The following is a 121,896-nucleotide window of genomic DNA, read 5'->3' on the forward strand; positions in this document are numbered from 1 at the left end:
GGTCCATAAAGACCCCTATATCCTTTTCACATGTACTGCTCGTAAACCATCAACAATATAGATTTTGAAGTAGGCAGAGAGAATTTTCACTGCTAAGCAGTGAGGGGGGAAAACGACTCTGAACATTTTTGTTTATTTCCAAAAATCTTCCCTGTGCAGATGTGGAGCACAGCTGTTTTCAAAGCTATTGTTTCTCCCCATTGTTCCTGCTTGTTAATTCCAGTCCCAAAATACCATGCCCAAGAAGGGCTCCATTTCCATTTGCCACCAAGGAAGAGTTTATAGAGTGTTAACTATAATAAATAAGAGATTAACAATGCCCTCTTGTTCTCATGTAAAAAATTCTATTTTGCTGAAATATTTATAGTTAATCTTTTTTTTCCTGAGCTGCAATGAACATTTAATGAGCTCTGAGCAACACTGCTAACCATATTGATTAATAGATCAAGTGAAAATGTTTCAATTTTGCCATGATATAATCAACGTGATTATAGCAGCATGTTTGTCATCTCCCTTTGTATACGATTAATAATTAGATTCTGCAAGAGATGAGATGCAGTTGACAAATTGGAAGCAAAATGATTAGTGGTTACAAATCAATTCTTACTGTTAAATTATAGAAACCACTTAATAAAAGGCCTCCAAAGCAAGATTGCCAACTGTAATCGAGTTTTTCTGGTACTTGCTATACTTTGTTTTAAACTTTATAACTATGATACATTTATTGTTTCAGTGTAAGATGTTCCTTAGGCACTTACAAGAGGGAATAGCAACTAAATATTGCGGTGTGTTACCATCACACCTAACAGGACTACTTCTGCTGGGCAGACAGATATACTTTCCCCTGGCATATAAACTGGAAGAAGCCAAAGCTGAACTGGACCTTGTCAGAGGGTCCTACCTGAGAGTTAGCCATCGCCCAGAAGGTGGGAATCCAGAAATATTATGAAGCCTCAAAATCAGTGCCGGATTACCAGATAGGCAGAGTAGGCACTGGCCTATGGGCCCCATGGCTTTTAGGGGTCCCATGACAATGGATCAAAATAATATTGATTTGATCTTGAAAATAAATTACCAAAAAAATGTTTTAGGAGATAATTTGCAAGCCTCCCCCCCCCCCAAGATTTTGACTGCCAAGGGGCCTCCACAGGGTTTAATCTGATACTGCTCAAAATTTCCATGTTTCCGAATGATATAGTCTCAATCAAGAGAGTCATAGTTATCCATTCCATTTCCATTTCAACAGTGACTTGGACCAAAAAAACCCCAAATGTGAATTCTTGCTCAGATATGGAACTTTCTGGGGTTACCTATCTCACCATCTCACAGCCTAACTTTTCTGACAGGGTTAGACTGGGCAAGCTGGGGTTCAAATCCCTACCTAGCCAGAAGGCTCACTAGTGGTCTCAGGTCAGTTCCTATCCCTCATCACAATCTTCCTTACAGAGCTCTCGAGGGTATAATATGCGGAGGGTGAGACTGATTTTGTTGACTCTAGTTCCATGGAGGAAGGATGGGAAAGAAATGCAGTAGTGTGTATTGTGTGTGTGTGTTGTGTGTTGTGTGTGTGTGTGTGTGTGTGTGCGCGTGTACACACACACACACACACACACACACACACACACACTGTATACAAAATGAGCCAGATAATAGTGTGCCATTATCAGATTATAGCATGCCACTTTCAAAATGAAGGAACAATGTTTCCCATGTCAAAGGATGCCTCGTAGGCAAGGAATATGTTTATCAAAACAAATCCAAATTACTGATGGGAAAACTCTTCTCAGCTTGATTTGAAAATGGGTAATCAATTGCAAGTATTACTTTTTGTTGAGAACTCTCAGAACAATCTTGCTTTCTGCTCTCTGTCCTCCCCCACCGAGGGTTCCAAATTGACTCATAATGTTGGTTGCGCTAAATCGTGTTGACTTAACATGTCACTTATTTGGTTGTCTTTTTCTCCCAGGTGCTGGGTGTTAACCTCAGCTCAAACAGACCTGCTGAGGGATTTGTATTTCTATGCTAGAAAGCATGAAACTCAGAAAAGGGCCTTAAAGCACAGTTTTCCTGTTGCACTTTTGGAACCAAGCGTGCCGACTTGCCCCCCACCCCGTGACGTGAGCACGCCACGTGCTGTGTGTGAGTAAGTACGTTGCACAGCGTATGCACATGGCTGCCATGGAATTTTGAGGGGGCCAGGCCCCCTCCTTGAAAATTTTGTTGAGACCCTTGGCCCCCAGCCCCCCCTAATTTGGCACCTCTGTTTGGAATTGAAGCCATAGTTTGGGGTTGCTAAACTGCGGTTAGGACAAACCATGGTTTGGTGTCACAGCCACATGCCTGCCTTATATGACAGGAAAAACGGTTTATCCTGATTTTGAACATTATGATGATTGGATAAAGTACTACAGTGCAAATGTAAGAGTTGGCACATTCTGCTACATCCTTTATTGAAACCAACTTTTCAAGTACGGCAAAATACACCATGTGGCATAGTGATACTGATGGCTAATCTATGGTAAAGTGAGAGAGCTGTTGCTGAGGTAGTTTGGGTTCTCTGGTCAAGTCAAGTGGGAAGAACTTTACCAATCTAGATGCAGATAAATGTTTGAATAAATACAAGCATGTGATTAATCTCTCTTCAACTCTGCAGAAAACCTTACAGACGAGCATCACACTGAGGTAAACTATTACTTGATAAGATTTGTAACAAGTGTAAGCACTGCAACCAGCTGGCCAGATGCTATTTCACCTACTGGTGATTCTGTTCACATCTTCACTTTGAGTCTGGCCGCCATTTTGCCAGTTAGGAAACAAGGAAGGCTGAGTTTAGTTGCTGGTTCAGAGGGTCCTGATCTTAGTGCTGATTGTGGTTTTTGCTAAGGCATTAAAACTGCAATCTCTATGTACACAAATCTGGGAGTAAGCCCCATTGCACTCAGTGGGATTTGCATCTGAGTAGACATTTGCACTGTAAGGTTGCAATCCTATGCATGCTTCTTAGGAAGCAGCATTGAAATCAATGGGATTTATTACTGAATGCATACATAGCACTGCCTTGGAGGTCTTTTTGTGACTTTCCTGGAATTCAATCCAATGAAGGATTGACATCTCTAGAAAAGTTCTGTTTCCTGCTTGTTGTTATTTTGAAGGGCTTCAATCCAAATAATGATTGCATTGTAGGAAATTGTAATTAGTGCGTAGATAATATTCCCCAAGCAGAAAAAACAGATTAAATATAATGAGTTGGTAGAAATTGCTCATTCAGCTGCAGAGACAACTTAGGGAAATTTTGCAAACCAGAAAGTTCGTCTATCTGTGTAGAAACTGAGTTGCATTAAGAGGTTTAAAAAAGCTTCACCGTGGTACATATTCCACACTCTGGACTCTACCATCAGCCAGGGACCAGGGGCCACTGGAAGAATGTTTTTTCCTGTCTCCCTGGAAGAGCATCATGACAAAAGGCAGATCAATCGGATCCCATCCGCTGGCCAAATAGGAGCAGATGAAGTGACTTTGCTTCCAGAAAGAACACACTGCCAGAAGTGGCTCATTAAATGGGTCAGAGATGCTAATCCAGCTTCCAGGTAGGTGGGTCACTGTTCAATTCTGGGAAGGATGAAGTGGTGGGGACAGTGATGTAGCATACAGGGGCCAGGGGGGCTGTGGCCCCGAACACAAATTTCTGAGGGGTCCAACCAGGCACCCCCACAACAAGTTCCCTCATCAAAGCCAAAGCTGTGGGAAGGCAAGTCCCACCTGGGCTGGGCCTTTGGGGCTGGAGCAGTGGCAGCACCCACTTTTCCTGGTGGTTGATGAAGGGACACCCTCATGCCTGGGGCGGTTGAGAGGGAAGGAGGGTGAGAGGCACGGCCACCACCCACTGAGGGAAAAAGAGGAAAGCAAGAAAGCATTGCTAGAGTCATGTGTGTTGCCCAGAGTGCCTTGCTGTCAGGACAGGAGGGCGAGGAGACACAGCGGCACTCCTGGTTTCACGTTCGTCTGCCTTATATCTGCTTCCAGGTTGGGGCTAGCTTGCAACTAGAGACTCCCTTTTATGCTGGCCGACAAAGGGACTGTCCGCTGCCTAGTCCATCTGGGGTGTGTGTGTGTGTGTGTGTGTGTGTGCAAACCCTGCCCCCTCCCCGGGTGCCAGCAATCCACGCTACGCTCCCGGATGCGGAGGTCACTGCTGTGCAAGCCCACATGCGGAATCAATATGGCACCCCTGCTGTTGCTTTTGCACTATGCCAACCTCCTCACCACCCGACCCCCTTCTCAGTCCCAGCAAGCAACAGTGATCCAGGAAGCTACTGCAATGACTCCACCCCACTTCTTCAATCTGCTCCATAAGCTAGTTGCACTGAGCCTGCAGAAGCAAGGGGGGAAAGGCCCCCCAGACCCCCATCCATTTGTCAAAAGGAAGAAAGCCACTAACCAATTTAAAAGCAAAAACGCTAGCAAGGGAAGGAAGATCAGCCTGGCCTGACCTGGATACAAATGCCTGTTTATAGCTTAGCCCTTCGTTCTGCTCTTCAATAACTAATCTCCTAAAACACTGTTTCCAATTTGGCATCTAACCTTGGACAAAAGCCATCAAACTGGATAAAAAAAGTTTGCCCCCTACAAAAAAGAGGTGGCAATTGAATAGGGAGACTCCATGGAGCATATCTAAACATATATTGACTGTCATGGCTGTCCCCCTCACCCTAAGAGTCCTGGGAATTTTAGTTTGAGTGAAAGTGCCAATAATTCTATTAGAGATACCTAGTTTTTCTTTCTGAACTAGAGTTTCTTGGGTTCCCTAGTAAACTTCTTCAAGCCTGTGGTGCTGATATGTCCACAGATGCCCCATATTCCCCATTTGGATTGTGCTATTTTTATTGATAGAGAAATCAGTCGACTGACACAGATGCTCTTTGTTTGAGAACGACAATGTGGAGTTTATTTCGCGTGCACAAAAAAATGCAATCCCAAGCTCATGAGCAGAACAATGCTTACAGCAGAGCAATAAGCTCAGTGAATTAAAAGGCTTGTATGAATTATTTAAATCGGATCTGAAGGATTTATTATTTTAATAATTATCTGAACAATTATGCAGTTATTAAGGCACTCTGCACTCATCTGTTCAACAGGCTTTCAATTTTTAAAAAGGTTACAGTCAGAAAATGAAGGTGATTGATGAGGATATAATGATTAAGAGAGAGAAGGGGAGTGGGTCTGCGTGTTCTACACTGCGGAAAAAAAACACACACAACCAAATACCCAGGAGTCATTAAGTTGCTAGGACTGCAGGGGCCCTGATGCAGTTGACACAATTTCAAAAGGTCATCCCTCCCCCTTCTGAATTGGCAAATCCTTGGAGTCTAAAGTATGAAGGATCATGGTTTGTTTGTTAAGTTCATCTGTAATTCTACAGCATATTGCAAAAGGATCCCTTCCCATACTTAGCAGTGGGTCTGGAGTCGAAACCTAGCACTCTCCACCCCCCTAATCTCCCTCGCAAGCTGTCTCTTGTAGATGCTGCGAGAGCAGCTGTCTTTTCCACTGGCACATATTGCAAGAACATACAGGGTGAAGCGCTACTTGAATCTTTTCCAGTTTTCTTCCATGTTTCCAGAAGGATTCATGTCTGGTAACTTGCTTTTACTCGCCTCCATCATTAACCCTTTTGTGGCCATTTGAAATTGTTTTTAGTATTTCCGGAAATGTGCAGGCGTTGGAGGGTGTCTCACTCATGCAGCTGGCTAGAGCCAATCTGTACTCAGGATAGGGATCATTTCGGTTTCTCTCAGTTTCTCAATTTTCCAGTCTTCTCCACATTTCTCAATCACTTTTTTTTTAAAGAATTCCTCACAAACATTCACTTACATTTTAGGCACATCTCCTCCATTATACAGTGGTACCTCGGGTTACATACGCTTCAGGTTACAGACTCTGCTAACCTAGAAATAGTGCTTAAGGTTAAGAACTTTGCTTCAGGATGAGAACAGAAATTGTGCTCTGGCAGCGTGGCGGCAGCAGGAGGCCCCATTAGCTAAAGTGGTGGTTCAGGTTAAGAACAGTTTCAGGTTAAATATGGACCTCCGGAACGAATTACGTACTTAACCTGAGGTACCACTGTATGTATTTTTCCATGCAATTTCTCTTACTATGTTGCATTTTTTGGGGGGTACATTATTTTCAGTAACATATTCAGTTTTATGCAAACTGTACCTGAAGTGCTTTGTATGCAGATGGTTCCAGTTTCAATCCCTGGCATCCCTAGGTAGGGCTAGGAATGCCCCCTGTCTGAAACCTTGGAGAGCTTCTGCCAGTCAGTGTAGACAATATTGAGCTAGGATGAGGCTGACTCAGTATGAGGCTGCTTCATGTGTTCCTATATTGCAATTAGACCATTGTACATTCTTATGTCCATGCAAGCGTGAGCGAGATTTGCAGGTGAGTCTGTAAAGCAGAAGAGGCAAACAGTTTTCAGAGGTGGAGGACTAAGGTGATGGAACACTGAAAATCCATCATCTTTATCACTTGCGGTGTGGCACTTTAACCTCACTATGTGGCAGTACTGGCATTTGTTGAAAAAATGAGATGAAGAGGTGGGAAGGAATCTACCTGAGAGTCTTTCAAGACATTGCTTGTGTTTTGGAGTCTATCGATTTTGATGGGTATTTTGTCACTGACTTTAATGAAGTTAAGACTCTGTCCGAGACATCTATTGAAATGCATTGCCCAATTCTCCCGATCAGTCTTCTGGTTCTCTTAAATCCATCACTGTTCCTTCATAGCCAGAAGTGTTTCGCTGCCTCATAAAATGGCAATGGCTTTTTGTTTGTTTGTACCTATCACACTATTGTCCAAGTTTTTGTCACCCTAAGGCAAAGCTCCTGTAATGTAAACTACATCTTTGAAAAAAAATATGGAACTTTTGGTTGGTGTTCAATATTGTGCTCAGTCCACTGATGGGAGAGGGAGCATATAAGCAGCAGCTTCCTCCCTAAGATATGCTTCTCTGTGTCCTATCCAGTGCTGGGCCAAAACTTGTCCTCGACAGCTTTCTCTCGCTATGAAAGAGGCTACCATTTTCTTCCCATGTCATCAGGGTGGTTGAGCACTTTGGCAATTATGGCCCTTTTTTATTTATTAAAAAACCTGCAGCCTGCTGTCTCCTTAAAAAAACCACACACAAAAACAAAGCAGTTTACAAGACCCACAGAACAAACCATATTATAAAAACTGCACGCAAAAAATAAAATCAACTACCTCTTACAGAAATACATTTTCGTAATTGTCTGCATAAGTCTGGTAGCATACCATATATTTTATTTTCAGTTAATATCTGTTGAAAGAGCATTTCACAGGATTGGGCCAATGACAATAAAGGTTCGGTTTCATGTTCTGGAGGAGGTATATACACAAGTAATCAGCAGTTACTGGGAAAAGGTCAGGTGGGCCAAAGGTCAGAATGAGCTTATGGACCTCCAGCAAATGGACTTCCAGTGACTTCTTCCATTCTCTCAATAGCTGCATGTGAACATGCAAAGCTACAGAGATGTAGTGATGTGAGAGAGACTCACCTGTTGAATTTAAGCCTGTTGGGGCACAAGGGTCCTGCTAGGGGGGGAAGGGGGTGAAAAGTATTGAGAGTAAGCAGGGGACAGACATAAGGGACTTGCGGTAAGATTGTTTCTCAAGTCTCTTTTTCTGCTTTTAATCTTTGGTCGTGTCACATGCTTGATTTGATAGGACTATTTTCCCTCAGATGTTATAGTAGCAATATCTTAAAGATTCCTTGGATATCTACAGCCCCTTGTTGAAATGCCATTATCTGGATTTTGTACCTTGTCTTTCCTATAAAAACATTCCTCCTACCCTGCTTTTCTAATATTCGCAGTTGCTGTTTCCCATTATTTCCATCATTCGCTTTTCATTCTCATTGTCTCTGCTTTATTAAGTTGTCATATTATTATTTGATCAAGTGTGCTCCCTTCTTTTGCACTCCAATTATTGTAACACTTAAATTCCCCTTGCAACTCAAAGGATATTAGTCATGAAACAAATTGATGGCCCAGCTCTCTATTCTGGGTTTACTATTGTGTGAGACAACTTTCATCTCTGTGTGCATCTGGCATAACCCACACCTATGAAATTCTTATTCCCCCTTCATTTCAAATGTGGCCAACAATATTGTTTTGAAAGGATAAAAACAGACCCTTCAGGTGTTGCTGGACCACAGACCCTCCCAATTCTGACCACTAACCATCCTGTCTGGGGCTGTTGGGAGTTGAGGTCCAATAACATCTAGAAGCCCATAGGTTATCCATCTAACATCTAGAAGCTCCCATAGCAGAATCTGGTTTTGACGGTGTGGAGGTGGCTTAAATAAAGTGGAGATTTTCCTTTGATGAATTGGTCTGAACACTAGTGGCAACAATTTGAATAGAGCAGCAAAGCATCATGTGTGTGGTTAGTATAATTTCTGCAAAAATAATTTTCGATAAAATGTTAACTTTTAATGACTTTGCCATCTTGGTTTTTGCCTGATTTTAAGCTCTTTTAATAGTCAAACCTACTACATTGATTATGTACCAAGACACTAATTTTACTGATTGAACCTTTTACATATCCCTTTCATCCTAGGCTATTTCCCCCCATCTTTGTTAAGAACATGTTCACATATTAGGGTGCAAGGCACTATAACTCCTATGTACAGCAGCGGCTTGTGAGAGCAGGGCAGAGGCAGCTGTGTCTTCCTGGGACAGGGTGAGGCAGCAGCAAGGTCGCACAAGCTCTCCTGGTTTCATTGTCTCATCCCATCCCTCACCCAAGGAGCATAAATTGGCACTGAGCTCCCCATTTCCTTTCCCCTCTCCCTCTCCCTCCTGGTAAGAACCTTTGCCTTAGAATGGTAGGATTCTGAAGACAAGTGTGTCAGATATTCTACTAGGACTGCTGATTGACCAAAACAATAATGGATCTACCTGAGTTTGTTTTGCCAGAATTCTGTTGCCAGATTTATTCATTTATTTATTTGTCAGAACCAGATGCCTGCTGCTTGTTTTTAGAAGTAAATATAGATACGTTGTTAAGTAAAAGTCAGTATACATGTTTGAATAGTGCAATAAGCACCTTTACCAGGGTTTCCAAAATTTGGGTCTCCAGCTGTTGTTGGACTACAACTCCCATCATCTCAAGCTGCCTGGCCACTGGTCAGGGATGATGGGAATTGTAGTCCAAAAGCAGCAAGAGACCCAGGTTTGGGAAACCCTGACCTATACAGTAGTAGAGCATGGAAAGGGATCCTGTGACCCTGAAGGTGATGATATGGACTACAGCTCCCATCAGCCCCAAGCAGCATGGCCAATCATCAAGGATAATGGGAGTTGTAATCCAACAACACCTGGAGGTTTCCACGGGAGCCATTCCTGCACTAGAGTGCTAGGTGGTTGTGCTCCATTTCCACACACCATTTCACAATGTAGCTAATTCACTGCTTGCAGCATCCCTGGTGGGTGAACATCCTGCCTCTGCTCAAGAACCTCTAATGAAGGAGATCTTGCCACCTACCTAGACAGTCTGTTCCACCATCTTGTGCAGTTTGTACTGTCAGGTAGTCCTGACAGTACAGGATTTCCTCAGAAGGTCGTCAAGGATTCTCAATGAGAGAATAAATCATAATGGACAAATTTTCTGAAAGACAGTTTGCCTGCCACTACAGTGGTACCTCGGGTTAAGTACTTAATTTGTTCCGGAGGTCCGTTCTTAACCTAAAACTGTTCTTAACCTGAAGCACCACTTTAGCTAATGCTGCTGCTGCCGCGCCATCGGAGCACGATTTCTGTTCTCATCCTGAAGCTAAGTTCTTAACTCGAGGCAATATTTCTGGGTTAGTGGAGTCTGTAACCTAAAGCGTATGTAACCTGAGGTGTATGTAACCTGAGCTACCACTGTACATCTTTTCCTCTGTGATTCAGAGCAAGAAAGGAGGGTCCGGCAAGTTCCTGTGTGGGCTTGCAGTCCATGTGGGTTGATGATCTGGTACAACAGGCCGAACCTATGTCATGTATGGGACAGCTGCTTCCAACTAAGTCAGACCATTTAGAAAAGTATTCCATAGTGACTGTAAGCTTCAGACAAGAATTTTCCACTCTACCTGGAGATGTGATGGGTTGAACCTTCTATGTGTAAAGTAGGTGCTCTCCCATCGAGCTACAACCCTTCCCAAACTATGAACTCTCTTTGTATGCTTCAGAGCATATCCCAGAATCCTCTGGAAGGATCTATAGTAGACATCCATGTTTCTCAACAGATGGGTTGAGAAAGTGTTCCTGAATGTAGGAAGTTTGAAAACCACTTCCTCAGATCTACCATGCAGGACAGGTTTTTGTTTCCCTCCCCCTAAAATTATGAAAAAATATTCTAACATAGTGTATTTAGGGAACTTTAACAAATGATAAGTGGGCAGAGGAGTTAAAAATAAGCAAGCTTTCTACTATAACATAATAAGCAGTAATGCAATGAATTTGTCATCATGCAAACTCTGAAACTTAAGGACATAATTATTTCTCCTTGTCTTCCTAATAAGTGGTAGGCATGGATAAATTCCCTTCTGAGTGTGCACTTAATCAGGGCAGCCGTAATTGCTGCTTTACAGCAGAAAATGCAGGAAACTCGAATACCATATATTGCTGTGAAAAGACATCATTCTGATTTCCACTAACTAAATAAATAGTGGAACGAAGATAAAGCACTCATCCATCTACCCAAATTCACTGTAGCTCATGACTCCTTTGAGTGCTTTTGAATGGTTTTGTTCAGTTTCCCCTTAGAAAAAAAACACCTCCTGTAATAAAATTACTGGGTATAAAAAGACATGAGAAAAACATTAGGTTTCAGGCAAACAGAATGCTTAAAGCGTTGCTTGCAAGGAATATGAAGTTGGGGGGGGGGCGACTCCTTGATCATGAAGACAGCTGCATCAAAGTATTGAGCTCCACTTTTCAAAGTATTGAGCTCCACTGCAGTTTTCCTGCAGTGTACCAAAGTGATATTACAAAATACAGATAATACCCAAGTGATGAACAGATCGGTCTATTTCCAGTGTGTGTTTATTTCACATGTGTTCTTTCATAAATCCAAACTGAACAATTTCTGCACACCCCCCCCCAGTATCAGTAGTTTTCTTTCTCTTAAACTAATGTTTATTTATTTGCCTCTTAACATATTGCTCAATTTTTCTGACCTCCTCTCAGATCCAACAAGCCTCCACTGTGCCTCATTCCAAAAGGAAGCATGAACCCTGAGAGACTGGGGTGGCACAATTTATTATTCATCCCCATTGCACTGAGTTTCCTTTGTAATGGGGTGGAATAAAACAATGGCAATGTACTTTCCATAATTACATAAGTTACATAATTTCACCATAGTGGGCAGGGAGACAAATAACATAGGTTTGGGGGAGAAGATGAACTAGGGGAAGAAAGATAAGCTCCCTGGTGAGAGGGCTTACTTTTTTGTGTATGGAAAAAAATGGATTGTATGGGGGGGGGGAGAGAGGTCTTTTGTATTCATTTTTTTCTTTGTGTTTGTTCTTTTGCCTCTCTACTTTCCTTTTTTATTATTATTTAGGGTTTTCTTTTTTCTTTTTCTTTAGATGACTTTGGCTTTTATTGTATGCTGTGTTGAAAACTTTCAATAAAATTATTTACAAACGAGAACTACACCATAAAATTCAGAGAAATGCGTTGTTTTGGAAGGTGCAAATTAGGCGGGTTTCTCTTTAAGTGCAAACCATCAAATTTCTCCCCCGTTCCTAGTTGTAAACAGGACTCAGTGGCTCAAGGGCAGTCTAAGTCCCACATTCCTTCCTACACATAACCTTCATATCTCTGTATCTACACATCCATGAAAAATTAAAATAGAAGTGGAGCCCTTCAGAAACATACAACAACTTTCATTTCTGGCCCACCTTACAGACGGTGCAATATTTGTAGTGGAGATGAGCTCCATGAGACATCTTCAAGGCTTTGTTTGTGCAAAGCATCACTGTGTCATCCTTTCTTCGCAGAACTTAGCCCATCTGGACCTACTGCTTTCATGCTTCCAGTCAAGTGATTTCCCCCTCCTCCTTTCCCTGCCACCAGGATAATATGAACAGACATCTGTGCCAACTTTGAAAACAAACAAGCATATGTTCCATCCCAAACAAGGATGCATGGAAGCATTCAAATGTACAAATGCTTCATTTATGGCTGAATGAAAGATTCAAATCAAGTAACTAATAATAACAATATTGTAGCACATGGATAGCTCCTGGAACAAACTGGATGCATTTGGAGTCAAAACCTGAACATCTTCCTTCCTGCAGAGAAGCAGGAAGTACAAACAGTGTTCCAGGATACCCCGCGGTCCCTTTGAATGTTACTGGAGTCCTTCATAGAGAATAGTAGCAGTGGCAAACAAGATTCCCTGCAACTGAGGTCACCAGCTCTTCTTCTCTTGCAGTCTGCATCCAGCAAGGCATGCATGGAGTGTGGGAAGAATTCTGGGAAAGACTTCCAACTCAAGCAGCTCAGCGGTGAAACTCGACACACTTTACATGGAACGAGTTGTGTAACCCTTTTGGAGCATGCCTCAGAGTCCTTTGCTAATGTGCTGCGGTTCTGTGCCAGACATGCAAGGATTCCTTGTCAGCAGTAGCAGGCAGAGGGGTGGAGTGAGGCTGCTCACCTGACCTCTGGCCATTTGGATCGCTGCTGCTTACGGGGAGGCAGAGGGGAACAGGTGAGGGAGGTGTGGGGCGAATGCACCAGTGGCCAAATTGAATGGCTTCACCCCACTGCGCCATCCACTCCTCCTTGTCAGATTCAATGCTCTTGATAATAGGAAATTTGAAAACCATGCCACTTTAACAATTGGCACTCCGACTTGCTTTCTTCCTTCTCTCCCCTCCCGGTTCCTTATTGATTTTGTGCTGTCTTTTAAATTGTAAACCTGAGGGCAAGGGATTATCTTGTAGACCACTTTGTCTTTTTGATAAGGAGTGGAATAAAATGCTTTATATTAAACCACTGATATGCCCTAATGAATGAAACCACACTGAACCACCCCACATATGCCATTAACATGGAATAAATGAATGGTCATTTAAATGTTTGTTCCCAATTATCCCCACACTAAATATAAACACCTGGATGAAGATTTATCTACTTATATTATATTATATCTGCTCATGAACTTGCTCCAAGCACCAAGGACTAAAGTGACCCAGGGTCAATTTCATGATATACGCAGTAATATTTTACTTTTCAATTTAGTTTTCAGCATGCACAAAATGATAGGAGGACTGAATTTAAGAAATATGCTTCTTTGTATTTGGGGATTCATAGCCTTAATTTGCTAATATTTGGACAGCTGGTAGGCTATTCAGGGAGATATTTGCAAACTGTGAAGCTACAATGTTATTTAGCACCATTAATGATTTATATGAAATTTCACAGATTTGGCTACTTGTTACTTATTAACTCATTAGATGATAAAACAATGGTTCCTTAATTGGGTTTAAAACTGCAAACCTTGGACAGCTGATGAAACGTTCCCTCAAAAGTGGGGGGGGGGAGCAATCACAGAAATATAAATAGGCATGGTTAGAGGAACAGAGGGTTGTAAATTCATTGTGCAGTGATTTGAAAACATATATAGCTATAGATAGATATATGCTATAATCATCCAGTGCCTTCTTAGTGCAAATAACCATTCTGAATCACTATGATACATAGCATGATGCCTATACATGAATGCAAAGCTTTCCATCTGGATATGGGTGGTATGGTTGAATTTTTCCTAGACAGCATGAAATGCTAGTTTACTAGTGACTTAGTTGTGTGTGTGTGTACGGAGTGGAGAGCTCCTTGGGGTTCTGATGCAGAAAAGGATATTTTGGATAATTCTAAGCATTACATCTTGCATGCACACATCTGCAACACACAAAAATCACACCACACCAAACCCAAGTCATCTAGCAATAGCTCCACTTTAACAAATTAAAGCTATTATACATTTCCTCTTATTTTCTTAATACAGCACTAACATGTTGCTGTTACCATCTATAATGCTTTTACAAAGGAGTTTTTCTCTAATCTTCCAGTGAGACAAGGAAAGAGGATGGGAATATGTAAATAGGCAGAAAGAGAAAGATCTATTCATGCAATTGCTACATTTTTATCCACCTTATCTTTGCAAACCCCATGTATGAGATTTCCAGTTTCAAGTGCTTTCTTGTTCGGGACCAGTTGCTGGCAGCCATAAGTAGGAGATTGCTTACGGACTCATGACATGCTTGCAGGCTTCCCATAGGCATCTGGTTGTCCACTGTGAGAACAAAATGCTGGACCAAAGATGACTTGGAGTTATCCAGCAAGGTTCTGATGTTCTTATGGCCAAGGGGTGGAACTATAGCAGTGGGGTGGGATGGGGTGGGGGGGGGATGAACAATGTTCTCCAGGTTCACCTCTACCAGGCACACCGACTTGGGTAGGTGATAACAGGGCTGATGTCCAGCACGATGCCACAATATCACGACGTTGTATTTGAATGTTGCATACAACGTCATGATGCCCGGATGCTGGACACAGCATTGTTGCACACACCATCTGGGCATTGTGCGGGAGCTCGGTTTTCATGACTGGCAATGCTGGTGGCTTCTCCTCCTCCTGCCTCCACCAAAAGGAAAAGGATGTGAAAGGGTAAATGGCTAAGGTCAATAAAGGTAAAGGAGATAGAGTAAATAGCTGCTGTCATCTCAAAGCAACGGTAACAATAGTAACCTCTCTTTAAAGCAACAGTAACACATTACTTAAGTTTACATGCATGTTGCATATTGTCTTTTTAAGTAACAATAACCTATTGTTTCTAATAGTAAGCCAAATTTATTTTATTTGCAAGTAAACCTGCAAGTAAACTTGTTATGTTTTGTTTACAAAAGGCTTTAATAAAGCTTGACATCATTGTTGAGCAGGAAACTCCAGTTTGTTTTGTCCCATGCCTACAGCCAGTCACTGTATTTGGGAAAAACGGGTCAGAGGTAAATAAAAGTGCCTTAAAATAACTGGTGGTAGGGGAGCAGAAAATGATAAAGAAACCAAGTATTTGGTTTAGCTGAAGGTTTAAAGTGGTGGCAAAATTAGTTGGGTCAGAAAGCACCAGGGCCACAGTTCTCGATAAAGTCCAGGCACTAATGGGATAGAAACTCCCTGTTGTCCCACCAGAGCCTCTGCAGGATGCGATGCACTTATGTGCAAGCCATCCATCAGAATCCCTAATTCTTTTGCTTCTCAGTTTCTCAGACATTCCACTCGAGCACGGCATATGTTTCCTCTGTACAGTTCCTCTCTTTTCATGCATATTTTTAGCATTTGTGCAACATGCTCTCAAGTACAGCAAGTGGCTGTGTGTGTGTGGCTGGGTATGTCTTTCATGTGATGCTTCCAGTATTAAATACTCCCCAATTTGCTACCCTGCCAAGAAATAAAACTTGGCACACCTGAAACGTGCAGCTGGCCGCCCTGTTTCTTTGACTTACCTTTTCAATTCACTTCTTCAATTCTGCCTTGTGCTTTCTCGTCTCTTTTTAAAAATTATGTCTGCTGGAGAAATCCGTGTGGTGGACTAGGGAGTGTTTGTCATTTAAGAAGATGCTGGATAGTTAGATTTTTTATTTTATTTTAAAGAAGATATTGTGTGGATTCCCAGGCAAAAGAAAAGCTCCAGAGGCTAAATATGTCCTTCCAAGCCTCTGTATCTGACCCACAGGACTCTTCCCACACCATATACTTTCCACAGTCACCTCTGTCTCCCTCACCATCCTGCTTTGCACCCTCCAGGTGATATTTTGCCTTGCTGGAATGTGTCCTTGAACTTGGATAATGTTTTTGGTTGCCTGGATGGAGGAAAGAGAGGTATGTGTCTAGAAACTAACCTATTGCACAAAGGTAGACATTGCGTTTGTTGCTCTGTCCATTTTTGCAGGCGGCCCCTGGAAGGTTGTTTCACTTGGGGCGAAGAAGGATCCTTCACCCTGCTATTAGGGATGCCCTCTTCTCAGTTTAAAGGACTAGGTTGATAAATATTGCTAGTGGAATATTTCTTTCTGATCTGGTCCGTGTGTTGGGGTGTGTGGGGAGTTAGGAGAGGCATAGTACCTCTGGTGTGGGCCATGCCATGCTCTTTCTGGGGTAACTTGTCCACCTTTGGACACCGCTCTGCCCTCAGCTCTCACCTGTGGCTCCTAGAAGCTGTCAGCATTCAACAGCCGAGACACTGGTAACAGCTTTGAGTGGCCGACTAAACCAGGTGAGGGTAGTCAATCTGTAACAAACCCTCGTGAGTTAGGGCATTCCCCTGCATGCAAAGACAGGAGACGAGACTAAGAGTGGGTCCCACGGTCAAGAAGGCATTTTCTGCATGTGCTGAAGAAGGAAGTGAGGAGCAGATGGGGCTCATCAACCTGGGAAGGTAGCCCATCTAGGAGAAGGAAAACTCTGGTCCTAAACCTCCACTGCCTCGTGGAATGTCTTCGGGAGAAGAAAAGGCTATGGAGTAAACCCTACACAAATCTGGAGTGGAGTCTCCAAGACAGTTGTATGGCACTTTGTACACCTCCTTCTGGGACGCGGGTGGTGCTATGGGTTAAACCACAGAGCCTAGGACTTGCCAATCAGAAGGTCAGCGGTTCAAATCCCCGCGACAGAGTAAGCTCCCGTTGCTCGGTCCCTGCTCCTGCCAACCTAGCAGTTCGAAAGCACGTCAAAGTGCAAGTAGATAAATAGGTACAGCTCCAGCGGGAAGGTAAACGGCGTTTCCGTGCGCTGCTCTGGTTCACCAGAAGCGGCTTAGTCATGCTGTCCACATGACCCGGAAGCTGTACGCTGGCTCCCTCGGCCAGTAAAGCGAGATGAGCGCCACAACCCCAGAGTTGGCCACAACTGGACCTTTTCACCTCCTTCTGACAATTCCTGCAGCCAGGTTGTTGCCAAATGTATTGTTCTGCTTTCTTTTGGACCACATTGGAGGGCGGGGGTGTCTTGTCATCTGGGCAGCCCAGGACCTCCATATATACTGCCCAGGCTTCCACCTTGGGGAGGTCACTTTGTTGCCACTAACACAGTGGTTTGACTTCACCCCTGGAGGCGCTCTCCATTGTCTCTTGAGACACAGGTGCCAACTAGGTCCTTGTGTAGAAATAAATTCTTCAATGCAAGAAGAATAAGTTCTAAGGCTTTACTTGCAGAAATTCGGTTACGAAAACAATAAATCTGTTACATTTGTCTTCGTCTTACAAAGTCCTTGTACACTGATCCCAGCGTGATGACTTCAAAAACCTTTACAGAAGAAAATATAGCTAGCTAGATAAAACACCAGCTCCATGGAAGCATAGAATCATAGAATTTTTGAGTTGAAAGGGACCCCAAGGGTGACCTGGTCCAACCCCTTGCAATTCAGAAATCTAAGCTAAAGCATCCATGACAGATGGCTGTCCAACCTTTGCTTAAAAACTTCCAAGGGAAGAGAGTCCACAGCCTCCGGAGGGAAACCAATACCAATAATGTATTAAATGTATTTAAAATACTAATAATGTATTTAAACATTCTTTACAGTAACTTGGATACAATGCATTTAAAATATACAGCATTTTATGTAATATTAAACATAATTTCATCATAGCAAGAGAGAATCTTGGGATGAGCCAAATTTTTCAAATGTGAGATGTATTCTATTAGGGGATCCAAGGTCCCCCTTCTAGGATGCAACACACATCCCATTTCATCACTAAAGTCCCACACGTAGTAGCTAACCTCATTCACAACAGTATTCAAAAATGATCAGGGTGATGATTATACAATATCTAGAACACGCTTAAACATGCTTTCAATAGGGAAGAAAACCCTGCTTCCTACATAAAAAAGAACCATTGTATTTTGACTCTTAATGTTTCAGCTGACATGAGAGCTATAACAGATCACAGCGGAAGAGAGCAAAACTGAAATGCATCTCCATGAAACACACATAATAAAAATGTTTGTAAGCAAAATAAGGTCTAAAATAAAAGGAGAATAGATAATAGGGAAAATAATGTGATACTAAACCATCCTTCTTTTGCAGCAGCCACAGCTTCTAGTTTGGAAAATTATATATATATGATATTAAACAAAACTATTACCAAATGTTTGTTATGTCTCATCCCTATAAATGTGTTTGCGTATATTGCTGGTATCATTCTGGTTTTTCCTATTTAAAAAAATACATTCTTCCTTCACATGATCTCAGCTCTTCAAAATCTCCCATGTTGTAAACCCAGTTTCTGGATGCTATGAGAGCCACAAAACTGCTGCCATTGTGCGTTCCTTTCTCATTTGCGTAGACAGGCGGAGTCCCCAGATCCCAAGCGGTCCCCCCCGTCATGTGTAATAATGACTCAAGACAACGTGCTATGGGATTAAATTGGCCACAACTTTATTAAATTTCAAATGTGGGTAGACCTTGGCTCAGGCATTGGGCATTCTCCCTCCCCAGTCTCCAGTGTGTGTGGGGGGGGGATGGGCCGGCTCTGGAGAACATATGTTCAAGCAGAGATAGCCACCCCCGTTACGCCGCCGCCACAGGGGAGAGCAATGACGACCTTTCGGCGTACGGTCAAAGCCTCCCTTCAGAAACCCCTTTAACGGGGAACCCTGGTATCGCCGCCGCAAGAGGAAGATGGACTAAAGGATTCCGCCCAAGGCCTGATACCGCCAAAGTTGTGACGTTTTGCTACGGGAAAGGCGAAACCTGCCAATGCAGGGAAATTCCTTTCCGGCCCTTTAACAGCGACCTTATCGTAGCAGCGCCCGCATACCTGTGAAGAAAAGTTAACCTGCAAAACCTATGAATAAAAGTTAACCTGCAAAGGAAGACATTAACTGAGGGTGGGTAGGGTGGGAGAAGCTCTGGAGCCAAGTGAGGATTCCCAGGTAAGATCCTCCCTCTATTGTGTGGGCAGGTAATCCCTCTCCCTACCTGGCCTGGTCTCCTTGGCAACGCTTCCCCCAGGTGGGATTGGACAACTGACTGAGGTAGGCGGGGACCTCCAGGTATCTCACCTGAGGGAAGGCAAAGCCAAGCCTATGCTGATGGGGCCGCTCCAGATCCAGGGCTGCGCGCGTCCACGCAAAGGGCGCCCCCCGTTTTAAGCGTGGAGCGGTCATTCTTGCTGGTAATGAATGACTAAGCATAGTGTTATCTAGGGATAGGTGAATCTGTCGATTTCAATTTCTCTCAGTTATTCATTTCCCCCCAATATTTCCTCTCAGCTTTTATTGTCAGTGTCTGATACCTTCAAGGTTAGATTACTGCAATGTGTTATATGTAGGGCAGCCTCTAGAGTTGGTTCAACTGAAGCAGAATTTGGCGACCACTGGGGCAAGGCCGGTTGGGCATATTACACTGATCCTGGCAGCCAATTAGTTTCCGGACTCAATTCAAAGTGCTGGTTTGGACCTATAAAGCCTTAGACAGCTCAGGACTGCAATACCTCAAGGACCGCCTCTCCCCATAAGAAATGACTTGGACCCTGCGATCGTCATCTGAGGCCCTCCTCTGTATGACATCTCCATGAGAAGTCAGTGGCCTTTTCTGTGGTGGCTGTCTGTTTAGGGAATGCTCTCCCCAGAGAAGCTTGCCTGGCAGCTTCATTACATACCTTCAGGAGCCAGGCAAAAATGTTTTTCTTTTAACCAGGCCTTTGACTGATCCTGTGTCCTTTTAAATGTGTTTGTGGGAGGAGGGTTATTGGATTGTTTCTGTTCTTTTTAAAAAAAATGTATTTTGTGTTATCATTTTGTATTTTTATGTTGTGGTCCACCTTGTAGTCTTTGGATGAAAGGCAGTATACAAATTTCAACAACAACAACAACGATAATAAGAATAAGTAGTAATAGTAGTTGTCTTATTACACATTTGATGTTATCACATGGTCCATTTCTTCAACACAGTTCTCTAGGAGGGAATAATACAGAGGGCAAGCATGTTGCATCATGCTTGGTGTGATACTAGATATTTTGTCCTCTCTTGTGACTTCTGCTGGCTGAAATTACTCTTTACATGGCAAAATTAATTTTCTGCAACATCCATTTTCTCTCTTTTGTTTCATTTGGTGGGTTTTCACATCTGCTACATCTCTTCAACAAGCTGGTGAAACAACCTTCCATGGCCTTATTATATAACTAGCAAAAGTTACTATATTTGGAATTACATTTGTCCACAACATTTGCTGCAGAGAGGGCAAAATTATGTGTTTTTATTATTTCATGCAGTTTATTTATACTCCTGTCAAGTGCCTTGGTATCTTTTTGCATATACTATCTTAATCTAGCCTATAAGCAATGAAGAAACTTGTGCAAGGCAAGTTTCAGCACAGAGGTTTTAGCAGTTTGATAACATGCCTTTAATAGATAATGTGTTGGCTTGTTATAAATGTCACTTTGAAGTTCTACATATTCCAGTTAGTCTTACTGAAATTTGAGCAGGCTTCTTTTAATGAAGTATTATGGAATCTAGATATTAAACTTGAACTAGTGGTAATTTTGGAAGCAAAACTGAGAGAGATAGATAGATAGATAGAGAGAGAGAGAGAGAGAGAGAGAGAGAGAGAGAAGGAGCGCAAAGGTAGCCTTATAAATGGTTGAAATTGACTATTCAGCAAATATTGTTTCAGTGTATTGTTTACCGTTTATGAGAGCTGGGCCTTGTGCAGTATATCTTGCATATTAGTAGAGTAAAGGTCAAGCAATTTTCATTTTGCAAGGAATTTTGTAGATAAGCAGGGTTCCTAATGGTTTCCAAGAAGGTCATTTAATAATTGGGCTGTCTTCGAGACTTATCTTGCAAACCTCAAGGAGGGGAGGAGGCGGTGGTTAATTTCTGAAGTGAGACGCCAGGGTTCCAAGCAACCTTTAAGCCACATCCTCTGACTTGCCACCCCTGACCCGAATCTCAGGTGTCTGTATAGGTGCCCAGGCTTATTTGTGGAAAGCAAAAGACATTCCCATTCAGAGGCATTCCTCTCTTACTCTAACCTGCCCCACAGGGTTGTTGAGGATACAATGAAAAGGGAATACTGTACCTGCCACCTTGAGATCATTAGGGGAATGGTGGGATATAAATATGATAAATTAATAATATGATAAATGTGGTATGCCCCTCCCCAAATAACCTAGTCAAGACTTCAAGAGGGGGAGCTTGCATGTGGTAGGAAAGTAAGTAATTCTATGTATAATCAGGAACCATTGACTTAAGAGCCCCAGTATCTTTGTAGAAAGAGCTGTCTATTTTTTTTCTTATTAGCATACCGCCACACGTTAACAATTTCTGGAGCACCCTTTACATAAAAGACACCTGCTGCAAAGGGGGAAAAAATAATGAAAATAACGACAGCACATCCCCTAATTATAAAACGAGAAGTCTTTCTCGTAGGAAGTAATTAATGCTGGTTAATTATCTGATGAGGCTTACTCAGATTTTAGGTGTTCTAAAAGAAAAGAGAAAAACAACAAATCACCTCTAAAGCTAACAAGATCACTGCCTTATTAAAAATGCATTCATTACTGAATTTTAATGGTAACATTTGTCATGTGAAAACTTCCCGTTCTGACTCGTCCTCAAAACTAGAGCTATTAATATGAATAATGCCTATTCAAATTACTTTTAAATATTTAAAACACTCTACTGTTTAAGCCCTTGCCATATTTTATTTCTTTGCAGGGCACAGGTATTGTAGCTGTAAAAGGTGAAAAATCAGTGGATGAAGTCAAGTATTAAGAGAGTTCTTGAAGTAACACAGGTAATTCAAAGTTCACAATTCCATTATAATACTAATGGGCATTAGATTAAAAAAGATCAGCTTGTTTCTGAGTTTGGATAAGAACTGCTAAAGCTTTCTGCTACTGTGGAAAGGTAGCAGAAAGGTGGAATATATATGTTTTGCTGGTCCTGCATGGAGTATAGCTTTGCGAGATGCTGTGGGTGAAGGCGCTTAACTCAGTAGTAGAACATCTGCTTTGCATGCAGAATGTACCAGAAATGGGGTTAGGAAGGTGAAAAGTGATCTTAGTAGTTGCATGAAGGGGAAGCTCTAGGGAGTTGACATTGGGGAATGGCAGGGGGGTTGATGAGTGGCACAGACAGGGACACAGCCCCTAGGAATATATATTTTCTCTCTTTTATTTTTTTATGATCACCCATGTTCATTAAGCTAACATCTACATTGTACACCTCTTCATTTTGAGTAGAGTGATGTTGTTCTAAATTATCCTTCTTGTGCCTCAGATCTATCAAAGAAAGTAGGTAATTCTTAATTTCTGATGTGTTTGTGCTACTAAGATGTCTAGAATTCCATTTAGAACCAGGGACTCAGCTCCATTAGTAAAGAAACAGTGACTTGAATGCGCTATAAACATGCAACACTAGAAGGCGCCATGGAGCAGGAATTTTTAAAGCACGGTTTTCCATAGGGATTTCTTTCTTTTGTTATAACAATCTAATTTCTGACTTATTTATAGTGTGTTTTCCCCCTATGTCTAGAGCTACCCCAAGTGACCAATTTCACCGATGCTTATATGTTAATGTTTCAGTTCAGAATTCCACTTCACTTTCACCATTATGTTCTTAAGGTTGCTTTCTGTTTTGTGGTCCAGGGAGTAACATCTGTGGCTGAGTTTTACCATGTGATATTTGTTCTTTTCTTTATCTGCAAAAGTGCTGATTGGAGCTCTGCTGTGTTGAATTAATCTAATGCATAGATAACTGTCCTAAGAAAGCCTGTAGATATGAGAAACTTGAACTTTATCTGCTAAATCTCTGGTTCCTTACTGGGAAAGTAGAAAATGCCATTTTAGATGAGACCAGTGATTCAAATATAGTTACGCTGAAATTAGTAGCAGATGCTTCAGTAACCAGGCGTAAAAAATGACATAAGGGACAGATTTTTGGAACTAACTTTCTGTGGGGGATTCCTCCTCCAATCCTATTCCTTCCCAAACAGATTTGATTGATTCTACCCCCCTTGAAATCTTTTGTGGGTTTTAGTATCATTTACAGTAAGTCCCAAAAAATAGTAGCATGGATTTGTGGAGGGGCAAGCGTAGAATACAGGTGGACTGGCATGAGGGCAGGTGATAGGAGACCATTCAAGAACAGCAGAAGATTCTCCAGGTGTTAAGAGCATTGTTTGCCTGAATGACTACAGTGAATTGTTATGAGGTTTGGGGATGTGGGAGAAAGCAAGCAGGAATGGTGTGGCTCTTTATTAGAAACCAGTAGTTGTGCAATAGGATAGAATCCCTGAGGGGTCTCTTCTGATGAAAAAGAGAGTCCAGGCAGCTGGAGGAGGATGAATGCCTTCTCTCTAAATCAGGGAGGGGGAAACTGTGGCCTCTGGCTGTTGTTGGACTTCCATCAGTCCCAGCCAACATGGTTAATGATAGAGATGGTGGAAATTATGGTTCAGAAGTACCCCTGCTCCTGCCATTGCTGCCTGGTTCATGGGCCAAGTTAATGATGTTGCACTATGAAGACAGATCCTGTTTACAGTTTAAGCACTGCTTCCCTGCATTTCTGTTTCAGCATGGGGGAAGGGGGGAAGCAACCTTTGTTGATTCCCATCTGTGGATATGCACGTACATACTGAAATACTAAGGGCCCAGATTTTTGATTATTTTTTTTTGAGATTGTATTGGAAAACAAAGACAGGAGAAAGTGGTTAGGTATGTGCGCTGCAAACCACTTGGAATTTCATAGGTCAAAGCCAATGTCTGGAAATTGTCGCCAGAAGGCTACTGGAATCCATTTGAAGTGCAGACCCTGAAGTCAAGGAGAAATGTGCTCCAGAAATCATTCCTATTAAGAGATGGGCGGCCAATTCCCCCCACTCCTCAAATCATTTTCAACTTCCAGCAAGTTATCAAGGGCAGCCTGAAGCATGGCTTATTAACACTAGTCCAGCCTCGAGGCTTCAAAGGAGATGGTATGTAAGTTGCCACAACAAAATCTCAAAGGAAAGAGGCAGAGTCTTCTCATCATACACATTGCAGTGTAAAGTGCTTCTGGCCTCTACTGATGCCTAAAGCTCCACTAGATTTAGAAGAACCTAAAAGCTCTGATCTTGCACACGGGTACATGAGGGAAAAAGTTCAGTTGAACTCAGCTGCAGTTTACTCCTGTGTAACCACATACAGTATGGCATATAAGCACATATATCGTATTGGCAGCAACCACGCAAACAAAACCCTCTTTTGTTTGGATTGACGCTGTGCTCTGGAACGTTAGGGTTTACCGCTGTTGTTAACAAACCACCTATGAAATTCTGTTTACACTTTTACTGCTTGGGAACGGACAAACAGATTGCGATTGATCAAGACCTTTTCTAGAAGAGTGGCTTGAAATTGCCTCCATGAACAAATGCAAAAGGGTCACAAACCCACCTGGTCTGCTGAACTTAATCAAGCATATTTGTCTTCCAATGCCTGGTGTGTGTGTGTGTGATTGGGGGCTACTGTCAATCCACATATGTCACTATGCAGACACCACTATGATGGCCTGAAGGTGGCTCAGTTGGTTAGAGCATTGTTCTGATAATGGCAAGTTTGTGGGTTTAATCCAGCTGCATTTTCCTGCATTGCAGGGGGTTAGACTAGACAATTCTCTGGGTCCCTTCCAGAGTTCTACAGTCCTATGTTTCATTCTATGATTCTATAATGCCAGAAGCTGCTATGATTCCTTGTATTCTATAAGCAAAAAAAGAAGAAAAGGAAAAGGAAAAAAAGAAGAAAAGGAAAAGAAAAAAAGAAAAAAGGATATGATTGAGGTGCTAACTTTGCACAGTTAGTTAAGGAGCTTGGAGTATTTCTGGCACATTGTTAATTTCCAGTCCAAAGTCTAGCTTTCCCGTATTCTTAGAATTTTCGCACTATGCCAAAATAACTAATAATTAGCACACTAAACCCATTACAAACCTCTTAACACCAGGCAGAGAATACTTACGAATTCTCTGCAACAAAATACAAAACCTACTCATTAGCAATTATATTGAACGGTTTGCTTCCAAGATGCCACAATGCAGGCATAATTAGCCAATTAAGGAACAAAATAAATAATTATCAAATATAAAAGTGAAAGGGAGAGTGTGGGCAATTTCCCTCTGGGAACATAAATACATTTCCAAGAGTCCAGGCAACATTGGCAGCCCCTTTCATTGTGTGAAGCATCATGCTGATTTTTTATTTTTTAAAAAAATAATAATACAGATAATTCTGTAGATGGATGAGAATTTTCTCTGCAGCTATGGGGCAGGAATATTTGTGCATGCAAATAGCCAAATGCACCAAGATTGGGCATGTATAATTTATTGGACTGGATCCAGATGAAATATGAACACTGATTTCCATGGATCTACTCTTAAGCACGACTAAATCTGGATCCAATCTATTACTGTTGCTATTCCTTCTTAAACATGTTTCCAATCACATGGCACTGAAGTTAACATACAATCCCTTTTTTTAAAAAATCCAACAGATAAGCCAATGTTTGTATTTTACTCTCCTCCCTGGAGACTAGAACTGTGTTCCCATGGCAGTTTATTCCTTTCCCCTGATGTTTCCCTGACTGTAAATTTCCACATTATGTTTGAGCTTTCACATGACATAGTGTAAAAAAAAACTTCTGAAAAACTAATTGAAAATAGCTCATGTTTAGTGCTTATTGCCCTGTTATTTGATTCCAGGAAAAAAATAATCTATGAATGTACTTCTTTCCAAATGCCCAGACCTTTATTCTGTCTCCTCCCACCCAGGTGTTGATCTTGGAAAAGTCACCCTGATTTGACAGATGTCATAAACTGAACCTTAACCCAGGATTGCCCCTGCCAAGCAATCAGCCAGCAGATGGGTTAGATGATTCAGGATACATACCCAGTGCCTACGCCAAAGCCTACTGACATCTGTAATCAACCAAGTTGTGGGTTGGTTAATCCTAAGATGGTTGCCCTGAGTTTCTCACATCTCTCGTGCTTGAGCCCCCACTGCTGGTGGGCTCACTGGGCTTGGGACTGCAAATCACAACTGGAAAGAGGGGTAGTTCTATGAAAGAGCACCCACCTTGCATTCTAAGGCACCCAGGGTTTATACCCCTGGCATGCCCAGGTAGGCATGGGAAAGGCTCTGTCTGAAGCCCTGAAATAATAATAATATAATAATAATTTATTATTTATACTCCGCCCATCTGGCTGAGTTTCCCCAGCCACTCTGGGCAGCTCTCAATTGAGTGTTAAAAACGATACAGCATTAAATCTTAAAAACTTCCCTAAACAGGGCTGCCTTCAGATGTCTTCTAAAAGTCAGATAGTTGTTTATTTCCTTGACATCTGATGAGAGGGTGTTCCACAGGGCGGGTGCCACTACTGAGAAGGCCCTCTGCTTGGTTCCCTGTAACCTCACTTCTTGCAGTGAGGGAACCACCAGAAGGCCCTCGGCGCTGGACCTCAGTGTCCGAGCTGAACGATGGGAGTGGAGATGCTCCTTCAGTGTAGACAATGAAAGTGTAGACAATACAGAGCCATATGCACCAATGGTTCTGCTCAGCCCAAGGCAGCTTCCTATGTTGCATTCTTAGAGAGAGGCAAGGTGACCAAAAAAGAAGCTTTACTTTGTACCCTCCCAACATTTCTCCAATGAAAATAGGAATGTCCTATTCAATAATAACAATAACGATAACAGTAATTTTATTTATACCCCACCCATTTGACTGAATTGCCCCAGCCACGCTGGGTAGCTTCCAACTTATATAAAAACATAAGAAAACATTAAGCATTTTAAAACTTCCCTGTACAGGGCTGTCTTCAGATGTCTTCTAAGGGTTGCATAGTTACTTATTTCCTTCGCTCGGGAGTCGTATAACCCCATACCTGCCAACGTTTCTTCAATGAAAATAGGGATGTCCTGAGGAAAAGTCCTGAGATCAAATCAGAAACTGGGATGGCTTTTGTAAATCCAGGACTGTCCCTGGAAAATAGGGACACTTGGAGGGCCTGTTGCTTGGATATGCACCATCAAAACCCATTTAGAGGGTTAGGATGGTTGAAATGGAAGCCAGCCCCACAGTGTCTTTTTCTTATTTCTTTTTCATACTAGGCAGACTTAGCAGATGATATTTTGATTTAACTGTGGGTGTAAGAGATTTTCCCTAGGCTCTCTCTCTCTCTATATATATATGGTGGTTATAGCTCCCCCCCTTTTTTTGTTGGAAAACACGCTGCTTTGGGGAAGAGTCAGGAAAGCTCTTAAAATGCATGAGGATTATTTCTATGACACATTCTATACAATAGACAGCCTCAAAATATGGTAATGCTCCTAACTTCCAATGTTTTTACAAAAGCCTCACTGTTGTCAAGCGGAAAAACGACAGTTTTTAAAAGAACAAGAAAGCGGATTATGTACAGACTGCCAGCATTCATCTGTGATTTGTGTGAAGGATTTATAATGGCAATCCTTGGATTGCTCGCTCTGGAGAAATGAGGCTGCACATGGGACAGGGGGGTTGAGGGCCGCCGTCTCTCTAATCTAAGTTACAACCGGATTTTTAAAAATGAAGATGGCCTTTGGGTCTTGATCAATCCTGTGGAATAGGATAGTGCTTTTTTTGTTTTTTTAAAGAGCATTCACGTTTTAGTTCTGGTGAGAGAACTGGACTAAAATTAACAGGCATCCAACTGGATAATAGAAATTAGTTTTCTTCTCTGGCTCTGCACTCTTTTAGTAAAATGATTAGGAATGGCAGAGAAATTCAATTCAGTTCACATTTAAAGGTACATCTAACCAATCTGCACTTTCTGAAACAATATGCAAAGGGGAACACAGCCATCCTTCAAAATCCATACTTCTCTGTATCTTGAATTAAAGCTATCCAGCCAAGGAACATGTACAGAATGCATCTACTAGGCTAAAGCGTGCATAAAAATGCATATATTTGGAAATTTGCTTTGTAAAAATGTGTGTATCAGGAAAAACCCGCAGTAAAATGTGGATGAATCTTGATAGAGACTTTTTTTTTAATGCAAACTGATGTGGAAATGTGGAGAACTGAATTTATGATTTGAAAAATGAGATTCTTTGCTGTGTGGGGATCTCAAGTGTTTTTTTAGATCTGACCTTGGTAGATCTCCAAGCTGTTGACAAATATCATGTCAACAGTTTGCTTTTGCTTACCTTTGCACTGCTAAATAGGTCAGGGATACTTGTGCATTTGTTAAATGCATTGCTGTGGAGGCGATGACTTGGCAGGGAGCATCTCTGATGAGGCAATATTGTTGTGCTCCTGAAATAGTTTAAAGGGCCAATACTAGAAAACTATAGACACATCTAAGGTTGCAATTATAAGCATACTGTATTTACCACTAAGCAAAAAACCCTTGATGAAATTGATTCTCGAAATGATGTGTTCAGGACCGTGTGGTAAGAAAGCAATATTGCTTTAATCAGTTAACATTCACCTCCAGTAGACATGCCTGTTCAGATGTTGCTGTCCTTGAGAATGTGACCACCAAATGAAATCTGGACATGTACAAGAGGTTTGAACAGCGTAGTGAAAGCGGCAAATTAGTCATCCCTTGGATATTTTATGGTTTTTCTGCAGCCTTTGACCTCTGCTTGAATGAAATAATTTAAATGGAAATGGACCTCTTAGCACAATATAGCAGCCGGCTCTAAATGAAAGGGGGAAGAAACCTTACATTTTTGGTGTTTTCTTTATCTTGCAGTGACATTCGGGGATTGAACAAAAATGGCCAATTCAACTAATCCCTAAGGAAACCTTACGAAAAAGACAATGTTGTGCAAGGCTGCAGAAAAATTGGCTTGCATCTAACCAAAGGCACGTGATAGTGGGCTTGTTTACTGAAAACTAACACAGGATTGTTAACTTTGTTTTTGTATCTGTGTCTTCAACAGTATATTTTTTAAAAAAATATTTAGCAGGGTATAATGTTTATTTACCTGCTAATTTTCCCAATCAAGCAACTTTTAAAGGGAAAGGAGTGGATTGAGCTCCAATCCCACCCTCATGTCAGCTGGCAATCTGACCCCAACAGAATATTTAGGGTGGAATTCAACAAATGTACCCATACTGAATATTTAGAGAGGAATCGTTCCATCAGCACAAGCATTTTTGCTTGGCAGACAGAACAGATGTTGTGCCCTCCAGTGCCCCCCATTCTGGGGGTTCTCCTATCCCAAACAGATTTGGGAAGGGCACAGCGGGTGCATGCATGGGGGAAGAGGAGGGGTGAAAGCCCCACTACACTAGTGGGGACTCATTGCACTGGCTCCTGCTATTGAAATGATTTAGCTACATCTGACAAAGAGGCAATAAGGTATTAACTGACAATTGCAAGGTTCCCACATGAACAGCTGGAACATCAGTATGTGTGCATGCATGAAGGGGTTCTGTACAAGGACCAGTTAAGCCACGTAAGTTTGGGTGGGACTTGCCACTATGATGTCACCTCTCATGCCCATATATGCACGTTCACTGAATACATTCTGATTGATTAGAAGCTAACTCATCATCAGAGGAATCCTATGCAAATTTAGATTGCTATACAATGGAATAGGATTGCAAAGGGTGCAAGGCCATTTGATCCCTGAAAAATTGCACACTTACAAAATCTCTTGCAAAAGAGGAGCCCCCCGCCTTTGTCAGGATCACAAAAGCCTAGAATATAGGACACATAGACCGCAGAGTTGTAAAACACCTCCTTTAGTGAACAGTCACATACAGGCTTGGGATGAAGTTATGTGCAAATGTACACTTCCCCTACCACCTGCTTCTGAAGGCTCATTTCACACTTAGAAAGCCAGGGCTCTGAAACAATCCCCAGTTTACCTGCCATGAAAATTAAAGCAGCTTTACAGTGAGCAGCAGCTATTGAATCTGTGCTGCAAGCAAAACACAGAAGGTCACAATTCTGTTTTGCAGACAGTTCTAAATTGGCATTCAGGAGACCCGTCTTCCTCACATCCACGGCGACATTTAACCCTGTGCAAACAAGGTCTGGAGTCTGACCGAGAACTGCATAGAAGGTGACAGAAAAACGTTATGACCACAGCTACTGTCTCTCCCCGCCCCCACCCAATATGGAACTGAGTGAAATAATTCTCCCTTAGCTTTCACTACAAAATGTACCGTATGTGTTTTGAAAAAGATTGCATTGCTAGTCCTGAGAATTGATGCCTATACGTATATATGTTCCTCTCAAGGGCTGCTTGCAAATCAGTGAACTGCTGGAGGCAGCTTCTCAGGGGAAGGTACCTTCTGGCCTTAGACTGACCTCATCCAATCAATGTGCCAATTGGAGCTTCCAGACCCTCCAAGCTGTCCCGGTTTCTGATTTGATAACGGAATGTCTCAGTTTTCCTTAGGATGTCCCTAATTTCATCGGAGAAATGTTGGAGGGCATGGAGTTATCCGACCCTCGAGCCATCTGCAGGCAGCCCTGTATAGAGAAGTTTTAAAATATTTAAAGTTTTAGTATGTTTTTATGTATGTTCGAAGCTTCCCTGAGTGGCTGGGGCAACCCAGTCAGATGGGTGGGTTATAAATAGTAAAATGATGTTGATGATGGAATAGGACATTCCTGTTTTCATCAGAGAAATGTTGAAGGGTATGATCTTCTTGAGCGGCGAGGAGTATTAAGTATTTCCTATTTCAGTTTAACCTTGCTTGCTTGAACAACAAGGTCGTCCTGAGCTCTGGTGTGTTCCTGTATCCTTGGCTATTCTTTGCTCATACCTCCTGGTTTGTCCCTTGGTCCTGAATACTGCCTTGGCCTGTGACTCTGTCAGCTCAGAATGCTGACGGAAGAAGCAACTTGGTGGCGGTCATTGTTGCTTATTGGGAAGAGGCAGAAGGGAGACTGGTTGGTGCAAATGTACTAACAGAATTGCTGGGTTGGCTTTTCCTGTGCGCTGGATGCTTGGAGCAAATTTGTATATGAAGAAAGGCACACAGTGCACCTTTCCTGGAAGTTTACCATTTCAGAATACAGTTTTGAAATGGTGAGATAAGTGACACACTTAGTTACAGGCTGCACACCAAAATGAATCACCATTGATCTATTACAATATTTGCTTGGTGGGAGAAAAAGCATGGAATCCTGAGAATAGTTAGATCTACCTGATTTCCCATTTGTCAGAATGCAGCTTTCTGGAGCAAAAGTTTACTAACTCCCCCCCCCACTCCACCTTTCTTTTTAAAATGTGCTTTACCTGATCAGTTGACCTATCTTGAAACTTTTAAAAAAAGAATCTGGATAACTTGAAAGTAAGTAGAAAGAGAGATGCCATGCTGAATGTAACTTAAATTGATCACATTGACCTTTATTTGAGTTCTCTGCTCCAGCCAGGGGAAGCACTGTAAGAGTTTAACAATACAACAAAACCAGCTGGTTGTGTGTTTTTTTAAATTTTTATTTCATATATATGTGCCACTTTCCCATCAATTAGGTTGAGCTCCAAGCAACACATCAAAAACTTAACAAGTAATAGCATTCAATATATAACAGTATCCACCGGTAGTGATGTTCATACAAGGATGGTGTCCCAACATCCTCCTCTTCCATCAGCTTAGGTAAACACCAACATTACTTGCATTTTGGCACTTATCCAGAAAAGACTGGGAAAATCTTTTTAATATCTGATACTAATGGTTTGCTTGTGATTTTAACCTTGCTCAGGGATATTAGCTCTGTTTCACTTGTATTGCATTTCCATTGTTTGAAATCTATATTTTAAATGCTGTTTTATACCACCTCAACATCCAATGTGAAAGACAGTACAGAAATGTTTTAATAAATACAGATAACTAATAAATAAAACCCTAGGTTTTGTTACTCTTTTGCTCCCTGCTACCCCAACCCAAAAATTCAAAAATACTGTATCTGCTTAAAGAAGTAAAAGCTTTTGCAGAACAGAGTCCTGTTTCCCCCTTTGACCCTCTCTCTAGCTTGCTGCATTTTACAGACTCCCACTTTTCCTCTCTAGCTCACATCACAGCAAAACTCTAAAACTCAGCTTCAAAGGCTTTTGTCTTTCTATCTAATTCTGAGTTGAGGGAGGGGCTCCTCCCATTTGCCCTCTGCCACAGAGCCACTCTCTTTGTGCCCCTAACAACCCATCTTTAGTGGGTCATTACCAGGGCAGTCTGGCTATTTCAGCAATTGAATTCCTGGATCCAGGAATTAGAAGTGGGGAAGAGGTAATAATTCAGCCTAAGCCCTTCCCTGGGCAATTTCCTGGACACAAGACCCCAGCCTGGTTTGTGTTTTAACATGCTAAATCCAGTGTCTGGCACCCAGGAATTAGAAGGGAGGTCCAGGCACCCCCACAAACTCATAGCAGTACATTTTTGCTCTAAGCATTTAAATTATGACAAATAAATAGACAGAATCAATTATACTCACAGCCTCACCTTTTTTTGTCCGCCAAGAAAAAAAGACGGCAATAGATCAATGATGAGTAAGTTTGGCAGCTGACATTTAACTAAGCAGATGGCTCGTCTGATAATTTGTTAGACCTTCTTTGACTTGGGCCTTCGTGTGAGACCTTGAGAGACCTCCACAGGCAAGGATCAATCCTTCTCATATAATTACTGTTTCCCACTCCAAGTCCTTGGCATGTTTAGATTTAAATGTATTGTTATAGTTGCAGACATCCAATTTAGGCTCACTGGCCTAAACTTGTAAATAACAGGAGAGCCATGTTATACGTGGCAATGCGAAGTAGTACATGCAAATGTAGCATTTGCAGTTTTCTCTTAATGATGCCAGTCTGTTGATTGGAGCAGTTAAACTGAAGATGAGTGGACAGGAGAACACTCATCAGACTCCTGAAGGAATGTCACATAAGGCTTGTCCTTACGTTATACTTAACACAGTTCACAAGCTGTCTCTACACATGTACAAGTGTTTTGTGAAAGAGTGGGAAGTTTTTGATTTCTGCAGCTTAGCTACTGTGTACACAGGCTGTGCGCTCATTGAACATTACACATGAACAGCTGTACAAGGGTGTATACAGGTACAGACTGTACATTTGCTGAATATCATGTATGAACATGCATGTAGAAAAGGGCAAAGATGTTTTCCCTGCTGACCCAGGGGCCACGTCTGGATCTAATCTAAGTTACAGGAAGGTAGATTTCAGCTGAACGTTAGGAACAACATGCTGGTGAGAGCAGTTCTACAATTCAACCAGGTCCCAGAGGTTAGAGATGGACAGAGGAGCCTATTTCTTTGCATATGTTTATTTATATGTCCTTTCCATCAGTCTGTGTCATGAACTGGCAGGATGATGTGGAGGAGAAAGAGGATCCCTGGGACACACCAGGGCAAACTGGGGATGGGGAAGGAAGTACTCACAGGGTGATGGAGGATAACAAGGGTATGGGGGTCAATGCACAGGAAACAGAGCAGCAGGCCCCATCATCAGAAGGGCCCCAGTCTCCACAAGCACAGTGGACTCTGAGGCATAGGGTGTCAGAACTCCACTCGGCCAAGCCGATAAGGCCTCATCTTCCTCCGAGCCTTTGAAATCGTCTCCGACGTGTTTAATCACCTGAGCCTTTGATAAGGCCTCAAGCACATTCTATCCAGCAGGGTTCCCAGCACAGGGAAGAGATGAGAGGTTTGGCTACATTGTAAAGAGTTTTATTTCTAAACTACGCAGAACAGAAAAGACATCCTCTCTCTATGAAAGCAGAGAGCAACAGAAACAAAGGAACAAAGGAAACAGGAAACCACTAACCTCACATCCCGCCTCCCTTCCCGTGAGACTTCCAAGAGTCTGGACTGTCTCTGGAATGTAAACAGAGTCCTGTGACTCCCAGCAACTGCACAGTGAGAAACAGAAACTAACATAGGGAGCAGTGGGAGGAGTGCTCTAGGAGGCTGAGGCAGGCAAGGGCCCACAGCCCAGCTCCCTAGCTGGCCAGGTGGGACTCACTAGCTTTAGGAAGAGGAGTGTAATTCCTCAGCTGGAGAAGGCTTGGAGCAAGTAAGGGTCACCTACCTCGCCAAGCCTGGATGCTGCAGTCAGCATACAGAGTACAAAAGGAAGCAGAGCTGGGGTGCTGTGTTTACTTAGTTGCCCATGTTGATGGACCTTGACTTGGATGCTCCTGGACCTCTATGGGACTGTGCTTTGGATTTGACTCTGCACTGTATGCTGACTGCTGGACTTCAGACTTGGCTACTTGGATTGGCCTTGTACTGCATTTTCTGACCTCCAGACTTTGGCTTTTGGACTTTGCTTAATTGGATTGACCCCTGGACTCTGAACTTTGGATTTGGCATAGCGTCTTGCTGCCAGGTAGGCCAGGGGTTTGGGACAATCTTTCTTTTTTAAAAAACTGCATTGAAATTAGTATTACTTTTAATGTATTTCCACTCTGGAAATTCAACTAATTAGTTGCACTAGATCACCTCTCATTCCCCTGTGCCACCCCAAAATTGGCTCAGGAGTGGGGGGTGGTAGGAGAACCCCCAGAACACCACACAGAGAGGAGAGGGGAGAATGCTTCATCAGCCAAGCTGAAATGCTTATGTTGGTGGAACTTTCATCTTAGAGCAGCATTTAATTCCTCCATCTATATTCCAGTGGAAGAGTAGGAGGCTCTTAGGGGCACGAAAGCTACCCAAGGCTGACTCAGCTCCTACTGGGTGTTTCCCCATCCATCTCGAACCTCTGTTATCATTAGACTCATGTTTATTGCTGTTGGGGCAGCATTATAGGACAGAGGTAATAAATAAATATGGCTATGAGTTATAACTGCCAAGTCAGAATGGAATGAAAGCTCATCCAAATGAAAAAGGGATCTGTAGTCAAATAGCCCAATGATTTATGGGCCACAGAACAGGCTTTAGTGTATATCAACATTTGATTCCCAAGGTTTATTTTAGTCAAATGCAGTTTGATGTGACAGCTCTGAAATGAAAAAGGTGTTCAGGCTGGCCAATGGATGATATATAACAAGAAAACATTATGCACTTTCAGGGGGATTTGTCAAATAAAGCATCTCATGAATATATTGCCTGTGTTCCCTTTTAAACTCTCTCATTGTATAGCATTTAAATAAGGGCAAGCCTTAAAGAGTTTGCACTTTTCTCCTGCTGACACCGCTGGGGAAGAATCCTGTCCTGTTGATGAATTGCCAGCACAATTCGGAACAATGGGGGAAGAATAAAACCAGGGGCCTTAGAAATATCTAACCTCCACTGAGCTAAGCGATCATAGATTTTAGTGATACAAAGACTACAATAGGAGAAGAAAAATCCCCCTCTCTTCTCTTATGCTTTACATTTCTAGCTCAGGATCACACAAAAAAAGGAGGTGAGGGTGAATCTGCCTATAGGAAAAACAAGGTTCAGTTTCTTCTCTTCCATCCTGAATTCTCATCCTATATAGTTTCAGTGCCCATGGCATTGTTTTAGGGGGTAGACCGAGTCTTTTCTACTGTACCAAAACCCAATAAGTAAAATGTCTCTTGGAAATTTGAGTGGGACAGAAATATAAAATCATTTATTTGCCTCCACAACCTGGAATTGAGAATTAGAGAAGTGTTACAATCTTTCAGGTTGTTTTTTGGTGTTTATTTTTTTAACCAACCAGTGAAATTTTTGTGCATCTCACAAGCTTCTGATCCCTAAAATGGACATGTTTGCTGACAATTCTGCATGCTTATTTTCTTGATAATGCATATCATGTGTGTCTTGACTAACTTGCTTGAGTTTTCTGCTCTGCACACAGGAGAGTTTCTTCTTTTCCATTTGTTGTACAGATTGTGTTGTTCTTTGGTTGCTGGGTATAATGTGTGGATGGTATTGACTGGTGACAAGGGGCTTGTAAGTATATGCAATAGCTTAGGGTTGCCATATTTCAAGAAGTAAGAATCCAGACACAAATAGTTGTTGAGCTTTTTTGAAAAACCACCCTAAGACAATCTGGACCCAGGAAATTCTATTTCCATACCACAGTTCACAGTAAACCCCCAACAACAAACACCAAGTTTGTATTGGTCCTTTTTGAAAGTCATCCTAAAGTTGTATCTACACATACAAATTGGCATATGCCTATTTTGTGCAAATTTATGTGACTCGTGGGTCTGTGCCCAAATTCTTTTAAGCATCTAGAAACACCCCTGCTTAGTGCAGTACCTCACCTATAGTTAAAATATCTTATTTTGCTCAGCTTGAACTCTCTTGTGGATTTACATGATGTAACTATACATTTTTCTTTGCATTGTGTGGAAGGGGGCATCATTTGTGGGACCAAAAAATGAAGCTTTCTTTTTCATAAACCACCAAGATGTTGGTTAACAATAGAGAAACAAGATGGATCCCTCCCCAAACTTACTTGCCCTCACTTAACTTTCCTTCTCCTCCATGTGCTGGAAATGTAAAGGATTACTGCAGAGGCTTCTACTGCGTTGAAGGATGGGTAAACTCTATATAGGGAGCTGTGCTGACAAGATAAGCAAAACTGACTCCTATGACCGCCTTGACTCAGCAGCACCCCAAACATGATTGTCATGGTGAGTCATTTACAAGCCAAGGACAGTCAGCTGAATTCCAAATGAAATATAACTTAAAACTACATGCCTTTCCAACACTTGGGCATTTAACACTGTTTTAAAGTTTTGTCTATTAGTACACAGTATATCTTTGCAAACTTTGAACTGCATAGTGATAAATTAGAAGGAATACTGACAACCACCTTTTGATTATTATTTTTTCTAAAGGTGAGTTAGGATGGAACTAAACATTCTCACATTTCCATTTCTGTTGAAATTCTCTGACGTTACTACACAGGAGAGCTGATATATATGGGAACTCCTCAAAAGTTGTGCATGTCAAGTTCACAGACCCAAGGTAAACTTAGGATTGGAAGGAAATTCTCTCCCCTTGCTATCAGGAAGAATCTTTGGGCAACAGGAGCTGTGGAATCCTCCTTGCTGACTTTTCAAAGCAGAGAGAACATGTTCTGGAGATGGTCTATATCAGGGGCCATGGACCACATGGACCATGCTCTTTACAGGCCCTGCATTCTCCTCAGGCCATACACCACAAAGGACCTACTCCTTGACTTCTTGCATGTCTTGAATGTAGTAACATCTGTTCCCACCCACTTGCCCCTCATCCCACCCACCACCAGCAGGTGGCCACCATGTGACCCTTGAACTAAAAAAACCTTGCTCCCCTCCTAGTGTGAAGGGGATAATACTAAGTAACTCTCACTCTGCCTCAATAGCTAACATTTTATGATTTTTTCTCTTTAATCCTTTTAACTATGGGGTGTGAACAAGTAATCAAGTGTATTCCCAGTGGAACAGAAATTGTGTGGGCTACTTTTCAGCTCCTTGCTATCTCCAAAGTGCTGTTGCGATTTTGCTGATATATTTTGAAAGCCATAATAAATATGCATCATAGTGACTGACAGTCAACATACTAGTCTCTCATGTATGATTGCCTTTTAAAAAGACTGTCAGCTCCATCAAGTCTGTGGTACAACCCAGCCTACGAACAGTGACTTGATTGGGAGAGGGGCTAACTAAGTCAGTTGTGCCACCAGACTCTGGACCAGGAATCTGAGACTTCTAACTTAAGTCTGGAATTCAAGGCCCCCAGAGACTTCAGCATCTGAGCCTTCAGATCGTCTTTCCCCCAAAAGGTCACATGTGCAAAGTCTTTCCACTGCAGGCAGGGGGCAATAGAGAAACAACATGGTGCCAGGCTTCATTTCAGAAGCCCGTCTCTTTAATGATCTCCATTCTCCAGTAAGAGGGCAGAACCTGGGCGGGCAGTCAGGCTGAGGGACTATATTAGATCTCAGCCAGCAACCATCAATTGTTGGAAGAAGTTGTCTCTACCCTTGAACCTGTCAGTGATTCTGATCTACCAGTCTCTGACTACTATTGTTTTTCGATCTGTGACTCACAAGCAGATATATCCTCATTCCCTGTCAGTTCCCCACTCCTGCTATTTGGAGCCTCCAGGCTCCATTGTAACCTCATCATGCCGCCTGGCAGAGCTTTTTTGGGTAGTATGGGGCCTTTTACAGTCTGGCCCAAGGTAGGTGGTAAAATCAACGGTGGCTCGCTGTGACTTGTTTGCAAAATATCTGGGGGATAAAATTGCTTGCATCCACTGGGACCTTGATTCTACAGTGGTACCTCTAGTTGCGGACTTAATCTGTTTTGGGGTACCGTTTGCAGCAGGAGTGCCTCTTCTGAGCTTCTGCATGTGCGTGAAATGCGCAGATCACTTCTGCGCATGCACGGGCGGTGAACTGGGAAGTAAACACTTCTGGGGTTGCTGCGTTCATAAGCTGAAAGTCCGTAACAAGAGCGGAACGCAACACGAGGTATGACTGTACAGTGGTACCTCAGGTTACGAATGCTTCAACTTACTTTTTTGGGGTTACGAACGATTGTAACCCGGAAGTAAGTTGTCCAAGCTCTTGGAGGCCTTGCCGCTGCCTGGAGGCAAACCCGGACATCGGTGGGGCCTACGGAGCTCTCTGAGGCCTCCGCGAATGCCAGGAACTAAGCCCCAACATCTGCAGTGCCTAGAGTGGCTCCGCGAATGCTGGGAGCCAAGCCCCGATATCCATGGTGCCTAGAGCGGCTCCGCGAATGCTGGGAACCAAGCCCTGACATCCGTGGTGCCTGCAGGGCTCCATGAATGCCGGGAGCCAAGCCCCGACATTCACGGTGCCTAGAGCGGCTCCGCGAATGCTGGGAGCCTAGCCCTGGCATCTGCGGTGCCTGCAGGGCTCCGTGGATGTCAGGAGCCAAGCCCTAGCATCCATGGTGCCTGCAGAAGCTCTGCGACTAAGCTCCAGCTGCAGGAGCTCTCTGAGGCCTCCACGAATACAGGGAGCCAAGCCCATTGTGATTGTGGAAGAGAACCCTGAGCCCCCTCCAAACAGTGAGTTTGGAAATAAATATTAATTTTTTTTCATCTAAAATACTGTCTTATTTATTTTATAGTACAGTACACTGATTATTGCCTTCATTTTATGGATCAATGGTCTTGTGAAACAGTAAGATTCATGTTAAATTGCTGTTTTAGGGGGTGTTTTTTCAACGTCTGGAACGGATCAATCCACTTTCCATTACTTTCAATGGGAAAGTCCGCTTCAGGTTAAGAACGCTTCAGGTTAAGTACAGACTTCTGGAACCAATTAAGTACTTAACCTGAGGTACCACTGTACTGTTAGAGCAGATGAATCTTGGGAGGTGTCCAGAGCACTGTGCAGTCCTGTTATGCTGGATGAGTTTCAGTCAGTAAGGCTTGAGGATGTGGACAAGGTGCTTGGATTGGTTAGGGCAGTCACTTGCGCTCTGGACCCTTGCCCATCTTGGCTGATAAAAACTAGCAGGTAGGGGGTGGCTGGCTGGGCTAGGGAGGTGATTATTGCCTCCTTGCAAGAGGGGGGTGGTCCCTGCCTGATTGAAGGAGGCAGTGGTAAGACCACTCCTCAAGAAATCTTCCTTGGACTCAGAAAATCTAAATAACTACCGGCCAGTTGTCAGTCATGTGAAGGGAATGATCCTACAGTGGAGTCTGCATGAAGCAGATTCATTGGATTGTCACTTGTGCGAGTGGGAACTCTGAAACAGAGCTTTGATGAGAGCTGCTTCTGTTCCCAGGAAATACTGAATTACCTACACTTTTGCTTGACCTGAATTTTTGATTATATTGTATACAGATTAAGCCACCCAGGTCCAAGTTCTTTCTTCATTGTTCTGTGGCTGTGCCTTGTGAAAATCCAGTCTTAACCTGCTGAAGCAAAGCTCAGTAAAGCAAAATATTTATTTGGATTTCCTGTGCATCTTACAAGATCCAATTCAGTGGGTAATATTGGAGTTTCACTAGCCACAGCTGCAGAACAACAAGAGATGCTTTCAGACCTGGGGGAATTAATCAGTACACAAAATACGGGTCAAGCGAACTTGTGGATGAGCTCTTACACAGTTCTTCACGAGGTCTTAAGTCTGACTATATTCCACCTCAATGTTTTTGTTGGTTTAAAAGTTTTGTTATGGGATAGTTATGGGTTGCTTTCCCAGTAGGCATTTAGTATGGAGTTGCAATGCTTTGTTCATTTACTATTTCAATGACACCATCCTCAAATTCTCCTGTGTTACCCTCCATCCTTCTGTTTGTTTCAGATTAACTTGTGCTTGGGATGGTAAAGCTGTTCAGAAGGACAGGTAAATTTGCTTGCTTGCAGATAAGTGGGGTGGCTATTATTATAGAATATGCTTCTGTTTGGGGTGGATTTTGCTACCCAGTTGAGCTTTTAAATGGGTGTGAGATTTGAGCATGTGTTTTTATTTTATCTAATTTTAACTACTCAGTTCAGTGTGATTCTGAATGATATGTGTTTGAGTCCCATGCAAAGGGAAGGGAGTAGTGGGGTTATAAAAATTGAAGGGGGTGATCAGAACACATGAGGCATTTTCATATTAGCTTTCAGAGTTAAGTAAATGGTGCGCTGATTAAGAAACAGCTAAGTACTGTTATGCAGTTGTCAGCCGAGACAATATAAGCTGTTTGAAAGGTCAGGAGGGTGAATTAATGTAATTTAAGTAAATAAATTGGATGAACTTTAGTGTCAGAAAATTAGTCTTTGTACAAATTAATTTGCATGCTAGGTTGAAAGGTTCTGAGCAGTCTTTGCATTCTTTGTGGTAAATCTCCTCCCTGTACAGAGATTGGCAGTGAGTGTATGAAAGCAAAGGGACAAAAATTCTCCCTTCTGTATCGTTACTACAATATTCCCCCTGTAAACTTCATGTTCTACCAAATCTCAACATGTGCTGATTCTGTTTTTTGGTAGAATACAAAAATTTTCAGAAGACTTTCCAAGTTGGTACATAAGGGAGGACAGGGGTTCCAACTTGAATAAAATATTTGGAAGGGGCCAAGTAATCCCTGCCCCACATAATCAATCTCATGACATGGGACACACATACCATTTGATTGGCAGTGCCCACCAACTTTGTAGGGGTGGGGGTCCCCACAAATATTTTATTGGGGGGAGTCACCCTAGGAGGTGACTCCTATGAGGGAGGATATGGAAGTATTGTTGCAAAGGAAGGACTATAGCTGCAGTCTATATACACACTCAAGAGTCTTCCACAAGTGGGGAATGTTCAGGTGGCCTTCTTACTGATCAAGAAGATTCCACCTAAACATTAGGAAGAACTTCCTGACAGTAAGAGCTGTTCGACAGTGGAATTTGCTGCCAAGGAGTGTGGTGGAGTCTCCTACTTTGGAGGTCTTTAAGGAGAGGCTTGACAACCATATGTCGGGAGTGCTCTGATGGTGTTTCCTGCTTGGCAGGGGGTTGGACTCGATGGCCCTTGTGGTCTCTTCCAACTCTATGATTCTATGATTCTATGATTCTATGATCTGAGAAATGTAGTGTTCGGATTTAATCCTCCTAACAATACAACCAGACAAAGAATATCATGGGACAAGTTGATGAAGTCTCCGTGGGTGGATCCACACAAAGGAAAAAACCAACAACACTATAAATAAGACAGAAATTAAACCGTTATAACAAAAGGGGGGGGGGGGGAAACTATGGAAAATCACGTAGAATTTTTTCGCTCTCCAGCGCCATCTGGTGTTGCATGTTTATAACTCATTCAAAATGGTTCCAGTTACAGATAGGTAGCCGTGTTGGTCTGCCATAGTCAAAATAAAAAAATTCCTTCCAGTAGCACCTTAAAGACCAACTAAGTTAGTTCTTGGTATGAGCTTTCGTGTGCAAGCACAGATACCTGAAGAAGTGTGCTTGCACACGAAAGCTCATACCAAGAACTAACTTAGTTGGTCTTTAAGGTGCTACTGGAAGGAATTTTTTCATTCAAAATGCTGGTTTTTGACTAATGTAGCTAAGTCCCATATGTTCCTGAGGGATTAAGTTATAATTTGAGAAAACAAGAGACTTGTGTAGTGTCTGTGTAGAGTTTCATATTCACACAGAACTGTACAAATATAATTCCTCATGGCAACCCTCAGTGATAGTAAATATAATTATGAGTTTTCAAGTGTGTGGGTGTGTGTTAGGCTGAACGCTTGGCCCCCGTTCTAATTCTTGGAATAGCCAGGCTAGCTTCCTGGTGAGGTGATAGCCTACGTAATGAGCCATTACTGGAACAAATGAAGCGGCTCAGCATCAGAGGCAAAATGGGTGGACCCCCTCCATCAACTGGCTGATAGAAAGACAAAGGGGGGGGGGGCTGGAAAGCCATAGCGACAGAGCCATATCTGATTTCTGTTTGAATCCAAGGCTATGGGAGAAACAATACCCCTTTGGGTTGTTGATTCTGTGAACCCCTCTGTCATAGGCTCAGGTTGCATATAAATAAACCATGTGTCATAAAGACACCGCAGTTTCTGCTGTGCCTCATTCCAAATGGAAATGTGAACCCCTGGAATCTTGCACCGCTCGGAGATTGGGGTGGCATGCAGCAATATAATGTATGGTGAAATTCTGAGCAGAGAGGGCTTGTTCTTCCCATCTTTGTGCTTCTTCAAAATGGGAGCTTCCCACAGGGGCCATGTGTGAGCCTCCATTTCAGACATGTCAAAGCAGCATGAAAACAGGGAGCATGATTCAGTTTTACTTTCTGCCCAGGCAGTGGCGTAGCGTGGGTTGTCAGCACCCAGGGCAAGGAAAGTAATTTGCGCCCCCTAACCCGTGGATTTGTGCCCCCTAACCCTAGCCCCCAGATGTTGCGCCCGGTGTGGCCGGCCCCCCCTGCACCCCCCATGTTACGCCACTGTGCCCAGGTGTCTAATTACTCTTTTTATAAGCAGTTCAATAATAAGATCTTCTAAAATGACAAAATTGCTTATTTTAAAATGCCTCAAAATACCATCTGGTGAGTAACTGATTTAATTATTTTTACAGGAAAGTAGTTACAAGGGATAGCTCAATCTGCTAGAGTGCGGTGCTGATAACGTCACGGTTGCAGGTTCGATCCCCGTAAGGGATAGCTGCATATTCCTGCGTTGCAGGGAGTTGGGCTAGATGATCCTCAAGATTCCTTCCGGTTCTATGATCTATGAATATTTGGATCCCTCCTATTGTTGTGGACTACATTTCCCATCACCCTGGGCTACTGGCTAACTTCACTGGGGCTGATGGGAGCTGTAGTCCACAACCTTCCTCTTTCAATGTGCCCTTTATGTAGAAATCTTTCCCAGTCTGTTTTTGTGTTAGAGCTGTTGCGTGCCCAACTGCAGAGTGAGTAGGAAAGGACCAGATGCTTCGCATTCACTGGGCAGGATCCAGAGAGCCTTTTATACGTATGAAAGCCACTCCAACTCACACTTGGAGTCTCCTGCTACTGCTGCTGCTTCTCACAGAGAAGGTGGTGGAGCATGTGACTTGTATGCAGTGCTTTTTTCAAGAAAAATAGGTGCCAGAAGTCACCACAAAGCTCTTACAGTAAGTCACTAGGAGACTCGGGGCAGCCCTGAACAGATGCCGGTTTGACGATGGCTGCGTTCACCATTCATGGAGGTGCTAAAAATCACAGCAAGCTGGTTTTGGGGGTCACCCTCTGGTTCTGGTGCAGGTCAAATAAATGCGTCCCCCGCCTCCCTCTTTTTTAGATTCAAGCGGACGGCGAGGGCAGCTCGGAAGGGTCCTTACACAAAGTTGTGTGTGAGAAAAGGATGGAAGAAAAGGAAATACAAGTTGGCCTCACCCCATAGCTTGGCCAATCATGGCTAGGAGCGGGCTGGAGTCATAGATCTTTTAAAAAAGTGTAGGACTCACGCCGCTGGCCAGCTACTGCTCTGACTTGAAATGGTCATTTGGGGCATCTCAGAAGTATATAAAGGCAAGAAGCAGGCAGGGGAGCCCCGGCCCATGATGGCACCCACCTGAGAGGTGCCGGAACTGTGTTCTGGCACACTCTGGCTGGAAGAAAAAGCACTGCTTGCATGCGGAAGGTTGGGCTGGGAGAGGCCCTTGTCTCAGACCTTGAGAGCTGCTGCCAGTCTTGATGGAGACAATATCTGACTCGGTATAAGGCAGTTTCTGATGCATCTCCAGATGCAGCCCTCCAAACCACATCCTGTGTCATTGTGCATGTGTGTTTGTGTGTCCTAACCCTCAGGAGCAGCTGCTTTGGGTGATCACAATGGGCTGTAGGGTGGAAGGAGGAGGCAGGGATAGCTTGGCTCTTAATTCTTTTTTGTCTTTTTATTGAAGAAAATGAACTTGGAAGTGTGACAGTTGTAAGGTTATTTTCCCCTGTTACAGATCCTATTTCCACACTTCTGCGTCTCGGGCACAGCAACATTTTTTTTCCTTTCCACTTAAATCTTCATGAAAATAATTGCATGTAAATGGATGTTCTAATAATATGTTGATTAAAAATGCATTAATTTTACATCACCAAATCATCATCATTAGTTGAAGCCCAATACACTACAAAATGCCTAATTTTTCTTCAGCCGTTTTGCATTTGTTGGTAACTGAGATTAACACGGCACTGAAAAAGCTCATTACGCATTCCTAGAGATTTTCTTTTGTTAATTTGTCCCAAAAAAGACCATACATTTAATCAATTTTCCACAAAAAAGCTATGCTAAAGTGCTGCTAAACTATCACTAATTAAACCAGCTGTATCGAAAAAGGGAAGGGTTTGTTTCTGTAACAGATATAGTGCTCATTTCATGAGCACAGCATTTCATTTCTGCTTTGGGATTCCTCTTGCAGCTGGAGAGAACAGAAGTACAACATGGGAAGTGCTGATGGCAATTGGGAATGCCAATTTATTGAAATCTCACCATTTGAGCGGTCACTTTCTTTAGAGCTTCAAATTGCATAAGAACAGCAGGAGAGCCTGCTGAATTGAACCAATGGCCCAAAGCGAGGAAGTCCAGCAACGTCCTTCCTGGAGAAGCTCTGGAGCCAAGTGAGGATTCCCAGGTAAGATCCTCCCTCTATTGTGTGGGCAGTTAATCCCTCCCCTACCTGGCCTGGTCTCCTTGGCAACGTTTCCCCCAGGTGGGATTGGACAACTGACTGAGGTAGGCGGAGACCTCCAGGTATCCCACCTGAGGGAAGGCAAACCAAGCCTATGCTGTTGGAGCCGCTCCAGATCTAGGGGCTGCGCACGTCCACGCAAAGGGCGGCCCCCGTTTTAAGCGGGGAGCGGTCACTAGTTCAGCATCTGAGTCTCACAGCGACCAATCAGTTCCCTCTGGGAAACCTGTAAGCTGGACCTGAAGACAAGAGCACTCTCTCTTCCTTTGTCAAGGGGATGAAGCTACTTTTTCACAGAGAAGTTGCTTCTTCCCTTTATAATTTTGGTTGCCCATTTATTGTCACTCTGCAATTTTGTTTTTTAAGGGAAGGCAACCAGAACTGTACACAGTATTCCAAATGTGGTTGTACCATAGGTTTAACAGCATTATGATATTAGTTTAATTTTCCATTCCTTTCCTAATGATCCCTAGTGTGGAATTCATCTTTTTCACAGTTGTCATACACCGAGTTGACATCTTCAGTATGCAACATTGAATTGCTTCTGTTGTTTTACTACCCTTTCCTCAGTTTGGTTAGGTTCTTTTGGAGCTCTTTGCCATCTCTTTTTGTTTTAAACATCAATAACTATTAAGTTTCAAAAACCTGGGCCACCTCACTGCTCACCCCTAACTCTAGTTCATTTAGTAACCAGTTAAAAAGCACAGGTCCCAATAGTCATCCTTGTGGGTCTACTTTCTACATGCCTCCATTTGAAGAACAGTCTATTCATTCCTACTGTTTCCTGCTACTTAACTAATGTTCCACATGGCTCTGCTTACTGTGTTTGTAAGTCACTTTGTCATTTTACTCAAAGTGACTCAAAAATGACTCAAATAAATAAGTTACTACTGGAAATATGAGAAGAAGCATAACCCACACTTCTCTCACGGCTTCCCATGAACACCTGAAACCATTTATAGCTTAGAGTCTTATCATCATGATTACTGCACCCATTGGTGGAGAGACAAGCTGTACATTGATAAGCTTATCTTATCACATGTAGCAACCATTTCTTTCCACTTTCCTAAAATAACTGTACATACTTTCCCTCCCAGTCCTATTGTGTCTGCTTCTACATCATGAATGACCACTTTAATGTAACATCTTTCCTCTTTAAAGAAAAATGGGCATCTCATTCAAATTGACTTTGCTGAAGTGTCCTCCTATTGTGTCTCTTTTTTTGTTATTATTGTACGGCAGACAATTGTTGAAATTTGTATTCAAACATGTACCCATTGTGCACTCCTGTAGATAGTTGAGAATGGTTTTGCATCTATTCAGAGTATACCATCTGAACAATGAGAGATTTCAGTTTGCTTTAATATATATTGGGTGTCATTTGATAGGTCAGACCGTAGATGCCATACAAAATACAGTGCCTTGGAAGATTTTCTAAATGACTTGGGGAGGATCTGCTTTCAAAATGGCATTGCCATTCAAAACCTGAAGACATGCTCAGTCTCCTTTTATCTCTGTTTTGGAAGAATGTGAGCCTGGTGTATCATTTTGGAGCAGGAGAAAGGCTGCACCCTGCTAAGACAATGAAGATGTTTTTGACGCTTAGAGTTAATGATATCATAGAGGGTAAATGTATGATGAGGAGCTCTAATAGAGATGAACAGGCATCTCTTCTGAAGATCAATGTGCGGGGTGAGAATTTGAAATTCATGGAGTGGGGATTGGCTTAAATTACTTAGGATGTAGCTCAGTTGGTCGCATTTGCTATTTTCAAGTGGAATCCAGTTCCATGCTGGGAAATGCATATTGCACAATTATAGATGATTAAGAGGTCTTGTACAAGAAGACCACATTCACAAAATCTCAGACTTTGTGATAAGGAGAGGATGGTGGCAATTCACTGTAAAGTGTGGGATAACACTTGTTTTGACATGGTGTCATCTAACCTCCCCACAAACAAATGAGACCAAAAGATAATTAAATAGCCAATATCATCTAATCTCCCTGCAAACATATCATATGGAGCAAGGTTGTCTGTATTATGGATGTGACCCTCTCTTGTCCCTCTCAGCCTAATTAGAATTTAGATAAGGTCTCTTAAGGAGCAGGCATGATGGAATTGGTACCTTAGACCTAATCCATATAGGACTTTTAAAGGTAAACATCTACAAATTGCAGTAAGTGCTACGTATTTTGTGATTTTAATATATTACCCTGTTCCTCTGGGATGGGATGGATTGAAACTCAAACTGATGCACATGAAACTGTCCCAAATGACTATTAAAAATCATATTTTGACTGGGAACATCTGTTGTTATACATAAATGTACAGCACTTATTACTGCTGTCCCGGTTGGTTGGGGGAAAATTAGTTGTACATCCCAATGTGGCAGTTAGACTTGAAAACTCTCTCCCCTGTGGGGAGAGTTAATTTGGGCTGTTTATACTGACAGAATAGACGAGCATATTCCAAGAAAGCTAAATGGCCTTTGATGCTTCCAACAACATGTTGGGTAGTTCACTTGCCTCTGGTGGAGCAGCCAATGTCAGAAATGCTGGTTTCCAGTTATAGGGAAGGTCCCTCCTCATGGGCATGGACTTTGATATAGAAGGTGATTTTGTTAAGGGCAATTCTGGGTGGGTAAATACCACACAACAGAAGATGGATAGTGAGCTGTCATTTGTCATAGCACTTAAGTTTTCTTGTTGCAGAACTGCAGCAGAATGTCTAAGGGTGATGGGTGGCTTAGCAAAAAACAACAACCATTCTTGGCTGTGAGTCGTGGAAGACCTGCTGTTGTTTATGTTAATTTTTTTTATCTTTCTTTTGGATCTTCTGATTTATGTGGTTTGGCTGTGTACAATTCAATGGTTTGTTTCTTGTTTATTACTACTTTTGTTATGTTTGTAGTCTTGCAATTTTTTAAATAAGCTGACTTCGGCATGGTTTTAACTTTGGAAAGTTGGCATACAAATAAAATGATTGATGATTAATAGGGACAAAACATACTTACTAAATAATAATAATACTTACTAAATAATAATAATAATAATAATAATAATAATAATAATAATAATATATTATTATTTATACCCCGCCCATCTGGCTGAGTTTCCCCAGCCACTCTGGGCGGCTCCCAATCAAGTGTTAAAAACAATACAGCATTAGAGGAAATTCATTACGTTCAAAGGATAATAGCTGGATGAGAGGTGTCACCTGCATTAGATTTTTTACATTTGTTCTGGGAGATTAATTAGGCATGCATTAAATGCTATGGCCCATGTGAAGGTCTAAGTTTTAGGTCACCGTAGGGAAATCCCCCTATACAACCACCAATATGGTGGGGTGCTGTGAGGGTTGGCAGGAACTTTGGGGACTTTCCCTGAATATATGATACATAGCTTCCTCTGATTATTCATGCAATCTTGGCTCAGAGAAAATCCAGACCTATCATCTCAGGGCATGTGCAGACATCCAGCCAAACTGAGCTTCTTGAGAACAGCAGGCTGCCCATGAAGGATATATGAATGGTGGAACAGGAAATGTAAGGGAGTTTTCAAGTGTGAAACTTAAAGGGTTACACAGCATGGTTAGCAGTTTGCAAACACACAATGCACACACAGCAACAATGTACATTCATTACATGCACATGTGTGTGTATATCTGAATTGCCCTTGCGCATGCACACACACACATGCACACATACACAGAGTGCTAGAATGTTTGTTCCTCTTTGAAAATGCTAATTTAAAACTTTGCTGCACGCTTTAAGTATAAACTGGCTTGACAGTAGTTGCACCATCTGGTAGCCCTTCAGGGATTTTCTTTTCCTTTTTTATTTAAATATGCACTACCAAATACGGGAAGAAGCAAATCAGATGGAAATGCAATAAAAGGCAATTCAAAACAATGTGATCTCTTTATCAAATATGGCAAAAATTAGAAGACAAACATCTCCAGGGCACAACAGTAAATGAACCATAACGGGAACAGAAAAAGATAGAATTTAAACTCACTACTGAATATTACTGAATTTAAACTTGGTATAAATATGTTGCTAAAGCTGCAAACAATGTCTGGTTTCATTACAACTAGAAATGTGTGTTGTTTTACAGTTAGTATAGAAGCAGACCCTCTTGAACAAGCTTCCTTAAACTCATTATTCTCTGTTAGCGTCATATTTATTACAGGAACATTCTCAGATGTCCTCTTTCTCACATTCAGGGCCCTGTGGTATGTTTATGCTGTTCTCTGTTTAGCCCGTTTTCCAGCTGTTTTATATGCGAAGTCCCCAGTGAATTTAGAAGCCCTACTCATTACTTGAAAATCCATCAGCATGTAATTTATTGAGAAATAAATTTTGTAATAATTAAGAGCAGAATTATAAACAGAACGCCAAACCCTGAGAATTGCAGGTGACCTGGATTACTTTTAAATACACAGTTGGAAAATCATAAGCATGATTAACAAGAGGATATTGGCTTGTAAATATTTCTCAGATAGCTTTATAAACTTAGGTTCCAGGTCCTAAAATCTTCCTTTCTCTTCCCATGCCCTCATTTCATCCTTCTCAGGTGTAACACTTGGAATGCTAAGACTGTTAAAGGCAAAATGACATATTGTACTTCACTGGGTTTTAGTAACAGACAAGATGCAATCATTCTGTTTAGTGATATGCTTCTTCTAAAGAAGACTATGACGCTCAGAAGTGTCACATTTTAAATCTAGGGACTTGGCGTTAATGTCATATTGTATCTGTACCTGTATCAGTGTTAGTTTCGAGATTCAGTAGTCTGATCGTCAATTCTTTAAGCGCTGCTGAGGAGTGTTCCATATCTTTCCATAGACTTTATCACAGAATCATAGAATTGTAGAGTTGGAAGGAACAACAAGGATTGTCTAGTCCAACCGCCTGCAATGCAGGAATCTTTCACTCAACCTGGGGCTTGAACCCATGACCTTGAAATTAAGAGTCTCATGTTGTAATGCATGAGCTATTGCAGTTCAAACCATATGACCCGCAGCAGCAGGTGCAATTTATTTGCTGCATCCTAAACAGACATTGATTACAAAATGCATCTGAGAGTGCTGCTGAGTTGGGTGGGGGCTTTTGAGTGCATAAGCGAGGGAACCTTGGATAACTGAAGTTGCAAAAGAGACTCCTTCATGACAATTAGCAATTGTCACATTGGGAGCTCTAATGGCAGTTGGCACCTTGAATTCACTATGTATTCAGATGAACACAATTATCCAGAGCTCTGTGTTAAAATCAGATGTGTTGTGTTGTTGCTGGTACAATTGTTGGCCTCTCAACTTAAAGCAGGGATGGGGCACCTGTGATTTCACAGATCTTGCTGGACCACAACCCCCAACCTCACTGATTGTTGGCCATACTGGCTGGGGCTGAGTCCAACAACATCCAGAAAGTGACGTGCTCCCTATCCCTGAATTAAAGGCTCTTCAGACTTGCTCTCTGCAACCTTCCTTGAAGGGGAAGGCTCCTTGGTGATAGGAGTCAGCATCAGAGGTGGCTCCATGGTAGTAGTAGTAGTAGTAGTAATAATAATAATAATAATTTATTATTTATTATTTATACCCTGCCCATCTGGCTGGGTTTCCCCAGCCACTCTGGGCAGCTTCCAACAAAACACTAAAATACAATAACCTATGAAACATTAAAAGCTTCCCTAAACAGGGCTGCCTTCAGATGTCTTCTAAAAGTTTGGTAGTTATTTTTCTCTTTGACATCTGGTGGGAGGGCGTTCCACAGGGCGGGTGCCACTACCGAGAAGGCTCTCTGCGTGGTTCCCTGTAACTTGGCTTCTCACAGCGAGGGAACCGCCAGAAGGCCCTCAGTGCTGGACCTCAGTGTCCGGGCAAATGATGGAGGTGGAGACGCTCCTTCAGGTATACTGGACCGAGGCCGTTTAGGGCTTTAAAGGTCAGCACCAACACTTTGAATTGTGCTCGGAAACATACTGGGAGCCAGTGTAGGTCTTTCAAGACCGGTGTTATATGGTCTCGGTGGCCACTCCCAGTCACCAGTCTAGCTGCCGCATTGGTTGAAAGCATTGGACTAGGGTGTCAGGTGTCATAGGGTTGGGGCTCTTTTTTGACAGCCCATTTGGTCCTTCCTGGGATCTAGATCTCCAGTTGCCAGCCAACTGAGTCTCTCTTGCAATCTCAATTCCACCTCCTCTCCCTTGCTGGGACCTGCCCCTTGCGGTCCCCTTGTTGTTGTTCTTGGCAAGTCCTCTGTTCACTCTAGTGCCCTGTGAGAATAGGACACTCACTAGGATGGTGTTGCCAATACAAAGGCACTGTCTTCTGAGTGTTCTGTAGTTTCCAGTGCCTACACGTAGCCATGGTTTGTCATTGACTTGCTGCAGAGCCTAGTTTGGGATTAATGAAGTGATCCTTCATCTCATTTACCACATTGAGCCAACATTCCAGTGTTTCTATTGAATTACTTTTGCATGTTCTACCATTTTTTGTTTTGTCTTGTTTTTACAGTTTGCTTTCTTATTTTCATTTGTCTATTCTATATATCATCATTACTACAATCTCTTTATTAGTGTGTTAATCCTTTGGTCTTCCAGTTTCAGGCCTACATGTTACCATTAATTTTAAACACACAAATGTCTCCAGGTGGCATTTCCACTACTAGTGGCTGCCTTAATTTACACTTTAAAAGCCTTTTTTAAAAAAAACCTTTTCCTCCTGTTGGTAATCATTTACAATTGGAATCTTGTACTAATGACTCCAGACTTCAAAATCCTTTTTTCCTTTTGCTTAAGCCATTTGCAAGCTTGAAAGGATCAGAGAAATGTGTGTGAGAAGCTCTTGATTGCATTAGAGGGCCAAGGCATTGCTCTTTCTGCAAAAAGCAAATGACCTGATCACTGCATCTCATATATGTTTTGGTTCAGCATAAAAAAGGAAATGAGATAATACAATAAGAACAGTACTTGATCACTTGCTGCAGAAGCACATTGCCATTTGATTCTATTGTTTCCTCTACCTATGAGGTAAAAATTGCCTATTGAAACCCAAGTAAGGTTTTTAATTGGAGGGCCGCTTCACCTTTAAGAGTTGCAGAAATGCAGCTCCATACAAGTGAAGGGTTCACATTATATTTTTGCTAACCATGCAGATTTTTTTCATCTTATCAGTGCAACAGAAATGCAGATACTCATGTACACACATGTTTATATTAGTTTTTTGGGGGAACCCCCCTAAACCCTATAAATTAATAAATGGCAGGATATTTGGGGTGAGAAGCGATAAATAACAGCTGCAGAGGAATTCCTGAGCTAGCCTATGCAAAATGACCTGGCCAACCTAGGACCATTAAGGAACAATATGGCGCCACTGAGAACCACTGGCAGTGCAGGAGAACTGTTCTTCCCCCTTGCCCTAAGGTATGAACAGAGTCTGGGGGGTTGGAAGCTTGCCAGGGTAACTAGATGTGAGGTGACAGAAAAAGAGTCTTTTAGCAAGATGTTCTGGTAAGAAGAACAAGGAAGAAAGACAGGGATCCATCTTGGGCAGACTGGCTGCTTGCAGGCTGGGGGTGATGGCTTGGATTCCAGGGTTACACTGCTGTGGAGTACAAGGACTGTGCTGTAAGATCTGGACTCCCTCCATACAGACTGAAGGTGTAAATAGATGAATAAATTGTATTTCTTAAAGCTACGGCAGTCTCTGTCATGTCTCAATTCTCCAAAGCAGGCATAGGCAAACTCAGCCCTCCAGATGTTTTGGGACTACAACTCCCATCATCCCTAGCTAACAGGACCAGTGGTCAGGGATGATGGGAGTTGTAGTCCCAAAACATCTGGAGGGCTGAGTTTGCCTATGCCTGCTCCAAAGGAACACAAATCCTGGGTGAGTGCCTGGAACCCCATGGGCTCTTGCCACTGCTAGGCAGAGAGAGGGGGAGACACCCAACTTTTATAACAATATAATCATCAGATCTGTGTGGTGAATCAATGGCTAACCAAATGGAGGGAGGTCTCCTGATAGAAATTCTAAAACAACAGCAGGAAGACGGTCAATCACATAGTTGATAGGCTTCACAAGTTTGTCCTCAGAAAAATATACCCACTGAACACTTTTAAAGTTAATACAAAGGGTAACGCAAAACATCATTTATTTGTTAAAACTATTTCTGTACCACCTGTCATGTAAAAACAACACAAGGCAGTGTAGAAAAATAGATTCAAAATTAGGTTAAACCTTATTTATCAAATAAATAAGGTAATTTTTAATTGAAAATAATGTTTCTTTTTACTGACTGCTCCCATATGTAGCCCTCTGTCATGCCAAAAGATTTTTGTGTCTCCAGCAAACCCCCCCATTTGTCCTTGACAATGGGTCACCACCATATTTTCACTCTGACCCTGCCGACTTGTATTTAGTGGGGTTGCCGTACGTCTGGAACATAGCTGTCAATTGGCCATCAGAAGCAGTGTCCAGGTGGAAATCGCTGAAATGTCCGGGAACATCAGGATGTATGGCAACCCAAGTTGAGGTTTTTCCTAGGTTTTGCAAAAAATAAAATAAAGCTCAAACCCTATATTTAGCCACACCTGCCTTGACATGTGGTCCTCTCTGCCCAAGAAACATCACCACCTCTGATGTATACAGTAGGCAGTACATGTTCTAGCAGAATCAAAAGTTAAACTTAGCCATTTGGGGGATTTATACACACATACATATGGGAAGCAGGGAAGCTGATATATATTTTATACTTCACCGCCCCCTCCAAGTGGCTAAGAACAGATTGGGGGGAGAGGACAATTTAAATTGGGGAGAAAGATTGGGATGAAAGGTTGAATCACTTCTCCCCAGTGCCATGACTCTGATTCAGTTTGCCTTTAAGTCTAAAAAAGAAAAAAGAAGATCAAAGCCATTAACTGACCTGTGATCAGATTTTCTATGTTATGCCTAGGCTGGCCCAACTGCAAGAAGAAATAATCATGTTTTATGTCTGCAGTGTGAAACCACAAGCCAGGTGAGATTTTTACCTTGAACTTGTCTGCTCTGTAGTGATGTTACTTCTGGGAAAAAGCAAGCTGTAGATTTCATCTACGGGTGTGTAGCAGTGTATGAGAAACTTCTGCAGTTTACTTTACACACCAGTGTTGTCAATTGCACTTATTCCGATTATTCCGTTTCAATGAGACAGACATATCATTCAAATTATGGCAGCCATAACGTTCATGTTGCTTCAGCTGGGTTTGAGGTTCTTTTTTTTTTTTTTTTGGTGTGGAAACAGTGCAGTGTATTGTGTGCATATTTTGACCTTGCTCCAAAGGCTGTTTACTCATAAGAAAGTGCCATTGATACCAGCAGGACCTACTTAAACTAAATATCTCCTTTAATACACTTGGGTGCAGCTCATGAGGCTCTGGAGATATGAATTCATTTACAGTAGCTAGGTGTTTCTTCACTGCCTCTTGGGCTGCAGCTCCCTCTGTGCATCATTTATTCTGTTATCACCAGGTTGAACACTGCTTTTGTTTTGGGTGAAGACACAGGCAAAGCAGAAGTGGAGCAGTTCTTCCTTCTCTCTGTCACCCAATAGCATTTATCCATCTTCTCCACACGGAGGACCTACTGTTTGTCCTTCCTCTTGCTTCAAACATAGCTGAAGAAACCTTTTAGGAATTACCGTATTTTTCGCTCTATAAGACGCACTTCAAAAATTAAGGGGAAATGTGTGTGCGTCTTATGGAGTGAATGCAGGCTCCTTGGCTTCAGCGACAGCAACGCAAAGCCTCCTAAGCCCAGAGGGAGAGATTTCCCCGCGCTCTGGAGGCTTCGTGTTGCTTTCGCTGAAGCCGCCTGAAGCCCCCGGAGTGCAGCGTGAACTCCCACTGTGCTCCGGGGGCTTCAGGCAGCTATCTGCAAGCCTTAGGAGCGCAGTAGGAGTTCACGCTGCACTCTGAACGCTTGCGGATAGCCGCCTGAAGCCTGGAGAGAGAGAGGGGTCAGTGCACACCGATCCCTCTTCTTCTCCAGGCTTTGCTTCACTGGAGAGGTGCTGCACAGTTTTCCCTCTCTGCGCAGCGCCCCTTCAGCGAAGCGGGAGGAGAAATGGAAGGGGCTCTGTTTCTCCTGCCGCTTCACTGAAGGGGCACTTAGCAGAGAGGGGGAGAATTTTTTTCCCCTGTTCTCCCCCTCCTATGGCCCTATGCGTCCTATAGAGCGAAAAATACGGTATTTTTAAACTCTCACCATTCTGAGCTCATGCTGAACTTTGGTCCGCCTAACCTTCTCCCTGCAATTGTTGACTACTTGTGTAACCATAAGCTTAAAATACAATGAAAAGAAACTTTCCCCTAAGATTTGAATCCTGGCCAAGTTGATAGATTGAAAGCTAAAGAGTACCAGAGCCTACCAAAATTCCTCTTTGATCATTACTATGGAGAGGAACAGAAAGCTCTGCAATTTCATTTTGCTGATCCTCTTCCAGTTGTTAGTTACGGAGAAAGCTGCCACATCTAATTTTGTTTGTGTAGTCCTTCCATTTGCATGAAAGGAGATAATGTAAACGAAGAGGAGGGGAAAACACTCTGGAGGATGACAAGTTCAGATTACTAGCAGAAGCGAGCCAATTTGTTATTCATTAAATGCTAATGAACTCAGCACCCATGTTTTATTTGTTGTACCTCGCTTCAGACTATGATGGTCATGAATCACAGTCAAAGTCCATGATAAACAAACATGTCAACACAAGGCTTCACTATGGCACAATGTGTCAGTCCTCAAATTCTAGGGAGCAGAGAGAGCCACGACCTTGGAACCCATTGTGATGTTACCCATAGCTGCTCTTTTTAGGAGACTACTGTGGCATGATTTGGCTAAAATGGGAATAAATGAGGAGGGTGGGTATAGGGCCCCCTGCCTTCCACCAGTTCCAGTGGGTACCAGCCACCACTGTAGATATGTTATAACCATGGGGTAGAAAATTGTCTACATAAAAAGAATAAATAAGCACCCCTATCCCTGGAGTGGGCTTTCTCCTTCAGAGCCTCAATGCCAGCCCTAGATAGCAGCTGTAAGCCATGTCTGGTGGGCAAATGGGCCTCTGCAAGGGCAAAAAATTCCACTTTTTCTTCTGTGTGGGGATTGCCTTCATGCGCCTCCCTAAGTGATATTTGTTCCTTTTTTGTTAAAGAGTCGGGGCCATTTCTGGCCCATTGGCTCCTCTGAGTACAGTTTGCCGTCTTGTTATATGGCTGTCCCTATTTAGGTTATTAAGCATAATCTTATTGCTAGTAAGCAACCTAATGTTAAACCATTTAGCTTCTCCTAGATTACATCAGTGAAATGAGGACTAATATGGGAAATTAATAATACAGCAAAGCTTTCATGTTATGCTAATATAGGTATGTCATTCATGCCAGCTGGCTCTCATTTAGTCTTGTTGTGAAAATGAACAGGATGGAATGCTTCGGAAACAGGAAGGCTTTGGATATCCTTCTCAGTCATTTAACAAACACATCATTTTTTAATTCAGTAGCCTACCCAGACGGCAAACAATAATTGACAATTAATAATGAATTATTAATATATCATTACTGTTATTATTATTTCTGTTCTCATCCTGAATCTAATCACTGAGTTGGGTTTTGCTTTTCTATATTTCACTGAAGGAGGATTTAGTGATCCAAAACAGAAATCATTTATAAAGGTTGATTGTTTAGTCCAGAGAAAGGAAGAAATGAATATATTTTTAAACATGTAAATAGGGCATCTAAAGATGAGGGTCAATTGTTCACCTTGTCAATCAAGGACAGGAAGCAATGGGTTTTAGCCTTCTTTCCTATTACATGGATTATGTAGATTGCAAATCTGAAAGACTAATTTATGCATGAAATAATGGTTCTCTAATTTGCATTTGTGAAAACTGAATATGTTCCATTCATAATTGTTATTTATATAAGTTTGAAAGTTAATCATGCAATGATGTGATAATTTCATATTCCCTGTATTTATGGAATGCTTGTAGTTCATAAATATAAATGGTGATATTATCTGCATATCAACTGCAAAATTCAGTGGATGCCTGCATTAAAATTCATATGTAGATACATAAGAAATGGTGTTTGTTCATTCACTTTTCGCAAATGAATTTCCCCCCTATTACTTATCATGGTAATAGCACTAGCCCACAACATGTTTGTAAATGACCCCCTACATGTTTTGTTAATTAAAAGGCAGTATCTACTATTTTCTCATTGTGCTAAATTATATTATTAAAAGCTAACAAAAACCAAATTCTTAGGACAATGTTTTCATAAAAGTTCTATGAAGGCAAGTTTCTTACCCAGGGCCCCTAGCTTTCAAACTGATTGCTCACAAAAGACATGGGGAGGGAATGCCATTTCTATTTTCCCACACCAAAAGGGTAAAATCTGTCCTTGTGGCAGAACTTTTGCTCTTATCTTTCTGAAATTTGGCAGGCTTTATCCTCTCAGAAGCGGCAACCGTAATAACAATTTACATCCAATTCTTGCAGAAAATAAAAAAGAGACTTAAGAAACACACACATTACATGTTTCCTACATGAAAACTCCTGGAGTTTTCTGCCTAAAATTTTGCTGGCTTAATCTATTCCGCAGCAATTCTTTTGCCTGCAAATTTCATTTGCTTTTGTGCAAACAAAGTTATATTTTTAGATTCTCCATTATTGTATAGGCAGTAAGGATGAAACAAATCTTTGGATTTTCATTATTTAGACCTGAATAATGAATCAAATCGGAATGATATAGAATAGATCCAAAAGAAATTGGGCTGCTTCTGGATGCTGCATATCAGGCCAGTGCAGAGCTTGTCTGAGGCCCAGGGCAGGAGTCTTGTTAGCATAAAGTTATAAACTCAAACAAAAAAAGCAGCTAGTCCCTGGTGGGCCCTACCATCCGGCTTAGCCCTCCGGGGCCCAGCAGCCCCCACCCTCTGCACAGGCCTGCTGCAAATAGAGATACAAGGTGACTCATATGGTTGCTGAACACCTGTCATAAATAAAATGGGGAATGCAAAAAGGACAGGGAAAGAGAACTGTAGGAAGGGAGAAGTGTTGATGCAGTACTTCTGTTAACAACTGAAGTTATGCTGTTTGCCTAAGCATTTAACAGACTGATCAGCTGGTTCATGCCATCAGGTTAATAGAGACAAATTGCCATCTATTTAACAGTCTCTCCATAGGGTATTCTTCACTACTGACAAATGTCAGGAACAAAGATCAGCCAAACAGAAAGTCATATTTTGTTATTTATGAAACAACAGCCTTTCATCAATTACAACCATTGTCATATATTTTAAAAGGCCTTTGAAATAATAAATATAAAATAATGTGTGATTTATAGTTGCATTATACTTTCATCAAGCTCTTGGTGGAATATATATTGTTTTTATCCATGTTGCTTTTATAAGTACTGTGCTGCTTACCACAACCAGTCTTTCTTAATGGCCTGTGCGCATTTAGGACTCGTTCGGCACAGGTTTTTAAACTGGGGGGTGGGGGGGTGTCATGGGGCTGCCAGGGAATGCCCTGGAGCTGAGGGAGGGGGAAGAACAGGAGCCTTCAGAAAAGACAGGAGAGGGAGAGGAGGACAAGCAAGCGGAAGAAACTCAAGCGGTGAGGACGCTCCCAGATGCTGGAGACCAGCAACACCACTCGACCAGTTCAAGGACAGAGGGAGATTCAATGCACATTCCTTCAGCACATGACAGGAGGGGGTTAAAATGTAGAGAACAAAGGAGGCGCTTGGGGCTTCCCAAGCTCCTCTGCTGGAAGAGGAGCCAGAAGCTCCCACTTCCTGGATCTGCTACCGAGGATTCGGATGCATGAAGCTATGTTCTGTACCTTGTAAATATGTATGTAAATAAAGACTGTAAAGATATCTCTGAGTGAGCAGAGGTATTCCTTGAGAAAGGCTTCCAGACCCATCACGGGGATATATATATATTCTGTCATGAAGAACTCAGTTCGTCCAATTTAGCATATTCCCCAGTGTACCTTCCCCAACCTATTGCCCTCCAGATAGTTTGGTTTTCAGAATTCCCATTAGATGTGCCAGCTTATAGTTCAAAACCTTTGGGAAGGCTGCCTTAAATCAAACTCTAATGATAGATAGTAAAATGGAGATTCTCTATTTCCTTCTTTTGCTCCATGATACATAGGTACATAGAAAGCTGTCTGGAGTGTGGTGTAGTGGTTAAGAGCGGTAGTCTCGTAATCTGGGGAACCGGGTTCGCGTCTCCGCTCCTCCACATGCAGCTGCTGGGTGACCTTGGGCCAGTCACACTTCTTTGAAGTCTCTCAGCCTCACTCACCTCACAGAGTGTTTGTTGTGGGGGAGGAAGGGAAAGGAGAATGTTAGCCGCTTTGAGACTCCTTCGGGTAGTGATAAAGCAGGATATCAAAGCCAAACTCTTCTTCTTCTTATACTAGGTCTATCTGGCTCCAAATTTTCTACACTGACTGCCACCAGCTCCCCAGGGTTTTAGACAGAGGCCAATCACTATAGAGATGTAGAGATGGCAGGGACTGAACCTGGGACTAGGCGCTAACATGTGTTTTGTCACTGAGTTATATGATAATTTCTCAGGAGAAACAACTAAAGAATTCTGTTTCTTACCAGAACATAGCTTACTTTAAAGAAATGTTTCCACATGCAATTACTGTTGGGATATGTGACTGTAATAAAAAGACAGATAAAGAAAGGCACAAAAGGGAAAGATGCAACAATGGTAGTGGCAGGGTCAGGATGCTATTCCTGAGCACCTAGCCCACATGCCAAATCCCTGGTTCTGCCTTATGTTTGTGTGATGGAGCCACAGTCTAATAGATGCCAAAGTGCATAAAGAAGCAATGCAATTGTTGCTCCAGAAATGGTGATGATTGTGTGGATCAGGCCTAAGCACATTGGACACGACACACCTAGATCCCTATTCTACTGTGACATTTCAATGTGCAATTGTCAGGTGTGGTCTAAGGTGGGTGAGAAGCATTAGAGACAACACAATCTGGATATCCTGCTGCCCTTAGGTTTTACAGAGAGCTGTGTTTGCAGGAGCTGGGGCTGTAAAACTTCTCTGACTTCCCTCTGGCCTAGTCACAGCTGCATATTGGGTTGGAGAGGAAGAGAGGTGAGGTTGGAATGCTGCAGGAGCACTGCATCGGCTCTCTGGTGCATTTGCGATGTGCCTCCTCTCCCCTTATCCATCCCAGGATGCAGCATTGACTTGGCAGGGGTTCGTGTGTGTCAAGTAAGTAGCACAGCCCCACTGTGCTGCCCCCTGCCACATGTTTGCAATCTGCTCTTGATTCAGTGATTCTGATATTGGGTGTTTTCACTACTTTTGTTCCCAAATAAAACTTACTGAAAAGCAGGGTGGGGGAAATCACAGCCCACAATCAATATTGCCTCCATCTCAAAGACACCAAATTGCACATAAATAGTTTGTTTGTAGCTTGAACTGAGCTGAGCTGAAGCATCGGCCTCCAATTTCCATTTAGTAGCCTCAGCCAGCTTTTCGCCATGACCTGAGTGTTATTTAAACACTGTTGTTCTGTTTCATGTATTATTATTTCTTCTAGCCGTGTTTTGGTCTGTGTTGGCTGTTTCTTTCCTGACCTCATTTGCTCTCTTGGCTGCCTACATTGTCGACTGCTGTGCTTGCTGGTTGGAAAGTCTGTTGTTGCAGTGACAGATTTCCCAAACAGATTTCTGACTGACTACTTTGCCCTCCTGGATGCCTTTCTACGATGCTCTCTCTGGATCCAGAATCTTCAGTACTGAACCGATGTAATCATTGCTGCACTTAATTCCCCCAGCATCCTTCACTGCAGTGTATCTCGCTCATGGAATGAGAACATATACTTAGATATAGCACATTTATTGCTTTTGACTAAATATATCACACCCAGTTATTCCACAACAGCACTTACTTGATTGTATCCAATGTTGCAGCCCCTCCAAATATGTTTTTTATTTGTTGTTTGTGTTCATGATGGTTTGGAGGTGGTTATACTGCATTCAGGACAGCTTTCATTTGCAAAAGTTTCAGGCTGAGAATACTGCTCCATTTCCAGTCAATGCATGCCCTGTAACTTTCTGTTGATATCCTGTAACTTTTTATACCACAAATGGAAGGTGTTCGGAAATTCAATTTCCCCTGGAAGAAGAGAGGGCTTTAGATGCAGATCTGGGACAACAACAATGTAACATGTTTGCTCCACAACAAAAAACAAAAACAGAGAAGATGCTCACCAACTGGTTGGTCAGGTGGTCTAGTCACATGGTTCACAGGAAACGACGATAGTTTCTTGGAGAGTAAGCATTTACCTACAGAGTGACTAGATTTGCAGTCCATGCAGTTTCACAGCAAATAACAAGCCTTCAAATATGAGGGTTAACTCTGCACATGTGGCTTCTACAGATTTACTATCCTCGAGTACCTGGTCTACTTAGTGCTCATGTGCAGAATGTCTTTTAGCATTCTGAGCCACCAACGAGCTACATGGGAAGAATGTTGCTCTAATTATCATACAATCAAGCTCTGTAAGATGGACTAATTCATATACTGACTGCCATGTGAGTATTGCGCCACCCCAATCTCCAAGCAGTATGAGATTCCAGGGTTTCCATGTGCTTACCCAGGATTGTATTTCCTTTTAGATATGAGACACAGTGGTGACTGTGAATATACAGTGTACACACACACACACACACACACACACACACACACACACACACACTGAGCCTATGAGGGAGGGGTTCACAGCATTAATGTTCCAAAAGGGTCTTGTTCCTCCCAGCCTTGGATTCAAACAGAAATCAGACATTGCTCTCAAATGTTGCTCCGACTCTCTGTCCAGCTTGTCACATCACTGCAACCCTACTCTAAACTCTGCTCCGTCCTTCTAACTAACCGCAAGCTGCCCCACTCATTTGCCATCTCACACAGAGCCCGTTTCCTTTGTTTCGCTTAATGGCCCATTGCCCAGACTATCACTTCAACATACAGTAGGAAGCTAGCCTGGCTTATATTTTAACACTTGCCAGATCCAGGGGTTAGAAGGATCTCACACAGAGCCTACTTCCTTCTGCCCCCACAAACGCATAACAGTATAAAGTTCAGCAACCTTACCAACCATGGCTGCTTTTTTCAGGCTTTTATGGGAAGAGGAAAGTCCTAAGACATGGGCCCATTCAGGGTTAAAACACAAAAGAGGTGTTCTTTAAAAATGCTATGGCTTGATTCCTGATGCAGATAATGCCACGTTATCATAAATCAATGAAATGCAGTGAACTGTGTAGAATCCTAAAGGCTGCAGTTCTATACTCACTTGTCTGGGAGTTACCCAACAGAGCTGACTTTTTAGGAAACATGCATAGTATGCATAGAATAGCAAAGTTCACAGGTAGGAGAAAAATGGCTTTCATGGTGTGTGTGTTTATAAAGAAGGTCACTATTATCCATGCCGATAAGTAAATAAAATACTCATGTTCTTTGCTATAAGAAGAAGGAAGCTGAATGAGGGTAGTGTTGTATACAGGGAAATTTATATTCCAAGTTGTTTTGAGAAAATCCTAAAATAGGTTTGTGGCCAGCAAAAAGCCTCAGTTTATAGATTTGAGCAAAACCACCATACGATTTTGCCATGAGATGGCAGTATTATGTTGTTGCTTCCTTAATTATGCAACTTATGGCTTGATTGCTCCATGTGTAATTTAGCTTGTAAACATCTGGTTTTGCCGTTATTGTTAGACCTTGTAGTTACTGACCAATCCATCCCCATACAGAAGCTGTCCAAGTCCCCTATAAAGAGTAATGCTGCATGCACCAGGATTCACCCTCATACTCAGGAAACATTCTTCAGTTGCTCAGAGCGCAGAATGGGGAAAAACAACCCCTCTGCATGCAGATCAGGCCAGGAGCATTTTGGCCTATGAAACTGTTGATGTACACACCAGCTTTTATAGGGGTGACTATGTTGGTAGAGACATGCAAGCTTTCCAGTCTAAAGAAAACCCCCTAACACTCTCCCAATAGTGCTGTTACTTTTTGAATCTGATCACACAAGCACAAATTATGTGTTGCATGCAAAATATAATTTAAAAGCTGAGCTCTGCTTTAGTTTTCATATTCAGTGGACGATAGTGCTTGCTTCTTAAATGTTCCAAAGTTTATGGATCTGTAGCAGTTTTTAGATTATTATCTTTTAATGATTGCATTTTCTTAACCCCCCCTATATTTAGGGAAATATCCAGGAAGATAAAAGCTAGCAAAGATAAAAATAAAAATCTGAGTCAACTGTAGGTGAAGACCCAAGTTACATAGTAGTATTCCGCCCCCTTTTTTTAAAAAAAGCAGGCACGTAGATGAGATAATTCATTGCTCTCACAACACAGGAAGAGGTGATAAAATTCCCTCTCATCACACTGATTCTCCAGTGCAAATTCCTCCCCCATAGCTTCCGATACAGCAGAGGTAGTCCTTTGGCCCAGCTGGCTGGGGCTGATTGGAGCTTGACTCCAACAACAATTGGAGGGCCTTTATCCCTGAGGTGAAGACACAATGAGTGACCCCCTCCTTCTGCAGTGGCCGTCAATTCCCCCACTTCAGCTTTTATGAAAAGAAAAGCACACTGGGAGGCCCAATGGATTCCCTATGTAATAGGAAATTCGGTCCCCAATCTGTGTCATTAAAAGAAGAAGAGTGATTCTGGTGACTTTAAACAACATCGTAAGAGTTTCTAGGCTGTAAGCTACCATCAGGACATGAAAGCAGAACTAATAACAGACTAGTATTTGAAAGCAGTTGGCAGAATGTTTTCTATATAGGAACATAAGAATAGCCCTGCAGGAGAAGGCCAGTGGCCCATCTAGTCCAGCAGTGAACAACCAAATGCCCATGGCCAGCCTATAAGCAGGACCAGAGCACAACAGCATCCTCACCTTCTGAGGTCCGGTAGCTGTTATTCAGAAGCATACTGTCTCCACAGTCCATGAAGGCAGAGCATAGCCACTGGTAGACTTGTCCTCCATGAATTTGTTTGAACCTCTTCTAAAAGCATCCAGATTGGAGGCCAACATGGCCTCTTGTGGAAGCAAAACTCATAGTTTAACTACGTGCTGTGTGAAGAAGTACTTTATTTTATCTGTCCTGAATGTTCCAAGATTCACCTTCATTCAGTATCTCCAAGCTCTGCTATTGTGAGAACGGTAGGATGTCCTGTTTCTAAGGACTGTACATTTTGAGCCCAAATTATTCATTGCACATCAAGACTGGAATGTTAGGCAGGCTCTGGCCCTTCACCGGAAACCATCAGTTCCTTATTGCCATATTGTAAACCTTGCCTTAGACTGTCATTGAACTTGACAGCAATCATAGAATCATATGGGTAGAGGTATTCATTTGGCTTTAACAGCCAACTCTCATTGAGCAACAGATCTGAGGTGAAATTCTTCAGAGAAGAACTTTCTGTCAAGCATTTTGAGTATTTTCTCTTTTTTAATTCTTCCTGAATTAGTGGAAGAGTTTGGCAAGATGGCCTCCCCAATTTCACCACCCATGAAATGGGGACCCAACTGTCAATCCTGCTTTAACATTGCTTAATACAGGGTTGTCATACGTCCGGAATTTCCCAGATATTGCTGGGATTTGTCCGTCAGAAGCAGTTTCTGGGCAGAAATCACTTAAATGTCCAGAAAAAAAATCTGGACGTATGGCAACCCATGTTGGAAGTATAGATTTTGGTAAATTTCCTTAAAAATAGCTCAAAAATAGCTCTCCTCCTCCTCTTCTTCTTCTTGCAAATCTCAACAACTTTTGTGTTCAGATTTTCACTTTTTGAAATATGGTAGCCCTACCTAATCATATTTTTCAAATTGTTGAAGAAAGCAATGGGCTTGCTTCCTGCTCCTTCCACTCTTCCTCTCTTAACCCATCATTTACCTCACCCACCTATATGAGGTGATGACAATAGGGTTTCATATCAAGTGACTCAAAATTTCTCAGGGGAGAATTTGGCAAAACGACAAATAGCATGGAGAAATCTGAGAAGCCATTTTTGTTTGGTCCTATTTAGCAATAATCCGATGCCAACTTTATAACTGAAAGTCAATGCTGTTCTCAGCTGTTTAACACAGAAGTGGTTTTCTTTGTGTAACTGTGACTAATTTGCCCTTTTCTCTGTATGTCTAGAAAGGAAGATAACACATTTTATACAACTCAGTTTTTAATTAGTCTGTTTTGGTATATTGAGGATTCTGTTTTCTTCCCTGACTGCTGACTGCATTCGGTTATTCCACAAGGGGTAATTGTATTGCAGCATCTCCTGTCCTGTCCCCAATTTATTATGTATATTCAGTGAATGTCTAGATATCTGATGGGCAAAGGTACTCATCTGATGAGTCAATGGTACTGTGGCAGGTGGGCTAACTTTCCCCCTTCCTCGTGCCATTTTCCTGGTCTAAATCCTGCCCCCCACCATAAAATGTTGTTTTCCCTTCAGTACTGTAACCCTGATCCAATTCAGGACTCCTGCCCACCAACCCTCAAGAACTTGTACACAACTTTAATGACTTTATGCTATAAATTAAATTAAATTAATAATTGCAACAACTTTTAACATGGATCCCCTGACATCCTGTCTAGTTTGGTGCTTAGGTTATTTTAGAAGTGGTGGGAATGTATGCTTGGGTTAGTTCTTACAGTACATTGAAGCTGGCTCTGCAATGGACAGAAAAGTGTAGGACTGAGTCGCTTACCTCAGATGGTAGTGTAGGCTGAGCAACACCAATTTACCGGAACCTATCTGGTGACCCATAGTGTCCTGCCGTGCACACAAATCTAAGCATGGGTTCAATAAGCTGTTCTCGCCTTGTGATAATTGATTATGTAAGCAATTGTGATAATTGATTATGTAAGCAAGTGATTGAGTCATAACTATTAAAACACTCCCCCTATTTAAAAAGAAGCAATTAGTGTAAATTAATATTCATGTTGTTCCTTAAAAAGGAAACAATGCGGCACATAACATTATAGGTGTGTTAGAGTATATGTAATTTGTCATTCATTAACACTCATTTTCCACCTATCTCATTGCTTTTAAGGCCTACTGAAGTTATTCTGTTCCCCCCCCTTTTTGCAATATTGTAGAGTTTCACCCACATGTTTCCGCCTTGCTGTTTGCTGTGTTCATAGTGCAGATTATGAAGCCCACGTTCTCAAGCCCTAGCATCTGTGTATAATAATAACTTTCTCGGTAGACAGGGGTGGGTGGGGGTGGAATCTATATTTCCTCTCTACTAAAGCTTTATTCAAAGGTAAACATTAAACAGCATGGCCATAACAGTGAAGTGCTGTTGAAATCTCTTTTTGAAGGCTACAGAAGGGGGAAAAAATCCTTATTAAAATCTTTGCGTGCCTGCTGGCTATTGATTTTTATAGTTTTTGTATGCACCTTTGGCAATTTCTTTTGCATTTGATTAAAAAATGATAGTCTTCCATCAGGCAGTTTTATTGCTTTTCATTAAGTTTCTTTAATAAAATGTGAGATGCTCAAAACCGGGGCAAAGCATCTAGGCTTGCATGCAAAATTTGGAACTGAAGATAAGAGTGGGGTGGAATTTGCAGAATGGCAGGGTTCAGTCCAGTGCTCAGGGGTGCCATTTCCTAAGGGCTGAGACCTTTTGGGGGCCCCAATATTTTTGGGAGGGGGAAAAGCCCCACCCAATGTTCAAAGCGGTGGACAAGGCCAAGGGTGGAGTTGAGCGTGGCATTGCTTCAGTGGCTGTCTCCATCTCCTCCTCCTGCTGCTGCTGCAGAGGGGAAGGAGTAGGAAAGCAGCCCCTGACTGCTGCTGCTGGTGGCAGCAGCAGGAAGCCCCACGGCCATTGAAGCCATGCTGCCGCCATATTGCTGCTGCGTTAGGCTCTGCCCCAGCTCCTTCCAATGTCCTGACATCACTTATTTTTCATAATAAGTGGCAGGGTGCTTAGTGTGAAAAACAGTGATGCAGGAAGCTGATGCCCAATGCGGACAACAATTTTTCACAAGACTATCTTCCTGCCTGGGGTGACCTATTTGTTCTTGTAGGCCATGAGTGAGGAACCTGTGCTCCTCCATTTGTTGAGCTACAACTCCCACCGGCCCCTGCCAGCATGGCCAACAGCTAGAAATGATGGGAGTTGTAGTCTAGAAACATCTGGAAGGCCACACACTCCCCATCCACATTGTAGGCTTTCAAGAAAATTGATCTGATACCTCTAAAAAGCATCCATGCTTCAATATGGTGTTAATAAGAAATGAAATTAAGTTTGTGGCATCAAGAGGATAAATAACCTTAAAGAAATGACACCAAATAGACTCCTTATTCCATGATATCTAATCCACTGTTTTCAATGTCTAGACCTGATTATTGCTCATAATTAAGTTCATTAGTACCTCAGAGCCCTATAAGACATTTGAATCATACTTGTTCTAATTAATATTTCTTCTTGAAAGCTGTTTAGAGTCCCCCAAACTTTCTGAAATGGACTGGTAATTGCTGCTTTAAATTTGCCAGCTGTGCAAACACATAGCTACGAGGACACACGAGGGCTTTCGCAGACGCAGTGCCACATTGGATTGGTTAATTAACTATTTGCATGCTGCTGAGACATTTAACTTACAGGTGCTCTCAGACAATCATCCCCTTTCATTTTATATTTACTCCATGAGGGATACCATTTGAGGTTTCGGCAGGAGAGTTGGGACTACAGAGAAGCTGCTGTCAAATGACAAGATATTTTAAACTAACATGTTATTGAAGATTTCATTTTTTTAATCATACATACCACACCCTTTCCCACCTTCTCTTTCACTTACCCATTGCTATAACATATAAAGAACTCATGTGTTAACAATCATTCTGATTTTTGGAGGGTGGGGTGGGGTGGGGGAATGGCACCCACCACAAAAAAGTCCAGCCACCATTGGGGTCTGCAATTATAGAATTCTCTAGAATGAAGCAAAGTTTGGAGCATTGGATGGGGTTGGGTTGTGGCCATCAGGAGCAGCCAAAAAAATCAGCTGTGCTGCTGTTAGCAAAAGTACCTGCAGAATCAATAAAAAGCCCAGGAAAAATGAATGTAACACAACCAATGCCTAAAAAGTGAAGAACAAAACGAAAGACGACCTTTATAAGAAAAACTAATGGAATAACAAACTGAAACAACGTTCCTTGCATTCCACTAATATATGTATCTGTGAAATCATTTTTAATTTTGCAGCATCTGGATCATACATAGGAAATATACCGTACTTGCTATCCTGCTGGATTCAGAGCTCCCATTAGTACTTACTGTTTCCTACTCCCAGGCATCCCCTTGGTCACTCTTTCAGTAGACTTAGTTGAGTATTAATCAGCGTGGAGTTTGGCATGTTTACTTCAGTCTGCATGTTGTTTTTAAGTGGCTATGTGTTTCCTCCCTCCCAACTTTCCAAGCTATCTAGCTGTGAATTATTGCCTTGCATTTGGTTTGGCAGCTGACTTCACAATACAGTGGTACCTTGGGTTACATACGCTTCAGGTTACATACGCTTCAGGTTACACACGCTTCAGGTTACACACTCTGCTAACCCAGAAATAGTGCTTCAGGTTAAGAACTTTGCTTCAGGATGAGAACAGAAATCGGGCTCTGGTGGCGCGGTGGCAGCAGGAGGCCCCAATAGCTAAAGTGGTGCTTCAGGTTAAGAACAGTTTAAGGTTAGGAACGGACCTCCGCAATGAATTAAGTACTTAACCTAAGGTACCACTGTACTGTGTGCAGCTCCTCCACCCCCCACTAAAAAATAATGTTCCTTGAGCTTCCCATCTCCTTCCTCCATATTATTTTTAAGGTCAAGGCAGGTTATAATTTCATGTTATAGTAGGAAAGTACATCTTGATATTTCCAAATGTTCTATCTTGAAAGCTGCACTTCCTTGGCATAGACCTAATCTGTACAGTAGGCTGGAGTTTCCCCCCTAGAGTTTAAGCACCCCCCCCAGTATTCATCACATCACTATATATGAAATTAACACTCTCTCTCTCTCTCTCTCTCTCTCTCTCTCTCTCTCTCTCTCTCACACACACACCCACACACCCACACACCCACACCCCCTACAACAGTTGAATGGTAGGGTAGTTTGCTGTTTAGTGTTATGACACCACATCCACGAGAGGCAGGGTATTAGCTGCTAAATAAGGACAATGAATTTCTCTTCCCCATGCTATCCATTATTAATCTGTGGGGTTGTCACCTGAAAAAGAACGACTTTAAGCTGTAATCCCCAAACCAGAATCAACAAGAAGCAATGAAATTCAACAAACGTGCCAACTGTAAAACTTTCGTAGCAGTTATGAACTAAAGCTATGAAACATGGAGGAGGATTTTGGCCATGGGGCATTGCTGAAGAGTAAGGAAATAAGAAGACCCTGGCGGGCTCCAAAGTCCATCTAACCCAACATTCTGTTCTCATAGTAGTCAACCAGATCTGTATGGGAGGTCTGCAAGCAAGACCTGAGCGAAACAGCACTCTTCCCACTTGAACTCCCCTCAGAAGGGATATTGTAGAGTTGATGGTGATTTCATTAACTGACAGGTGGCCATGATCTACTCCAAGAGAAACATTATATTAAATTGTGGCTATTATCTTTCCAATCTCCATTTCCACACCTTAGCTCTGTTAGGTTTTGGAGAGATTTCTATATACAGTACCAGCAACTCAAAAACAGGGCAAAATAGGACTTTTGGTTAAGCACTGAACCTTACATTATATCTTGAAGACATACAATCTTTTTTTAAAAAAGCATTTATTTATACTTTTCAAGTTTATACATTTCATTAGTTTTACAATCAATTTAATATTTCAAAGTTTGACTTCCTTCCCTCTCTTTCTGCGTTTCCTTAAATTTATTTTTTAATATCTTCTGCATATGCAAATTCATTTAATTTGCTCATTTAATTATCTACTTTAAATATATACTCTTATGAAACTGCAGGTTATTACAATAATACTGCTAATGTTTCTTTCTGTTTGCAATTTATCTGTAAATATTCAATAAACCATTCCATTCTTTTATAAAAAGTTATTTGATTTCTTATTCTTCCAGTATGTTTCACCATTTCTGCATATTCCATAAATTTTTGTATCTATTCTTCCTCTGCTGGGATTTCTGTTTCTTTCCACTTTTGGGCAAGTAGCATTCTTGCTCCTGTAGTAGCATACATAAATAAATTTCTATACAATTTAGGTAGTTCTGTCTTTGTAATTCCAAAAATAAAAGCTTCTAGTTGCTGTTTTTTTAAATAAAAGTTCTTTTGAACATCCTTTTCAATTCATTGTATATCATTTCCCAGTAAGCTTACTGCAAGACCACCACATATGATGAAAAGAACGCTCCATCTCTTTACATTTCCAACACTTGTTTGATTTAGATTTATACATTTTTGCCAGTTTACTCGGTGTTAGATACCAACAATACAGTGGTACCTCGCAAGACGAATGCCTCGCAAGACAAAAAACTCGCTAGACGAAAGGTTTTTCTGTTTTCGATTTGCCTCGCAAGACGAATTTCCCTATGGGCTTGCTTCGCAAGACGAAAACGTCTCGCGACTTTGTTTCCTTTGTCTAAAAACAAAGACATGTTTTGCTAATAAAGTTAATTTATTTTCCCTTCAATTTTTGAACTGCTCTTTACAGTATGTGTGACTTTAAAGAGCAGTTAATAAACTGTTGTTGTACCAAATTTGGCTTTGTTTGGACTTTTTTTGACCATAGGAACGCATTAATTGATTTTCAATGCATTCCTATGGGATTTCGTGATTCGCAAGACGAAAAATTCGCTAGACGACAAAACTTGCGGAACGAATTAATTTCGTCTTGTGGGGCACCACTGTATATCATTTTCATACAATCAATAAAACAAGTCAATATTAGCATTGGAAAGTAAATATTTGTTCAGAACCAGAGATAGGCAAGTGAGGTTGCACAATGGGGTTTCTCTGACCATCATTGAAGCCACCTGTGCCCTTCAACGCACTGCCAAGATCAAGGGACCCTCTGGAATTGCATCTGGAAAGGCTGCAATGGGATGTGGAAATGTCTTGTAGATGTGAAAGTAGTTTTTCACCAACACAAAATATCTCTGGATCCAAGTCATTATTTAGAAATATATTGTTCAGAGCGTGACTATTTAATACGGTTTACTCAAGCCCAGTGAAATGGTTTTCAGAGTGCATCCATTTTGTGTGCAACAAATTGAAGCTGGGACAGCAACAGCCCCTACAGTTTAAGACTATAGATGACCAACAGCATGGGATCAACTGGGAACTTGAAGAGGCTGACCTACTGTCACACACTTACGATGCATCTGTGCATACTAGGTAAAGAATTACTACCAGCACCACTCAAAACAGTATCATTTATTTCCTGCTTGAACTGCCTACCTAGGCTTTATGAGCCACAGACAGAATTCTGCAATCACAAGGCCCCAAGGCAAGAATACACTTATTGTGTATGTTATCTGTCTCATGTCCTTTGGGAGATTCCTTTGCAGATTTTTTTTTAAGTCATCCTGCAAGACTCAGTCAAAGGGATGACTGCATATATCTATGGTCCTTTCAAGCAGCTGTTACGTTTCAGATCTGTTACAGAATTCTTATGACAATTCAACTTGAAATTTCAATCCAGCAGGTGGCCGGCTAGTACTTCTTATATGGATATTTGCTGTGCTGATTACTGTGTGCTCCACCAGCACTCTGGAGACAGGAGGGCTGATTCAAAAACGTATTGCTATTAGCAAAACACTAATACTAAGGTAAGAATTTACTGAAGCTGGAGAAACCATCATGGCCTAGAGCTAGGATCTTCTTTTCTATATAAAGTCTCCTCCACCTGTCTCTGGCAGTGTCTCCCTTATGCAGTCTTTTGTCTGAAACAGGGCTGAAATGGTACCCCAGTCCTACTAGCGCCAACATTTTAAAGAGTCTTGCTGCCCCATTCAGACCCCAGTTCAGCTCTCCCACTCTCATGCAGCCACCTGAAGCAGGTCACTTCAACCTCATGAAAACAACATGCACACATTAATCACATTAGACAAAACTGCTTTGCAACAAATATGTAAAGGTAAAGGACCCCTGACAGTTAAGTCCAGTCTCAAATGACTCTGGGGTTGTGACACTCATCTCGTTTTACTGGCCAAGGGAGCTGACGTTTGTCTGCAGACAGTTTTTCTGGGTCATGTGGCCAGCATGACTAAGCTGCTTCTGGAGAAACCAGAGCAGCACACGGAAACGCTGTTTATCTATTTATCTACTTGCACTTTGACGTGCTTTTGAACTGCTAGGTTGGCAGGAGCAGGGACCAAACAATGGGAGCTCACCCCATCACGGGGATTCAAACCACCGACCTTCCGATCGGCAAGCCCAAGGCTCAGTGGTTTACACCACAGCACCACCCGTGTACATGATGATAAATTCACACTAAAATGTGGATGAATTTTCATGAAGGCTTAAAAAAACAAACCTACACCACAAACTGGGAAAATGTGGTGACCTGACCTTAATGCTGGAGAAATTAGAAAATGAGAGAAATTTTCAGGTTTTCCCATTCTTGCTCCTGGTTCATCGGGATGACAGTCTTCTGTGCTGCATACTTGTCTCCCAGCCCCACAGGTGAGTTGAGCTCCTGTTGGGTCAGGAGGAGACAGAAGCAGAGGCGCCAACTTGAATAAAATATTGAGGGGTCCCAGTTAAGTCCCGTCTCGCATAATCAATCACAAGCACACACACTTTTTGAATGGCAATGCCCATCAACTGGGGCCCCCCTCAAATGCTTAAATGGGGGGGGGGTGAAGTGACCTCGCCCCCTAGGAGTCAGCTCCTATTGAAAGAAGGGAGGGAAATGGAGGCAACTATAAAAAAAATGGAGTATGAAAGAGGGAAGATGGGGAGAGGCACAGAAAAAGAACAGGAAGTGACATGCAGGTAAGAGAAAAGAAATCAGGAGAGATAATCTTTGCTATTAGCAGAGGTTTTCAGATGTAGGGAGAAACAGCTTTCCCAGAGATCACTGGTCGGTTTCCCCAACCTCCTCAGTGGCTACAGGAAATGTAGTCTCTAGCACCACTTACTTGATCAGAGAGTTTGGGTCTGTACTAGACTCTGTGCTTGGAAGTCAAAGGAGGAAGCTACACTTTCCTTTGTGGTAGGAACAGATTAGGAGAGCTTCTAGAGGACCTGTTTCCCAAGTATTCAACCCGGTTATGTCTGCACTAAGTTTGTTGCAAAGTTAGATGCCTGCTATTTAATGAGCATTCATTCTGGCTTATTTGCTGGGAGATTAGATGATCTGTCAATATGGGTGTGGCCTGTCCTGTTTTGTCACCTGATGTGAAATAGGAAGGTGACGTCCTTGCTGCCCCCCCCAACCTCACTTACTGGGGTTGCGTGTCTGCTGTGGCATTGCTGGCTTCTGGTGAACTCTAATGAATATTGTGAGATATTGCTGGAATCCAATGCATGACCCCAGTGGTGGTGGGTGGGGTGACTGCAGGGACAAAGCAAGTGTTATTTCACACTTTCCAGTTGATTTCCCCACTGCTTTTCTTATCACAGTAGGCCTGATATTTGGGGGGAAATTGAGTTTGTTTTTAAAGTACTGCAAATCAGCTTTAATTGCACAGTTGGAATTTGAGATTTAATCCCAGTCGCCCAAAACATTTTGAAAGGGCATTTGGGTTAACTGTGACCAATAGGGAGGGAGTCCTGGATCATTCTCAACCGTTAGTAGTTTGCGTATCCGGAATGAAGATGCTGGCAGCCAGGTAATCCTGCTCAGTTTGACTGTAAATGAGAGAAGACTGATACAGAACCAATAGGGGAAAGTACTTTTTCTAGGCCTAAGAGAATTACTGGAGGAGGGGGAGGAATACCTACCTAAATTACCTGCCTAACACCCCTTTTTGACTCTGTCATAATTCTAGGCAACATCCTTCAGCTATGCATGTGAACTGGATCCTTAAAAAATGCTGTAAAACTTGACTTCCCATGTCTCTAGAAGGCAGCTGTGAATTTAGGGCATTTCATCAAATTACTGCTCACTGAATATTTACGGTGTTGCTTGTAACGGAATGTCTCTAAATTATTAACTCTTTCCACACACACATTCTTCCTTATCAGTGTGCACTGGCTCTCTTTTTTATATATAAAGCTAAGGCAAGGCTCTATGTGACTGCAAGTTCTTCTTAGTATTCATATCCTCTTTGCCCAGATCCATATTTCAGAAGAAAGGAGTTTGCAAATGCTGCAAGAGGGATGGAAGTTTTCACTCTGTTATCGCAGACTCCCATTCTTGGTACAGTCTAAAGTGTACACAGATAAGGGGGTGGGGGGAAATATATCTGTGCAAGTTCCTTGCTTTTGGGAGCCAATACAGTGAGCCAGAATCATATGTGCTAGTCTAGCTGTTATCACAGACTTTCACTGCATGTACTAATTTCATGTACTCTGATATGTAAGGAGAGGAAGGGATGTAATGGCTTTTTCTTGAATTTTAATTCTCACAAGTAAATAACCAAATTAACAATGAATATGCAGCTACAATAGTGAACCGTAGGTAGTTTGCATGAGAAACGATCAATACTAGATTATAAAACAACTAAATGTTGAGTAGTAACAAAGAAGTTTGCTTCACTCTAGGAAGGAACTTTTAATCTCAAGGCTGCACATTGTGTATAATATTCAAATTAATGCAGCCATGCTTCTTCTCTTATTGGAAAATCCCCCCTCAATTGCAGATTGGTCAGTTACAAGCAAATGCAAGGCAGCCATTTCATGGGTGAGTAATACCACTGAATTACCATGTGGCTCAAAGCCCCAAACCTAATTTTGGCAGTTTAATAACAAGTGTATTACAAACCATCTTGCATATGCAATCACAAAATATATGTTTAAAATATGATGTGCCTGATTCCCACTGGTAGAAACTAGCAGGCAACCCTGATTAAGTCTCCTGATTAATGGAGCTCTATCCTCATGCATATTATACACATGTATTCAAAATAGAAATATACTATATGCTGAGGGGAAAAATACCTATTTTAGGCATCTATGTTAGAAGAATGCATTCATATGTGCACAGACACCAAGCTACTCCACTTGCAATTATTCCTCATTGTGATGCTACCACTGCAAAATGTGGTAGATGAAATAATGGTGGGTTTTTTGTTTTTGTTTTTGTTTTGTTTGTTTTGAAGCTACAGTTCCCTGTTATTTGTGAAACTCTGCCTTCCTATCTTGAATCCGCTATGGCAAATCTCTTCCCAAAGACGACAGATTTTATTTATTTATTTAACAACATTTCTAACCTCTTACTATTTTAAAAGTCTCTCTGTGGTGTACACGATGTCTGAGTATATAATAAGATTGTAAGGTTGTTGTCATGCTGCAGTTTGCATGGCAAAAACTAACAGCTGGCAGGCAGCCCAGGTAGGCAGGATGGAGCAAACAGTGGGCAGCCTAGGCAAGCTGCAGAGGACCAGGCGGACCAGGCTGTGACAGCTCACCAGCAGCCATCTTGCTATGCTGCTGCTTCCCACCTCACATCTTTCTCCCATTCATTCTGCTTTCTGCTTGTAGTGGGTGGCGGCGGTGGCAGAAGTAGTGAGCTGAAGGGTAGAAGCAATTATCTCCTACACTTCCCTTTCTGTTGCTGCTGCCACCACTACTATTGTCACTGGTGGTGGTGGTGGCAGAGGCAGATTTAGGGCAGCATGACTGGTTCCCTCGCACAGGGTGCAGGAGCCAAGGGGCCCACTTCCCAATTCATTCCCAAAGCCTAGGAAACACTGGGATTTGGGAAGAAGACACGAAAGCTTTGATAGGGTCCTAGAGTCCTCCTGTCTGCTTCCGAAAGCCTAGTTAGCACTTGGCCAGCTTTGGAAAGGATGCAAAATACCAAATACAGTGGTTGAAAGAGACATAATGTCCTTTGCATAAAAAAGGAAAAACCTAGGTGTGCATGTTCAGAACATTTTTAAAAGTTGAAATATTTTGTGTTTTTATGTTTCCCAAATGTTGCTGTTAACACCTAATCCTGCTGAGGAATGTGTAGTCTGACAGCTTGTTTTTAAATGTTGCTTTGTTTTCGTTTTGTATTTTTAAAATGTATTCTCTCTTTCTCTGTGATTCTCACTTTTTCTTTGACACTGTATTATATTAAGCTTAGGATTCTAGTTATGTATGCTACAGTGATTCTTGGAAAATCTCATGTCTGAATGACATCTGATAGTGGCTGAATGACAGAGAAGTAACCTTTCCACCAAGTTCAATTATTGTATCAGTGCCCCACTGAACCGTAAAGCACATCTGGGGTCATGAAACTGGTGGATCAAATTGGTGGAAAGTGCTCTAAAATAGAGCATCTGACTTAGAGCCATCACGTCTCCTCCCCAGTCCCTTCCAGAAACCTCTCCTTGTGGTAAAACTACTCAAGAAATCTCTGTCAGCTGCATTTCTGTGAAGCAGAGTTAGTACAAGTATTTTGCCACTCTCTTTGGAATTATGTAGCACAAGAAGACCTTAGGATAACCTGAGATCTGTATGCTTAGTTTCTCTGAGAAGAAAATAGCAAACAACAACAACAACAACAACAACAACAACAACAACAACAACAACAACTTATTTATATCCCGCCCATCTGGCTAGGTTTCCCCAGCCACTGGGCGGTTTCCAACGCAATATTAAAATACAGTATTGCATCAAACATTAAAAGCTTCCCTAAACAGGGCTGCCTTCAGATGTCTTCTAAAAGTCTGGTAGTTGTTGTTCTCTTTGACATCCGGTGGGAGGGCGTTTCACAGGGCGGGTGCCACTACGGAGAAGGCCCTCTGCCTGGTTCCCTGTAACTTGGCTTCTCGCAGTGAGGGAACCACCAGAAGGCCCTTGGCGCTGGGCCTCAGTGTCTGGGTAGAAAGATAGGGTGGAGACGCTCCTTCAGATATACTGGACCGAGGCTATTTGAGTCTGAAAGCAAGAAAGGGTCCCTGCATCAGAAAAAGGAGACACTTAGAACTTAACATTTTAACATCAAGGATTGAATGCTGCAATTCATTTTTGTATGTGTGTATGTGGTGCTACTCAAGTCTTCATAGTTACATAATGTTGCAGTCCATCTTCCTGTTACTACTTGACTGTGTAGGCATTCCTGCTCAAATTCTTACAAGCTATTAGGCTTTAGGACCCAAATCCATATACAGTGGTACCTCGGGTTACATACGCTTCAGGTTACATACGCTTCAGGTTACAGACTCCGCTAACCCAGAAATATTGCTTCAGGTTAAGAACTTTGCTTCAGGATGAGAACAGAAATTGTGCGTGGCAGCAGCAGGAGGCTCCATTAGCTAAAGTGGTGTCTCGCGTGGTTAAAGTGGTTAAGAACAGTTTCAGGTTAAGTACGGTTAACCAGTTTCAGGTTAAGTACAGTTTCAGGTTAAGTACGGACCTCCGGAACGAATTAAGTACTTAACCCGAGGTACCACTGTAGCACAGGGTCCCTCTAAATGATGCCAGTCAACAGATGTCATGGTGTTGGGAGGCACAATGGGAGTAAACCACAGCAATGTTTGGAAGGAAAACACTACTCTGGCAGCCTGCCATGTTCCTTGATTGATTGACTGACTGACTGACTGACTGACTTGAAATATTTCCCCAAAATGAGAGGGGCATTGAGCTGAGCCAAACACCACCTTCCAGAGACATGATTCTGTTTCTTCCCATGTCTGCATTATTTGTGATTTTTTAAAATGAAAATTTGCAGTACTTTGAATATATTTATTTAGGAATCTCTTTTTCTTTTTCTGAATTTCTTTATCTCTCTCCAGGCACCCATTTGTGTTTGCATTTTGTTCTAAAAATCCACATTTTTGCAGACAGTTTACCCCCAAATATACATTTTGGCAGCATTTTTGAGCCAATAAATGTATTGCAAAATTCAGAGATGTGTGAAAGTTGAAGGATAACTGTTTTCCAATCTGTGTATTAGACCTGGAAGTGTGAACCAGATTGGTTCGGTTAAAAATGGAGATGAAAAGAAATCCTCAAGTCTCCCTGGTGTTGCAGGTGTTGGTGCAGAGTAGATTAGGGAGTTGTGATTTCATGCCCAATTCCCCAAATGGCGACCATGGCAGCTTTGCCTCCCTGCACAGATGGCCTCTAGTTGAATTAGAGTGCAGGTCTAGAAACATTTGGTAAATTCAGTGTCTCCCTTTTGCTCCCTGCTCTCAAATTCATTTGTGCAGCTTTTGCTGGGGATGGCAAATTTATAGCTTTAGCATTCACTGCTTGGAGAAACAGGCCAAAAAGTTTGAAGCACCAAAGCCTGAAATCTCTAGTGAAATATCAGAACAGTTGAAAGATTAAGTTTCAGTGCTTCTTTCTTGGCCACTTCTTAAATGTATTTTCTCCTGTCAGGAGAAAACCCATCATGGAATGTTAAAACACATTTCTTTTTTACGTTAGGGAATCAGCTTTTAAAATGTTTCTCATCCACCTTATCTGCTGTCCCCCACCCTCCCTTCTCTGGCTGCAAGTCACTGAAAAATGAATATAATCTGAGTTGGCCACACTTTTGTTCCCTGTTCCTCTCTCCTCCCTACCCCCACCCCATTTGTCACTCATCACTCAGTGAATAAGAAATGTATGAATATTATTAAATCGCTGCTTCGGTCATTATGTATCTGAAGGAACAACTGCTTGAAATATTTGGGCAAAGGTTTTCTCTTATTCAGAATGACTAAGAAGGATTTCAGAGATTAGCCCAAGAAGCATCTTAGAAAATCTAACGTTCAGATATGGTAATGCCTTCTTTTCTGTCATCATTATTCTCATCTTCAGGACTAGTTTTGACAAACTTTTCAAGTTTTTATTCCTGGCTGAAAGACGTATCAAAGAGACAAACAAAACCCTATTTGCATGCAACTGGCAGTCTAAATGGTGTACAGAAATCAATCATGGGGACGTCTTTCATAAGTTTGCTAGGGCACGTATTACAATGCATGGGCTTGTATAACATTTGAAGTGGCAAGATATCGCCGCAATAATCTTGATGGATCTAGCGGTGGATAAAATGGTCTATCTCTGCTCTTTGTCACTTTCACATGTATTCACTCATTAAACTGTTCCTTCTCATCTATGCATTAACCTGCAGGAATATGTGCATTTTTGCACAAACCTGCCAGCTAGAAGCATCATTTGTGGCCAGCAGGGTGTATGATGTGGTATGTATCTGGGGTGGGTGACTTAGAAGGCTATTTAAACCCATGCCTGATTTCTCTCCTCATCCTTGGATTTCTAGCACTGACCTGGACCACTCTAGGCTGTTGTACATATCTTAGTGTGCCTATTTGTGTGGGGCTGAGTAGGATTTTTGTTGTTGTTCATTCTCAAATTGGCTCGGTCATGCAGGTTTTTTCACCTACTGCATGCAGTGGCTGTAAGGTAATGACTGTGGCCAAATTGGTAACATTGTTGGCTTTGGAGTTGAGGGATGTTTCTTCCTGGCTGTGTGATCTGTGGTGCTGGACGCAGGATTCCTTGGGGACTCACCTACCAGGAGTTGCATGGCCCTGTGGTGGGTCTGAGAAGTCTCCCAGCGAGGGCTCAGATAAGGAGTTATGCCCTTGTCAGAAGAAGAGTGGCTCACTCAAGTTTGGCTGAGTTGTGGTTGCTCCCACATTCCATTTATCCTCTGCTGAGATCTACAATAGTGTTGCCATATTTCAAAAAGTGAAAATCTGGACACAAAAGTTGTTGAGTATTCCCCCCCCCCAATTGAAGTTTTTTACTTTTTTAAAAAGGGAAATCGGGCTACCATACGTCCAGGTTTCCCTGGACCTTTTAGACTGCCCAGACACCATTTTCAACAGATGAATCCTGGCTATGTCTGGGAAATTCTGGACGTATGGCAGCCCTAATCTAGAATGATTTAAATGTGCCCCGGTTCAACCCCACATGTTGCCTCTTTTTTACTCATTCAGGTCACAAAAGTACCAATTTCTACAAGTTTTGCACTTAAAGTACGTATTTTCAGAACACATTTTCAAGTATTTATTTTTAACCAAGAACTCTGTTGGAACTAAAGGGACGCGGGTGGCGCTGTGGGTTAAACCACAGAGCCTAGGACTTGCCGATCAGAAGGTTGGCGGTTCAAATCCCCGCGACAGGGTGTTGCTCGGTCCTTGCTCCTGCCAACCTAGCAGTTCGAAAGCACATCAAAGTGCAAGTAGATAAATAGGTAGTGGGAAGGTAAACGGCGTTTCTGTGTGCTGCTCTGGTTCGCCAGAAGCAACTTAGTCATGCTGGTCACATGACCCAGAAGCTGTACGCCGGCTCCCTCAGCCAATAAAGCGAGATGAGCGCCGCAACCCCAGAGTCGGTTACGACTGGACCTAATGGTCACGGGTCCCTTTACCTTTAGTATTGAACTAAATGTGTTGTGATCGTGGTAGTTTTCACTCCCTTTCCTGATGATTCCCAACATGAAGCAGTCAAACTCTGGGTCGACATTTTCATGAAATTATCTGCCATAACCCTGAAATCCCTTTCCTGGTCAGTCACTGCCAGCTGAGTCTACAACACAGTAAATATGAAATTGCAGGGCAAGGTGCCTCATAGCGCATCATTTTACATTTGTTTTCATTGAACGGCATTTGCCATTTTAATGTCCACTCATCTACTTTGGAGAGATCCTTTTTGAATTCTTTTATATTCCTTTTGTATATCTATCTCACATACATAAAGTATAAGAATTCCTAAATTGATATATCTGGACCAGTCAGAGAAGAGAAGACTAGACTGAGCCATCCCTGAACACGGATGAGGTAATCTCTCAATTTAAGTTTCTCTTAGTTTGTGACTTTTTTTTTAAAGTCCTCATGAAGATTCATCATCAGCTGCTCTTGCTGTATCATGATTGATATCTTGCTTCATCTTATTTACTGTTGTTAAAAAGGTAAAGGTACCCCTGCTCGTACGGGCCAGTCGTGACCGACTCTGGGGTTGTGCGCCCATCTCGCTTAAGAGGCCGGGGGCCAGCGCTGTCCGGAGACACTTCCGGGTCACGTGGCCAGCGTGACGAAGTTGCTCTGGCGAGCCTGCACCAGTGCAGCACACGGAAACGCCGTCCTTTACTGTTCTTAGACCGTCTAAAATCCTTTTGTTTTGATTTTATGTTACATTTGTCGTATCATTGAAAATCAATAAAAATAGTGTTAAAATAAGTCACGAGCATCTTAATGCCAGTGTCTCCTAACACTTTACCCATGTTTATGCATTTTTGTACACCTCACTTTGCTGGAGAACTGCATTGCAAAACTGAGAGAAATGCAAATTTTGAAAGGTGACTGTGTTTCTGTTTGAGCATTGTTTTGGAAAGTGCAAATTAGCTAAGTTTGCCTCTAAATGCAAACTGAATTGAAATTCTCTCCATCCCTAACTCCAAAGGACCTAGCTCAAGGGAAGCAACAACAAAACATCCCCTTTATGTACCCTGTATAAGCTTCCAGGGCATAGAGGGAAAGCTCTCAGTTGACTTTTCACAGGGCACTTCTGAAATTGTGGAGAAAATGGAAGAGAGTTTTTGAGAACCTCTTCTAGGACACATCTGGCGCATTAAGTGAGAGTTCATTCTAGTCTCCCTGGAACTATGGACTGCATTTTAAATACATTTCAATCAAGTGAGGCCATATGTTTTCAGATTTGGTAAGATGAACTTTGCTGTATTCCGTAGCCCCTTTCCCCAGCATTTCAACTGTATTTTCTAGCTAAGGACAACTGAATTTTCAGGGAACAGCAAAGCATTTTACTACAGTACATTTTTTTTTATTAGAAAAAGTGCTTAAATGAGTCATTTATTTGATTGGAACCTATCAAGCAAAAAAAGTTTTTTTTAAAAAAAGTTGAATGATACTTAATAAGCTCAAAGGGGAAATAGTCAGGAATGAAAAGCAGGCTTGGGTTTTACCATGTTCTTTAGATTCTCATTCTTTAAACAACTTTATTTTACAATGCATGGTTTGCCGTGTAATCCTTAAACCTAAAATGGATTATGGTATATTCTGCCACATGTTTTAAAAAGGTCTGATTTTATGCTTCCTGCAGCACGATATGCTGAGAACTGAGACTACTGTCAGTAATCTGTGTAGGCAGATTGTGCTGTATCAATGCAGGTTATGACAGGTGAGGTTAGTGAGAAAGGTTGTAGACTGAGAAATCTTTCGAATGGAGTCCTGGTGTTGCTGGATTGCAACTCTGGCCATCATCTCTGGCCATTGGACAGGCTTGCTGGGGCTGATGGGAGTTGCAGTTCCGCAGCATATTAGGGCCAAGGATTCCCCACACCAGCCATACATACTCTGTCCATAAAGTCCCTACAAGGGCAATTGCTCTCTGTTCCATGAGTATCAGAGGAGCACCACCACTAGAGCTCTGTCCTCTCTGCATAGCACCACCTTTCATCCAGACAATCCCATCATTGGTTCAATTTCATTGTCAGAGCTCTTTGGGCTGTTTTTGGAATGTTTCCACCCCTCTCCTTTTGGCTTTGTTTCTTTTTATGGTGGCAGAGGTTGCATGGACACCCATGTGCACAATCCCAGCTACACCGCAATATTGGATTTCTTCTTTGACATCTAGAGATAGCTCTCTACTGGGTCTAGCTGACATTTTAAAATAGCCTCTCAGTAGGAATCAGTCATAAAGTGACCTCTTCAGCCAATTGGATGGTTCTTTCTACACTTTTTCATATCTCTCTGTGTCTCTTCCTTCCTTCCCAGCCACTCAATTCCATTCCCCTTCTGACCTAAGTTACCTTAAACAACCATGGTTCCCTCCCCCCCAAATATGGGAGCTGTAGTTTGTTAAGGGTGCTGAGAGTTGTTAAGAAGTCCTTATTCCCCTCCCAGAGGTACAATTTCCAGAGTGGTTTAACAATCCATACATCTTCAGAATGTCAGAGACCTTTTTCTAAGAGAAAGGCATACTTCCTTAAATATCAACTATTCACTAAATGATACTGGTCTTTGGAAGGTTGGAGTATCCCATCTGAATATTGTTCACAACCTATATATTATTTATTTTTTTCAACTTTCATAAAGAAAGAAAAAAGCTCATTTCAGGACAAGGTATGGCGGATGGCTATTGCTCTCTCATCTGAATTTGCTATTCATGAAATCACATTGATTTGGATATCAGGATATTCCTTGATGTGGAGATGCAAAGATGACGAAAATTATTGACACAGTTTTTTTTTATGAGAGCTGAAATTCAGCAGTACATTTTAAAAGGCAGAGTGGAGATGTAGAAAGTCAAGTTATGCTGAGCAATTGTCTGAAATTCAGGGATAAGGACAGTCAATGTGCTCTTCTTTTTTCCCTGAATATCTTGTACATTGCTGAATCAATATGGATGAGTCTTGATTTAGTACACCATGGTGATTTTCCTGACAAAAATCAAGACAGGCCTATAAGAAGCATATTGCTTCACGCCTCCTTCCCTTGTGCAAAAAGGGAATGTTATTTACTTTCACTGATGTTCCTGTGAAACATTTTACTAAGGAGTAGACCCAGCTGAACAGTGGAACTTAGTTCTGAGTAAGCCTGGATAAGAACTTAGGAATTCAGTGCAAGCTACCATGTCTGAAGCCCAGCATGATACATTGTAAGAGATGGAGCAGTGGCTGGGTCTCCCTTTAATCAACTGAATAATCCATCACACATTTCTGTGACATCCATCCTAAGAGACGTGGCTTTTTAATAAATATTTTTGCTCAGGTTCAAAGGTCTGTGAGCGCAGATTCTCATTCCCATTGCTAAAAGGGGGGGGGGGTTTGATATTTTCATGATGATTTTAAAACATTATAATGTTCATATAACCAAACTAAGTTAATAGCATTCTTTTCTTGCACTTTTGGAACTATATATATTTTTCTACTTCCTTCACCTTCACCTTCTAATCCTGAACTCTGGCTGATGAATATACAAGCTCAGGATTATCACGCAATGTACATTCATGTGTAAAATGAAATTCCTATTAAAAGTTCATTGCTTCAAATGAAATATGCTTTGTAGCATTCCCTGTAGCGATCCCTGCTGAGTTCTGTCATGATATGCTCACATTTGGTCTTGCTCCTCTCATCCTTCTACTTAACACTGTGAGATTTTGACATCATTTTGTATACGATGCTTTGCGCAAAAAAAGAAAAAGAAAAAGAAAAAGAGAAAAGACAGCAGAGGCCAGAAGCTGTTGCATTATTCAACAAGTGCATTCGAGAGCAATAGGAAATGAGCAATGAATGACATTTATTGAAAGGGAAACATTTCTTGAGAACCTTAACCGTGGGTCCTTCGATAATTAACGTGCCTTAGCCTTTGGTTAAATAAATACAGCGATCCTAATCGTGTTACTCTTTGGAACCATTCTTAGGACAAATTTACACATTCTGGCTGTCACGTAGGTGCCACTTACAAAATGGTCCACATACTGTCAACTTTTGCAGTGGATCATGGGAACAAAGGAAGCTGTTTTATGCTGAGTCAGACCACAGGCCCACTGAGTTCAGTACTGTCTACAGTGACTGATAGTGGCTCTTTTGGACAGGGGGCGGTACTCTCATTCTGCTGCCTGAGGCAAAACGGGAAGTGCCACTCTGCAACTGCCACCATGGCCACCAGCAATATACCTGCCGCTGCTGCCGCCACTGCTGCTTCCACCACACCATCTGCCACATAGGTAATACAGTGGTACCTCGGGTTAAGTATTTAATTCATTCCGGAGGTCCGTTCTTACCCTGAAACTGTTCTTAACCTGAAGCACCACTTTAGCTAATGGGGCCTCCTGCTGCCGCCACGCCGCCGGAGCCCTATTTCTGTTCTTATCCTGAAGCAAAGTTCTTAACCTGAAGCACTATTTCTGGGTTAGCGGAGTGTGTAACCTGAAGCGTATGTAACCCGAGGTACCACTGTAGCAGCAAATGTGTCTATTTAAGCTTTCTTGAGTGGGCAGTTTAAATGATTATTTTGCATTGCTTCATCATATTTTTGTGTTTTCTTGTTTTCGTATATACTTTTGCGTACAATCTTGATAGTTTATGCGGGTTGGCAGTATATAAATAGGTTTATAACTAAACAAATATGTGAACTTGTTCCCCTTTTGCACTAAAAAAAATGGACACACACCCTGCCCCCATGTCAGGTTTGGATTTATCCCAAAGAAAAATGCAAACCCATGAGTGAAAACTATCTGCCGTACCATAAGTTGTGCTGTGAGAATGCTTCTCCTTTACAGGCAAAAGGTGTCATTAGGCGCGATAAGATATTCACTTGAATGACCAGCACATGACGGCATACCACTCACTTCCATTAAATTTCCTTCAGCAGCTTGAGATTGTGCCGAACATATTATTTTCATATGAAGTGAAATCATCCATTATCCTTTTTCAACTCAGCTACTGTAGCCAATTACATGCCTCAGTTAAATTAGCTGCACTGTTAAAAAAAAGAAAGGGAAAAAGCCAGTGAACACAATCCTCCAGCAACACAAATTAGAATGAGTTGTGAAGGCAAACATTGTGGAATTAAGCACCAAGTGCAATCGCCATACACTGTTTTAGGCCCTTGGAACATACATTCTGAACACTCAGACATCTGGCAGGCGAGAGAAGCACTATGTAGGTTTACATCACTGTGGGAAACAACTACCAAAAGTTCTGGCAGAGTGGACCATTTTCTCAGTATTTTTTTAAAACACCTTTGGATACTGAATGAGTGTTCATCCTGACATTTTTAGGCAGGTATGTGCCACACTTTCCCCAGTTAAAGAGACATTTATATCATTCCTCCTGGACACAAGGAGGAATGAGTGTTATGCCTGCAGCTGACTCACCTGGGAGAAATTCCTCTTTGCCACTGAGCAAGCGAGGGAATGACTAACCACAGAGCAGTTAATCATGTGCAGAATGCCAGAAGTTCGTTCCCAAAGTGACAGTGGCTCCATTCTTAGCACTTAGGAAAGCCACACTGAAATAAACTCTATTTGTGCAATCCTTGCTCCTGTGCTCAGCAACCTGGAAGCACGGAGTGGGCTTAATGTTGCTTACTACTTTCTCATCATCTGCATCCATGGTGCCACTGTGTGTAGGTTAATGCCTTTGTGCATACAAGTTGCATATATGAAGACTTCCATGGAATTCAGAGCTGGAGAACATCTCTATTTGCCTCTTTGACTCAAACAGCAAAATGTGTTGATTGGGCAGGCCTTGCACGCCAGAGATTAAGACTCTCTCCTTTACTGGCCCAGCTCTGTTGCCTTTTAGCAATCTCTAGAAATGCAAAAAATAATCCTGTAAAACTGCTTGCACTATTGCACACCTATGCCAGGGAGAAGGAGAGTTGTGCACCAGGCTTTTGTTAAAAGCACAGGGCCATACCTAGTGTAGAATATGGACACTTTACCATGCCTCTTCCCTTTCCAGGTGCAACATGAAACACTGAGCATGGTTGCTTCAAAATGCATAGAACAGAGAATTCTTCAGGAAATATACCGGTAGGCCTTTCCTTGTCATGACTGGAATAATTTTGTGGGTTTTTTATATTTTACTTCCTTGCTATAAAGAATACAGGCCCTTGAGGAAAATATTTTGCTGACCGTGACTGGCTTTTGTTGCTGAGACATATTGCTAGCTTACAAACTTATATGAAGGATTTCAAATTCAATAGGGCTGAATAATTTATTTCCTCTCCTGCATGAGGGTAGAGGATTTTTCAGTTGGACTAGGCAAGTAGACAGGGATGCTGGCATCACTGAGAGTAAGCAGAGCTTAAACTTTGAATACATGACAGACCTGACCAACATCCTTAGCTGAGTTTCTGCCTACAGATGGTTGTGGACACACCAACTCAAAACTGAACTGTGCTGCAGCAACAGAATAGAATATTTGTGATTTCTCCAACCTTCCCACCTTATGCTATTGCGTTACCTGTTGTTAGTTTTGTTTGTTTTTAAAAAAGGTAAAAGACCCGACAGTTAAGTCCAGTCACGATCGACTTTGGGGTTGCAGTGCTCATCTCACTTTACTGGCCGAGGGAGCCAGCGTACAGCTTCAGGGTCATGTGGCCAGCATGACTAAGCCACTTCTGGAGAAACCAGAGCAGCACACGGAAACACCGTTTACCTTCCCGCCGAAGCGGCACCTATTTATCTACTTGCACTTTGACATGCTTTCGAACTGCTAGGTTGGCAGGAGCAGGGACCAAGCAATGGGAGCTCACCCCGTCACGGGGATTTGAACCGCCGACCTTCTGATTGGTAAGCCCTAGGCTCAGTGGTTTAGACCACAGCCCTGTTTGTTTATTTCTTATTTCTGTACACCACCTTCCCCCCATGATTCTCCAGCTCCCCATTTTATCCTAAAAACAATATTGTGAGGTAGGTCCTAGTCCAACACAAAAAATAAAACATATTTAAAGATAAAGCACCACATGATGCAACAAATGATGAAACATCTCTTGGAAATGGTACATGTTGTCCAACTGTCCAGAGAGCTGGTGCATTTGGGCAACCATGATAAGGCCTTCTCAACAGGGGTACCAATACTGTAGAGCACTTATCCCCATGAAACATGGATGCAGGTGTCTTTTGTCCACTGAAAATCGAAACATTTTTATTTCTGCAGGCCAGAGCTTTCCAAACTGTGTCGTGAAACGTTAGTGTGTTGGCTGCAGTGTGTAGGTGTGTTGCACGAATGCTCCCCGCGCTCCTCCTGGGACTGGTAAGGGGCTAGTTTAACCTCTGGTTTGCTAGTAAAACTGAATTACTGTGTCGCAAAATGATGTCTGAAAAGTTTGTAACCGACATGAAAAGTTGGGGAAGCTATTCTGTGTACTTTCACTAGTATCTACAGTAAAGGTTACTTTTCATCTGTGGTCTCTGCCTTTGTTGTATTTCAATGTAACATTAATGTTGTTGTTTTATGCTATTTCTAACACATTTTTTCCTAACACAGTTTTTTGAAAATAGAATTTTATGACCCCGTCCCATTTTCAATATGGGAATACTCATGCTACTCTACTTAGAAGGTTACTCCAAGGATTACTGAGATAATATATGTCAAGTTCTGCAGACTTTCAAATAGCACTATTTTAGCCTGTTCACAGGTTCTTATATGATCAGTGACAACAGTTGGTCCTGGCAAGTATCAACTGCTCTCAATCTTAACCTGATAACTGCCATTTGTCCAGATTTTAATTTGTCTGAATTAATTTTAAGATGCATTTTAATTAATCGATGCCTGTTTTTATGTATACTGTGTCATTTATATGATGTTAGCTGCTCTGAGCCTGGCTCTGGCCGGGGAGGGCGGAGTACAAATAAATAAATAAATAAATAAATAAATAAATAAATAATAACATTGACCTTCATTCTCGATGGGAGGTAGGAATGGGGAGTGTATTCAATTCATTTTGCATTTGAAGGTGAACTTGCCAAATTCACACCCTGTGGAACAATAGAGATAGAAATGCAGCTTTCCTTTGAAATTTGCACTCTCTAAATTTTGAAATGCAGTTCTCCAGCCAAATAATATGAACAAAATGCATATGCTAGGGTAACGTATACTAGGGTAAAGTATATACAAAATGCATATACTAGGGTAAAGTCTACATAAAAATTACAGGTTATTAGTGAAAATGACATAAAAATGAATTCTATAAGGCAAATATGGGAAAATGTGTAAGTTAGACAGAATTGCATAGAAAATGTTTACATTAGATACAATACAGGGGTGTGTGCATGTGTGATTTAGTAAAATATTTTGGAAAATATAATTATGTCCCCCCCCCCCTTATTTCAGACCCTCCAAGTGTTCCTATTTTCCAGGGACATCCCTGATTTAGAAAAGACGTCCTGGATTCTGATTCGATTCCAAAATGTCCCACTTTTCCTTAGGATGTCCCTATTTTCATTGGATAAATGTTGGAGGGTGTGGAATTATCTGACACCCAAGCAGTCGGAAGGCAATCCTGTATAGGGAAGTTTTTAAATGTTTAATGTCTTATTATGTTTTTATATACAGTATGTTGGAAGCGTCCCAGAGTGGCTGGGCAACCCAGTAAGATGTCTGGGGTATAAAGAGTAAAATTATCGTAATGGAATGGGACGTCACTATTTTCATCAGAGAAATGTTGGAGGGTATGTTATTTTACATCACGTGTGGCACAGAGTGAGAGAAGGCTGTCTTAAGATATCAATGTATGAGAGACTGGCAAGCTGAATGACTTGCTTTTAGTGTTCTAAACCTTTAGAGGAAGACATTTTATTCCTCCTGCCGCCTTGCAGGAAGACAGGTTCAGTATTCACCTTGATACAAATGACACAAAAGGCTAATTGTGTGAAACCTTTGCAGCAGCAATGGATTCTGGTGGAATTTTGTGTGTGTGTGTGTGTGTGAAAATTTCACAGCTCCTTCTCTGTGCCAGCCACGCTGTCATCCTCGGCAGTGTTGTCATTCCCCTCAACAGGATGACTGCCCTCGTTTATCACAATCAGAAGGCATGTGGAGATGAAGAAAAGAGCAGCTTCAAAGAAGTGAAGTCACATGGATAGCTAGGCCTGCAATCCTAAATATTCTGTCAGTGGCGACAAGCAGCCATTCCAAGGTCAGAATGCATTCACGTAGGCCAAGCTCATCTCCGTAAACTGATACTAACGCTCGGTGGTCATGTTAACTTTTATTCTACAGCAGGACTTTTTTTAAAAAATGCAAATGAAGATAATGATTTCTTTAAAAAATAATAAGTCTCAGAAATATCTACTACAGGCAAGCTGAAAATCTACCTAAGACACTTAGAAGTATAGAAGATGCCACTTTTTGCAGTGGCGGCTGCATATTCTCCAAATTTTATCTGATGAAAATAGGGACATCCCATTCCATAATGATAATTTTACTCTTTATACCCCACACATCTGACTGGGTTGCCCCAGTCACTCTGGGCGGCTTCCAACATATATAAAAACATAATAAAACATTAAACGTTAAAAAACTTCCCTATACAGTGGTACCTCGGGATGTGAATGGGATCCATTCCAGAGTCCCGTTCGCATCCTGAACAGAACATAAGACGTGACGGCGCGTCTGCACGTGCGCGGCTCGTGTTTTGCTGCTTCCAGACATGCGTGTGACATAATTTCGAGCGTCTGCTCATGTGTGAGCAGCGAAACCCGGAAGTAACACACTCTGTTACTTCCGGGTTGCCGCGGAGCGCAACCCAAAAGCGCTCAACCTGAAGCACATTCAACTCGTATGATTGTACAGGATTGTCTTCAAATGGCTCAGGGGTTGGATAACTCCATGCCATCCAACATTTCCCCAATGAAAATAGGGATGTCCTAAGGAAAAGCAGGATATTCTGGGATCTAATCAGAAACTGGGATGGCTTCTCTAAATCAGGGACATGCCTGGAATATAGGGACACTTGAAGGGTCTGTGGCTGGTGACCCTTGGGACTGATAGGGTGGAAGCCAAAGAGGCCAACAGTAGGTAGAATCTGAGTTAATGACAGGCAGAACTGACTAATTCTAGTTCTGTCCTTATTTTCCTTCCTGTTAGGTTATACAAAGAGTACTTGAGATGAATGAGGTGAAGGTGACAGCTAGGGCCATCCTCTGGGCTGGATGCAAGTAAGAAGGCAGGCAGGTGGGGGTTGGCTGAGGGCAGATTGGGGCTGGTGGGGCAGACCCCATTCCACTCTAATTCCACTCCATTTCACTGATTTTTTTTGTTTCTAACACCATCCTATAATAAAGAAAATTCCCAACCCTCCCCCCCCCGAGTATTTTAATATTCTGCCTCAAGGAAAATAGTTTTGATAAAATAGCACAGTTTGTCAAGCAGGGATTCTACCTTCCCCAACTTGTCATTTGCTTTTTACCTAAAGCAAGTGTGGAGTTTTGTCCTTTGATGAAACAACAGACTTTCATGAGTTTTGTCCTGTGATGAAACAACAGTGCGAATTCCACCGAATTCAAATCGTTAGGCAGCAAAATGCAATATAATGAAATAAAAGAAACAATTAAAATGCAATTAAAAATCACTCTGCATATTTAATGGCAGCACACCACAAACCGCGTGGGTGAAGCAATTGGACCACTGGTGGTCCACAGACCACAGTCTGGGACCCCCTGGTGAATAGTGTATGCCTTGCTGGCAGATGGATGCTAGTGGATTCAAAATCAAGACATGGATTTTTGTTTTTATGTATGTAGCCACAATGAGAGTTCTTTATGTGGCATGTTTTTTTCCTTTTCATACCCTCAACTACATCACCCTTAGATGCTTTTCATGGAATGTGAAAACTAAAATATTCTGTTTGCCACAACATAGAGTTGCATAGATAGTCTTCCTTCAAGCAACTCAAAACACTGTCATTTTAAAAAAAAGTTTGTGGTTTTTTTTAAAAACTACTGTAACATGGAAAAAAGACGTTCCCTTTACCTGAGATTGCAGTGCTAGAGATGTCAGATCGATGGATGAAATAAAGTATGTAAGGACGACTGGTGTCATTCATATACAGTAGCACCCACCATGAAGCCCTAGACAAATGAGTGGAACAGAACTACATAAATATGCATTTGCTGCTTACTCTAAACTTCAAGGACACTGTGAAATGCAAATCTAGGGAAAGGCAGATATATGGATCATATCTCGTGTGGATTTTACTCCCCACATTTCTCTTTGTCTTGTTAGATAATGCAATGTTCAATTGTTTCAAGCAACATGCCCCCAAACATTGTAAAATGGTTTTTTTTTTTTTTGCCTTCAGCTTATTGTCAGCTGTTCATTTAGAAAATCCTCCTTTGAATAATTTTATTTTCTTTGTGCAGCGCAGTTGTGATCTGCAAAGAGGATTAGCCATTGTGTGTATTCTGTTGTGGTGCCAATCCAATATACTAAGTCTCATGAACTGGTCTTAGTTGTAGATTTCTTAGATCCTGGCTTCATCTGATATATTAGGCAGGCAATCTCTATATGTTCTGTGTCAGCAAACATTTTAAACTGTACAAGTAAGCTCACATTTCTGTTTAGGGGTATATGATAGCCAGTAGGAAAGAGCTGCTAGATATTTTTTTGGGGGGGGAGGGGAGGCGGAGTTACAAATCTTTGTGGAGGTTGTTATCATTGGCCGGCAGTCCAGTGATGGTGAGGAGCATGGTGGATGAGTAAGTAGCAGGAAGTAGAGGATGGATGTGGTCTCTTAGCTGGGGAATTCCTGCTTCATGCACCCTCAAAAATCCATGCCCGGGGCCACAGCCCCTCTGGAACCCCCCCCCAACATGTTACACCCCTGACAATAATTGACTAACCACTTGTGCTATGATTTTAAAAAAAATCTTTTTGAACAATTATGTGTCTTGCTATTTTTTAGCCTTGCAGCTTCCTCTTTTTCTTAAAAGAGTGAAATTTAACATTTTTAGAGGAATGCTTCTTTTTTCAGGTGAACACTTAAATAGCACAGTGTCTGGAAGACAGTTTATTGGAAGCAAAAGCAAAGATGAAATTGAACTCCTGAGATTTGAAGAGAATATGCAATCTATTATCATTTCTGTATTATTAATGCACTTGTTGAGATGGGAATTTAAAAAAAAATGCCCATTTTTTATTGGTTTTAGCATCAATTCTGTGTGGTTTTCTTCCCTCTCCCTTCGTAATTTACCCTTTCATAATTATTTAGGTGACATTTCCTTTAGGAACTTTCCAATCAAACCAACATGGCTAGAAGATTTAATTCACCTCTGTTTTGCATGGTGTTATTTTCAGTCACAATCAATATGTGCACTTTCATAATATGCTAAGATTGTTCCCCACGTGATTTCCCCCCCTGCCCCTGAGCTTTAGAAGATGTTGGAGCCATGTTATTGCTCCTCTCCCACTCCTTCCTTGAGACATTTGCAGAAGGTTTTCAGTGCAAAACATCTGGAATGCTTACTGATTGAAATATGCGATAAAGAGAGGCAGATATTGGTGTGTGCATGCTGTGGTAGTAATTCTAAATGTAATTTGTCTGCTACATTGTAGTAAAACCCAGTTGTGCTATTTATTTGAGGGTGTTGAGAAACTGACTGTAAAAAGTTATATACTCCCCACCACAACCCCAGAAGCAATAGTTCTCTCTCTCTCTCTCTCTCTCTCTCTCTCAAATTAGTTTTTATTAAGGATATTTTTAACAGATAAACAGGGAAACGTACACCTATCATCTCCACTTTCAATTCATAGAATCTTTTAGGCAGTTCCTTGTTGACTCAATGTATGGACAGGGCACCCTTTACACCCTTTTCAAAATTTCTCCACCCGTGTATCAGCTCAAAAACTATTTTTGAAGCAGAGTATCAAAAGCACATTGGGTCCTCTGCTGCGCTAAGCTGAGCATTTACTAGACAACGGTTAGGATTTCGGAATGCTTTGCCAGGCACCGCAAATGGATTTCCAGTCGAAGCCTAGAGCTTTTCAAAGGACACATTACCCAAGAATATAAGGGGATAAGTTGTTTTGAAGATGGCACATGCGTCATCAGATCTGTCTGCTCTCGCTTTCCTCCTTCCTTCCCTTGCATATTCGGAAAGACGATAGTACTACAGAACTCAAAGAACAGCTTGACTTTCTGACAGAAAAAGTCAAACTGCGGAGGCTCATTTCTTCCTTTGAAAATGACACACATGAATCATTAGCACCTTTAACAAGTTGGAAGAGCTCCAATTTTATTTGGTCAATAACTCTCTTGACTTCAAATGGGAAACTGCAGCAGTCCCTCCCCTCCTTTGCAAGTTTTTGACGAGGCGACTTCCGCAAAACTGATGAGCAGCAAGTTCAAGGAAACACTGAAGAAAGTGGGGGGAACGACATATGGCACATTTCCTATTTCCTGAATTTCTTTGCTATTAACACTTCCTGGCAGATTTTGAACAGTCTTTGAATGTAGGGTGTGGGTTTCTTCTTTTTGGCGTGTGGGAAGATCAGTTGATGATGAAGATATGCTGCCCTTGAGAAATCATTACAGGTGTTTAAACCCCATAAACTGGTGTACATGTTAGTAAAGATGGATAATTATAACTCCACCATAATTAAAGGCATACAATTTAGCAAAGAAATGAGACTGATAGCTTGCACGTCTCTAGATATAGACTCACTTAACCTTTCCCACCCTCCTGGGGTAGCTTCATCTGATTCTGTTCCCATGGTAATTTCCATGGCAACTACTTTGTTTGTGTTGTGTCTGTACTTGATAATCACTTTTGCATTTGCATCAGTGTTTTGTCTCCCTCCTACAGTTCATTACCCCTTGTAATGAGTAAGGAGGCATTTGATTCTTAGCGAGGACACACTGAATTCATACAGTTATCTGTACTACTATCTCTGTAATACTGCAATGTGCAGAACTGCTATTGGGTGGTTCATTTATTAATTAAATTGAATCTAACATGAAGCACCGAGACTGTTCGTCCTGCAACAGCAGGCACCCTCACTGTCATTGCAAGTGCAATAACATCTTCAGTTTAGCATGATGATTTTCAGGGAGGGAAATTATTTCCTTCGTATTACTTCAGTGTCGTCTACTGGTTGGTGTTCTCCTCTCTCTCTCTCTCTCTCTCTCTCTCTCTCTCTCTCTCGTGTGTGTGCAAGGGCATGCATGATTATCCCAGGTAGAAATGCTCAAATATAAAATAGCTGTCTCATATCCAGACTGAAAAGGTACAAGAGAAAAGGTACAATGGACATCTGGCAGATGTCCATTGAAAATCATTGGGGCTTGATAATTTCCTGGTTGCTGGTCCTGAATATTTTAAAGAAGACACACATTGAATTTCATAAGGTTATGCACATCACTTTTATTGAGTTGTATATGTATAAGCAAATATTTGACTATGACATAACCAAGGTGTTAGACAAGATAGCATTTAGGTCCCCTTCAGGACTATGTTTCAATCTTTTCGTTTTCTTTTTTAAAAAAATAGAATAGACTTGTACAACCTTGTGGTCCCTGGAGTCAAACACAGCCCATATACATGTGTTGAGGTTTTCCATTTGCTGAAGATTGCTTTTGTTTTTGTAGTCCGAGAAAAAAACCCAAATCCTATGTCATATAAGCCTGGTAGGTGGCACTTGGCTTGGTGGATAGCAAATTCAATATCCCAGATTCCACATAAGAAAAATAATATCCCCATCTTCTGATAGATCGAACATACAAAATTTGACAACAGTTACTACATTGCTACTGAAGATAACTAGCAGACAAATTGTTTATGGGCTGTCTTTTAGAAATGGAAAGTCACATGTTCATTTTAAAAGTTTAATTTCCTTCCATTTTTGTTCAGTTTTATGTTCCTTGCGTGACTTGGTTGTGCTTCTTTCATCTGAAAGTCCAGAGAAATGATTCAGATTAAAGGACTTTAATGTTGGCTAATTTTGGATTGCTCAGAAATTGTTCACTGTTTCTTTTTAAAATGTTGTTTTTAAATGAAATGATGTCTCTAAAGTCCACATGTTCATCTACAACATGTAATTTTGTTGCGTGCATGCGTGCACACCTACACACAGTTACAGCTTTTTCTGCTACATTTCCCAAAAGGATCAAAAATCAAAATGATAAACAGTCTCAACTAGCCACAAATACGCTTTTGGTAGGAAATTAAAATTATTTGATGTACAAAGATATGGCTGGCAGGCCAAAAATAAGTACTGGAAGATAAAGAGAGAACGAAGGAGGAATGGGTCATAAGTGAATGACCCAGAAGCAATAAGGAAAGAGAGAGTGAAGTATAAGACAATGACACTGAGGAGAGAGAAGGATTTAGAGAACAGGCTTTGGTGATTACAGATGGTTGCCAATGCTGTTGAAAAAGTGTTCTCTGTGTGTGTGAGAGAGAAAGAGAGAAAGAGAGACAGAGAGAGAGAGAGAGAGAGAGAGAGAGAGAGAGAGAGAGTGTGTTAATGTTTCAACTAAATGGGAATTGGAAGTTTTTGCAGTGGGTGGGCGCACTCTTAATTTTGCACTATTGTCATTCCACATTTAAAATTGAAACTATGTTTGTCCAGAATGAAAAGGCTCTGAAACAGTTCTCTTGCGATTGGAGCACAGCTCATGAGCTCCTCTGTGAAATTTTGGAGAATTTCATTTGTCCTCCAGAGAATATTTGGTGAAATCCCACCCACTGCCCATTTGGCAACAGACTAATCATTCTTTGGGGAGGCCTACAGTCATAAAAGGCAGATTTAGAGGAGAGCGACTCACTAGCGCAAGCCAAGATGGTTCCTCAGGGGGCGTTGCAATGATGATGTAGAACGGAAGGTGAGAGGGACTGAATTTTGGCTCCGCATAAGGCACCGAATTCTGAAAGCCCAAAGCTTTCAAGCTGCCACTGCAACAAAGTACTTTCAAAAGCCCTGAAGAAGATCGTACTTGCATATCTACAATCCTGTTTAGGGAACTTTTTAATGTTTGATGTTTGTTTGTATTTTTAATATTTTGTTGGAAACTGCCCAGAGTGGCTGGGGAAACCCAGTCAGATGGGCAGGATATAAATTATATAAATTATTATTGTTGTTGTTATTGTTATTATTTCCATGCATGGGGAACCAGTTCTTGCAAACATACAACATTCAGTGTTTCTAAAAAAATAAAAAAGGATTTTGGTAGCCACTTTTATAAATGGCATTTGGGGGTATTCTTGGAATCCTTGGCCACACACTGTTTATAGTTTCTTTCTTTTTAAAATATAATTGGTAGGCTGTTTGAGATAAGATAAGCATATCAAGGGAGGAGGACCTGCATCTCACTCATGAGAATTTCCTGAAACATTATTTCACTTTGACAATTTTCTAATGCATTTTCTTATCTCATTAGTTCATGGAGAATAGTTGGGAAAACGCAGGATAATATTTTGGCACAATATTATTAATTATCACGTGATTACACACTAGAACAATAAACACCGATATATCCATAGGTAGGTGTATATATATAGATTTGAAGCTATCTAGACAGGTCTTTTGTGACCTATCTTGTGATCTGGTTGGAATTATGTATGTACTGAGAATCAAATGTATAATTTAGCACCTTTTTTTTCTTTTTTAACTTACTGTATTTATGGTAATAAAGTGCACAGGTCGTTTAAAAATGCATGTCCCTGGGATAACTCATTTAAAAACTACAACCCAGAAGAGGTCATGCTGCAACACATCTACAAAGGGAATTAGTAGCTCTATAGCAGGCACGTCCAATGCCCCAGTGACTATGATCTACTCCCAGTATAAAAATACTGGCAGTGATCTACCTATTGTCACTGGAGGGAGGAGGAGCGTGCGTGGGTGTGTGGAAGGGGACGATTGCCCATAGTTGTTGAGCTTTTTTTAGGGGGGGAAGGCAACATTGTTGAGCTTTTTTTGGGGGGGATGCCACAAACGCTCACATACAACGATAACAGACATGTGCAGCACTACAGCCAACTAACGTCTCAACAATTGTCGGAAGAAGATGACAAACTCCAGGGGATCTACCTGTCGATCGCAGTCGACCGGTTGGACGACCCTGCTCTATAGTATATTGTTAAGAATAGCACAGTGACAAGAATAATAAATGTTGATTTAAAATAAAATACTGTAGATGTTTTGATCTTAGCTAGAACTTGAAGAAGTTCACTGGCATCTGTAAATGAAACCAAATGTTCTGGGGAAATGGCAGTTTGTGGTGCCCCAATCATGACCACCATGACCTTAATGTGTGGGGTGCCCTTGCCCTGTCATGTTTTGGATTGGTGAAAGAAGAAAAATTCTTATCACCATAAGACTTCTCCAGCAGTTTTAAGGCCATCCCCATCTCCTTCCACAATATGAGAAGAGGGCCATCTCTGTACACAAACAGCCCTAGCAAATTATTAAGAGAAAAGGGGACTTGTCCATTGCTTGAGAGGACTTTCTGCCTGTCCACTGAAGCTGCAGTCCTCAAAAACATAGGTAGATGACTCATTTGAGCACTATCTTCTCTATGCACTTGTGCTTGAGGGATGACTTCCAAAAGTCATTGTGTGAGCTCAAAATATTACACAAGGAAATACCCAGATTTTATAGTGTACGAAATACATCATTGATCTTCCAGAGTTGATTTTGTAATAACAAAGGCTTCTGCACAGTGCCTGCTGTTGATGTGGCTATGAAAATAGCTTAGATGAACTACCTTGTCTCCACTGCTTACTGCTGATCATCAGTCAAACTGAAGTGACTTTGGCCTGTTAGCCAACACTGAAATACAGCACTGAGCATTTTTATACACCGTCCCCCAACATCCTATTTTACATGTTTGGCTTGACATGAAGCTCAAACAGACATTAAAATAGAAAAAAAAAAACAAAATCCACAAAGATCGAAAGGCAGATAGAAAGAATTATAAAACCAGCCATTCCTCCTTCCAAGGGAGACAAGAAATGAAAATGGAAACAGTAACTTTGAGCTATAATTGCCTCTATAAAAATACAGTTTCGGGGAAACACTGACATACAGATAAATCTCATTGCTTAGAACAAAGGAAGTTGGAGGTTCCAATGCAAGTCTCAAGGAAGGGACCAGAGTGGACTGCTACCATGGGGAATGAATCAAGAAGAAGAACTGGGTCAGGTTTTTGTCAACTCTAAAATAAGATGAAAATTTATCGGTAATGGAAGAGGGAAAAATAGTAGGTGGAAGAAATGCACAAACTAATGGAATCATCTGGTTTTTAAATCCAGGCATCCACACATCCTTTTTATTGTGCATTCATGATGATTTGTGATCAGGATGGGATGGGATGGTTATTCACAGTCTCATTTTTCAATACTGTTTTCCACTTGCAGGAGTGGCATATTGTTTCATTTCCAATCAGTGTTCTCCAATGGTTTGACTTCACTTCCCTTGTCTCCTGAGACAGATGGATGCCATCAACATGTTCTATACTTTCCTACAGAGCTCCTGAAACTTTTTTATAGCACACCTGCTCCAGTTTAATTTTTTGTCCCACCTCGTTGCAACAATGCCCCTCCACAACAATGCCCCTCCAGAGGTTAATAATGTAATAACTTTGGGGAAGCATCATAGAAGAACTAATAAAGCAGAAGTCCAGGATGCACCCACAAAAACCCCACCACTAGTCTGGCCCCCAGTATCTCAAACATGCTATATCCTATGATTCCTTCTTCTATGATTCCGTTCTTCTATGATTCCTATGATTCGTTCTTCTGATTCTATGAATGTAGGCTTTCTACATTCCTCCTTGGTTGCTGCTTCCTTCTCCTCTCTCCTTCAATTCCATATGTTTTCCTTTATAAAACTATCTAATTTTCATACAGAATCATGGTGCTCTGTCCCCCTAGTTTTTTTTTTTTTAATGTTCCAATATTACCTGCTGCACGGTCCAATATTACCTCCTGTCTTTGCAAAACACTAAAAAAGGTACTTTGATTGTTTTCCATCAAGCAAGATGTTGCATTTCTTCACTGCACATTTCCTTGAGACATCAGTGCCTGCTGAGTTAATATCTGAAATGAATTAGAGCCATTCATTTTAAATAGAGGAAGTTTCTAAAGGAATGGATACATGAACATGGTTTCAAAAAAAAAAAAAAAAGGAGAGATTGTCAGTATAAAAGGCTGAAACCCTTCAAAGAGCTCAACATGTCTAAATAATTGATGTATCATTTAAAATTCTCATGGACATAATTTTCATATCAAATAATGTCTGTTGGTGTGGAAGACTGAATATTCTTGCATTACTCTTTTTGTCAAACATACTAATGGTTCACTGGAGGGATAAGGAATGTTTTTCAGCCCAGGGCTCACATTCCCTTTTGGACAGCTGCCCAAAGGCTGCATTCCAGTGCTGGACAAGGCTAGAAGCTAAAGTGGGTGGAGCAATCGATGTAAACTTCAGCCATCTTTGTATAGAATAGTGAGAAGTATGGCTTGGGGAAAGGGGCGTGGCCTGTGGAGAGTTCCAAGGATGATATATATATATATATATATATATATATATATATATATATATATGAAATACTTTATTGTCACTTGTACAACTTGTATACAGTGAGATTACACGAGCACCCCCCACTCAGCTCTCTTAGTCTTAATTCCCCTCGTTTACTGACCCCCACCCACCAAACCCGAAGGTCAGTTGCCCTGCTGTTATCTTTTCATTCAGCAGCCTAACAGTCCACGGATGGAAGCTGTTCTTTACCCTGTTGGTGCGACTAATCATGCTTCTATATCTTCTGCCTGAGGACAGGAGATCAAGAAAGTGCCGGCCAGGGTGTGAATCATTCCTGAGAATTTTCCTCACTCTCCTGAGGCAACGTTCTTCTGCAATGTCATCCAGTGGATTCATGGGACAGCCCATAATATCTTGTGCTGTATTCACCACCCTCTGTAGGCACTTCCTATCAGTTGATGTCAAACCAGCGTACCACATAGAGCCACCTAGAAGGTCACCATTTCCTAGGGCTGCCATACATCTGGGATTTCAAAGGCAGAACTGACGTCCGGTGGGAACTTCTGAAAGGTGGCACTTTGTCCTGGATCCTGGGTTTTCAAAAAAGAAAGCTCAACAATTTTGGTGTCATCCTAAAAAAAAAAAAAGCTCTTTTGGAGTGTCCTGGTTTCTACTTTTTTATATATGGCAACCCTACCATTTCCCCCCAGTTGAACCCTGTTCAACTGTTATGTAATATTTTCATATCTCTGGCAAGTGATTTCCAGATTAACAGCACTGGCGAACCTCCTGACAATTTTCTGAGTGTGTATTTGCAGTTGTCATACAACAGCAGCTTTCCACAACCAGAGTCTGTGTAATGAGTTTATATACTCTGTAAACCATGTAGAAGCCTATTTTGACATGAAGATAATATAATAATATCAGCAGAACAGTCATCCCAGGGCTGAAGTTCACATGGGATCAAACAACTGTGACATGAGCACCTTGAATGTGTCTGCACCCATTCCTATTCCTCATCTGAGTCAGTATGTATTCAATGAACAGTTCTGGAACCACATTAACTGGAAGAAAAGTAATAATTCTATCACAAATTTTGCATGCTGTTGGTGAATCATTGTACAGTCTTCATAGGGATCAGAGGGTACCAACTCCTACACCACCAACAGTGAGTAAAATATGGGTTGAGTTGAGGTGAGTTTGTAACAGAGAGAGAGAGAGACAGTTTGTGAAGATGAAGATATATGATGTAATCTTTCAGGTCATAAGACTTTAAGAGGTGGTTCCAAATCCATGTATCGGTTATCACTAGATTTCACTCTTTAAAACAGATTTTTCCTTAGAGAGTATGGTTTGTTAGAGGTCAGAGGCAAATGCCAATCCTTTTGTTGTAATAAATATCATTTCTCACCCACTGTAGTCAATATTCTGTCTGCACCAGCCGTGCAACAAAGGCATTAACTTGAAACTTTCGTTCCCAAATGAAGCACAAAGCTCATCAGATTTCTAATTACCTCGCTTAGTTGAAAACATGAGCTGAGAAAGTAGGATCTGAAAGCTTTCTTCAATCAATAGTGGAAGATCAAATTCCCATTCCCATGTCTCAGGCTGCAACACTAGCAATATGTCCTTCATATTTTGCCCTTCCATCCTACCCTGGTGCTTTTAGATACTTAGTTTTGGAATGTTAAGTACACTTTTTGATTGGTTTTTGGGTTTTTTTTGCCTTTCCCTCCATGAATTTATCGCCTTCCTTTGTTAGGTGAAGAACCTTGTTCGTATGAGGGTGGAAACGGCACTGGATCAGGATCAACATAGTATAGGGGAGCCCCGATAATGGGCCTGAGGGGAGGATTGACCCCAGCACCTCCAAGCTTGGGGTATTTGCCTAGTAGGAATCTGCACCCTGGTCACCCAGTGAGACCTTGCTTGCTTGGCTTGCACCATGGCAAGGTTCAACACTGGCTGACTCCCATGGAACAGGTTTGGAGCGATCCAAACCTGATGGATCCATTCCATCAACATGTGGCTTGTGGAAAGATCAACTGATCCTCGGACCCAAATGCCATGCCAATCCTTGCCCTGCCTGCTGCTGTCAACAAAGCTTCGGTCTGATTTTGTTCCCATCACCATTGTTATTCTGCTACTCTCGTGGGTCACATAATGAGCCTGCCTGGGCAATAGTCTGATGCAGTTCAGCTTAAGCGAGCCTTCATCAGGGACTTAGCTCTTTGTAAGCTATCTATTTTAAGGGAGCTTACAGGGAAAAGCTCACATGATGGCAGCAGGGCTGGCTCACGATCCCATAGACCTTGAAATGCCTTGTTGGGGGAGGAGTTCTGTCGGCCCCTACCCTAGAGACCACTATTTGGGGTGTTCTACTGGGGTGCTTATTGTTAGTGTGCTTCCCCTGCTTACAGTGTAGCTTCTTTGCTTCTAGAGGCTGGGTGATCCAGACTGGGCTGGGCAGAGGAATATTTCTGCCTCATTCAAATTCCCTCCAGCACTACACCTTGAGGTTTTGGATTGCTCTTCTAGACTTTGATGCAGAACGTTTTGCTTGTCAATGAATCTTCATATGTTGCTTACTTCCTGGGGCAAGCCACTTCTATGTAGGAGCTCTACTTGCTCTACAGTAATTTGAGATGGGCAAATCTGCCCGTTTTTATATGCTTTGTGCGTGAAACATTTTTGGAATTTTGAGGCAGACAACAACAACAACAACAGTGTTGTTCACAGGACTAGCAAATTTATCTGTGGGGATTACACATATTCCTTCATGATGCCCACATCAAACACCAAGAGAGATTATTTGTTAGTCAAGCTATGCCATTGCGGGAATCATTTGCTTATCACCATCACTGCAGGTTCTGTTAAGAAGATTTGCACTAGTGAAGAAACTGTCCACATTTTGGGCAGAGTTCTTAAGACCCAGGACTAGACTTGCCTAAAGCAGAAGCGTGAAGCAAATGAGGATATTATTGCAGAAGGAAACATCTAAAGAATTAAAATTGTGAAAATTCCCATATAGTTCTACACCTTTCTACCCCAGAGATTCATGCATATGTTCAGTGAAAATAACATGATGGCAGTAATCTTGAGTTATAAGAAGTTACTTCATGGCTTTTAAACGGTGTTTTATAGTAATCATGATCGCTTCTCCCTAAAACTATTATCTCCCTCATTCCCAGTGTGTCTCATTTGTCTTTAGCTAGCTAAATCAATTACGCATGTCTTAAACTTTGACATAATCTATGAAGATACCATTTCCCCAGGTACAACATATTTATCTTCATTTCATAAAGGCGCGTCTCAAATGTACACCCATCCTGGCTTTTCAGACTGTGCTTTTTAACCATTTTATTACTAGGTAACCAGTTGAGCCACTGTGCGGACGCAAACCTGGACTAGACTGGCCACTGGCCTGATCTAGCAGGGCTACTTATCTGTTCTTATGAGCCTATATATATATATATATATGAATAATTTTTTATTAACCGACCAATCACATCAAATCAAACCAAATTACATAAATTCCAAATTACACAGCCGATTTTAAATTTTTATTGGGGGTACCCACATTTCAAGTTCCGAAGGGATCCAATCAACTTCTTGCTTCTTACTGCTGTTTTAATGTCCACAAATCTAACCTTATGATGTTCACAGTACTATCCAGTCCTTTCTTATTATTTTTCCACATCTCTTGTTGTTATTTTCATATATTTTTCCTTTCTCTTTGTGACCTCTGATAGTCTCCGCAAGCTGGTTAGAACAGTTTGTAATCCTGCGTGGATATATATTTTTTTATCCAGTAGCCATATCCAGATATTTTCCATATAACATCACTTCCATACATCAAAACAGTCTTAGCGTCATTAATTTTCACCAATCTGCCTCCTTTCTCAAAACCTCTAAGGAGATTCACTAGGAATGCAGTCTGAAACCAAGTCCGTTCTTCCTCCCGGCTATAAATCCTTTGGCAAGATGGCGACTCCGAATTAATTGCTGCGCCATTCCCAAAAGCTCATCCTGCTTGGGTCAGTTCAACCGACAGTTCTAATGAGGAGGGGTTCTTGTAAATCACATAGAAGGAAAGTAAAAAAGGTCCCCCCCCATTCAGCCCCGTTGTCAACATACCCCGCCTTTGGTGTATCTTCATCGTAAAATATTCCTGTTTCTCCAACCCGTCGTCTTCTTTCGCAGAGGTCACTTAAATTAGCAGACTTCCCTCCCCTTCTTCACTTGAAATATGTGCATTTGCTTCTTTTGTAATTAATTATTCCAAATTGCTGCAACTAGTGCGCGATCAGAGACAGCGTCCAGGAGAGCCGATGTCCACACGGGGGCATTCTGCCTAGGGCCCTCACCCCCTACTTTCGAATTAGGGGGTGATTTATGGGCACAGCAGGCAACGGCAGTGTTCCCCATTTCCTTGGGGCAACAAGGGAGGCTGCCTACTCCCATAACAGCCTCTTAATTACCCCGTGTGGGTCGGAGAGATGGTATATGAGCCTATATTTTTGGGGGCTTGGTCCCAGCTTCACAGGAATGTAACAACAGAATTTCAGGATTCAAGAAATGAAAGATATTCAGTGTAGAAAGAGACAGCAAATTGATTTGGTGAGGCAGAATCCCATGCGCAATCAGGAATAGGCAAGTTTCCTGGGCTGGCTTAGGGGGACATCCACCATAGGAAAAGGCAGTTTCATTTAAATGCAGGAATAAGACCATGCCTGCCACCTTTTACTGGGCTTATTTTAGCTTCTTTAATCTCCCTTCCCCATAAGCTTTTTATTAAATTTTCAAATATTACCAATTCTTTTAAACAATAATCAGAACAAATCTCTCATATCTGTTCACTTCCCATTCATCCTTCCATGATGTTCTTTTCTTACCTTTTAAAGCTGCTTTATTACTTATATTTTATCCATTATATACATAAATTTTAGCTTCCTCAACTAACAATTCTCAACTGTTGCTATACTTCAAATCCTGCATACGTTTTAACATAACCATGATATTTTTTCAAATATTTCACAAAATATCTCCATTCTGCAAAACGGTTTTCCTCATTTTGCCCTTTAATTCCAACAGCCTAGCCTCAGCATATTCCATCATCTTCATAAGCCAATCATCTTTCATTGGGACTTCTTCTTTCCATTTTTTGCACATAGATAATTCTTGCCACTGTTGTAGCATACATAAAAAACTTGATTCAGCTTGATTCGAGAGCCAGTGTGGTGTAGTGGTTAAGAGCGGTAGTCTCGTAATCTGGGGAACCAGGTTCGCGTCTCCGCTCCTCCACATGCAGCTGCTGGGTGACCTTGGGCCAGTCACACTTCTCTGAAGTCTCTCAGCCCCACTCACCTCACAGAGTGTTTGTTGTGGGGGAGGAAGGGAAAGGAGATTGTTAGCCGCTTTGAGACTCCTGAAGGGGAGTGAAAGGCGGGATATCAAATCCAAACTCTTCTTCTTCTTCTTCTTTTTAAAATTTAACATAACTAGGGTGAGGTGCCCTATTTGATGGCACAAGAGCGCAATACGAAGCCTGACTCCTGAGCTATGCTCAGTTTACAGTGTGTGTGTGTGTGGGAAAACAGATGTGTCAGCAAGACATTCTCATGTAGGAACCCTGAAAAAAACTCTCAGCACAGTACTTTAAAATGATACAGAGATGTGGAAAATCTGCCCGAGAGATTTAATTGCTAGTTCCTTTCCTGTCTTCAGCAGCTGAGGAATTTGGTAGATTTGATCAAAATTCCCAACGATTCAATTGCACTTCCATTACTGATGTCCATTACTTTCCTCTTTGAGGAAATTAATTTCAAAAATCATTGAAACAAGGTTGGTATCTTGGCTACAGCCATAGATACCTTACAAAATGATTTAGCCACTGGTGAAGGTGGCAGTGTGCACCACCCCAGTTAGAATATTGCTGCAAAAGGATGGTAACTTGAGCAGATTAAAGCTATAAAAAAAGCATAGCAAAGCAAAGATTTCAATCTTGACTGTCTAAAGCAGTCATTTTAAGCTTAGGAGCAAAGTTCAGCAAATTCCCCCTTACATATGTGCCTCTGCACATATCAGCAATTCAAAATGTCCCCAACCTCTGCACTTACAGTCCTCCTTTAAAAACAACAATTATTCTCGTCTCAATCATTTAAGCAAAATGACAAGAGCACCATTGCTTGGCTCCAGACAGTTTGACACAGCAACAGATTGCGCGTTGTTATTAGGCATATTTCGCAGTGCTATCTGGAAGAAGCAGAAGCCTGAACTACAATAATACTCATTGGTAAATTGCATGGCAAAAATATAGTTTCAGCACTTGCTCAAGTTAAAGTAGGTCAGGCCATTGACTTGCTGCTGAAATTTAGGGAACAAAATATGCCAGACTTTATAAAAGTGCATTTTGTTCAGTCTGGCCTGTTGTCACGACAGTAATAACCATGGCCTAAAATGGTTATTGGAGAGTTGGTTTTTTTAAAAGAAGTTTATGATGGTGAAACTACAGCGTTGCAGAATGAGTACTGCCTCCTCCATGTCCTGCCATCATCACATCAAGCTTTTCTGCCCCTGCTTGATATCATTGGCTGTTGCTGGTAGACAAACCCACACCATTGCAATGTCGCAGCAGGGCGATGGAGACACTGCACGTAGGGATGGAGGGTTAATTGGCAGCCCTGAGTCATTAGCAATGTGCAACTTTATTGTAATACATAATAAATTCTGATAGAGTGTATAGTGCAGCAAGCCATGAGCAAAGCTTTTTTAAAAGTCATATGACTAGCCAGGAGAGAGCTGTTGTACTTATGTTTTCGTAGGCACCTAGTTGGCCACTACTCCAGCAGTGGCCAACCAGATACCTTTGGGAAGACCCCAAGCAAGACATGACATCAACAACACTCTGCAAACTTGTGATTCCCAGCAGCTGATTTTCAGAGGTATGCTCCCTTGTATTGAGAAAGGTAAATTGGCACACCAACTCCAGGTGTCTATTGTCACCTGTTTTGAGGGGGGGGGACACCAGAAAATGAGAAGCCTTTGGATCTGGTGGATCTGAATCCTCCCCCGATTCTATCCATGAATCATATAATTAACAAAATGATGGTGATGGTGACAACATACTCCTAACATTTTTGTCCCATCTGTCATTGGAGCACTTCTCTGAGAAGAGAGACCTCCTTCTCCATCCATAGAGGGGTGTACATGTTCTGTCTATGGCCCATATGATGCCCAGGGAATGCACCCTAAGTAAATGTGAATTGCACATTGTGAAAAACAGCAAATGGACACAGCACTTGTGTGACTGTGGAGCATAAAAATAAAACACCCACCATCTCAAGGTCCACTCTTTTCCTGCTGCTTATCCTTGAGTGCATCCAATAGCAAAACTTGCTAAACTCTGCGCTATCCTCTGCTAAAAATTATTTGCCATAATGCCATAATGAAGTGGCATTCCTAAATGTAGTTTAAACTCTCTTCCGTTAAGTAACTAGCTTGCCCATTTTTTATGGGATGAAGAAATGCATCAAAATATGAGACCTGATGTGGCAAAATTAATATGGCAGAATTCACAAGAGTTAAGTTGCCAAATTTTGATACTCATTGAAGAAGACAAGCACTCAAATTCAATTTGTCAATGTAAAAGAGCCAGTTCATTTTGGCTCTATTTTTTTTATGATGATGATTAACTCTGCTGTTTAGGGTAAACTTTTGCATTTAGACCATGGGGATCATGACACCTAATGATGAAATTAATGTTTTTACTTCTCATCTAAGATGCATGCTGAATGAATTTAATGCTTAAAAACAAAAACAAAAAACACAAACATCCTCCATGACTGCTTGCGGCCATGGAATACCATTCCCACCTGATTTGGGCTTGAATGATCTGGGCTGAATGTCAACAAACCAGATCCACATCCCTGCAGGTGCTCATCACATCTCCCTGGTTACTTCACCTCTGTCAGGCTAACACACCTGAGATGTTTGTATAAGCCAATGATGCCGCTCTAAGCTGCCTAGGAACAGAGTGGGACACAAATACTATAAAAAACCACATTTTGGGCTCAAGCGGCAATTGCTTCCAAGACAAAATAGTCACTGCTGTTCGACATTCTCTGAGGTACATTCTCAGATCTTGCAGTAAGTAAAGTCCTATCTCTTTGCACAAAAATGCCTCAGAATCCTTGTCCATCTCCAATTTCAGACAATGAGCTAATCCCCCACCCAGCCCTCTGTAGAGACCATGGTTTTTAAACCATCAAATACTTTAATAACTTTACGTTCATTCCACACCATCAATCAAAAGTGTAAACTGCACTCAGGGTATCTGTTTCATTTTCATCTTTACACTGGTATTCCATTTCCGATGTTCCACCAGAGGCAGTCAGCTTTAGACTGAATTCATCTCTCCCTCCCTAGCTACCCTCCACTCTCATCTTTCAGTGTCAAAAGTCCTCCCCCCTCTAATCAGCGTTCTCAGTAAGCTGTGTTCTGGGGTGTATTTTTTCTTCTTTTTTGTATTTAAAGACAAAGCGAAACTCAGCTTGGACAAGTAAAGTTTCTGGTCGTGGTTTTCCATCTTGGAAAGCTATTACACTAGAAAAGATGTTCTGACCTTCAAAGAAAGTTCTGTTTGAGATTACTTTTAGTCCCTGGGTCCCGGTGCAATAATTGATACCCGGTGTTCAGCAATTAATGACATTTCACAACTTTGGCCTTCCTAATCTTTAAGAGGAAGATACTCTGAAATAACTTGGGGGAGGCACTTTGCTCTCTAATGTCACCATCACAATATCATCACTCTATTATTTTGGATTGTTATTAGAATTTGGATACAGTTTAGACATTGATCTTTGTGACTTTCACATGTGAACACCCTGAAGTTCATTCTGTCTTATTTTCACGTTAATTAGTAGGTCACTTTAAAAAAAATCCACACAAAAGTTCACATTTCAGTTCATATTTTTAATATGTTTTCTTTCAAAATGCATCAAAAATATATGGGAGGTTTTCTTCTTCTCGAGCCATTTCTGTTTATGGAATTTGGGTAAAAATAAGACGGAGCATGCACCTTAGATGAGAATGAAAATGGTATTGCTTCTGCTATTACAGAGTAGTAATTTATTGTTTTTAGCTTTTGCGCCTAGCCGAGTTACCCTCCCACCCACGCTTTTATCCCAAATAGATTTTATTTTGTCATGAAATTAAGTAGAACTTCAAACCTTAAATTCATTTTCATCCACGTACTTCCCTGTGTTGTTTCCTGCAAGCAATGGCAAGAGAATAAATTGAACAACCTTTCCCATTATTTTCCCACTTGTAGCAGGAAGATCGTATATGACTCAGGAGCTGTCTGGAGTTGCAGTCAACACACGAGCCTCCTGTTGACAAACCGAGCCATGTATAATTCCTCAGGCTAATGGAAATATAGTGTGCTCCTGTTATGTAGGAAATGTGTGTTTATTCTCTCTGCAAAAAAAAAGTAAAAAAAAGTGGGAGCGTATAATTTACAGTTGCCTCACATTGCATCTAGTTTTTGACCCAGTATGGTTTGAGGAAATGGTGAGGCCTCCCCTAGACCAGTGGCCGGCTTCTAAGTTCTAGGAAAGGCAGGCAAGGCTCCAAAGAAACTAAGGCAAATTTGGTGGTCATGTTCTGGAGCAAGGAGATGAGTAGGAGATGCTTGAGGCTAAGATAAGGGAAATATCTGGTGCACTCAGTTTCTAAAGCAGATTGAGTTTGTCCAATCTGCTCCATCGAGACAAATGTGCAGATTGGATCATGGACCCACCTCAGAATCAACAGTTCTTTTGGGGTCCATGACTGGGTGGTCTGACTGCCCACTTTATATATTTCTATTTACAAACAAACAAACAAGCAAACAATACCAACCACCTAGAGTAGCAGCTAGTGTGCAGGGCTCCACAAAACGTATTTTAATGTATGAAATGTGAGGTAAATTTCCCCCTTTCCCCAGTGAACTCACAGTGCTCCCCTTGAAGTGTCCTTGCAATTCTGCTCGCAGAGGGGATTTGGGTGAGCACGACTAGTTTGCCTGCACTGGGCACTGAGCTAAGGGGGTGCCACAACAACCATGTAGATCAGAAGGCAAGAGGTGGGTGGGGCACTGAAATGTGAAGGCCCAAAGGTCGCCATCGCTGCCTGGTTCCCAGTTTACATTTGGTGAAATCAAAATGTGACGGATGCTGTTCTCATCTAGACTGTTGTCATTTAGGATTTGCCATCCTGCTTTAAACAAAACCTGTGTAACTCATATGGCTTAATTAGATCTGTTACTTTAAGGAGATTCAACGTTTCCAGGTGCTTTTGTGAGGAATGGGTTAGGGAAGAGGAGAGGCACATGGGAAGAGGCACATGGGTTTCCAGGGCTTTGGAAGCCATTTGGAGCTGCGGGAGGGGAATTCTGGGCAGGTCTGGCCTACCGAAGAAACAGTACATACATACATACATACATACCGTACATACATACATACTGAATTATAATCATGGGAGGGTCTCTCAAATCCATATCAAGGGAGGAGCACACTTGAAATACACACACACACACACACACACACACACACACACACACACACCCCTGCTGTTTCTGACTCGGCAGGAAGAGTAGAATCTTGCTAGAACTAGGTGGAGCTGTTCAAGTCCTTGAGTGAAGCATTACTTTGAGATTTCTTACTTATAGCAAGTGTAGTTGCTTCGATGGGTGCAAAGGTCAACAGACAGCTAATTAAGGTTGACCAGATTAGTAGCAATGCTGGTTCCAAGCCTTCTGAGAAATCAGCTGGGAAGCCACCAAGGTACATAGGAAGATGCCTTATGCTGAGTCTGACCACTGGTCTATCTTGCTCTTCACTTGTGGGATATTTACAATGCAGTCAAACCAAACAATGCATCCTTGATAGACAGGCACATAACAGGAGATGAAGCTAAGAGTCTTGTAAATTTCCCAGAGAGGACTCTGAGAGACACTTCCACCGTGCCCACTGATTGGCAGTGGATCTCCAGGGTTTTAGGTGGGAAGTCTCTCAGAAATGCAGGAGATTGAACATAGGATTTTCTGCATGAAAAGGAGATGTTCTACCCCTGATTTGTGGCCCTATCTAATTTCCTGGATATGGTCCACCCGTTGCAGCAGACTGCCCCATACTGATGCTTAGGAACCTGCCTGAAGATCAGAATGTGTATATTTTACTGATGAATGCATTGAGAAGCAAATGCTTTACATAAAAGTGTGTACTTTACATGACAAATGTGTACAAAACGCTTACAAAAAGTGTGCAGTTTAAATGTGAAACCTGTTATAAAAGGAAGTAGGAGGGGCTAAGCACTGTTTGTAACTTTCCACATAGCTCACATAGAGAACAATGTAGAAAGCTGAGAAATGGCATATATATTGAATATGTGACATTTTAAAAATTCCAACTGAACCAATTCCAACTGAGAGACTAAAATGCAACGTTGAGTTTTACCCAGTTTTCTTTCTAGGGACAAACAGTGAGAAGCAATGATCATTGTGTTAAGTTCTCTCTTTTGATTTCTTATGCATCATGTGTACACACCATTTGCCTACTGAGCTTGTTTTATACATGCACTAGGAAGGAATGAAAATTGGTATGTCACCGTACAATGATTTATATACAATATAGCTGCCTGCCACAAACCAGGAAATCAGATGAATAAAGAGCAAATGTTATTTCTATATATAGTAATATTAATACAGTTATTGTTATTCATGAAGCAGAGTTTGCACCAACAGGCTAATATATCAATAAAGTGGAGCTATTGGAAATTTAATTCCCCCTCCCCCTGTTCCCTCACCTCCAAACACATTAATAATTAAATTATTATAGGACATTAAATTATTAATATGTCTCAAATATCAGAATTCTGCATTCATAATTGGGTTTTTCTCCCCAGAAGATTTGTTTTTGAAAACTTTGAAAGTCAATTTAGAACAGTTTAAACTAAGTAGCTCTGACTACATTCCTTTATCATGTACGCAACTTTTAAATTTACATATACATGTTTGCGTGTGTGTGCAGTTCTAGTTGGGATTGGCCCCCATTTAATGTCCTATTTTGCTTGGGAAAAGGAAAGAGATGCAAAGAAATTAACTGGTGTTCATGCGAACCAGGAAGTGATCTCTCCAGACAACCGCACAACTGTTCTTTTCTAATCTCCATGGCTGTGATCTCCTGGGTTGCACGGACAATGGTAGACAGTTGAATGTGCATGTGTACTCTGTTTCCCATCCATCCACTCTGCATGGCCCCGGGCCCTGGCTACCCAGGCTATGCCACTGGGAGGTCAAGGGGGCAACAAGGAGGTTGGTGCACCAGCACGAGATCTGGATTGGTTCCACAGGTGTGTTTGCCCTGCTTTGCCCTGCTTCCCCCTTTCGCTCTGCTTCCCCCTGCTTTTCCCCGCTCCCCCCACCCAGGAAGCAACAGCAACCCGATTGCAGGGATAGTGGCTCCATCCCAGCCAGAGAGCTGCTTCTGGTGCCAAAGAACAGGTAACCAAGCTAATGCAAGTAAATTTGCAGTAGGTATATCAGCCCAAGCTGGTAAAAGGCACTGATAGAAATGCCACCTTCAAAGGGATGGGTTTTTTAATGTCACAAACTTAAACATAAAGCGATACGAAATTAAAGTCTTCATAATGCTGCATAGAAACATTAGAGTTGCAATGTGATATTTGCTTTAACATGCTGTTTAAACCTCTTTGGTATTTCATGTGTTGAAAAATATTGGCACTGGTAAAAAAACTGACTTAAACCATTGAGCTTGCTGCTATGGCAGCCCAAAATCTTCTATTTTCATTCTCCCATGTTGTCAGGGCAACAGCTATTTGTAGGGAAGCTACAGAAGTTGGGAAACTCTTGGCGGTACAAGAAGGATGTACTTTTCTGTTGGTTTCAGTAAATAAAGGAATTGCTCCTCTGGTGACCTATGTGTGAAAAACATTCTGTGAGAGGAAAGACAGGTTATCATGTACCATGCAACTGATAACCAAAGTGTGTGATTTTTATTTTATTTTAAGAAATGTACTTATGGTACCTATGTTTTTGGCCTTTTTTATAAGTTATATAGAGTGCCTATCCAACAATATCGCTTAACATATACCAATATTTATTGATGAATTGTCTTAAAGAGATAGGTAAACTGCTCAATGTTTTCTCATCTAAAGTCTTTTGTTTTGTTGTGAAAAGGGATTCTCTGTTCAATTTATCCACACTTTTTCGGGTGGGAGGCATTTTTTTTACAATTTTCCTGGATACCCCCTCATGTTGTGGCTTGATGCAATTTTTCAGACTCAGTTTTATAATCAGTATCACTTGAACCATTAATTAATTAATTTTTTTGAGGCTCCTATAATGAATGTTTTCTCTAATACGTTTGGGGTGTGAGCTATCACAACTTAGAAGTGTATTGCAATCTTCACTTTTCTTATACTGAGTGGTGCTTTGCCACTTCCTTTTAAGTAAGGTAAAGGTAAAGGGACCCCTGACCATTAGGTCCAGTCGTGACCGACTCTGGGGTTGCGGTGCTCATCTCGCTTTATTGGCCGAGGCAGCCGGTGTACAGCTTCCGGGTCATGTGGCCAGCATGACTAAGCCGCTTCTGGCGAACCAGAGCAGCGCACGGAAACGCCGTTTTCCTTACCGCTGGAGCGGTACCTATTTATCTACTTGCACTTTGATGTGCTTTCGAACTGCTAGGTGGGTAGGAGCAGGGACCGAGCAACGGGAGCTCACCCTGTCACGGGGATTTGAACCGCTGACCTTCTGATCGGCAAGTCCTAGGCTCTGTGGTTTAACCCACAGCGCCACCCGTGTCCTTTTAAGTAGGATGTTACAATAACCTTCAGCTATCTCAAAGTTAACATTCTCAGTCCTATTGTTCACCAATATATTAAACTCAACAAGGTCCTCCCATGTTGTCGTGCCAGACAAGAAATCCACCCTCAATATATCAGCCCCCAAAATTAATTAAATTAGATAAGGAATTTGCTGATGAACATATATGTAGAGTTTCAGATTGTTCCCTATATAACATATAGAACATAACTATCATGGCTTATGATGAGCATGCTGCTCGTTTAGCAGTAATCAAAAATCATGGAAACTGTAGGGTTATGAAATTCCCAGAAGAACCCAGAAGTGCTAGTTAACACTGAGAGTTTATACATAGTTTTTTGAAACTCCATTGGATGGTTATTAAGGAGTTGTTTGCACCCTGTGAAGTTATCTTTCAGTTGCAGCCTTTCTCTCCTGCGGTCTTCCTCGAAAACTTCAAAATTGCACTGAATTTCTGCCAGACTTTGCATCTCAAAAAAGCAGGGGTAGGTGGGGGGGGGGGAGACCCCATCACAGCCTGCATTACAGAAGTTCTGTTTCTAAGGAGCGGAAAAGCATAAATGGGGAATTGGTGGGAAGAACTGAGGAAACAGCTGCCTTTTTGTTGTTTCCCAAAACACATTACTTGAATTGCTTTTGCATCAGGCTAACATTTGGTGTGTCTGAGTCCATTTAAAAATAAAAATCTCCACGGTTAAAAATAAACCCCAGCGTGCATATTTTCATCAATGCACTTTGCATGGTATGGAGGAGATGAAAGCTACAGTATCAAACAGAAACCCAATGGGGCCCAGTTTGAGGTTGTGTTGCACTGGCCTTGCAATGTCTTAATCAACATCCTGTTTTGCTGACTTCAGGAGTCTGGATTTTGTGGGCCATCCAGGATAAACCCAACCTATTCTGGGAAATCCTGCAGTGCAAGGTTTGCCTTCCCAAGTCATCTAGCGTTATTGTTCTGTAATCCCCACATGTTGTTGTTTAGTTGTTTAGTCGTGTCCGACTCTTCGTGACCCCATGGACTAGAGCACGCCAGGCACTTCTGTCTTCCACTGCCTCCCGCAGTTTGGTCAAACTCATGCTGGTAGCTTCGAGAACACTGTCCAACCATTTCGTCCTCTGTCGTCCCCTTCTCCTTGTGCCCTCCATCTTCCCCAACATCAGGGCCTTTTCCAGGGAGTCTTCTCTTCTCATGAGGTGGCCAAAGTATTGGAGCCTCAGCTTCAGGATCTGAAGCCCCATATAGGCTGGGGCAGTTGTCGCATGATGGCACTAGCCTTCTTGAGGCATTCACGTTGCATGCAAAGTCAACTGATGCAGGAATGGCCCAGCGGTCAGTGTACTAGTTCTATTCCTCCATCACTATTCATGTCACCTTCCACAAGTTATTTATTATTATAATTACTGTTTATTAAATCTGTATACCTCCTGTCAGGGAATGGTTGGAACAGGAAGACTGGGAAGTGTTCACTCAGTCTGATCAGCTTTCCTCCAAAGAGGAGGAAGAGGGGGAAGCTTTACCTACCCTGTCTACAGCAGTTTCAGGAGGAGAATAGAGATCAATGCTATACCATTTGAGGAAGAATTGCCGAGTTACGAGATAATGGAGGAGGAAGGGGAGGTGAGGGCGCAGCTGACAGAGACCTCCCTGGAGAGTATGGGGGATCCTCCATCTCCAGGGGCCCATCGGTCCCTCTGCATTCCAGAACGGAGAAGGCAGATGGGTGGGACTCCTGAGACTTCCTGTTGGTGCTCAGGATGTTGTTGGGGACGGAAGAGTAGCCAACGTCTCTCTTTGTGTGAAGACATGGATTCTTGTCTTGCAACCAGATGACTGAATAGAAAGGACTATAAAATACGAACTGCTTGCTATTCTTGCCTTTGATACTACCTGAGAAGGAGAGGACTCTCCACGCCTGACACCACCCTCCATCTGCAGATCTCAGGGCAGTTCACAACATGAAAATATAATGACCAGTGGAAGGGCACCTGTTTTGTGGAGCCTCCCTAAACTGAGGCCATGATTTTATGCCTACTTGCCATTTGATGCAGTTTCACACAAAAGCAATTAAGAGTTGGCCGAAGGCCATGAAGACGTGGGCAGAGGGAGTTATTCTGCCTAGAGATATGGGACCTAGGATACAGGTCTGCTATTGGTCGAGGTCTCCACATGGGCGTGATGAATCATGACCTTCCTTGGCTGGATAGTTGGTTGGTTAGTGTGGTATTCTGAGCGTAATTTGGAGTTTGTTAAGAGAGAGAGTTTAAGATCCGTGTCTGTATCTTGTATATACAGTGGTACCTCGGGTTACATACACTTCAGGTTACATATACTTCAGGTTACAAACTCCGCTAACCCAGAAATAGTACCTCGGGTTAAGAACTTCAGGATGAGAACAGAAATCGTGCTCTCGCGGCGTGGCAGCAGCAGGAGGCCCCATTAGCTAAAGTGGTGCTTCAGGTTAAGAACAGTTTCAGGTTAAGAACGGACCTCCGGAACGAATTAAGTACTTAACCCGAGGTACCACTGTAGTAACTTGTAGAGTCTGCTGTAAATAATAAACACCTCTAAGTAATCAAGTTACTAGTAGCAGCGTCTTGTTCCTGCTTCATCCTACCTGCCTGCAAATGATTGCTTCTGGAAGTCTGTGTATGCTCTGCTATATTCAGCTGGGTCTGGCTAAGATCCTGCAACAGGTTCAAGTTGCGAAACCCCAATAGCCTCTGCTTCAGACAGTCTCCCACCGACTTGTGAAGCACAGCAAGGCCAGTGATGATGGGCAGAACTAAGGCACACATCCTCTCCCCCCCTCCGCCATGTATCTGCATTCACTGCATTTGGATAGCTCAGTTGGTTAGAGCATGATGCTGATAACACCGAGGTTGCAGGGTCGGTCCCCGTATCAGACAGCTGCATTGCAGGAGGGTGGAGTAAGTAGATGATCGTCATGGTTCCTTCCAACTCTACAATTCTATGAATCTTAAGTCAAGCATCCAGGATTGCAGATGCTTGAGGTGGCCTTCCTGGAGGGCTGTTGGGCCATCTGGATTGTGTGGGCTGGTTCCATTGTTGCTTATGGAAGGCATTGTGCTTGGATAGTCTTGCCTTAGGCCAAGGGAGCTGAACGAGATTCCCTCTCACATCTCAGTGGTTTTGGGATACCCAGCTTGGTTTCTATGGAAGCTTTGTTCAATAAAATATCATGAAGAGGACTTATCAGAATCTTTGGTGCTCCTAATTATTTATGCTGACTCACCGTTCCCAACTATGATGCACCCATTGACGGCAAACGGGAGAACAAATTATGCTTGCCTGTGGAATTTGGAAGTGTTCTGTTATTGTCTGTGTTAAGCTGCTGGAGTCCCTTAGGCACCCCAAAATAAAACACTTAATCAGCTTTCAGTAAGTACTTGCCTCGATTAATAATAAACTGTAGGCAAAAATCTGAGTTTACAAAATTTGTAGCCTTTATTGTTGTTCCATGTTAATGACTTTGATTCCTTCTCTCTCTCTCTCTCTCTTTCTCTCTCTCCCTCTGTCTTGTTTTCACTCCCTCAGCAACTATGTTGCACAGATGGCTAAAATCCCTAGCAGGAAGCTAATCAGACACTGCGAATAAGATGTGCTGAAAATAAATGAAAGATTGTGTGTGGTGGTGCTGGGATTGCTGAATTACTAGAAGAAACAGGAAACGGGGATGATGGTACTGCATGCGAGCACCAAGAGTAAATGGCATAAAGCAACAACAAGGAGCCACACAAGGAAAACACAATCAAAACCTGGGTAGATGGAAATATCTCCCCCCTCCCAAAATGGACCAATGCACACACTATTAACTATCCCGAATAACTCTGGATCTTTATTTATTAAAGCTATATAGGAAATATGCCCTTGGTGGCTTGCAAGGAAAACACTGTTAAAAATACAATAAGCCTAAAATAAAAGAAATCTTGGTAACTGTCAATATTTGTCTACTAGGCCTTGTACCAAGCCAAGTTCTTGATAGGTTTCTTAAACAAAACAAAACAAAACAAAACAAAACAAAACAAAACAAAACAAAACAAAACAAAACAAAACAAAACAAAACAAAACTGGCTCTTAAGAGAGTACAGGATGGGTTGTGTAAACATGTGCACCACAAGAAATCTTATCATTCAGGAATTGCTTTGTTCTTAAGAATAATAAGACTAGAGGAGGGGCTGTGAGCTCTTTTCTGCCCCCTCACTCACACTAGAGGAAGCCCTTAGGGGAGACTAACTGCACCTATTTTTCTGCAATCTGAGTTTTCACCCCCTCAGAAGGGGTGGTCATGCCTGCAATTTGCATCCAATTCTCTCAGGAAAAACAAACAAACAAAAAATAGAAATACTTTTTCTGTTTCTTTTAAATAAAATGTCATCGTTCCTTGTACGAAAACCCCTGGATGTATCTGCCTGAACTTCGGCAGGCTTCATGCACTCGAGGATCCTCTCTGCCTGGAAATGTCATCTGGTTACATGAAAAGATAAAAATCCAGGACTTTTCCCCCAGCTGGAACTCACTGGAACTCAGTTCCGGCACCTCTCAGGTGGGCACCATTGCCACTGTACAGTGGCGTAGCGTGGGGGGTGCAGGGGGGGCCAGCCGCAGCGGGCGCAACATCTGGGGGTTAGGGTAAGGGGGCGCAAATCCACGGGTTAGGGGGCGCAAATTACTTGCCTTGCCCCGGGTGCTGACAACCCACGCTACGCCACTGCCACTGTAAGAGAACAAGGGTTCATGGTGCGTTCCAGCACCGCTTTTTCTAGAAAAAAAATAGCACTGGGTTTAACCATTTCTAGATTCTCTTTTATAATGAATAGGGGCGAAACAAAGCTTCAGATTTACTGTAACAGAGCAGATTTGGACTGAATAATGATTTGAATTGGAATGACACAGCAGGGTTCTGGAACCGAATGGGCTGCTTCTAAGTGCTACAGAGACAAGCTGAATCTTGTGGTCACTGTACACCCCTACTATACATGGTTAGAAAGTATGTGTGAACTCGCCTTTAGACTATCTGGCTGGATTTTCTGGGAATAGTGGGTGGCTAAAAGTCCAACTGCAGAAGGATGGTGTCATCAAAATAAAATATGACAGTATGATCCTATACATCTTTATTCGGAATTCACACTGAGTTCAATAGGGCTTACTTCCAGGTACTTCCGTTGCAGTCTAAAGGACTCTGAGGTGGCTATGGTTGTTTCCTCTACATCTTCTCGGATTCCTGTAATGTTACTGCAAACTATTTTAAATATGCAACAATGTATTTAGGGCATAAGGATAGGACCAAAATAAATCACCTCTGAAATTTAAATACAACACCAATTTACAAGTTAGGGAATAAGCAGGCCTTGTCTTCACGATCACAGTATTTGGTAATTGAACCGAATGTTGCTTTTGTTCCCCAATCTAGCACGTTTCCTTATCTAGTGTGATTAATAAGAGACTCTCCGTGTTCCTTAAAAAAATAAAACAAATTAAGTCACATATCCTGTAACATTTCACAGTGGAAAATCGGAACATTCTTGTATACTTGTAACACCGTATTTTCTCATCCCTCTCCCACCACACACACAGAGCTGAAAGCTTTTCTCTTCCAATATTTACTTAGCTAAAAAGCATCCTTATTATTGCTGGCTTTGGAAGCTGTTGTGCTATTACACTGGTAAGAACAGATTCCTTTGTTTAATATATTGGGAATGCTTGATGTTAATATTTAATTGCATGGTCGGTATGTTTGTGCTTCCTATAGGATAACTGCAGTTTGCCTTTTTAAAAAAAATATCGATAGGCATGGAGGAGATATGACACTTTGGGCTTTCCAAATGCTCAGAAATAATTATTTATTTATCACTTAATAATTTGCATTTCTGAGCAGTGTGCATACAAAGGAACCCGACAGTGAACAATAACAATGAATAAATAAATCATAAAATCGAACATAAACCCAAGCGCTACCTTAACAGAAAATCTCTGTTGTGTGCCTGAGGTTCAGCAAGGAGGGTGCATGGCTAATCTCTGTTGGGAAGGAGTTCCACGGGCTTTGCCTAAATGACTTGCATGTGTTTTTGTCTGTTTGTTTTATTCAACACGAATTACATGCCACTTAATAATAATAAAAAAATCTATTGATGGTTTACATAAAACAGTATGAAATATTCATCGGAAAATAGTGATTAAAAGCAGACATTAAAGAGTGGTTATTGGTAGCAAATGATAATTGGCTCCATCTTCCCTTGAAGAGTTCCAGTTATCAGATTCTAACCACAAAAAGTCATTGTAATTACAAGCTCTGAGTTGCATTTGTCATCTCAAGATTCTTCCTTTGAGAGGCCTGTGTGTGGTATTAATTGGAATGATCACAGATTTGGCATGTAAACTTGCCTTATAATGCTGACCTCTTAATATACTGTCTTCAGTGGTGACAGAGTGAAAAAAAGTGTGTGTGTGTGTGTGTGTGTGTGCGCGCGCGCGCACGTACACACACACACACACACACACACACACACACACACTCTTCAACACCCTCCATAATACTTATCAGTAACTAAGTCATTTGTGGATAATTACCTTGAATTGCAAGGCACTTGTTGCTAAAGATAATTCCTGAATGATTAAATTAATTGTGTCTTGACTTCTTTTATCCTTCCATGATTACCCTATTCACAGTCTAATTAAGTAGGAAGCAAAAGTGCAAGCCCCAAAGCTTTAAGTCTTGATTCGGAGAGCAAACATGAAAAAAAAGAGTATTGCCTGCCCAGACTGTTCTTAACCCAGTCATCCCATCTAGTCCACTTCTGAACACAGAACCTCAAATCAGCCCAGTTATAAGAGCAGTTGAGCAAGTAGCATGTCTGGCTATGAACTAGGCTTGGTGTGCAAGCAAGAAATTTACACTTACCTGGGAAATAATATTATGCAATGGTAAGAATGTGCCGTGGAACTGTTTTTAAAGTTTTGAAGAGGGTTTCCTGAAACCGATCAGCTAATTTACTTCATCAGTAGTGAGAAGTGTTCGTTTTAAGCTGAATTTTGGATGCTTTCTAAGCATATGTTGAAGCTTTCATCTTTCACTTTATTCCTATAAATGGCTGTAAGTTGACCGTTTTGAAGTTGGTCTTGGAAACATCATAAGCTCTGTTCTGAGACCTCCTTTGAGCTTTTCCCTGTGTAAATAGCTTGCATACAGTTTGTCATTTTGCAAATTAGAACAGGCATGGGCACGATACAGTCTTTACCTAGGCAGAGAGAGAGGCACCCCACTGTGAGATGGTGGTAGTGGTGGAACTGCACACAAGAGTCTAATCATTAACAAACTTGCAATAATTTACCCTTAAGCAGCACAATCCTAGGCACATCCGAGTCTACAGAGGTGTACTGGCAACACATCCCATTTTGTTACTTCCAAGTATGTCTGCCTAGGACTGCAGATTTATGCTTTCGGAACAAACTCTTGTTTTAACAACAACAACAACAACTCTGGATTACTCCCAACAAAATATTAAAAACACAGTAAAAATCAAACATTAAAAACTTCCCTGAAGAGGGCTGCTATCAGATGTCTTCTAAAAGGCAAATAGTTTATCTTTTTGACATCTGAGGGGAGGACGTTCCACAGGGCAGGCGCCACTACTGAGAAGGCCCTCTGCTAGGTTACCTGTAACCTCTCTTCTCACGGGGAGGGAACTGTCAGAAGGCCCTCGGAGCTGGACTTCAGTGTCTGGGCTGAATGATGGGG

At 41.8% G+C, this 121,896-nt stretch overlaps 2 long non-coding RNA genes across 2 annotated transcripts; both read left to right on the forward strand.

Annotated features, from left to right (window-relative positions):
* Window positions 1-21,793: 21,793 nt before the first annotated feature.
* Window positions 21,794-118,093, forward strand: LOC310704361. The gene is made up of 4 exons (XR_014524733.1): window positions 21,794-21,871; window positions 40,303-40,344; window positions 54,104-54,166; window positions 117,696-118,093. It is a non-coding gene; the product is annotated as an uncharacterized lncRNA (long non-coding RNA).
* On the forward strand, window positions 87,271-92,880 carry LOC310704338. The gene is made up of 4 exons (XR_014524722.1): window positions 87,271-87,560; window positions 87,928-88,023; window positions 90,859-90,925; window positions 92,744-92,880. It is a non-coding gene; the product is annotated as an uncharacterized lncRNA (long non-coding RNA).
* Window positions 118,094-121,896: the final 3,803 nt, after the last annotated feature.

This window comes from Podarcis liolepis (genome assembly GCF_965112155.1).
Source record: "Podarcis liolepis genome assembly, chromosome: 1".
NCBI lineage: Eukaryota > Metazoa > Chordata > Lepidosauria > Squamata > Lacertidae > Podarcis > Podarcis liolepis.